Source organism: Cryptomeria japonica, chromosome 11, assembly GCF_030272615.1.
Source record: "Cryptomeria japonica chromosome 11, Sugi_1.0, whole genome shotgun sequence".
NCBI classification, from domain to species: domain Eukaryota; kingdom Viridiplantae; phylum Streptophyta; class Pinopsida; order Cupressales; family Cupressaceae; genus Cryptomeria; species Cryptomeria japonica.
Window position 1 is genome coordinate 650681370 of NC_081415.1, and position 144179 is coordinate 650825548.

Genomic DNA, 144179 nt, shown 5'->3' on the forward strand with positions numbered 1-144179 from the left:
TCAGTGGCATGTGTGCACCAGTCCTTGAAACCATAAAAGGAGGTCTAAAAACTAATTTTGAATGGACTGAGTAGGCAGACAAATCATTTCAATTGTTGAAACAGGAAGTAGCCACAAAACCTATCCTTCTCCTACCTACGTTTGATAAGCTATTCAATTTGGAGTGTGATGCAAGTGGAATTGCAGTAGGTGGTGTGTTGATTCAAGAGGGAAGACCTGTGGCATTTTTCAATGAGAAGCTTAATGAAGCAAAGAAGAAGTACTCAGCCTATGACCTAGAGTTGTATGCATTAGTGCAGTCTCTAAAGAAATGGAGGCATTATCTACTTCCTAAGAAATTTGTAGTGTTCACAGACAACCAATCATTGAGTTACATCAACACTCAAGAGAAGCTAAGCAATAGGCATCTAAAATGGATGGAATACCTGCAATCCTTCACCTTCACCATCAAGCATAAGAAGGGGCAGCTTAACAAGCTGGCAGATGCATTGAGCAGGAAGTTGTTGACAGTACAAGAGTTACTGTTGCAGAGCATAGGAATAGAAGGTTTCAAAGACCTCTATGAAGGAGATGAAGACTTCTCGACAGCTTACAAGGTTGCAAAGAGTTTGAGAACCATTTCCATGGTGAGTATGCGGATTACACTCTCCAAAATGGTCTCTTGTTCAAGGGTAACCAGTTCTGTGTACCTAGAGGATCTATGAGGAAGAACCTTATCCAAGAAAAGCATAATGGAAGTTTGAGTGGACACTTTGGAGTTAACAAAACCTTGGATTTAGTGTAGAGGTACTACTATTGGCCAAAGTTGCCAAGGGATGTGAAAAGATATGTAGAACAGTGTGGTGTATGCCAAAGAGACAAAGGTAGATCAAGCAATGCCAGTTTATATCAACCATTACCGGTTCCTAACAGACCTTGGGAATGTATAAGCATGGACTTTGTAGTAAGACTTCCCAAGACAAAAATAGGTATGGACAACATCTATGTGGTAGTAGATAGATTTTCCAAGATGAGTCATTTTATCCCATGCAAGACTACACATGATGTAAGCTATGTTGCACATCTCTTCTTCAAAGAGATTTTTAGGATTCATGGACTCCCTTTAAGCATTGTTTTAGACAGGGACAGCAAGTTCATGGGTCATTTTTGGCAAACATTATGGATGAGACTAGGAACTAACTTGTCATTTAGCTCAGCTTACCATCCACAAACAGATGGTCAAACTGAAGTAATCAATAGGGTGTTAGGTAACTTGTTGAGGTGTTTAAATAAGGAGTATGGCCAAACATGGGACCTAATCATTTCTCAAGCAGAGTATGCATATAATGACAGTGTGAATAGAACCACTGGTAGAAGTCTTTTTGAGGTTGTCTATGGCAAACATCTAAGAGGAGTATGTGAGTTGAGAGACCTTGGTAGTTTGGAAATGAAGAGTGGGCAAGTAGAAGACTTCACTCAAACCATCAAGGAAGTTCAAGAGTAGGTTAAGAAGGCCATCCTTGAATCCACTCAAAAACTGAAAGCCAAAGTGGATAAGAAGAGGATAGAAGTTCAGTTTAAGGTGGGTGACTATGTGATGGTCCATTTGAGTAAAGCTAGGATTCAAGGTGGGAAGCCTACCAAACTACAGATGAGAAGGGTAGGACCTTGTAGAATCCTATCACAATATGGTAAGAATGCCTACAAATTTGACCTGCCTTCAGATTTAGCTATATCACCAGTCTTTAATGTAGTTGACCTGATCATGTACAAGGGTGAGATAGTAGCGCAGACTGAGAACCAAGCCAAGGTACTGCAGGACCTTGATGTTAATGTCTTACCATGGGTGAAGAAGCCTAAAGCAGAGGAGATCTTGGAATCAAGGGTAAAGAAGTCAACTAGACATCATGTCTACATGTAGCACTTAGTGAAATGGGCATCTCAACCAGTATCTGAAGCTACATGGGTGGAGGAGAGCAGGTTCAAGGCACTTGGAATAGACCCGGCTCTCATCTCTTCTTCTATTTCTTAAGTTGTGTGCAGAGGGGGAGTATGTTGCAGGAGCACCCTTCCAAACTCTTTCTCTTTCTTGTTTTTTTGGTTTTATGCTTCTTATGAATCCATTGTACATAAAATAATGAGCCATGTGCTCATAGGTCTTAGTTAGGGTCCTAGTGGAGATCTTAGGGGTCATGAGTCAAGATTGTGATTTTCTTGAAAATGAAGGGTATGTGTGTCCTGGAGGTGTTTAGGGGTCCCTCATATCATGGTGGTGTCCTTAGGTTGGCCCATTGTGGATCTAGGAGTCACAAAAAGCAACATTGGGAAAGTTGCTCAAAAGTTGCAAAAGTTGCATGACAACTTTTAAAACTTGTCAAGCAACTTTTCCACCATGATGTCAAGTTCTTTAGGTTAATGTGGAAAACCCTAGTTTGGGCACATAGACCGAGGCAATGGTAGTATAAGTACTTGTAAACCCTAAATTCATGGGTCGGATGTCAGACTTTGTACGGCCCTAGCAAGGAGATCAAACTGAGACTGCAAAACTGTTACCAGTCAGTTTGAATGCAGAAAATAAGCAAGTTAATGGATTGAGAAATGTCCAAATCTCTATGGAATGTTTGTCATGGTGTAAATACTTTCATTTCAAGCAATTAGTTTAGGTTTTTATTTGCAGATTGAGTGTGTTTGTAAATAGTCTGTAAATTGTCTTCTTATTGTCCAGTTTTGGATAGGATTGTGTAAATGAAGTCTTAACTCCATTCCCCGTTGTGGAACCGCCATGAAACCATGGGGAATGAGAGTGTAGACCTTGTACCATACTACAAAACAAGCAGGGCCCTTGAAAATGTAGGAAGGCCAAGCAAAGACCTCCTCCTAGGCAAGCCTGGACAGTGCCCGATTAGGAGAGGTTAGATTGCATAGGTCTTGGAGAGAAAGGTTTGATAGAGGAGAGTACATCCTTTGAAGGAAGTGCAGAGGAGTGTTTGAAGCATCATTGGTGTGAAGGAGGAGCCTCCACCAATCCAAACAAGGTGGCTAACACACAAAACCTTCACTGTGACCCAGGTAGACCACAAAACCCTCACAAAAACCCTTAAAAACCCCAAAATTCGCCCTAGGCACTGTACGGCCACTTGGAGGCCCAAAACCTAGAAAATCCTTGAGCCCTTTCCAATTGATTGGTAGTCCATTTTGGGAGTTTGGGTTGTGTATGCATCGTTTGTGAGAGAAATCCCTAAAGGACCAGGTAGGAGGCCTAATTGGTCCTAATCTTTGTAGCCCTGTTTTGTAAGCAAAAACACAAAACAGTGAAATCGGTGGAAAGGATGAAGGTAGAAACTTCTTGGGGGCACATGGAGAGATGTAAAACATGGTTTGAGACCTGATTTAACCTTGCTAAGACCTTGTAAAGTGTGAAGCAAACCTTAGCCCTTATTAGCCATAGTAAGGGGTTTGAGTCTCATGAGTAGGTGAGACCTTAGGAGCAGCAAAGCAACTCATTGGTGGGTGGATTGGGCAAGGTCAGGGGATTCCTCAAGAAAAGGAAGTCCTAGAGACCCTAGGGTGTGAGGGGAACACTAAGTGATCCAGGAAAGGATCCAAGAGCATAGACTAGGCTAGTCTATCCCAAACCCCATCCCATCACATATTATCAGAGGTTCCAAATGAACATGATAGAGACAACGCTAACACATAACGAGGGCCCACAATTCTTCACATAAAAAATGACCACTATCAACAATGAAGATGAAGTCAAAAGGAAAGCTCCTCAAATCCAAATATTAAAGCATGAAAAGAAAGAAAATTTGTCGAGAAAATCAATCAAGATTTAAAATGTGATAAGTGCCACTACAAGAACAAAACAAACAAAAGAAGAAATTAGTGGCCAATCCTAAAGCAAGAAATTCAAAATCAAATTAAATCCAATGATACTTCACAAAATTGCAAAATAACTCAAGGCAATATGACCAACTTATCCAATTCTACATCACGAGGTGACCAATATCAGTCACACCAAAAGGGAGTAACCACTACACAACACCCAAGGGTACAATTGGTTTTATTTCATTCTTTTTATCCCCAAAATTCTTTGAGAGTGGTGGCATGCTTTATCATTATCTTTTTTCAAAGTTGCTCTCATACGTGGGATATGGAATACATGTTTTTGATTAATTGTGACATACCTTGGCTTTCAATATAATGATTACTGTTGTACTATTTATCGGCTTCAATGGAGATAGTATGGTACTTCTCATAGAGGTAATTATGAGGTTTAATGATTTTGTGGCTCACCCGAGATGCATCTCTTACAATGATTTTTTGGAGGCTTGTTTTTTCACATGAGCGGATCGTTCATTATTATGAAAGGTGGCTACATTATTATAGGCCCTGGTTTATTTGATCGATCGAGATGCATTTCTCAGCATGTTTTTTCTTGACTTCTCACACGGATGACATTCATTATAGTGTATGGTTGCCAGTTAATTTAGTTTCCTTTTGGCTATATATTAACTCTGCTGCAGAATGTTTTTGTTTACCTGCATCGACAGTATTTTAAGGAATTCTTTTCTCTGAGGGAAAGGTAAATAATCCTCATGTCTTTTATTCTTCTGACTTATCATGTTGTAGTATCTACTCCTGAGGAAGACATTTTTGACAACTATGGTTATGTTTCTGGGAATCTTGAGAGAGTTTTTGTTTTGCATAATCTGGAGTTGGAATCTGAAATTAGCAGGGTGGTGGGTAATCATTGGTTGCTCTCTCCTTCTTTTATCCCTTTTTCAGAAGTTTTGTCCCATTTTTTTACTATATGTTATGATCTTCTGTGGGATAAGACTCTGGTCCAGCTTATTGCATCAAAATTTGTGGTACCTCCAATGCTTGATATGCATCATCTTGGGTCAGCTTTGGATAGTTATATTTTTTATATGGGTACTCTTCCTTATGGGGGCTTTCTTTCTGTTCAAAATCTTTTGGAAGATGGGCACTATGGGAATTTGCTCTTTGAAATTAGAATGGGCCTGATCTGTGACACTATTGATGAAGCTCTAAAATCTGTGGAAAGTTCGTCAGGTTTTATATCTCCTTAGGTTTTGGTCAGAGCACAGGAAGTGCTAGTTGGTCTTCATGCTCTAAATAATTTCTATTTTGCCTCATTTGCGACTCCTCTCCCTGCGATCCCTATGCAGTCATTGGTTCCTCAAGATGCCCAACCTTCTCCTCTAGAGGAAAGCTCAAGTAATTGGTTTTTGGACTAATTGTTCCCACCTTTTGCAGATATCTCATATTTTTTGCAGGTTGTTTATGAGATGGGTTTTGGATAGTTCTCATTTTCTCAATTCTATGGAGTTGGAGATTTCTAGTCTATTCCAGTTTTGGTCCTCCTTGGTTTCACTTCTTGGTATCTCGGCATGATCCTCCTTCATTTTATATCTTGCTGTTGTTATCAGTTGATGGGCTCCTAGTTCTTCTTGTTGTAAACTTTTTGGCAATTCAGCCCCGCTTTTTGTAACCAACTGAGGTTTTTTAATTAGTTGAGATATATGCCCTATGGGGTCTATGTACATAGGGCATCTATATGGGTATGGGTGAGATTTTGGGTCATCAGGATCCTCCTATTTTGTAAGGGTAGTATAGTTTCTTTTCTAAAGGCGACAATCGGAGGTTTTCTTGCGGGTTCTTTCCTACCAGTGTGCCTTTTTTTGAACCCGTTGTATAATCATTTTAAAAATAATATAATAAAGTTTAGTGGCTATGCCACTTTTATTGAAAAAAAAAACATTTAAAATCATAATTTTGTTTACATGTCCATATTCCTTTATCATTTAATGCGATACAATCCTTTGCGATAATCTAGACAAGTATTTTTTTGTTATATTAATAATAATATATTCAAGGAGGAAATAAAGTGTCTCATACAAGCAATACACTCATACATGATTAATGTTGAATGTATCCTATCTATAAATTGATCATATTTATCAAGTTATAATAGAAACAAATGTTAGAACTTAAATTAATCACTTGATGACATACTATAACATACACCATTTCAAGATCAATGCTCAATAAATAACATGCAACTGATCAGAATGTTCTACATGATGTCATTAAACAATTTAGTCAATCATATATTTACACAAGTAAATTAATCATAACAAAAATCTCATTATTTTAGGAAAAATTTAATATCATATTTCAATCACTCCCACTCCAACCACCTATGATCATTTACCAACACCCCCTTAGCTAGTCAATTGTCTAAATTAAGTATAAAACTTGATATCCTAGCCTTACTTGCCACCACTTATTTTTCATCTAATGTCACACACAAATTCAACTACATACAAATATTACCTTATCCAATCTCATCTCTTCTCATCACTTAATTATAATCCTTTGCAACTAAGCATTCCTAGCAATCAAAAGCACAATTATCTAGAAAACATAATACATCTTCATACATTACACCATCAATTTATCTATTTGATCAAGTAGGACATTTCATCAAACATGCAACTCCTACTCAAGACTAAGACTTTTATCTTGTCAAACTAAATAAAGACATAATGTTATGATTTAAAAAACTTTATACATGCAATGCACCAAGTTTTTACTTTATTAAACATACATATTATAACATTGTCTTTTAACCTGTTAGTTTATAAGAACTTCCTACATTAATTATGCAAAAGATATTTCTATCTAATCGATTCTTCCTTAAAATAAATCATGGATACAATGCACAGGTCTCAATCTTCAAACAATTTCATTTTATCCAAACTTTTCCTTTAATATTTATGCAATACCACATTCCAACAATGAATATTTAAAGCTCCTACTCATTATCAATAGACTCCTCAGTGCTATGATCCTTTTACCTAAATGGAGAGGAGAGGGAGGAAGAACACTGCCAATCAACCAATGTATACACACAAGAATTATGCATGAATAATTTGAAATTTCTAGGCATGTCACCTTTATCATGCTATGTAGCTATTCACATCATTTTTAAGATATGCAACTCATCCTCCATGAGATCTCCTAACATTCAAATGCAGCTAGAAACCTCAAGTCCTTATTCAAACAACCTTTACTTAAATGCAGAATCACACACATATATAATCACCCAATAGTTTCATTGATATCCATACTTTACTAATTAACTTCCTTACATTGGCATAGAAGAATAATCAAAAGAGAAATCTTTAGACTACCATTTCCTTATGTAGGTGCATTCCATACAAATTATTCAATTTCACCTCATAGTCTTCACTGCATAATACAAACACTCCATCTTGCTATTCATAAGTACATATTCATATTCCACATTTACAAGTCACTGTAATAAAATATTATCTTTAACACATATAAATCAGTACCATAGGACAACCACATATTGGAGAGTCATATATTCCATATAAATCCACAACTACTCATTTGTTTCCATATTCCAAGTTAACTAATATTGAATATTAACATCTTTCAAATCAAGGCATACATGTTTAACATATTCACTATCTTCCATAGGATATACACAAGACATTACATTCATAACTCTCATTCATTTAATTCATTTCTAATCAAAGTAACATATACAATAGAATATCTAATTGCAATAATCTCACTCAATACAATTCATTCTGAAATCATCCTACTACAAATCCTATTATACATATTCCCAATATACATAATATGTGGCCTTCTCTACAATTTCACCATTCATTATGCATGATATCAATTCAAGTTACATAAAATATGCTCCAAAGAATCCATGCACATGATGAGATAATATAGATCAAAATCCACGCACTTTAACATCCAAAGAAGAACATCCCAATAGAAGAAGGCATCAAACCACCCGACCATGTGGAACCAAATAGGAACCACCCCTCGTGCTAGGAGATGACATAAGGTTCCAACCCACACTCAAGACCTAAGATGACACCTAACAACCATAGGATACAACATGACACTACAAGTCTCTAACATGAGAATACAACATCAAAATACATCACATGGCTAAGTCAAGCAATCAACCTCCAAAGGCACAATCTTCAATAAGGGAATATGGATAATGGACACATGTGGGGTAGAATGTCATCACATGCTAACCTCATGTGGAATCTATCTCCACCTTGGAGTCACTCAAGGGAGATTGGGTATACCACTCCAACGGTCTTCCCAATCTAGGATGCCAAAAACCACCTCCCTGGGTCCATCCAATTGGGACATACAACATTGTATTCTTTATCTTGATTAGGTGAATTCCTAAATACCCAACCCACTAATCAATTATTAATAATGTTATCACTTATAAATTAAACCATAAACTCTTCATGTGGTTCCATAGGTCTAGACCCCCTTCCTAGAGATCTAGTGCTCATAACCTAGGTCCAACACATGCAAGAGCCCACTCTCCCAAACATGGATCAAGACCATAGGGTAGAAACATAACAAGATACATCTTACAACAACATGAAACACAACATGGAAAGCATCCAAAATTCCATCACAAAACTGATACAAAGTTGAATCATAAAGAATGGCCATAAACATACCAACAAATGTCATATAATCAAAGAATCATGCCATTAGATCAAAGCATCATAATGTAACAATAAAGAGAGCCTTAATAGAGATATAAACACATAAATAGGGAAAGAATATGAATCCAACACATAAAACTATCCTCCACAGCGAGGCACAACAAATCCTCTCACTGGAGCTGCAATTAACCTTCCTCAACAGCAAGGACACACTGAACTTGCTGGAGCAGTATACCAATACCTCAACGGACAAGCGTAAACCCACTTGCTGGAGAAAAAATGGATTCAACCATATCATAAATGAATATAATAGTGCCCAAAAATTATCAAAAGTAACAAGACATGGCCTCTGGAGTCAAAATCCATCAAAACCAACAAAACCCAAAAACTGAAAAAATAGTTCAGCGCATCCAAAATGCAGATTAGCGCATTGGGGGTGCACAATGGAGCATACACCCCAAACATTAGCGCATCTACCCCAAAATTTAGTGCATCCAAGGCAAACATTAGCACATAGGAGATAGAAAGCCAAAATGAAAGTTTTAAGAAGTCTGCAACTGTTGGGTGTGCCCAGACTCAGGCAGGGCCTCAATTAGGGTTTGAGTTTGACCCAAAAGACATAATAAATCTATAATAAAGGAAAAATAAGGTTTACAGAGATCCATAAGTCCAAACATCCAAGAAAACTGACTTCAACCAACAAGAACTTGCATAAGGAGATCACAAAAAAAGAAAATCTTGATCAAATCAATCCAAAAGGATACTGGACACTTAAAAGGTCATGTTATAGGATAAAAGGGGCAAACAAAGACTCAACATGACATAAGAAATGCTACAAGCATCACACAGGAAAATAGAACAAATATGATCCAATAACCATTTCCATTCCCGACAATGTACAAATGAAAATATATATTGCAAACATGAATATAACCCCATGAAATTTCCTTTCAATAAACTAATATTATGCAATTAATCTTTTCCCAAAACCCCAAACAATAGTTTATAGACAATCTTTCCTGGAAGCAAAAACCGAGAATAAGGCAATCAAATCCAACCTGAGAAAAATAAGCAATGGAAATAAAATCTAAAGATGCAAGCTCCAAATCCAACAAGCTCCAAGTGTAAATCAAAACAAAGTAAAAATCCAAATCCTTCAAGCAAATATGAAAATTTCTCCTGAAAGCCAACCTCCCGTGAATGCACAGGAAGCCAAATTTATTCAAAAGTTAAACTCAAAACCTTAATAAAATCCGACCAATCAGATTAACTCTAAAAACAATATATTATACCAACCCTCACATAGTTCGAGAGAGATAATAAATAAATATATTATCTACCTTCCACCATTCGACCAATTAGATGAAAGGGTGGGTAGATTTATAATAATTCCAATTAACCAAAGAGGGGTAGAAAGACAAATAATTAAATAATAGTTTACATACCCCATGATAAAGTATTATTTACAAATAATAATATTATTTATTCTCCCAATGAATAATTAACCTCCACATAAATTAAATAAATAACTGTGGATAATAATATTTATCCATAAATAAAATGCCAAAGGCCTGGGTTAAATAATTTTAAAATTAAATACCAATAATTAAATAAATAGACATAAATAAAGAATAACAATAGAAAATCCAAAATGGCACCATTAGAATAAATTAAATTAAATAAATATTAAATCCAACAATTAACAATTAATAAAACTCAATTAAAATATAAATAAATAAAAGCTAATTGACAATAAATAGCAATAAGTTCAATAAATAATAATAAGCTCTTGATAAACAACAAATCAAATGTTAAACAAATTAAATCAATTAAACAATAAATAAACGATGGATCAAATAAACCGATAAGTCAAATAATTATAAAATCTCAACAATAAATTAAATATTCATTTAAACACTAAATCATAAACTAGAGTAAAATAAGATAAACTTCAGAACCCGATAAATAAACAAATAATCAGATAATATTAATATCTCAATCTAGCCACTTAATAAACTATGAAATAGAATCAATTATTAATCTATTTAAACAACCATACTCACAAGACCAAATAACAAGGGTCCTAACAACCATAGTGCGCCACAAGACAATACTAACATGACTCAACTGACAGTGTGACAACTAAAGCCTAGAGTGTGCGAGGGAAGCACATATCATCTCCAACAACTTGCCATTGGGATAAAGACATGCTCAGACCTGTGAGACTAGGTGGAGTTGATGTCTGGTATCTACAAACTTGCATCAAAGACCAACACAACATATACAATACATATACATAAATAGACAAGTGATAGAGAATCGCAATGACATATCTCGGTCACAATGAGTGATATGGCATCATCTCTACTCACAAAGGAAGTCACACAATATAACATCAAATCATCGCATAAAATCATGATCATGAAATAGGGTTTGTACCATCATAAGTCATATAAATCTCCAAACATGATGAGTCATATCATATAACATAAATCCACATACAGTAACTAGCATTATTGATACCCTCTAAGATAGCAATAGAGTCATAAGTAACCATCTAAGCATCAACCATATGTCTAAATAAGTCTATCATTATGTAAATCAAAATGCAAGCCTAGGAGGGGCACTACATTTTCTCTCTTGAGGGTTTTCCTAAGGTATATCTTATATAATTTCATTTTATTTTATTTGTAAGGAGCACTTATTAAGGTGTTGAACACTATTGTTTTTCAATTTCACAAGCTCGCCAACCTAGTGAAAGCACAAAGCTTGTGAGCATAGTTGCCTAGTAAGGATTTGAACCTTGGTGACAGTTTCACCAAGCAAGTGTTTTAACTATTGCATTACATGGGTCACCCCCTTTATATTTTGTGTCATTTTTTGATGGGTAGTTTTGCATGATTATATGAAGATGGTGAATGAATATGTATTGTAAAGTGTGCAAACAAAGATGCAATATCCTATCCATAATGTGAACATGTTATGAAGCGAGCTCATCAAAACTATTAGATGATGTAGTTCACATGTCGATATCTTCTATTAATCCTATATTTTCTTTTTAATTGAGGTTGAACCCTCATAATCTTAGTTGGTTCTCTGTGGTTGTGTTGGTCCTCAATCTTTTATTGGGAGATTGGTGTCTCTTATAGGTTGTTGCTTGCAAATAATATTGGAGATTAATGCCCTCTTTGGGTTGGAAATATTGTGGGTTGGTGCCTACAATTGAGACTAGATTTGGACAGTAGATCTAAGAAGCTATTCTCAACATGGTTTATTCCTTTCAGGTTTTGAAGTAGATCCGGTGTTCTCTTATGTGGATGTATGGCTGTGTTCATTTCTTGCATAGTTTATTTTAAATTTGTTTTTGAGATGTGCTAATGTTAGTAATGTTACAATAGTCTTTGAAGTTGAAATTGGCATATACTGATTTTGTTGAGAAACAAGGTGAAGAAAGATTACAATATTAACTTTCTTATGTGATTAAAATCTAAAAAAATATTACCATATTTGAAACTAAATATTTTTTGATTTGTAATCACAGAAGAAAGTTGATATTGTAAGATTTATTCTCCTTGTTTCTCAATAGTTGGTACCAAAGCTAATAGTTCTGCTAAGAGGGGGACATCTTTCTCTTTTTGTGTTGATGGTTTTTTTTTCTATAGTGGGATCTTTTGTTGTGTGGTTTTTCATATTTAAGAAAAGGATTGGAATCCCGTTGTTGTCAATTTTAGCTAGACTGAATCGTGAGACAACCCCTACTAAACTTGTCTATTTTGTATCTCATCTACTCTGGGATTGGTCGACTTTCCTTGTAAGTCATGCCATTTTTGCGTCTTAGTTAAGCATCTTTTTCTTTTTAAGAGTTAGCTTTTTGTTTTCTCTTTTTATGCATGTCGGGTTTTAAAACCCGACTTGCATGTTTTAGCCTTTGAGTTACACATCGAGTTTTAAAACCTGATGTGCAAGTTTGATGTCTTTAGTGGCAGGTCGGGTTTTAAAATCAGACTTGCAGGTTTGCCTTAGCTGCAGGTCGGGTTTCAAAACCCAACCTGCAGGTTCACCTCCTAGAGTTACAGGTCGAGTTTTATTTCCTGACCTCCAGGTGATCCCTCATGCAGGTCAAGTTTTAACCCGACCTGCATAGTGCAACGTTTGATCTTTAAGTGCATTAAATGCACTTTGTTTAACCTTTTTAAACTTGATTTTAGTTTTTAATCGACATTTTAAGTTGATGACTTGCATTTTCGGAGTTCTTAGGTGCGGTTTTTTTTTTTGCAAGTGCGAAGGAGATTTTGATCTTCAGATCTAACCTCTAGCTCGCGTTCTTTTTGATTTCTTGTCGGATCAGGTATTTTTATGCATCATATATTCATTTTAGCAGGCTAGGGTTTTAAGTTTTTATCATTTTTCTCTTCGTTAGGGTTTATTTTGTTGTCATTTTATTAATTTGCCTAGGTTTTTCTTCTTGTTTTCATGTCAAAATTTATATCCCAACATTTCCTCTCCTTTCCTACTTGTTTTTTCTTATTTGCGGGTCAAAATTTTCAATCTGACCTGTGAAGTTGACCTACCTGCAAAAACAACAGGTCAGGGTTCTGATCTCGACTTGCTATTTTGCTCTTTCCCTTGGCACATTCTTCATGTCAGGATTTAAATCTCGACATGAAAGTATGATCCACCCAAGTGGCATGTCGAGAATCTCGACATGTGGATTTGTCCTTCCCTTTGGGCAGGTCGAAGAATAAATCCTGACTTGTCGTTTGATCCTTTTGAAAGGCAGGTTGGGTTCTATTCCTCGACCTACCAATTTGTTTTATCCAAAAGGCATGTCAGGTTTTATTTCTCAACATGCCAAATGACCTACCCCAAAGAGCATGTCGGATTTTAAAACCTGTTATGCCTTTTTCTTTGCATGAAGTTGCGGGTCGGGAAATAAATCATGACCTGCAAAGTTGATCTACGCCTGAGTGCAGGTCGGGATTTATTTCCCGACCTACATTGTTCTACCCTAAGGCAGGTCAGGTTTTATTTCCCAACCTGCCATTAATGATTTGCCCTTCACATGTCAGGTTTTAAAACCTGACATGTCAATCCTATTGTTTTATCCTGCATATCAGGTTTTAAAACCCCATATGCAGGGATGAGCTTCCTTAGTGTAGGTTGGGTTTTAAAACCCGACCTGTTATTTTTGTTGTTTTCTTTCCTAAGGCATTTTTGTCTTCTGGTTCTAATTCTGATCAACAAGAATGTAACTCTGATGATGCTGACTCTCTGAACATTGATCTTCGGTGTTGAAATGTATCTTTTGGCAAATGCCTGAGCCCTCTCCTAGAAAATCAATAGGAAAAACATGAAGTACAAGTATGACTAGTACTTGAACATATTCCTAAAAAGATTTGACAAGTCAAATGTGAACCAAATCCGGGATACTGAAATAGGGCATGTGGAGATGGAAGAGTTTCTGAAAAGAGTTTGGGAGGCCCCTTCAAGGATGACCCGTCTTATAGCTAGCGAACTCCACAAGTATGCAGTTTTCCCAGTAGCAGCTCATGATCCTGACTTTATATTAGCGGCATCAGAGTGCTTTGATCCTACTACTAGACAAATCAAAGATGCAGATGGGAATGTAGTCATCCGTCTTTGTCACAACCCTCCTTTATCACCTTTTGATTTGATACAATTCTATTATATTTTTTTGGTTGAGCTATTGAAAATAATTGAATAAATATTATAAGAGAATAAAAATGGACACACACACACTTGGAGAATATAATTCAAAAGGCATTATTTTTATTTTTATTTTTCCCACTCCCAATTATGGCACATGTTGTAGGAGGAATTAGAAGCTTCTAGAGGAATCTTCAATGCATTGCATGTAATTCCCCCACTAGGTTTTAATCAATTTGCATGAGTCCAATATTGGAAAAGAATCTCATTCTTAATTAATTTCTCTAGATAGTGGAATTTAGGGATTTTTCCTATATATTGTATGCAAGTTTTCAAAAAAGGGAGTTGATTATGTTTTGAAAAAATTTCCCAAGTTTCCTTGTTGTTAGTAGTAGGATCTTCTTTGGTAGTCTCATTTTCATTGTAGGATTGTTAAGTTGTTCTTGAAGATTTCTCTCAAGTTAATGTAAAAAACGGGAATGAAAAACTATATATATATATATATATATATATATATATATATATATATATATATATATATATATATTATTGAAATTTATGCAAACCAAAACTATGTATTCGAAATAATGCATGAAATAACACGAAGAAATCCATAGATTTAACTTTGTGCTTGCATGGAATAGCGGGCCAATCGCAGGGGGGCGGAGGGTTAATACCACCGCAGGGGAGTGGTACCCTCCACTAACCCTGCAGTCACTGTTACGGCAGTGGCCGTAAGGTAGTGGAGGGGACCACGGTGGTCCCCTCATCACTGCGGGCCTACTTCCGCAGGACCGCAGTGGTGATGGGACCCGTGGGCCCCACTCCCACTTGCCTCCCTTTTTCTTTCTTTTTTAAAATCATGCCACTATAAATTTAACTCGTGGCAATTTGGACTTTGTTAAAAAATTTCTTAATCAAAATTTTAGTTTAATAAAATTTAACTTAGGTAATTTCAAAATTTATCATCCTTAGTAAAATTTATAATAATTAATTTATTTTTAGCAATTTTCTAATTGTAAATTAAATTGTAAGAATTAATTTATTTTTAGCAATTTCCTAATTGTAAATTAAATTGTATTAAATTTTATAATTGGAATTTTATAAAAACTACTTAAAATTCATTGGGTCACTTAGTTGGCATTTTGGACTCATTAAAAAGCAATTAATTCATATTAATATGATTTGAACCAAATGTCTAAGCTAATTGCTATTTTTGGGACTAGTGACTTTATAAGTGATTATTCTCTTGGTAGAAATCAACACATTTCTTAACCTTGCATGTAACTTTCACTGTCCTTGCTTCATGTGAATTACTTATACCTTATTTGCATTTATTAATGACAAGTTACATTTTCTTCGTCTTCATGCAAGTTACACGTTTAATTATTAATATGTGAGTTTCATAATCGCCATTATTATGCAAGTTATATTTCAAGTTTTGAATATTAAATAATCTAGTTATGATTTTATTCTACGTGATTCATCAAGTAGTTATTTCAATTAATTGAGCTTTGCAATGTCTAATTATGCATGTTCAATTCATAAATTGTTTCCAAGCATGATGTTTTTCATAAGTTTCTTAGTTAAGAAAACTAAATAAAGGAAGTCGGAAAACCAAAACCTAGCAGCGTTCGGTATATACAGTGCCTCGGGGTCATGCTTATGGGTAATGTCATCGTGTTGAAGTACTGCACTTAACGCCTAATAAAGTTGCATCAACAACGTCTGTGGCATCATCCCTATAAATCGTCGGGGAGTAATAAGGGACACTTGGAAGTTAAAATCCAAGGGGCGAGTAATCCCCCTTGGATCGATAATCTAATAAGATAATTATAAAATGATCTTTCATCCGCTGAGTTAAACCATAATAAACCCCTATAGGGATGATTGAGTGGAATTCTTTCATGAAATCGATTTAATCTCTAAGAGTTGTTGACGATTAACAATTTGGTCAAGGGTGACGCTTATGATAGGTATTAGGATCTAGTTGTTTTAGGCCACAAGCAATAGGCCATCTTGAGCCTTTGCTTAAGCGCTACCACCTTGGGTAGCAACCGCAGAGAAACTATCTGGGACATTGACCCTAGAAAGGGTTGTGTACCCACTAATTAGTTTACACCAAACCATAGAGTAGAAAATAGAACTACATACTTTACGCCTTGATCCCGTACCAAAATGGGTATGTAGGCAGTCTAGGGACGGAGTTGTCCCTAGTACTCAGGCATTCGTGGACGGGGTCTAGGTTTGGTAAGAAGAAGGATTTAGTAGAATCCTAATTTGAAAGATAAGTATAATAATAAGGAAAAAGTAATTCAATGCATACTCAGAAGGAATCTCGTATGGATTCGCTTGACTTCCTGAGGCTTTAAGCCAAATTCCGAGGCGGAATTCAAGCTTGTATTATGTTATTTTAATTTCTCCTAAGGGCAGCGACCTCAGTGCACTTCTATTAGAAGAGTGTGACTCAGGACCCAAATGGTCCCGATGAGTCTAAGTCTCTAGCCAGAGCACCTCCTATCCCAATTGGATAGATGCCTGCCCCATATGGGTAGATGCCTATCCTATATTGGATAGATGAAACCTTTTGCTCCGTATGGACAGATGCCTAACCCGTATGGTTAGATGCTCATCCCGAATGGATGAATGCCTAATCCTAATGCATGGATGCCCAAGGTATGCGATTGAATCAAACACAAATGATTAAAGTAAACAAAAAAAAAAAAAGTGGTCAAATTTTGTTGGGTTAAGCAAAGTGGGTTATTACATGTGGTATCAGAGCAAAGGTTCAAATCTAGGCCTTGTTCTCACTTCAATTTACACAAGTAAGGGAATGTTTTGCAATGGTAGAAATTAAATTTTAAAATCTTAAATCAAGAACTAACTACATAATTTAACTTTCAGGTAAAACCCTAGAATGGCTAGAGGAAGAGGAAGAGGAAGAGGAAGGGGTAATGGAAGACGTACTACCACTAGGAGACAAAGGGAAGCTAACCATGAGAAAAATCATGGAAGAAAACCATGAAGAAAACTATGAGGAAGGCCATGAAGGGGATCAACATAACCCAGGAAATAACGAAGATGGGGTCGAGGCTATAATCAACCTTCTAACCGAACAAAGGGATAAAATCAACTTCCTGGAGCAATCAATACAGGACCTTAGGGAAAGATAGAATGACATTGAAAATCGAAGTGGTACTGAAAATGGGAACCCTGGTAGCAATCAGGGGAATATGATGGGCAATAGAAAAGAAAATAACATATTGGAACTCTCTAAGGATTTGAAGAAAATCACCCCTCCTAAGTTCGATGGGAGGCAAATTGGTGAAGGAGTTGAGATTTGGTTAAATGAAAATGAAAAGTATTTCGAACTAAGAGATTTTAGCAAAACAACCAAGGCCTTATGGGGTTCCTATCAACTCACGGGGGAGGCAGCTAGTTGATGGACCAACACCAAGGAGCAAAATGGGTATAGTAGGGATATGATCACATGGGACCAATTTGTTCACCACTTCCGAGAAAGGTGGCTCCCTCAATTGTTCTTTGATGAGAAGGTGACATAATTCCATAATCTACGTCAAGGGTCCCTATCAGTCCAACAATACTGGGATTAAGTTCGCCAAATTGCTTAAGTATGTACCTATGTACCAGAAAGATGAAGAAGGCCAAGCGAGGAAGTTCATTTTGGGACTAAATACCAACATAGGGGCAGAGGTTGACATGCATGGACCCGAAAACATGAACGAAGTACTTGAAAAGTCCCTAAGGCAAGAAATCCCATATGGATTCACTTGACTTCCCGAGGCTTTAAGCCAAATTCTGAGGCGGAATTCAAGCTTGTATTATGTTATTTTAATTTCTCCTTAGGACAGTGACCTTGGTGCACTCCTATTAGAAGAGTGTAGTACTTAGTGAGTGACTCGAGACCCGAATGGTCCCGATGAGTCCAAGTCTCTGGCCAGAGCACCTCCTATCCCAATTGGATAGATGCCTGCCCCGTATGGGTAGATGCCTATCCTGTATTGGATAGATGAAACCTTCTGCTCCGTATGGACAGATGCCTAACCCGTATGTTTAGATGCTCATCCCGGATGGATGAATGCCTAATCCTAATGCATGGATGCCCAGAGTATGCGATTGAATCAAACACAAATATTAAAGTAAACAAATAAAAAAAAAAGTAGTCAAATTTTGTTGGGTTAAGCAAAGTGGGTTATTACAGTCTTGATAGTGAATAATTTTAATAGTATTTTCAAATTTTCTTATGCAAAGGAAGTTGTGGATATCACTTCAGCAAGTGCAAAGAAATGGTATGAGGAAAATGAAGATAAATGTAAGAAAATGATCAAAAAAGTTTTCTTTCAAACTGCTAGAAACTCCACAGCATCCCATTGGCCAAAGCCTTTTCATAGGAGTGATTTCACTGAGGATTATAATGATATTGTCATCTTATTTTCATGGATAAAAGGGCTTCCAGATTCTCACTAGTTTCAAACATGGATGTGTGGGTATATGAATGTCATCAAGAAAGGAAATGACAAGATAGAATGGGGTGAGCAAATCAATGATGTGATTTGCGAACAATTGAAGGAAGTCTGGACCACTTTGAAATTTTATATGACTTCTTATCTTGTGTATGCAGCTGCCTCTATGAGGCAATTTCCAGGACTGACTACAAAAAGTGACAAAAGGCAAACTCCAATATGGGATTATTACTCTCAGTTGACCATTGCCAATTGGAGAAGTCACTTCTAAAGGGTTAATGATGCCTTCTTTGTTGTATGGAAGTTATTATTTGACAAAGAATTGCCAAAAAAGAGGCTTCCTAATGCATCATATAACAAAGTTTGTGAATATGGATGCATCTTCTTGCAATTTCCCACATTCACATACATCTATGTAGGTTGCTTCACTGGCGAACCTTTTATGCTACCAAGGTATCCATATGATAAAATTATTGTAATGGAGCTATGATGTCAATTAGTGTATGTACATGAGAGACAATCTTCTTCACACAAGATTGGTCTCAAGTCCTCCCAGTCTAATGGCAGGTATTTAGTACTAACCACTCCTAAAGCTAAGAACATGGAGGAGGAAATGCAGTGGTGACAATGAGAAGATTCAAAGCCTGCAATAACTTTGATTTTCATGGAATGAAGAATAAGATCCATAAAAATTATGTACATGTGCATCAGCTAGAGGATGTTTGGGCAAATTGTAGAGATGATGAAGATGTGAGGAAACTTGATTTCAGTTGCCTCACACTTGAGCAAATTGAAAACTTGAATTTGGCCAAAATTATAAATACATGGGAGGATACTACTAATGATGTTGTAGATCCCATTTATTTTAACAACATTTCTAATACTCCTTTTCCTCCTATTCAGTGGTCACAGAAGGAAAACAAATCCATTTCTGCAAGATTTGCCTCCACCATGACAAATGCTAATGCATGGCTGCTAAACAAAGGCATAAGGATGAAACAAATCCCTACAAGTTTTGGTGAGGAGAAAGATGATTAAGGTCCTATGGGTAAGATGTCATAAATGAGAACCAAGAATAGATAGGATCCACAAGAGCTACCACCAATTTCATCTCCTAGGTCAAAAGGGAAAAAAACTACATACGGGTTCACTATCAAAGGACCAAAGAAAGGAGAATCCTCGTCTCAAACTACACAAAAGGATATTTATGGGGAACTAGCATTACAAGATCTATAAAAAGTACAAGAAGAGGGAGAGATACCATAGGAAGAAGAAATGCAAGATGCGGGGGAATCACTTCCACCATTAGTTACTACCATTTCTACAACAACACGGGTTCCTGCTTCAACCCAGGTAACCATCTTATATTACTCAGCAAAAATATTATATTACTCTGCCCTCAACAGAACCAACATTAGCATACCTAAATCTTCCTGCAACTTGATATCAACAAACTATCAGTTCTTTACCCAATCAATCTTATTAATTCTATCAATCAATCCCATCTCATCTATTCTATCATGTCTTATATAGGATGTATCTTTCTTGAAACCAGACATTTTGATCATGACTAATATAGGATATATCATTCCTAAAACCAGACACTTTGATCATCTTTGTCTTATACAAGAGGTGTCATTCCTGAAACTAGACTGAATCTCGATCTTTTCAATCTAATCAATCAAGCTTTATCAATAATCAAAAATCACATCACCGTGATCGTAGAACTCACATTTTCATCAACCATAGTTGCAGACATCAAATCATTTCTAATCAGGATATCAATTTTGCAAAAAAAAATCCAAACACTCCAAAGATCAATTATCTCAATTGATCTCCCGAGGGGGCATCATCGTATCGAAATTTATCAATCAATAGCTAGGGCATCCTATCGAACCAATATCATCATCAAAATGAGATTATTCTTTGAATCAGCATGTCATCACACCTCACTTCAAAGAGGGGCAAAATGTATACACCTAAAAATGGTCTGAAGATAATTAATTAAATAAGCAATTATTTAATTAATCCCCCTTCATAATTTAAGAATTCATTAGGCAATTTGATTAAATTCTCCCTTTCATCTACTTATTAATAAATCTAAGGATTTATTTAATAGGTTCATTTCCATAGTCCCCTTTGATTAATTAATTCAAGTTAATTAATCCTCCCCCCGTTTTAAATCAATTCTTCTAATCCTCTAATTAATTAAAACAAATCAATTAGTCTTTTCTTATTATTTGAATTTTTAAATTCAAATTACCCACATGCCTCCTAACTTATAACCACCTAACCTAACCATCCCTCTAACCTAACTCATTCCACCTAACCTTGGGTTTGCCTAACCCTATCCTATCTTGCACATTCTAACCTCCTTATCCTAACCTCCTATGGTGTGGATATTTTCTTCTTGAGACACATGGCACTTTGGCCACATGTCTCCTCTCTTTGACACTTGCCCTTTTATGAGCAAAGCTCCTTGACACTTGTCACCATAGAGATGACAAGTTTATCTGCCTCCAACCTCTTCTTCAACCTCCTCCAATTTCACCCTTGATATCTTCAAACTCAATCTTGACCGTTGATTCCTACCACCTCACCCCTAGCCTTGGAAATCCTATAAATATCCCCCATTTTGGAGCAATAAGGATCCCATCTCATTTTCATCTTATGCATTGTTACTATAGGCATATCCATTCTAGCATATCATTTGAGCATTGTTATTATAGGCAATTGCATGTTAGATCTAGTTTAATTTGATCATTTTCTAGCATAATTGTTGAATCATGTAGCTTAATCAATCTCTTTTCTAGCTTAATTGCATCATTATCATAGCTTAATTGCATCATTATCATAGCTTAATCATGCATATAATTAGCTTAATTAGTCTCTTGGATCAATCTATCATCTTTGCACATCATTATCATTTCAAATCCTCCATCTAGGTGTAGTCAAGTCACTGGGATTGCTTATCCAAATCTAAGAGAAAATCCATACTCGCATCTCTTAGGAGGCGATAGGTCACTTTGTCATGGTTCATCTTTGTTTGGTTATTATTTGCTAACCATGCTTCTAATGATCTATTGAGTGTTTTTGTGTTGCAGCTGCAGGTATCGCACATCACAGAGCATGCCATTTTGGTGCCCATCGTGGGGCCAGAAATCTCATTTTTGGCCTCTTAAGCATCATCAAATCTTCATTTCTGGCCTGGTCGAAATCAGAATTTCGTACGAGCTCCTTTTCAGTCTCGTATGAGCTCCTTTATGCACTGATATGATAATTCTTTATGACTCGTACGATCTTTGAAGGATACTGAAGTGTTGTACGAGCTTTGTTTTGCACTCGTACGGTCCTGGAAGGATACTCGTACGGTCAGATAAATTTTGTTGTACAAAATTTTGTTTCTGTCTTTTCAAAGCAGTTTGCATTTTTAGGGGTTTCATGCTTCAATTTGATTATTACTAATGCTAACCGTGGTCTATTTGTGAGTTTTTTGGCAGCCTAACTGGTTTTTGCATGACGATTGTCAAAGATTACGCTTGTCAAAGCTTCATTTCACCAAAACACATCATGACTACTAATGCATCTATTTTGCAGGTTGCCTAGGAGAACTTGACCAAACTTTATGTCTTCTTTAAGTTTTCTAGGCACACTTGATTTTTCTAATGGAAATGAACAATCATGTTTCATGTGTTTTGATGACAGGCGAGTATGCTCTCACCTTTCTTAGGTGATCAGAAAGCTAGACTCATCCTTTGCTTTCATTAGTGCATATCTTTAGTGGGTCTTCCCTCCCGAGGAGCTAATAACTCTTAGTCATTAAGGTCGGTGAGAGGGGAACGACTAACTCCAAGTACTCCAACCCACTATAAAATAAATGTGATTTGATGAAAATAAATTCAACGGCAGTGCTCAAGAATAGCTCTCCTCCATACCTTCGGGTATATCAAACCTTGGTTTTCAAGGCTGAGAGACCTCTTAATTGAGTTTATACCCTGACACGCCGAACGGATCCCTTACTAGTTCCGGTTAAATTAGAAGCTTCCTGATTCACCTCCAAAAGGGTGATAATCTTTGTGCAAGAGAGGTAGTAACTCTCCCAAGACACGTGCCATATCGTGCCCCCATTAGTGTTTAGAGTCAGATAATATGGCATTGAGAATCCATTGCGTGAGACTCAGTGATCATATTCTGATTAGCTATTGGGTGTGTACCTAAGCTTGCAAGCAAAGGTTTTCTCTCTCAGCCAACTTCCTTAGGTAGTGTAATGTGCTTGAGGTCACTTATCATATCGTGTGTTTGCTGTGTATTTGTCCCTGAAACAAGAAAATCAGACATTTAAAACTGGAAAACATAAGCAAAACATCAAACTTCAATGATCAAAAATCTATCCAAACAATATTTTTTTACCTCGGTTCTGTCTTGAGTCGTATGAGCTTGTGTTTTGTCGTACGAGCCTTCTGGTTTATCATTTTACTTAGTAATTTTTGTCGTACGATTCCTCTGGTTTATCATTTTTCTCAGTAACTTTTTTCGTATGAGTCCTCTGGTTTATCGTTTTGCTCAGTAAGTTTTGTCGTACGAGGCCTCTGGTTTATCGTTTTGCTCACTAGGAATTGTCGTACGAGCTTGTGCTTTGTCATATGAGATTCTTGATTTTTCATATGGATCTATATGTATTATCGTCTGAAGCTACTTAAACTGTCGTACAAATTTATGTCTCTGTTGGTCCAGAGTTGTCTTCTTGCACATCTTTTTCAGGTTTGTCCTATTTGCTCAATCAATTTGTAGTGATCATAAACACCTGTTATCTGTCATTTTATGCTTGGATTGTCTTCTTGGTTAGCTTGGTCAAGTTATCATCTGTCAAATCAGACTTTAGAAATAAACACCTCAAGATTTTCAAGTACTCACCCTCAACAAGTTCAAGATCTAAACATCTCAAAGTGCATCATCACCCCCTTTGATAAACTAATCACCCAAAACATAGTTTCTCATCAGGATCTATCATCCTTTATCACGAAACTACAACATTTGCTTAGGATAATCTTGTCCCACATCATAGGATATATCATTCCTATTGGACTTGGTTTTTATCAAATCATCATTATTGCACTCCAAAACTGAAGATCGAAAAACTTGCAAACTTTAAAACACTTGAGTCATCTTTTCATGTTATATCGCTCTATCAAATTTACATTGATAGTTGATCACTTATCAAAACAACTTATAGACAATCAAATCCTAGCACAATATCTAACACACGTGTATGCCCGTTTTAACTAGATCTCAGAGATGAAAGATCGTAGAGACGGAAATCGAAACATTGGAAATAACTGAAGAGCATAGAACCATGTAACATGAAGATGAAATACAAGTTGAAGAAGAAATAATAGAACAACATGTCAGAGACATCAAAAAAGATCCCCAATTCGATAAATTTATGGAGAAAATATTGGAGGGGGACAAAGAAAAATACTTCCTAATGTTAGCAAGAATTGGTGCTACACTCCCCCAAGATTTTGATGTGAACAAATTGACACAAAAGAAAAGTGACCCTCCTCCTAGTAATGAACAATATGAGGATATTTTTGGTCTTAAAATAAATGACACATCAATTCCTAATAACACCAGAACCAATGAAGAAACTTACATTCCCAAAAGAGATGAAATAGAAATTTTGAATATCGTTCAACCCAATGAAGATACAAGAAGGACTAGAGATGACACAAGAAGAGATCCAGATCCTCTTAGAAAACAAAATCATGGTTATGCAAGAACAAATCATGTTGATAATCCTATCACAACTCTCATGCAATAACTACAAACACTGCAAACACAAATTCAAGATATGCAAAGAGGAAATGTTAGAAGATACTCACTTCAAGAAATACGTCCTTATCCATTCGACAAAAATCTAAATATGATACCATTTCCTATAGGTTGTGAAGCTCCTAGATATGAAAAATATGATGGAAGCACTGACCCTCAAGATCATATACGAGAATTTTTCTCAATGAGTATGGAGTTTGCACATGAGGATACCTACTTAATGAGATTATTTCCAAAAATCTTAACTGGACTAACTATGAAATGGTTCTCCAAACTTCCACCTGGAATCAGATAATTCTCAAAATTGGTGGGTAAGTTTATTTCACAATACTCTTACAACATACAACATGAAGTAACAATGCTAGACCTATGTAACGCCAAAAAAAAGAGTGGAGAACCTTTCATGACATTTTTACAATGATGGAGACGATTAGCTTCACGATATCCTCGTACAGTGCCAGAGTATGAATTAATGGATATATTCATTGACAACCTAAATGATCAAATGAGTTATCATCTAAAAATGCAAGGAAATCAAAGTTTCAGAAAGATGATTGATAATGGAATCAGAATGGAGGAAGCCATGATAAATAAAGGTGAATTGAAAATATACAAAGATGGAGTTCATCCTCCTAACAACACTAATAACAACAATCATAATGATAAGCCAAAGTTTTAGAATAGAAATCGTAATGTCGTCAATGATGGAATAGTGGATAACAACAATGTGAAACCAAAGCAACCGGTTTTTAATTTATCCCATCACTTAGCAGTGGCTCAGCAAAACAATCATCACCAAAAAGCAACTATCAAAAATTTCTTTCGAAGGCAATTTACAAACATTGGTGAACCCCTTGGGTCAACACTAAAGACACTTCTCGCAAACAAACTGATTACTTTACCAGAAGAAAGAAACTACGAACCTCAAGTAAAACCACCTTGGTGGAATGATAACCATTATTGCGATTTCCATCGAAACAAGGGACATCACATAGATAATTGTCAGCGATTGTAACATGTTATCCAATATTTGATTGATAATGGAGTAATAACTATGGATGGACATACAACAAATGAATCACATACAACTTTTAAAACTCTGCTTCCAAACTATAAGAAGGGTGAATCATCAACAACAAATAATGGTAAGGGTAAAGCGAAGGTAAACTACACTCATACATATGATAATGTGGTAAACGTGATTGTAGTTAAAGAAAAGAAAAATCAAGAACCTGCTCATGCTATCACAATAAGCAAAGCTAAAGTTGTTTTGCTAGGTCCTACAACAAACACTACAATCTATTGGATCAATTACAGAAAACACCCGCCCAAATATCCATCTTGGAACTTTTAAAGCTTTCACCTACACACAAATAAATTCTTGAACGAGCATTGGTAGATACAACAGTGTCTAAAGATCTAGATATAGATCAATTTCAAACCATGGTGGGACACCTCACAACCCCTTATTGCTTATCATTCACTGAAGAAGACGACATGTCCCTGCAACATCCCCATAACACTCCCTTGCATATCGAAGTCATCATTCATAAGACACACGTTAAACGTGTCTTAATAGATGGGGGAGATGGGGTTATTCAAAAGATGCAGTTGATCCCCGTAAAAAGATCACCACAAAAGCCTATGATGAAGAAGAGCATTCTTCTAAAGGAATTGTGATGTTACCCATCAAAGTAGGACCTTTGTAGAAAGACGCAACATGCCAAGTTCTAGACTTAGACTTATCCTATAAAATACTCTTGGGGAGACCTTGGATACATGAAATACAAGTTGTGCCATCAACATATCATCAATTCTTAAAATTTCCCTACAATGGGCAGGAAATCACGATCTCAACAGATTCAAATCTATTTCAGTATTGTAGTAATCTCAAACCAACTCAAGAAGTCATTGTTCCTCATAAAAGGGAGGCATCATCTTCAAACACACAATCTAAAGAAAATTCATTTGCCTCAATTTTGTCAAGTATGGAAAAACAAATGCAGCTAAGAGATCGAGGGAATGGAGAATATTCAATATCACAATTACCTCTTTCTCCTAAATCCTTTGGAAAACCATCAAACTATTAAGGGTCCCACAGATACTGAGAGGGGGGGGTGAATCAGTATCTAACTGGTAATAAGAATTTCTTAAGTTAAAACATGCAGAACATAATATAACAGTGTACCGGTATGTAAGAAATAATGCAATAAACAGAATCAAGAATATCCACATGAAAAGTACACCATAACACAAGATGTTTAATGAGGAAACCCGATGTGGGAAAAACCTCGGTGGGATTTGTGACCCACAATATTCACTCAATAGCCAATAAGAGAATATTACTTACAATAGGGGCCTACACATGCAGGAAGGCCAACTGCCTAGAGCTCACTGCTCAAGGGGAAGTCACACTGACTTACAATAAGGATTATACTAATCCAGTAACTTGTACTACTTTACAATAGCATCTTCAATGCCAGATTCAGTACCGGTTCCTGCTCTGTTCTTTACATATACCTCTAACCTATATTTCGCACATTAGGTCTACCTAATATTTTCGTTTTTTTGCTTCTACCATCACTTCAACAAATGTCTACAATGATCTCCTTTATATACAAGAGTCATTTTACAATTTGCCAAGTCGGCTTACAATAATAAACAAAATATTACATAACAAAAATCATGTTGGCCTCTATGCCAGTATACATCTTTCTTCTGTGCCGGTGTCGGTGTAGAGTATTCTGTTGATGCCAGTGTAATGCTTTGCCGGTATAATGTCTTGCCGGTGCCATAGGATTGCAAGGTTGCCATCAATGACAAAACCTTCAATCACATACAATGTCTCATTGGAGTGTCCATATGCCAACACAAACTCTAAACAACAACCAATTGTAAAACATCTTTCGATATTTGATGGAGCATTTGTTAGTGTTGGAACCTTATCAGAGGAAACAAAAGACAAAGAAGTGCTATAGTGGCTATACAAGGATGGAGAAGTTCAACAAAAGATCAACAATATCCGCATACCTACATAAAAGTATGGAAAATGATTTAACATTCTCAGAAAGATGGGATACACTGGAACAGATCCTATAGGGAAAAGAAAAGAAGGTATATCAGAACCTATCCAACCTTACACTCAACAGGCTACAGATAAAACGGGCTTAGGATATGGACAAGTCACTCTACCAGAAGACACATCTTTTAGCCAACAACAAGAGGAATATGAAAATAGACAAGAACAACTGGCAATTGAAAGAGAAGAAACATCAGCTAAGCAACAAACACAAGCAAACATGATATGCGAAAAGAAGCAAGCTTCAAATCAACAGGAAAAACAAACTAAAAGCACCTCTCAAGCAGCATTACATCTCAATCAAAACAAGCATGAACCTAATACTAATCAAGGAGAGCTCATAGCAAGGTTAATAGAACTCAATCTCAGTCCCGAAGAGGTTGAATATGAAAGAAGAAAAGATATAACAAGAAAAGTTGAAGAAACAAATCAAATACTATATGAACAAATCTATAGATTGCAGGTTGCAAGTGATACATATTCTAATGAATGGGAATGGGATTCCTATCACTCTGAAGAATCAGCTGAAGAAAATTGCTTTGAAGAAGATGTAGGAGTCGATGTAGTTCACACGTATGCAGGGCAAACGTTAGGAACTAGCTCACTTGAATTAGAATCACATTTGACTGACTTGGACTTAATCAAGGATGATCAAGAACTTCTTGTGTGAGGTCATTCCTGATGAGAGTACCGTTCTACACATCAACATACATATTGAAAACTTTGATACATCCATCATGACCCTTGGTACTCTCGAAACATCTCAACCTAATGATCCCCTACCTCGAATCCACCCCAAACTTATTGATTGGGAAAATGAAGGACATATTGCCATTGATACTTTTCCAAATGACCATGCCATATCTACATATCTTAATGCAATCGAACCCGCAACAACTCTCACCAGGAATTTCAGCAACACATCTTGTAGTCAAGTGGGTGTCAAATTTCTTAGTCACAAAAAGGAAAATAAAGAAAACAATATCAGGTCTAATGCTGAAAATCATTGCTTGGCAATATTAGATCAGGAAAAAGTAAAAAGAAAGGATGCATCTAATGGTGAAAACCTCCTTGAGGCGCCGAAAGATCAAAGATTTGACACTTTACCTATGCACTATCAAGAAAGCTCATCCGTTTTAATCGAACCAATAGAGGTAGTTAACATTGGGACAACACAGCAACCAAAGATCCTACATCCAACCACTTCTCTATCGGAAAAAGAAATGCAACAATATATAGAATTCTTCAAATGACGGCAAATCAATTTTGTCTGGTCATATGCAGACATGCCAGGGTTGGATCTAGAGCTTATTATGCATCACTTGAATGTCAGTCCTGGAGCTAAACCAATCAAAAACAAGTTAAGGAAAATGCATCCACATATCGCTCTCTTGGTCAAAGAAGAACTAAAGAAATTATTGGGTGTAGGATTCATCAAACCTATATCATATCCTCAATGGGTATCCAACATCGTTCCTATTTCAAAACCAGATAAAAGCATCAGAATATGCACAAACTTCAGAGATCTTAATAACGCATGTCCAAAGGATGACTTTCCTTTGCCTAACATTGACATCATTGTAGATTTAACTGCTGGACACTCCATGTTTTCTCTAATGGATGGTTTTTTCGGATACAATCAGATTAAAATAACACCTGAAGATCAAGAAAAGACAACTTTCACATGCCCGTGGGGTACTTTCTGTTGAAATGTCATGCCTTTTGGACTAAAGAACACAGGTGCTACATATCAGAGAGCTATGACAACAATATTCCATGACATGATGCATATATTCATGGAAGACTATGTGGATGACATCTTGGCAAAATTATACAACAGAGAAGACCATATAGGAATACTAGAAAAGATATTTGACACGTTAGAACAATATAATCTATGACTCAATCCTAAGAAATCTACCTTTGGTGTCACTTTAGGCAAGCTATTGGGATACATTGTTTCAGCTAGAGGTATCGAAGTAGATCCAGCTAAGGTAAAAGCAATCATGGATATGACATCTCCTAATAATATAAGTCAACTAAGATCACTCCAAGGAAGACTCCAGTCAATCAGAAGATTTGATGCTCAACTAGTAGATAAATGTCAACCATTTACTCATCTATTGCATAAAAATGTTTGTTTCAAATGGGACCATCAATGTGAGGACATGTTCAACAAGATCAAGGCATATCTCATGCAACCACCTATCCTAATGTCACCAATTCCAAGAAAGTCATTATTACTCTATGTATCGACCACCGAAGCATCATTAGGAGTTCTACTTGCACAACAAGATAATGAAGAAAAAGAACGAGCCATCTACTATATCAGCACAACATTAGTGGGATACGAGATCAACTATTCTCTAACAAAAAAAGCATGCTTGGCGGTAGTTTTTGCTTCTCAAAAATTAAGACACTATCTACTACTCCATCAAGTTGATAGCTAAAATCAATCCATTAAAGTATTTACTCAGCAAGGCAACATTAACAAGACGACTAGCAAAATGGATCATGATCCTGAGTGAGTTTGATATTGAGTATGTTGACAGAAAAGCTATAAAATGACAAGTCATTGTAGATCACCTAGCTGAGGCACCACTTCGGGATAATCGTCCTTTGCAGATTGAGTTCCTGATGCTGATAAATTAACAGTCACAACAAAAAAATGGCAATTATACTTTGATGGTTCATATACACAACATGGATCAGGAGCAAGTATTCTATTCATCACACCACAAGGTCATACAATCCCAAAAGCATACAAATTAAGCTTTCCATGCACCAACAACGCAATAGAGTATGCAGCTTTGGTTATAGCATCAAAATGGATATAGAATGGAACATTACACAACTTCAAGTCTTTGGAGACTCTCAGCTCATCATCAATCAAATCAATAACGATTATCAAACAAAAGATGAAAAGTCGATGCCTTATAAAAAGATGAATGATGATATCAAGAAATACTTTGTAGAAATAACTTTCCAGCAGATTCCAAGGAATGACAACAAAGCAGCAGACGCCATGGCTACACTTGCTTCTCTCCTTCAGACATGGGAAAATCAACAGCATTATGAATTCCTGGTAGAAGAGTTGTTTTACCTTGCTCATAATTGTCCTGATTCCCAAACTATTTGTCACCTTGTTGGGCATGATTCCTCTCGTAACAGCCAAACTTACACATACTTGAAAGATAATATTCTCCCTCCTGACTTATCAAAAAATCAAAAGAGAAACTTTATTTGCCAATCCTCCCATTATAACCTCATCACGGATACCCTGTTTAAATGAGGTCTAGACGATACTCTTTTAAGATGTCTCGAACAAGAAGAATCTGAGAAGGCCTTACATGAAATCCATAATGACATTTGTGGCACTCATTCAAGTGGCCTTACCCTTTCGAAAAAACTCATATGCTTGGGCTATTATTGGCCAACTATGGAACGAGATTCTTTTTAGATATCTAGAACATGCAAACAATGTCAGATCTATGGGAATTTGATTCATGCACCAACACAAGAACTTCATGCTTTGGAAACATCTTGGCCTTTCTGTCAATAGGGTCTTGATCTAGTAGGAAAAATAAATCCTTCTTCATCGAATGGTCACAAATTCATCCTTGTAGCTACAAAATATTTCACAAAATGGATTGAGGTAGTACCTCTCACAAATATCACAGGAAAACAAATTGTTGAATTTATCTTGAACTACATCACCTGTCGCTATGGAATACCCATGACCATTATCACTAATAATGGGTGACCTTTCAAGAATCAGGATATACAAGAGCTATGTGAGAAATTCAAGATCCAACACAGATTTTCCACACCCTACTATCCACAAGGGAATGGAAAAGCAGAAGCATCAAACAAAACTATTTTGAAAATCCTCAAAAAGACAGTAAATGATGCTAGAAGAGACTGGCATATTCAGTTGAACCCTTCTCTATGGGCCTACTGTACTAGTATCCGCACACCAACAGGTGCCACATCTTTCTCTCTTGTTTATGGATTAGAAGCAATACTGCCAATAGAAGTAGAGATACCTTCTCTACAAGCATCATTAAAATGTCTTATTCCAGATGAAGAACAACGAGTATCTAGCTTGCAGAAGTTAGAATTGATCCACGGATGAAGACAAAATGCCTTTGATCATTTATAGGTATATCAACAAAGAATGTGTCAAAGTTATAATCACAGGGTCAAACCACGAGTCTTTCAAGTTGGGGAACTAGTACTAAAGGAAAATCCACACAACCAGGCAAATCGAGAAAAGAAAGGAAAGTTTGAACCAAACTGGTTAGGTCTGTTTGTAGTCAGAACAATATTTGGGTCAGAAGCATATCAGCTATCAACATTGGATGAAGATCAGCTTGAAGAACCCATCAATAGCATGCATCTAAAGAAGTTTTATGTCTGAAAAAGAAGAAAAATCCAAAAACAGTGAAAAAGCAGAAAAATAAATAAAATCAAATATGAGAAAAAGTGCAATAAAAACAGATAGTGAAAACCTGGCAAATAGGCGCTATCTCTTCCATCTATTAGTTCATGTATCATTTCACTTGCATTCATTCAACGTTGTTCATATCCATAATAAAGCCTTTGTATATACGCAGGCATCCCGGGTGGGTTCTTGCCATGATTTGGGTCATTGAGTATATCATACTGAATTTGTTTCTAAGCTTGGGGCAAAATCCTGCACCTAGTTGGGGGCAAAAATTTTGATCATTTTGAGATAAATCAAACAGGTAGAACAACAGTTAGACAACTATTATCAAGCCGAAATTGAGACATATCCAACATTGAACACGAGATCAAATTATCAACCATCAAACTGTCACAAAGTCAGTCTAAGCACATGGATGATATCTTTTGGATAATAATTTTAACATGATTGTACAACTTTTCTATCTTAATTTTTGCTATCATGATTTCTGAGTGACTCTGGAATGTCTTTGACTAGAGAAACAAGGAAGGAACATGATATTTTTCTTGTCTGCTATCTATAAATTAATCATTAATATGTGCAAATTTGTCTTGGGACATGATCATCAGAGTATCATCAAGGACATTTTCGATTTGTGTATTGAAATGATTAATATTGCCTGTTTTATGCAAGCAACACTCGGGTCATCTCGGTTCAATTATACCTCGATGCTTGTGCTAACTTGCCATATCAAAATTTAGGAAAGTCGTGCTCAGGTCATCATGGTTTAATTATATCATCGATGTTTGCACTTACTTCCCACATTTTAAAAAGCTCAATGATGACAAAACACAATAACCCAGTGACTGGTCCGGTCATAGCTTTGCATTTCATTTGCATTAGCTTTGCATTTAGCTTGCATTTCATTCTTGCATGGGATCTCGCATGCTCATTTTATCCAAGGTAAAATCTATCGCAGGAATCATCAAAGTATCATCATAAGTGTATATGCAATCAGAATGATGACTCATCTCTATCCAGATATTATCAACTCAGCAAAAATCTTATGTTACTCTACCCTCAACAGAACCAACATCAGCATATCTAAATCTTCCTGCAACTTGATATCAACAAACTGTCAGTTCTTTAACCAATCAATCTTATCAATTGTATCAATCGATCACATCTCATCTATTATATCATGTCTTATACAAGATGTATCTTTCCTAAAACCAAACGTCCTGATCATGTCTTATACGAGATATATCGTTCCTGAAACCATATGCTTTGATCATCTTTGTCTTATACAGGAGGTGTCATTCTTGAAACCAGACTGAATCTTGATCTTATCAATCTAATCAATCAAGCTTTATCAATAATAAAAAACCACATCACCGTGATCGTAGAACTCGCATTTTCATCAACCACAGTTGCAGACATCAAATCATTTCTAATCGGGATATCAATTTCGCAAAAAAAAAATCCAAGCATTCCAAAGATCAATTATCTCAATTGATCTCCTGAGGGGGCATCATCGTATCAAAAATTATCAATCAATACCTGGGGCATCCTATCAAACCAATATCATCATCAAAATGAGATTATTCTTTGAATCAACTTGTCATCACACCTCACTTCAAAGAGGGGCAAAATGTATACACCTAAAAATGGTCTGAAGATAATTAATTAAATAAGCAATTATTTATTTAATCCCCCTTCATAATTTAATTGAATTCATTACGCAATTTGATTAAATTCTCCCTTTCATCTACTTATTAATAAATCTAAGAATTTATTTAATAGGTTAATTTCCATAGACCCCTTTGATTAATTAATTCAAGTTAATTAATCATCCCCCCATTTTAAATCAATTCTTCTAATCCTCTAATTAATTAAAACAAATCAATTAGTCTTTTCTTATTATTTGAATTTTTAAATTCAAATTACCCACATGCCTCCTAACTTATAACCACCTAGCCTAACCATCCCTCTAACCTAACTCATTCCACCTAACCTTGGGTTTGCCTAACCCTATTCTATCTTGCACATTCTAACCTCCTTATCCTAACCTCCTATGGTGTGGATATTTTCTTCGTGAGACACATGGCACTTTGGCCACATGTCTCCTCTCTTTGACACTTGCCCTTTTATGAGCAAATCTCCTTGACACTTGTCACCACAGAGATGACAAGTATCTCTTCCTCCAACCTCTTCTTCAACCTCCTCCAATTTCACCCTTGATATCTTTAGACTCAACCTTGACCGTTGATTCCTGCCACCTCACCCCTAGCCTTGGAAATCCTATAAATATCCCCCATTTTGGAGCAATAAGGATCCCATCTCATTTTCATCTTATGCATTGTTACTATAGGCATATCCATTCTAGCATATCATTTGAGCATTGTTATTATAGGCAATTGCATCTTAGATCTAGTTTAATTTGATCATTTTCTAGCATAATTGTTGAATCATGCAGCTTAATCAATCTCTTGTCTAGCTTAATTGCATCATCATCATAGCTTAATAATGCATATCATTAGCTTAATTAGTCTCTTGGATCAATCTAGCATAATCAATCTCATATTTTCACATCATTATCATTTCAAATCCTCCATCTAGGTGTAGTCAAGTCATTGGGATTGCTTATCCAGATCTGAGAGAAAATCCATACGCACATCTCTTAGGAGGTGATAGGTCACTTTGTCATGGTTCATCTCTGTTTGCTTATTATTTGCTAGCCATGCTTGTAATGATCTATTGAGTGTTTTTGTGTTGCAGTTGCATCATGGCAGTAACTACAAGCCAGACCACAATACAAGTATTTGTGACTGCGCAAACCAGTACCACAACTCCAACAACAAAATCAATTCTTCCTCCATGGTTGGATATTGTGGCACCTAAAATAAAGAAGCAGATAATTTCACCAGATGATTTTGATTTTGATCAATTAGGTCTTGTCAAGCAGAAAATCACCATGAAACCCAAGCCTATGTCTAGAGTCTTGGTTGATCCAGTAAGCAAAAGGTAATACGCCAAGGTCTTGGTGCCATCTTCAGATAAGGACAAGGATAACATTTGACCTCAGATTATACTATGCAAACTATGGAGCTTGGTGTAGAACCACATGAGAGTGTTAAGCAAGACTCTCAAGCTGCTTTCAATTCTCTCATGCGTAGACTAGATCAGGAAAGGGATGAAAATATTGAATGGAAGAAGAAATGTGAACAACTAACTAGCGTTCTTCATAAAATTATGCAGTCATCATAAGAGGTTCAACCAATAGTTTCTCCAATTGACATGAAAGCACTTTAAAAAGTAGAGCGATTGGGTACAAGGGGTAGAGTAATGGAGGAATAGATCCATTGCTTGAATTTAGAAGGGTCAAATCTCATTGACTCTACAGTCAAGTTTTTGACAGATTTTGGGAATGCGCAAATATAGATTCATGATATACAATGTCTATTATCCCAAAAAATAACAAAACTTGAGAAAGATTTAGGGCTTTGGGATAAAATGAGAGAATATAGAGTAGACATCCTTGTTGACAACAATGTGGTATTGACTCGGGGTGAATACATCCAAACCCGATCAATATTGGCACACAAGGATGAGCTAATGAAAATGCTGGTAAAAGACCTGAATCAGGATAAGAAAGCATGTGCTGATGCAATTACAAATATTTCATTAGGGATATCAGAATTACCTTGCCAATTATTTGATACTGAATCGAAGGTCTTACCCAACGAGACCATTAAACATGAATTCCTCACCATGATCAACTAGTTGGTAGATGATCAATTTTCTTTGGCGTCATTTGATAAGTTGATTGAAATTCAATGCAACTTAGATGATCTTACATCAGTTTTAAAGAAAGCTAAAAGGGCTTATGTAGAAGTCAAAGAATTCATATCTCGTGTTCATGCTATTTTTAATGCGACTTCAGGGACAAACAAATCTGAGATGCAAGCTACATTGGCAAGATTCAAGGAATTACAAAAAATCAATGAGGGGGGAAAATAAATAATAAAGTGTCATTGACACTATGTAGTTTTCATGTAGTTGCATCTTTTCTTATTGCAAATTTTTTTGCAGTTGAATTTTTATTTTATGCAGTAGTTGTAGTCAAGTGCGACTTTGTAGTTGAATTAGTCAATTGTGACCACATTTTTCTCAACTCCTTTCATATAAAAGGGGGAACCTCATTTGTAATTTTTTTAATCTTTTATATGCTAAGAAAAACTCTATCAAATTATTGCCTCAACTAAGACTTTGAGCTTTTTGTTGTGAAGATTCAATTAAGCAAATAAAGAAAGTGTTGGCATTTTGATGATATTTTGATTGTCATTGATGGACACACACTTTCTTTGTGATGGACACACATTTTCTTAATGTATGAGTTATGCTCAACCGGTAATTGTTCCAACCGGTATTATGTATTATAGTCTTTAGACTATCAGTGTTTTGCAGAAGATGTTTACTGGTCACAAATTGACTGAAGACCTCAAGCGGTATGGAGAACCCAAGCGATATGAAGACCTCAAGCGGTTTGAGGATCACAAGCGGTATGAAGAACCCAAGCACTAGATAACACTATGATCTACCAATCTTCATTTTTGACAACTGGTAATCGGTATATTGTATGAACTGGTATTACTCTATGATGAGTTACCAACCGGTATTTTTGTGATGAGTTATCATCCACCGACACTTTGGCAGTGATTCTGTGTTGTGTTACCAAATGTGCCTAAATGCATTGAACCTAGGAACTTGTAGTTTAATCCTATTGGATCAACATGAAATCGGTTTCCTTTATAAGGACATCATGTCTAGGGTTTGCAGAGGTGAGAAATGTATGATGTATGAGAAGGTTATGTGCAATCTTTGCAGAGAATATTAGGTCTGTGTGAAGAGTTAGAGTGTGGAGATATTGAAGACTGAAGTAATGCTAAAATGCATTAACCATGAGCTATCAAGGATCTAGCCAAGCATACTATGCTAGTATCTAGATCACTCACTTGTTGATTACTCAGATCTTCGACAAGTCTGAAACCCTTAACCAGGTAGGCCCAGCAAAGCCATTGTAAATCCTCTAACAAGGTGGTTCACAACTGTGGATCTGAAATCCTTTAACAAGGTAGTCTTTAACAAGACTTATCTCCTAACAGAGATCTAGATTCCTAACAGGATCTGTTCTGGTGAAGAACATTGTATGACCTTAACCAATCTGGTTTCTATTTTGCAGATAGTTACTTGTGATTTTTTGCTTACTGTGGTTTTTCCCATTTGGGTTTCCATGTCAAAATATCTTGTGTTATGGTGATTGTGCTTTTGTGGGTGAATGCTTTATTTTTTATTTGGTTTGCATTTATCTCAATTGGTTTATTAGTGATTCTGTTATACCGGTTATCTACTAAATTGTTTAAGAGTTTGAGTTCAGTATTTTTTGGTATACTAGTTCACCCCCCCCCTCTTAGTATCCATCAGAAAGCAATTCCTTTTGATTCCAAACTTTGTGTTGGGTCGAAGATTGTTTATATGAATGAATGTTCCTATGTTCATGGCTTATATATGTTCTTTAATTCCTTGATATTGGAGGCATTTTTTGTCCATGTGATTAAAATAACATCTAAATTGTGGCAAATAGACTTTGAGCTATTTTCACATTTAGAAATTAGTATTGTGATACAATGATTAGGTAATAGGTTTTGTACTATTATTGGTTGCTTTAGATTGTCGGAAGTTTCATATATATATATATATATATATATATATAAGACTTTGAGTTGGAAGTTATATTAGTTATAATTCTTATTGATTTGAAAGTAAGATTGTACTCACATAAGACTTTGTGCTTATGCGGTTTTAGAGATATAGTATAGTCATTGTACGCAAGTTTCATTAGTTGGTTATTTTGTAAGAAGTTTCATCAAGTAAAGGGATATATGCTAATTCTGAAAAAAGAGAATTATATGCCCTAAGCTTTGTTGGCATATGTGCAGAGTTTGATGACATGATGGGATTGTATGTTGTCATTGATGCCAATATGTTGAAGTATGAACCGGTATATTGAAGTAGGCAAACAGGCAAGTGAATCGGTATGATGGTATGAACCGGTATATGTAAACAGTGAACCGGTATGTTGGAGTGTGAACCGATATATGCAAAGTTTGTATCGGGGTTTCATTTGATATGACTACCAGTTGGTAGTCTCAGCTTCAGGGTTTCCGGTTGATGCATTCCAAGTCTGTGTGATTCGACCGACGACATCCTGTGATGAGTTAGCATTGAAATGAAGATTTGATTGTGTTACCACGCTAGCCTTGCGTGCGTGAAGGATTTCCTTAAGGATCTTGCATGAAGAATATTGATTCTATCTACCTCAGGAATGTGCAAAATCTTAGTAAATGGTGGAGAGTGCGTGATGGGTTATCAGCTTCTAGAAGCGGTGAAGAACAAATGATGGAGAAAGTCTTGATATTTGTTCAAGATTGTTTTACCCTATGTAATGTGTTTAAACGGTCAGGATTGGACTGACTGTATTGTTAACCTAGATGCTTAGGGTTTTAGGTTTTGGCCACCAACCTAATTGTTGTCTATAAGGTCGATGATGATTTTTATTTGAAGTTGTTGGCAAATGAATGTATGTGAGGTGATTCTTGCCAGACCTAAGGAGTAAGCAGAGATCTGTAGAGTGTGATTGCAAATGTAAAGAAACTGAAGCGGATCTGCCTTGGCATTAAGTGTTGTTATCATATCAATGTATTACCTGTTGACTTCTAACCATTTCAGCAGTTGGAAAATCCCTTTACCGGGAAGCTTTAACATGCTTTTTGTAAATCCTTTAACATGGTGACTCAAAATCATTGAGTTCTTCAAATCCTCTTACAAGGTAACCTTTAACAGGTTTTTAACCTCTAACTGGGTATTTAGCCATCCCTTAACCGGGTGATCCCTAGCAGGATCGGTTCCTAGCAGAATCTGTTGTAAAGTCTTTAACCGGACTAGGCTCCTAATAGAGCGAACTTCAGAAGAGTTCAAGAACAACTTGTGGTTATTCATCCCCACTGTGGTTTTCCTAGTTGGGTTTCCAAGTGAAAAATCAGTGTGTTATGTGTGATGCTTTTTTATGTGGTGTTTTAGTGTTTTCGGTTAAGCGGTAATGCAAGTTGATCCAATGGTCATTGTATTTCTGATGTATTACTTGCTTAAGCATATGGGTGAAGTTGAGATGTGTTAGAACATAATGTTATTAGGTGTCACATCCTTATAACATTTATATATAATGTTCTAATATAAGGTTATAAAACCTTATATATAATATGCTTTATAAGCATATCCCATTTGAAATAATTATAATCTAATAACTATTAGATTATTAATTATTTATGAGTGGGGGTTATTGAAAGGTGTGACTAGTGAAGTCACCCTTCCTCCTATATTTAAGGAGGTTCTCTCTCATTTGAGAGGTGTGAGAATTTGGAGCTTTATGGTGAGTTGTATCACTATGCATATGAGGTATTATTGGCCATGTGGAAGTATTGGAGGAGTGTCCCCAGGTTCATGTCTATTTTATGATAGACTATATTTGTAAGTGTTTTAATTAAATGATGCTTTATGGGGTTTTTTACCCGAAAGGGTTTTCCCCATGTATATCTTGTGTAATGTGTACATTTTGCATGTATGTTTCATATTTCATTTACTTTATAATCTTGTTTATAATGATTAGTATCCTAAGTTCCTAATTTCTAACATGGTATCAGAGCAGGTTAGGCTAGTACTAATCATTTTTACAGGTTATACTAGAAGACATATAAAATTTGATGGAAATCTTATTTATGCTTATCAACAAATTTTTGGTAATATCTATTCCTTTCTACTATGTATTTTTTAGAGAAGTGTATCTTATATTATATTAAAAAATAATTATCTTCATTGACCAATGTGATTACAATAAAAAGTTGGCCTCGTAAAAGTTGACATTTGAGCATACATCATAAGAGGTAAATATTAAGTTTTTTTTTCTAAATTTGGCTTTGAGATTTCTTATTTCATCAACATCATAAATTAATAACATTATTTCAATTACTATTAAAGCAAATTTATATTAAGTGGATACTTGATAATTGACAAGACCTTTTAATAGATTGCATCATATATAATATATGTGGATATCTAAATAATGATTATGATATCCCTATTTATATATTCATTCCTTTACAATACCATATAATACATTATAGTATAGTGTAAAAAATAATATTTTTAAGTCATTGTGTATACTTGATACCTACTCATGTTTTGAGATAACAAGGTGAAGAAACCATTAGCTTTCTAGATTAGCTTTCTAGATTCCTTACTAACTATATATATACAAAAATATATCTCAAATAAGACTATCATGATTCTTTCCAACAAGACTAGATTAATTTTCAAGAGGATCTAAAGTATATACAATTTAATAATAGGATATCTAACTATATGTCCATGATAATTTTTTTAATAACCTTAGGAAAATACATCCCACAACTTCTTCTCTTGCTAAAAGATCTTCACTTGATTGATTTTTGAGATTAAATAAATTAAAAAATTCATAAATGAGTTACACCATCTCAAAACAAGTACATGAACACAACCATTTTAAATTCATCATATATCAAATAGTTTAATGTTTCCATCAATCTTATTGATTTTATACATTTTTTGAGGTATGTTCTTTTTAATAGATCAAAACCCTATACAAAATCTAAATCTAAATGATGTGCCTTTTGTGAAAAGGTAACTATCCTTTAATATTGACAGTGAATTGTTATGGGCCAACCACAATGATCAATTAATATTGAACTAGTTATCATAAAAAGCATTGATGCAGAGCATCTATCACAAACCATAAAACCTTCATTCAAGGGTAGACTTTAAACTTGAATCAAGAGGTATATAAAAAGATAAAAAATTCTTTTCAACTCCAAACTAATTTCAAAGGTTATATTACATCCCTAAAAAACCTTCATTCAAAATTTTAGATCATAATATTCACCATAACATGAGAGAACAAATTCTTTATTGCCATGGAATACCCTAGTTCAGGGTTTCATCCTTTAAAAACTATTTTCACCAAAATAACCACACAAACTTCAATTCTTAACCAAATTAAGTAAGATAAAAAGAAATAGAAAGAAGATTCAGAGAAATTTACAACACATATAGCCTTTCTTCATTACTATTCCTCATGTGACCACACCAAATGTTGCAACCAGACTGTTGTTTCCTTCACCAATCTGCCTTTCACCATGAACTGTAACAAACAGTCATCAATAACATTTACAATATTGATCTTCAATACAATCGCTTCAGACATAATTTATATTACTGAGTTACACAATTTCTCTCAAAATTTGAGCCAGATCCAACGGTTAAATCAAAATTTATGATCATTTTCCCAAAACTAGGTAACCCTTGGTAGGGTTTTGACAATTATTGTAAAGATAAACATATCTTGCCAAATACTCCACAAAAATGCATAAGAAATGATTCATATGAAATATATTTCATTAATATATCATTAAATAACTTCTACATATAAAAATTACACCAAATGGGATCCTCCATGGATCTATGACAACCACAGATTCCTTAAAACCTCATGACAGTTTGAGGGTTTGATGGATAATCTTTGTCAAATCCCCTCCAAACTGATCTACCCTCTTGATTTCGACCAAACATGGTTTTATAAACCATTTCCAACTCCTTTATAACTACTCTAACCACCTCATGACCAATGGATTTTATTTTTACACTTTTGTTGCACCTTTTGGCAATGTTGCAACTTTACAATTTTTACAATTTTTGTATTTTTTGACATAAATGACTCTAACCCTTACATGGACACTTTTAACACTTCAAGATGGACCAAATATGATATCTTTGAACAAAATGGCTCACTTAGAAGCAAAGAGATCTAACTCTTAATGTGCCATGTGAAAGCACGAGCTTTTTATCTATAAGTTAGACACGTCATAGAGAGTCATATGTACTTTATGAATAAACATGTAAAAGCTTTTTATGGAAATGCTTCATTAGTCCAACCTGAAATCTACATTTTATTTTATTTTTCAAAATGCACAAGGGAAGTGAACTATTTGAAAGAATTCAATTGGATATGCACAAAATAAATAATTTGATTTCATGGAAGATTAGGTATATATATGAAGAATAGTCTTACTGTGGCTTCTTTCACAATGTTATAAGAGATGGTGTAGACTTGTCCTTTCCTATATCATCCATTATAAGTGTTGATATTTCATAATTCCCTTATAACTTCTCTTTATAATATCTTTGATAGTCATTTAGTATGAGTGGATGTAGTAATGTCTCTTTTGTCATTTTATGCTATCTTTTATAAATAACTTGTTAGTGAGACATGAACAAATAAACAAGCACTTCATAACTAATGGTGTTGATCCTTCCATATGAATTTTTAATACAGTTGATTCATCTAGTCTTAGTTCATATTTTCATGTGACCCTCCCAAAGTACCTGTTATTATTTATATTAGTCCTTTAAGTGCATCACAAAAGTCACATGTGAACTAGTAGGAATAAAGGAAGGAACATCATGATTTATCTCAAATTTAATTTTTATAGGTATTTGATGGAGGATATGCCTTATGTTAACATTAAGAATATTATTGATTATAGTATGTTTGATAAGCAAATTCCTTGATATCAAACTATCACAATGATAAACAGGAAATCATCTATCTATCTATAAATGTAGGGTAAAATATTTTCTTATGAAATGTACAAGCTAGTAAATATGCATAAGTAAATTAAAAAATTTCTCATTAGCATTCTTTTTTGGAGATCCAAGTGATTTGTTATTCTATTATATATTTGATCCATTTTTTTTCAATCATACTATTTATAATGGGTGACTATCGCCCGGGAGCAAACCTAGAAAGGATAGCTCACCCGTTGCCTAATTTTTTATGGATCATTACTATATGTAGTAGCATGTCTATTTTTGTATTTTAAACAAGACAACAAATTATTCATTCCTATTCTCATGAAAATATATGTTGATCTCCTTTCTATCAATCATTGGACTATATTTTATATTTATAAGGAATATTATATGATCTTTGGCAAATGACAAAAATAATATTGTATTCTTTCTTTGCACCAAAGATCAAGTGTAATTGATTACTATGTTACTAATTATATTGTTTCTTTTATGACGAGGTTATGTGTTATTATGCAAATTGGTGCAAGTGTTATTATATGGATGATGCAATACTTTAATGAGAAGACTATCTTCTAGCTGTCTTTGAATCAAATGGGCAAAACATGAATGTAGCTCTTGAAGAATCAATATGGCCTTGAAGATTTATGGAAGAGTTCCATTTGGATACATATGAAAGTACCATATTACTTGAAGTTACTTTACTCTTTCTAGAGAATATCATTTCTAAAGATCAAAATGAACATTGAAGATCATGGGCACCTCACTCAAGTGAAATCATTCTATAATAAAGACACTTTGAAGATCATGAGCACATACTATATATTATAATTTTAGCCATCACTTTGAAATCCTCTATGCAGTGATTGGCTTTGAGGTGATGCCATTAAGGGGGAGTGTACATGACACCACCTAGTGGCTAAATCCTATATTTAAGACCTAATAGACATAAGACCTTTAGGCATTATATGCTCCAAATTCAATAATTCTTGGCCTTTGGTGATGCCATTGAGGGGGAGTGTGCATGCCAATGACACCCCCTAGTGGCTAAATCCTAGTTTTTAAATCCTACGGGTAGGTATATGTCCTAATAGGTATGAAATAAGACCTATATAGGCATTGGTAAGTCCTTTAAGCCTGCAGATAGGCATATGTAAGTCCTTTTTTGTTTTAATTACTGCAGGTAGGCATTAGTAAGTCCTATAGGCACATTTGTGCTTAAGTCCTACGGGCATTTGTAAATTCTTCTCCTTGTAAATCTTCCACTTGTAAAAGCATTGTATTAAGACCTACGAGCACTATGTAATGAACCTGGGGAGAGGCTAATTTGAGGGGACCGCGGCTCCAATATAATTTTTTAAGACCTCACAGCATCATTTTTAAAACACTGGGATTATAAATTATGACAAGATGACTTTCATGTAGTCCAGAATGCATGATCTTCATGTTGGCATATATTTGTGTCCCTATCTATCACTGTCAAAGAAGACCTACGTTACTGGGGTGCTTCATTTTTTCTTCTATGGAAATTGACATGTGATCCCCTATTAACATTAAGGGGGAGTGTTAGAACATAATGTTATTAGGGATCACATCCTTATAACATTTATATATAATGTTCTAATATAAGGTTATAAAACCTTATATATTATATGCTTTATAAGCATATCCCATTTGAAATAATTATAATCTAATAACTATTAGATTATTAATTATTTATGAGTGGGGGTTATTGAAAAGGTGTGACTTGTGAAGTCACCCTTCCTCCTATATTTAAGGAGGTTCTCTCTCATTTGAGAGGTGTGAGAATTTGGAGCTTTATGGTGAGTTGTATCACTATGCATATGAGGTATTATTGGCCATGTGGAAGTATTGGAGGAGTGTCCCCAGGTTCATGTCTATTTTATGATAGACTATATTTGTAAGTGTTTTAATTAAATGATGCTTTATGGGGTTTTTTACCCGAAAGGGTTTTCCCCATGTATATCTTGTGTAATGTGTACATTTTGCATGTATGTTTCATATTTCATTTACTTTATACTCTTTCTAACAAGATGAGATATTAGGTTTTGAGAAGATCTAGATGTTACCGGTTTATGTCTTTTACAGTCATACTATGTTTTACCTTTAGTGCCTTGATTTAGATTGGTGACTCTTTACCAGTTAGTGCAGTCTTTGCAGTTTAAGTTGTTGAAGAAGTTTTTGTCCATACTGATTCACCCCCCTCTCTCAGTATCTGTTGGGTATTTACTGTTCATCATTATTCATCAATTGGTATCAGAGCATCCTCCAAGTCCTCTATGTTATAAGCTTAGCCGCTTGAGGAAAAGATCCTATTCTAATGATGAAGAGGGAAGGTCCTAAGTTCAATAGAGATAACTTTAAGATATAGAAGGACAGAATGAAGATCTACATTAAAAGCATGGGTGCTCAACACTGGAACTATGTTGAGAATACTTATGTTGTCCCTACTGGTACTCTCACCGATGATCAAAGAAGAGAAATTTAGGAGAATGGGCAAGTCGTGGAAGCTCTTATCAGCAGTCTATCTGATATTGAGTTTATACATGTTCAAGATAAAGACAATCCCAAAGATGTATGGGATACTCTAGAGACTATCTATGGTGGTGATGAGCATGTGAAGCAAGCTAAGGAAGAGAGCCTTAGGGGAAAATTTGAAGACATGCGGATGATTGAAGGAGATACCATTCAACAATATGAGATAAGGATTAAAACTATTGTTGGAGAAAGAGTGCAAGAGGCACAATGGATGATCCCACCATTGTTAGCAAGGCTTTGAGATCCTTGTTACTGGTCTATGTAATAAGGGTTGTCGTTGTTTAGGAGTTGAGATCTATTGACAAGACACAGGTATCCCTTGACTCCATCATTGCTAAGTTGACCGCATATGAGCTAAACAGTTATGATGACAGTGTTCAGAAAACTGAATCAGCCTTTAGAGCATCTGTTGCACTGTCTAGAAAGGGAAAAGAGGTTGGTACCAGCTGTGAACCTAGACAAAGTAGGGATATGGATGATGAGGAGATCCCGATGGAGTTTGAAGCTCTTCTTGCCAAGAGACTTCCTAAGGGAACTGTAAAATACAGAGGTAAGCTCCCTTTGAAATGTTTTTCTTGCAATAGGATATGACACATTGCTGTCAACTATCCCAACAGTGATAATAAGGACAAACTGAAGAAGTTTAAAAGGTTCAAAGGAGGAAATAGGAGAAACTGTCTTGTTGCAATCAATGAAGGTGTCACTGATGATGAATCAGAAGATGAAGAAAGTGAAGACATAATGTTTGTAGCCATTAAGGAAGATGTGTTAGACAAGAAGGCTCTTGTCTCCCGCTTTGATAATTCTAATGAGTGGATTATTGATAGTGGATGTTCTCACCACATGATTGGTGACCGGAAAAGTTTTTGTCTTTGGAAGAATGCGATGGAGGTGTATTCCGATTTGGTAATGATGAACCATTTATGGTAAAAGGCAAAGGGTCCATCTCTCTAAATGGAAAAAACAGTGCTGATAATGTATATTGGGTAGAAGGTCTCAGACATAACCTTTTGAGTGTTGCCTAGCTGAATGATAAAGGACTCACTCTGTAATTCAAAGATGGAGTGTGCAACATAAAAGGAAAGAGTGGTGAACTAATGGCCACCGGTATGCAGACCAAAGGTAAGTTATTTCAGTTAAATACAAAGATCAGTCAATGTCTAATGGCTAAGTTTGATGACAGTTGGATACGGCATAGGAGACTCTGCCATGTAAATTTTTATAATATTGTGAAGGCTAGCAAGATCAAGGCAGTTAGAGGATTGCCCGTGCTGAACAAACCGGAGAATCCTTTGTGCAGAGAATGTCAAATGGGGAAAATGTCTTCCTCAACCTTCAAAGGTAAATCTTTCACAGCAAATAATTTACTTGATCTTGTGCATACTGATTTGTGTGGTCCTATGAAAACTAGGAGTGTTCAGGGAGATAGGTACTTTATGATTCTCACTAATGATTGCTCAAGAATGATGTGGGTCACATTCTTGAAAGACAAGTCTGAAGCTTTTGAAAAGTTTAAAGCCTTCAAAGCACTAGTTGAAAAGGAAAGCGGTAAGAGGATTAAATGCCTTAGAACCAACCAAGGAGGTGAGTTCACTTCTAGTGAATTCAATAAGTACTGTGAAGAGAACGACATCAAGAGGCAACTGTTTGCCCCCCAGACTCCACAGCAGAATGGCCTAGTAGAATGGAACAACCAGACTATAGTTGAAGTTGTCAGAACCATGCCGATTCAAGGGAAGGTTGCTCACACTTTTTGGAGGGAAGCAGTGAGCACTAAAGTCTACACTATGAACTGGGTACTCATCAAGAAAGGTGAGGATAAAATGCCTTATGAGTATTGGACCAATAAAACTCCAGTAGTAATCTACTTTAGAGTGTTTGGTAGCAAGTGTTCTATCAAGAGAAGTGAATACCAGAGCAAGTTTGATGCAAAATGTAATGAGGGAATATTCCTAAGGTATTCCACTAAGAGCAAAGCTCTCAAGTGTTTTAACAATAAGACTCAAAGAATTGTTGAAAGTATCAATGTTAGAGTTGATGAAACCTCTAAGAAACCTAAGGAAACCAGCAGTGAGCGAGTGATAGATGAAGCGGATGTAACCTTCTGGGAACCGGTTGCAAAACAACCAAGTACAAGTAACTAATGAAGATGAGGATGAAGAGGAAAAGAAAGAGGAATCAGTTAAGATCATTCCTAGGTATGTAAAGCTGCATCATGATCCAAAGCAAATCATAGGGGGTAAGGATGTAGGAATACTTACAAGAAGAAAGGTCAGAGAGAATTGTTGCATGATTTTTGAATTTGAGCCCAAAACATTTAAAGAGGCACACAAAGATGAAGACTAGATTAAGGCTATGGAAGAGGAACTTGACCAGATAGAAAAGAATGGTACATGGTCTTTGGTACCCAGACCTGAGCACAAAATGTTATCGGCACCAAATGGGTTTTTAGAAACAAGCTGAATGGAGATGGAACAATGGCAAGAAACAAAGCAAGATTGGTATGTAAGGGATATGCTCAAGAAGAAGGAGAAGACTATGGAGTAACCTTTGCTCCAGTAGCTAGATTGGAAGGAGTTCGAATGCTACTTGCATATGCAGCCTTCAAGGGATTCAAAGTGTATCAGATGGATGTGAAATCTGCATTCCTGAATGGAATACTTGAAGAGGAAGTGTATATAGAGCAACCAGATGGGTTTGCCCTATCAGAAGACAATGATATGGTGTGTAGGCTACATAAAGCCTTGTATGGATTGAAGCAAGCACCTAGAGCATGGTATGAACGTTTACACTCCCATCTTGTGAAGATTGGATTTGAAAGAACAAGTGGAGATAGCAATATCTATCTAAAGATGGAAGGAGATCAATTTCCGATCTGTGAAGTGTTTGTTGATGATATAATTTTTGGTGGAGATGACAAGATGAGCCATGCGTTTGCAAATGAAATGAAGAAGGAATTCGAGATATCACTAATCAGAGAGATTAAGTTCTTCATTGGACTACAGATTCAACAAATGAAAGATGGTATCTTTATCACTCAGTCCAAGTATGTTAAAGAGATGTTGAAGACCTTTGGCATGGAAGACAGCAAACTGGTTGGTACACCGATGATGACTGGTTGTAAATTGTCAAAAAAGATGACCCAACGTTGGTGAATGAGAAGGAATACTGATCAATGATTAGTAAGTTGCACTATGTAGTACACAGCAGACCGAACATTGCACATGCAGTGGGCATTGCTGCACGTTTCCAGAAAAGTCCAAAAGAATCCCACTTGGTAGCAGTCAAGCGGATTCTTAGATATATGAAGGGAACTATAGATTATGGATTGTGGTATCCATATAATAATGATTTCAACCTCAAAGTGTTTATTGATGCTGATTGGGCTGGTAATGTGGATGAATGGAAGAGCACAACCGGTGGTGCATTCTTTATCGGTGGTCTACTAGTCTCATGGATGAGCAAGAAGCAGAGTTGTATCTCTCAGTCCATAGCAGAAACAGAATATGTAGCAACATTTATGAACTGCATTCAGACAATTTGGATGAAGCATGTATTAAGTGGTTTCAAAGTCCTTGTATTTGAACCGGTGAGTATATTTTGTGATAACACAAGTGCAATTAATATTTTCAAGAATCCGGTATGCTAGAACCAAGCACTTCAAGCTCAAGTATCATTTCTTGAGGGAGAAAGTTCAGAACAAAGAGGTTGTATTGGAACATGTTTCCAGTAAAGAGCAGTTAGCAGATATATTCACCAAGCCTCTACCGAAGGCTACATTTACCTATTTAAGAGGTGAATTAGGGGTGTTTCTCCTTCAAGAGGTGAACTAAAGGTATGTGCTCCACATCAATTAGGTATTGCATTGTCAAATCTTTTCAGGATTGATGTGTTGAAGGATGCTACTCCTTAGGGGGAGCAACATAGTAGATCATGGATGTTTGTGCCTCCACTTTGGCATTGTTGTCAAAGGGGGAGAAGATGTGAAGCAGAGAAGATATCTGTTGTATAGAAGACATATAATATAGAAGAAGACGTAGAGATATCTTTGTGTATTGCCATCAATGCCAAAGGGGGAGATTGTTGGCATATGTGCAGAGTTTGATGACATGATGGGATTGTATGTTGTCATTGATGTCAATATGTTGAAGTATGAACTGGTATATTGAAGTAAGCAAACTGGCAAGTGAACCGGTATGATGGTATGAACCAGTATATTGAAGTAAGCAAACTGGCAAGTGAACCGGTATGATGGTATGAACTGGTATATGCAAAAAGTCAACCGATATGTTGGAGTGTGAACCGGTATATGCAAAGTTTGTATCTGGGTTTCATTTGATATCACTATCGGTTCGTAGTCTCAGCTTCAGGGTTTCCGGTTGATGCATTCCAAGTCTGTGTGATTCTACCGACGACATCCTGTGATGAGTTAGCATTGAAATGAAGATTTGATCGCGTTACCAGGTCAGCCTTGTGCGCGTGAAGGATTTCCTTGAGGATCTTGCATGAAGAAGATTGATTCTATCTACCTCAAGAATGTACAAAATCTTAGTAAACGGTGGAGAGTGCGTGATGGGTTATCAACTTCCAGAAGCGGTGAAGAACGGATGATGGAGAAAGTCTTGAGATTTGTTCAAGATTGTTTTATCCTATGTAATGTGTTTAAACGGCCAGGATTGGACCGACTGTATTGTTAACCTAGATGCTTAGGGTTTTAGGTTTTGGCCATCGACCTAATTGTTGTCTATAAGGTCGATGATGATTTTTATTTGAAGTTGTTGGCAAATGAATGTATGTGAGGTGATTCTTGCCAGACCTAAGGAGTAAGCAGAGATCTATAGAGTGTGATTGCAGATGTAAAGAAACTGAAGCAGATCTGCCTTGGTATTAAGTATTGTTATCAGATCAGTGTATTACCTGTTGACTTCTAACCATTTTAGCAGTTGGAAAATCCCTTTACCGGGTAGCTTTAACAGGCTTTTTGTAAATCCTTTAACAGGGTGACTCAAAATCATTGAGTTCTTCAAATCCTCTTACAAGGTAATCTTTAATAGGGTTTTAACCTCTAACCGGGTATTTAGCTATCCCTTAACCGGGTGATCCCTAGTAGGATCGGTTCCTAGCATAACCTATTGTAAAGTCTTTAACCAGACTAGGCTCCTAATAGAGCGAACTTAAGAAGAGTTCAAGAACAACTTGTGGGTGTTCATCCCCACCATGGTTTTTCCCAGTTGGGTTTCCATGTGAAAAATCGGTGTGTTATGTGTGATGCTTTTTCATGTGGTGTTTTAGTGTTTTATGTTAAGTGGTAATGCAAGCTGATCCAAAGGTCATTGTATTTCTGATGTATTACTTGCTTAAGCATATGGGTGAAGTTGAGATGAGATATTAGGTTTTGAGAAGATCTAGATGTTACCGATTTATGTCTTTTACAGTCATACTATGTTTTACCAGTAGTGCCTTGATTTAGATTGGTGATACTGTTACCAGTTAGTGCAATCTTTGCAGTTTAAGTTGTTGAAGAAGTTTTTGTCCATACTGATTCCCCCCCTCTCAGTATCTGTTGGGTATTTACTGTTCATCATTATTCATCAAGCTTACCTTCGAATTGAATTTCAAAGTTGTTGAAATATCCAAATTCTTCTTGGGAACCTCCCCTTGATGAGAGGAGAGACTTTGTCTCAACATAGCAGTGTGTGAAATATATATTTTATCATTGGTACATTGGTGACAAAATATTCACCCAACAAATCCATAGATATTTTTAATTTGATCTATGTTGGGCATTTGAAGCTCATGATTGTGGATCAACATGGATTTAGTTATGGCTTGGTAACCTAGAGCTCTTATTTGATAATACGTGTGTATCCTAAGATCTAGTCTAGTCTAGTCAGGCATAGGTTATCATGTATGTATCTTATTTGAAGGTCTTATTTAAGTAGTAATGGTATGGTATGTTAACGAGCTTATGATATCAAGGTCTAGTCTAGTAATGCAACTTATTTAAATTAAGTAATAATAATTAAAATAAGAGGACACCATGCATAGGTGTATATATCAAACCTTTTCAAGGTGAAAACGCAAACCTTTGTGATTCCCACACTTGGAAAGTGTAAGTGCTTAAACAATTTGTCAAAAAAAATAAGTTTTCATGTTGTTAAAGATTGGGCATGACATTTGCTATCAAAGCCTAGGTTGTAACACTAGGTACTCTGGGAATTAATCGTTCCATAGTTATAGTGTGTGTTGGAAATGTCTGAATCATCACTTGGTAGCTTGCCTAAGTTGGAACGAATTTTAAACATTTAATTTTAGTTGGTTTATCTTGCAATGGTATTACAATCTAGTTGTGATTATCTACCCTATGTAGGACTTTTAAAATATCATATAGTAAAAAATTAACCTTTCAAAATGGATCAAATAGGTATTAGTAAATGAGAATTAGTTAACTAGAAGAAAAATGAGCCTAACTAGAACGTTATGATTTCATTAATAAGGTGAATGACTAGGGAAAGCATTAGTTAAATTAGTAAAATTTATTGAGAGGGTCTCATCTTTTTGTCATTTTATATTTATCAACCTTAAAAATGATATTAATGTTACTTCTTAAAATATTAATATTTAAAAAACAACAGGATTGACAAAAGAAACATTATTGCAAACAAATAATGGAGGTAGTATGAACACTCCATACACCCCCTTATAACCTTAAAATTTAAAAAAGGACATGATTTTTCAGCCCTCTAATGTGATCAACATGGTTGGCTAAAGTAGATTTTTTTTGTAGTTCCCCTAACATGAAAAAAATTGCAATACAAAGAAGCATAAAACATTATAAACCTCTTAAATTTTCCCTGATGTGTACTTCAAACTTTTCCTTTTGCCATATTTAGAGTTTTATTAAATATTAATTTATTTTTTACCTTTGAAAGTGTAAGATATTCAAGCCAATTTGAAGATGTATTTACAACTTGATATTGGAATAGAAACATCCATGAGCTTGTACCATAGACACCTTAGACATATGGCTTCCCTATGCTTCCTTACCACTTAAAATAAGGATTAAACATAGAATCTATTGAGACTTTCGCCTAAATGTTTTTAACATTGGGTAAATTAGTGAATACTGATTTGATAGCTCTTCTGATAAGTCAAGTAAATTCTAAGCACTTACTTAGCCCTTAAGAAGATTCAACTTAGATACACAAATAATTTCTTTCAATTAGGCTAAACAATGAAACTATAGAGCTTGCTTAAAATATTGTTTTGGAGACAATCACCTTGGTAATTCAAAAGATTCTTTGCAACTACCTTCCCTTGGGAATTATATTGCTTCAAAATTAAGACATAGTCATTGTAACACATAAGTGTTTTCCATTTGATATTAAACACATGAAAGAACACATAGGAAGGAATGATTAAAATATGTTGGCTATAATATAATCAATGTGGTAACTAGAAAGCCCCTTGCTAGTATCTAAAGTAGGGAAACTCCTTGTGTATAGATAGTGTATGAGTGAAAATATAGTTGGGCTAGCGAAATGTTATCTAAGATATTTTATTATTATGAATGTTAGTTTGTATTTATTTCTTACAAAAGAATGAAACTTGAGTGTGAAGAGATTAATGTAAAATATGCTAGATGGTTTAATCTTAAACTTGAGGAATGTTAGAACACCCTTTCTATGTATCTAGGAAACTAATAAGTTGTAAAAGAGGGTATTTTCAATAAATACTTAAAATTTATGCACCATGTGTATTTCCTTCATACATTAATATGTAATTCAATTAGGAACGTGGATGACTCACATTAATGGTCTAATCTCATGAATGTGCCTTGTAAATTTATAGTTGTTTGGAGCTATAATTAGGAAACTTATTAAAAAACATGGAAAACCTAATCATGCTAGAAAAGATTAGGAAACTAGGATTGAGTGTAGAAAAATAATTAGTCACTTTATGCATTTTATTTGATAAAAGGATATTAGAGGTAAGACAGAGATGTAAAACCTAGTGGAGCAAGAAGCATAGTGTAGCTTCTAAGCCACATGATAACATTAACATAGATAATTAAAGTAGAAATTTGTTGATTTAGAATGACGTTTTTAATGTAAAAAAGGTAGATATAAAATGGGGTATTTTTATGGAGTAACGAAGGAATTAAGCTTGTAGGGTTAAGTGGATATTATGCATGTCTTACTTATGTGGCATAATGCGCTAAAGTACCTAGAGAATTTTAGAAAGATGTAACATGTCAAAATTAGTAAAAGTATGTTGTGCCTCAAGTTTGTGATAGAGGGTATCCAACTTGAGATAAGTGCAGGGTGGACATCAAGCACAATCCTCCTTGTGCACCCTTTATAATAATCTTGTATGTGAGTAGATAACCATGTTTTAGGTTGTTGAACATAAAAATATGAAATTTGTGTTCTAATATATGTCTTTTGAAAAAAATGTGTAAATGTCTAATATATTAAATTTACTAATTATTTGAATTTGAAGTGTACTATATTAAATTACATTTTTGAAATTAATTAAATAAAATTAATATAATATAAAATATAATCTAATATAATATATTAAAAAAATCTTATAACATAATATATATTAAATTATTAAAAATCTAATATATTAAATTATTAAGAATTAAAATGCAATAGAATCCAAAACTAGGAACCTTCCATCGAAGACAATTCTAAGACTAAGACAACAAATATAATTTTTTTCAAACACTATTGCTGTTCAAATCCGCAAGCACACTAGCCCACCAAATGTACCAAGCTTGCAAGCCAAGTGGCTCAACAAATATTTGATCCTTAGTGACACTTTCACCAAATAAAGTGTTTCAACCACTGTACTACATAAGTCATCCCAAACAACAAATATTATTATTACAATACTTAAAAGACAAATACTTTCTAGTAATAATACTTGTTTTTTCATTTGAAATACAACTAGCATACTTATATTAAAAATATATATGTGAGAGATATCTTATAATAGAAGATAATCATTGTAAAATATATGTTTCTTCTAAAATACTAAACATCAAGAATACAAATCCATTAAATTGCTCCATGCAAAAACACCTCCACAAAAACTGAAACATACAGATGAATTTTTACTTAAAGAAATTTTGATGTCATTGTAAATACCTCTCAACATAATTATAAAAAAAAAAATGATAATCATCTAAGTACTAAATATACACATCAAACAAAACTTTACCGTTAATGATGCAACCAGATATCTATTTATGGTGGTAGTTGGCGAAAACAAAAAAACAGAATCTAAAGCAACCCACCTATATATATATATATATGGGCAATCTACTACAAAATTTATTGCAGCTATGCCGAGTAAGGTGGGCAATGTAAATCTTTCAATTTGATGGGTAAATACCACGGTTGTTTTCCTGGGTTAATTGCATTCGGTATATAACAGTACAAACCACTCAAAAACAGAAGCACCCATTTTCGTTCCACCAGCAATGGGGATCTCTCAAATAGTAGGAATAATATCGACAACACTATTCTCAGTCTTCCTTTTTCTCAAAGGTAGAATTAACCCAGTTCTACTCTTGCCACTAGTGCACGCTTTCACAGTGGGCTTTATAGCAGCCATTTGCGCGCACCCATTACTGAATCTGCCCTTGCTCTTTGGAAAAAACAGGAAGGGGAGTTTTCCATGGTGGTCCTTGCTGCTTCATTACCCATATCTATTTTTTCTGCGCCTCTATGTGAAGTTGAGGAGAATGATAACCAAGGAGCCAGTGTATAATGAGGTTTGTCCACAATTATATGTAGGTGGGTGGCCCTGTTCTGCATCAGATATTCCTCCAGGAGAGCCTGCAATCATAGATTGCACATGTGAATTGCCTAAAAGCCCGTCTGTGGATAATATGAATCTTTCATATATGTGCATACCCACTTGGGATACTCGCGCTCCTAGTCATCAAGACATTGATTTAGCTGTTCGCTGGGCTGCTGGACAACGGTCCCAGAATAGGCCTGTCTTAGTCCATTGTGCTTTCGGTGAGTACGTTTTCCTTCTGAAAGGTGTGTAACTTTGAATGCAATAGAGAATGAGACATATTTTCTTTCGAATTTTGTGCTATATAATTGATGAACCATGAGATAGACATTTGCACTTATAACGTCGAATGAAATCTCTGGTTAGTACTTTATTTTTCTTCTGTTGTTTAAATTTAACGAAGTAGATGTTGAGACTGTTATTTTTAGTACTTTTAGATTGAATAAAACTCAGAAAATTGGATTTAGATTAATTAATTTATTGTTTTCAGACTTTAAGCATAATAACGGAAATGAAATGCTAGAGACAATGCACAGTTACCTGGGAAAACCTCCTAGGAGGAAAAACCCAGCCAAAGGATCCTCAGATCTGATTTATGATTTAGAATTCAACAGGAAATTACACACTTATCTGGTTTTACAGCCATCATGAGAGAGGAATAATTAGGTTACTGTCTGATTGCAGCCCTTTAATGGAGTCTTCAATGTTAGATGATGATCTGCTGTTCCTAAGGGAGTTCGCTGCCGTCAATGTCAAGTCTACTGCTGTTTGATCAAGTTCGCACCTTCCTATTTGAGTCTGCTGCAACATGTGAGGAGGTTCGCTGTTTGCTAAAGGAGTTCGCACACTTCAGTTTGGATCTGCTACAACATGTGAGGAGGTTCGCTGTTTGCTAATGCAACCCTTATGAAGTTCTCTGTCACTATGTGAAGGTTCGCTGCTTACCATGTGGAAGACTTTGATCTTGCATAAGTACAACCTTCGCTTTTCACCAGAGATTGTTTTTCCAACATTAAACTTGATTGATTTAAATGAGAGGAAGGTGATGCATTTATAGGTGACATATAGATCCCTAATCATGTCGGCCTCCTTTATCCTTTAAACTATTTTATTGCTTTCCATTAATTTGCCTTAATGGGGTCGGCCCTATCAAGGAGGCGTTTTATTTTAGTGTGTGGCGAGCAACCTTAAGTGCCGAGTGGTGATAGGCCTAGCCCTATATAAAGGGGGGCGGATTCCAATGTTGCCTAAGGCAATAGGAATCCGCTGGCCCTAATTACAACCAACAGAGACACACTTTCTTTTGAATGAAATGCTATCTAATGGATGAGACAGACATTTGAAGTCAAAACCTAAAACATTTGCATTTTCTTTTGAATTATGTTCCCTATATAATGGATGAGCAAGGCATTTGCACTCTTAACCTAGAAGATAAATAATTGAAAACAATCAAATGAAACAAGCTTGGAAAATTCATTTGAAAGCAGATTATCCATAGAAACCATATTTTAAATGTCATGCAGTGGAAGGGCAATTGATTTGTGTGCTGGCATAATAAGGACTAAGCCGATATTGATTAGCAAGTTCAACATTTGAGATGCTGCCTCAAATGAGGTTGTTCGGACATAGACTTTTGGATATCAGGACAGCATTGATATACACACCAATTAAAAAATAAAATAGAAAAAGACATTTATCTAAACAAGTAAGAATACATTGATAAGTCACCTCGTCCTATTTTCCCCTTTTTCTTATTCCTTTTATGGCATTCAGTTATGGTGTGTCTATTCTGCCATAGGCTGGCAGTTGGCCTCAAGCTTTTTATTTGCATGGTGTAGCAAATCTTAATTAGAATGGAATTCTAATGGGTGTCTGTTCTTTGATACCAATGTTGAATAAGATGAAATTGGGAACCATCCATGTCAATGCTAATGTAGTTGGGCCAAAACAGGCAAAATCAATTCAAGCCTATGATGTAGACAAGCCTCATCTCCTGCAAGTAAACTCCAACTGGATACCCAATAGAGATACAACAATATTTTAAATCATGACAAGATAGATAAACAGAATTGAATGCAGCATATATGAAGCTTTACAGAAGCGAATAAACATACAGAACTGTCAATATTTCCTTCGCATCAGAATTGAAATGCTTCTGGATCTGTCCTATCTCCCCCCGAAAAAACTCTCTCTATCTGAAACCAGCAACAATCCCCTCCAATAAACAAAAACTACTATCCAGAAAAAGAAAACTCTTAAATAACCCATTACAGTAGTTACAAGCTCACAAACTCCTGTCACAACACAATCTCCTAAGAATAAATGAAAGACTAAAGTTGATGAGAAGTGAGAATTAATCAGCAGTTAATGATCATTTATGTCTTCCCTCTCATCATTTCAATTTTTTTGAAACCCCTGGTTCAAAAAACTCAAAAATCTGCATGTTGGGTACTTCAACAAATTTTCGCATAATTTCTTCTTTTGCTTCCAGCCTCTTGTTGGGCCATAAATCGTCCTCTGCTAAATTATTCTCTTTTTACTTTTCCAGTTTCTTCCAGCTTTAGACCCACCTTCACTCGTCCTACACCAAAATCCATTCTGGCTGTTCTCATTGCTTGTCCAACCTTTAGTTGTAGACATAAACAATTAAAAACATAAAGCAAGGAAATAAAAAATTCCTATAGGTGCTTTCTCCTTTTCTGCGTTATTCCATTTAGGCATGCTTTCCAATTCTATAATGTCCCCTTTTGGGATTGCCCTAAATCTTGCCCTTGTAGATATTAAAGTCTGCTAATTTTCACCCTTATTAATTCTGATATTAGATATTGGTCCATTGACTTTCTTGTCTTCTTTGATTTTAGGATGATTCCTCCAATTCCCCTTTCTCAATTGAATTAATCTCTTCTTTATATCTTCATTTGTGGGAAGTCACACCTCTTCATAAGAAATGAGTCACTCTTCATTGCTGCCCTTTGAGAATTATAAATTATTCTCCAAATTGATCTCCCTTGGATGTCCTCCTCAAATGAGATTTTCTCCTTTTTATATCCTCCAATGTGAGGGAGAGTCACAGCCCCTCACCATGTCTGCCCGTTTGCAAGGGTCACAACCTTTCATAATTACCACTCTTTGAAAGAGACACAACCCTTCATCATTTCTGTTTATTGAAGGAACAAATATCTTATTTTTTTCTCATTCCTCTTACACATCTTCCATTCTTTCTTTCTTCCTCCATCCTCCTACCCCTTTCAAATGAAGTTCTTGTCTCCTTTTTATATCTCATGTTTGAGGGAGTCACAACTTTTCATCTTATGCCTTTTGACCATTCATTAAACTTAACTAAATTTTAGTTATGGTTATGTTTAATTTGATTCTTTTATATTTATAATTAAATTTTTTTTTTATCCTTTAACATTTTAATTTTATTAGTATTGTTTATTATTAAATCCTATTTCAAAAAGGGGACATTACAGTCCGCCCTTCCCAAAATTGCTTGTCCTCAAGCAATGAGGGTCTCCAAACCAATCCTTGGGGGTTTGCATTCCTTATTTAATTTGGTTGTCCCAATGTTTGCTTAATATCCTGGATATCTCTTTGTATCATATATTAAGATGAGGATTAGAAGCATGACGCACATCTATGACCTCAAATGCAATTCATATCTTTCTATTTGTTCTGACATCTAGAACATATTAGGTATGAACCAAACATGGAGCATACACATAGAAGCACAAAGTATACACATGAATATATGAAGACACAGAGCATACATATCAAAACACAAAGTATACATATGAATATGCAGACATGGAGTATACAAACAAATACATATGTTGTTAGATCCTTCCTTTTTTCTTGAGCCAGAAAGTGGGCCTAACCCCAATCTTTCTTCTTGAGTCAGAAAGTGGGCCTAACCCAATCTTTCTTCTTGAGCCAGAAAGTGGGCCTAACCCCAATCCTTTTGCGCCCAATCCATTTTGAGTCAAAAAGTGGGCCTAACCCCAATCCTTCTACTCCCAATCCATTTCGAGTCAGAAAGTGGGCCTAACCGCAATCTTTCTGCTCTTGTATGCTCATTAATATATCCCATAGGCAATAAACAAACCTGACCTTGCAGCAGCTGTGTATGCAAAACGATGACAGAAATATACTTCAGAATTTAGCAGACTTGTAGATATAAATTTATGCTCATTAAACATTACATCAATCAATAATAGGGAAGCGCTAGTTAGCTTTTCCAGCCACCTAAACCAACATGTATATCTCAACCTTCAATTGTTGCCACAAAGAGTATGAAGAGGCAACTAGTAATGGACAAGAACAGCGACTGTATGAATTTTCTGATCATATGCTTCAGTGACCAGCTACAGGAACATTATTATTCAAAGTAAAACCCTTCAACTAGACTTAGAAGAGCTCACATTGCATCCTAAATCACCCAGAAGCGACCCTTATCCACGTACAACACTATGATTACTCTGTGTGAACCTTTTCCAATCATTTCCAACGATTAATATGAGCAGCTAGTGCAGACTAGAAACAAACCATGATCTTGACGTTTTTCCTTGAATACACCTTCCCACATTTGAGCTTTCACAATGGAGTCAATGTAGTAATAGAAAGATTCACCAATCTGAGTATGAATTCAGCATAAGAGTAAAGATTCACACCACCGATGTAATTGTATGCCCAGCATATTCTCCAATCGTCCCTCTATTTCCAGCAACTGAAACCTCTTTTTGCACCAATGCAAACCCTGTCTGGATTTGCCTTTGAGTATGTTTATGTTTTGAAGGGTTTGGAGTAATGGTTGGGTTGTCTGTTCATTCTTTTCCAAAAAAAACCCTCAATTCATGCTCCATTTGTGAGTCCTTTGTATTATTTTTGGTAGGTAGCCTTCTTTTCCCTTTCTAGAGCCCTAATTCCTTGTTGATTGAGTGGCATTAACTGTTTTTCCCTCAGGCTGGCAGGAACATGCTCTGATACCATTTGTAATGCCCCCTTTTGGGATTGCCCTAAATCTTGCCCTTGTAGATATCGAAGTCTGCTAATTTTCACCCTTATTAATTCTGATATTAGATATTGATCCATTGACTTTCTTGTCTTCTTTGATCTTAGGATGATTCCTCCAATTCCCCTTTCTCAATTGATTTAATCTCTTCTTTATATCTTCATTTGTTGGAATTCACCCCTCTTCATAAGAAATGAGTCACTCTTCATTGCTGCCCTTTGAGAATTATAAATTATTCTCCAATTTGATCTCCCTTGGATGTCCTCCTCAAATGAGATTTTCTCCTTTTTATATCCTCCAATGTGAGGGAGAGTCACAGCCCTTCACGATGTCTGCCCATTTGCAAGGGTCACAACCTTTCATAATTACCACTCTTTGAAAGAGACACAACCCTCCATCATTTCTGCTTATTGAAGGAACCAATTTCTTATTTTCTTTTCATTCCTCTTACACATCTTCCATTCTTTCTTTCTTCCTCCATCCTTCTACCCCTTTCAAATGAAGTTCTCTTCTCCCTTTTATATCTCATGTTTGAGGGAGTCACAACTTTTCATCTCATGCATTTTGACCATTCATTAAACTTAATTAAATTTTAGTTATGGTTTTGCTTAATTTGATTCATTTATATTAATAATTTAACTTTTTTTTTTATCCTTCTACATTTTGATTCTATTATTATTGTTTATTATTAAATCGTATTTCAAAAAGGGGACATTACAAATTCTTCTTAGCAACTTGTATCTCTTCCATGGTTTGGTGCCCTATTGGTGTAGGGGCACTTAGCAATTTTTTTTGAGTTTGTTTCCAGGATGTTGGAATCATGTTTTTAGTTTTGTAACAAGGCCAAGAGGCCATAGAGTGTGTGCTCAAATGATTGTAAGGGCCCTAAGAGTCTTTGTTTGGCCAATGTTGGCATGTGAGCTCTAAGGGTGCTAGGTAGAGCACTGTTGTGACCATTTCACACATCGCCCCATTGAAAATGGGGACCCCCCTTTTTTTGCTCGCCTTTTGCTTTTTTTTTTTTTTTTTTAGGATTTTGTTAGTCAGTCAGTTGTCTGGATTTAGGGTCAGCCTTGGGGTTTTCATTTTTGTCTTTTCAGGCCAGAATCCAGTCGTTTTGAGGGCTTTTGAGCTTCCTTTTCGAAGGATGCTAATTTTGAATGCAATGATTTCGCCAAATTGGTCTATTTTCAATTGGAATTTGGAATGCAGAGCTTAAATTTGTCTAAGTGTTGAAGGTGAAATGTGAATTTTGTCCAATTGACTAATTTCGACCAAATTTTGACTTTTTTGATTTTTGATCCCGGGCATTGAGAATGATTTGTTTTCGCCTCGTGAATTGATTAAACTTGTAAAATCATGTTATTTTGGCCTGTAGGAGCAAAATCGCTCCTGTCCCTCAGTGAAGGACGGGAGCTCGTTTTCAAATATCTTACTATTCCTGCAGAGTCAAGATGAATTTCGAGTTGTAAGTGATGGAGAAAGGCGAGATCTTTCCATTGAATATAAATTGAAGATTTTCACAAACACAGAAATGCCTCCAGGAGTAAAATCGCTCCTGTCCCTCAGTGAAGGACCGGAGCTACAAATCAAATTTTGCTTTGTCCTTGCAAGATTTTGACGACTTGACAATTCGAAGAGGTCCAAGGGAAGATGTTTTATCAGATGAATATAATTTGAAGTGCAAATATGAAGAAGAATGGTCCAGAATGCTAAAATCGCTCCTGTCCCTCAGGAAGGGACCAGGGCGAAGTACATTATAGCTCCTGTCCCTCTCCCAGGGACCAGAGCGATATTCTTCATAGAGTAAAATCCAGGCCAAGATCAAGTCAAGTTCATGTTTGGTGGCAAGGAAGACGGTGAAATGAACTCATTGAATATAAATTGAATATTTTAAAATGTCAACAAGGGTCCCAAAATGCCTAGTTCGCTCCTGTCCCTCAGGAAAGGACCAGAGCGATTTTTGTTATAAATGATTTTCTTGCCAAGTTTCAATCGATCCCAAGGCATGAATGAATGGAAGGACGCATTACGAACCCGTTGAATATAAGTTTTGAAGGTGACAAGGTGAAATGAAGACCACAAGAACAAGATCGCTCCTGTCCCTCTCCAAGGGACCAAGGCGATACAGTGAGTGTGTTGCCTTTCCCTCAAGTTTAAAACCGATCCAAGTCAAGACAAAGGGTGGCAAGAACGTTTCAAGGCATCTTCATCGAGCACAAGTTACCAAGGTCATCACATTGAAGAAATTTGCACTCCAAGATCCAGTTCGCTCCTGTCCCTCAGGAAGGGACCAGAGCGATATTAGGTATATTGGCCAACTCATGCAAGAATCACGTAGGGTCAAGGTTTTGCAAGATCGTAGAGGGTCCATGGTATGATCGGAGGGTGATATACAAAGATTTCGAACGTAAAATGATCATCAAATTGAACACAGAGACCATATCGCTCCTGTCCTTCTCCAAGGGACCAGGGCGATTTACTTAAGACTCTTCATTTTGCTTCAAGATCATGCCAAGTCAAGGCTTCACAAGGTTGTGAAGGGTTCAAGACGTCTTTTGAGAATGACATGCAAGAGTTTTGAACGTCCAAATGTTGCCAAATAAGCTAAAGAGCTTATATCGCTCCTGTCCTTTGGACAAGGACCAAAGCGATTTCATTAAAAACACTCATACTCCTTCAAAGTCAAGGCAAGGCGAGAATGGACTAGCAATGATATTATTCGCCTAGCAATGGAAGTTCGAAGATCAAAGATGCAAGATGAACATGAAAACATGGAGATCGCTCCTGTCCCTCTCCAAGGGACAAGGGCGATGTTAGCCAAAACACATGATATCCTTTGACAATCACGTTAAGATAAAGACGCACAAGGTTTTAAATGGCATTTGGAAGATGATACAAAGAAAGGATCGTATCAAAATGGAGAATTTCAAGCGAAAACCTTAGGATCGCTCCTGTCCCTCTCCAAGGGACAAGGGCGATGATACATCTAAAGACACTCATGCGCACATACATGACGATCTAATTCGAAGAACCCAACAAGATGATTGATTTGGAACGTGGAAATGAAGGAGTTGAACATTGAAAACGCAAGAATCATGACAAAAATGGTGAATCGCTCCTGTCCCTCTCCAAGGGACCAGGGCGATGAGGTACGTCCACTTCATTTTCAAAATTTTGGCGCCAAATTAACCTCTTTGAATTCATTTTAATGCTAAAGTTCGATGAGTTTTGAAAATCCTATTTAATTAGCATTTAATATGGCGTTAGACATTTATTAGTTATTTTGCCTTTATTAAAAATCGAAATTTACAAATTAAAAAACGAAAGGCATTTAATTAATTATGAATGAATTAATTAAAAATCGATTGGGGCGCTTTGATATGGAGGTCGGCCTTTATTATCTAATTAAAAATCATTTTAAATTGCTATATTTTCCAAGTCGGCCTTGATAAATGGAGAGGTGCAAGCGCTATATATAGGGGGGTGAAAACTATTATTTTCACATCATTATTTTTATCCTTCTACATGCGAATTGAGGAAAACGAAGATAGTGCGAAGTGTGTTTGAAGAGGTGCGAATTTCATCCAAAGGTGGCGCTAATACTTCCAAGGTGGTGCGATGTTTGAAGATCTATATTGAGCGAATTTGCCGAGATTTGAAGATCACGTCAAAGACAAGGGTGGCGAAATTGATTTTCTTTGAGGAGATAACGTTGAAGATTATTTATACCTCAATTTTGCCTAGGCGATCCTTTTCTTTTGCATTCTAGAGTTAGCTCTCTATTGAGGTATGGCGATTTGATCTTTATTGTTTTATTTGTTGATCGTCATATTTTAATTTTTTGAATTTTGAATTCCTAGCTCAATCGTTTTATTTTAGGAAATGATAACTCAAAGACTTATCATGAAGTTTCCTAAAATTTCTCCTCTAATCTATGTTATTCATTGCAAAATCTAGTTCTCATAATGAAATGTTGTGTAGGTATGGCGACCCCGAAGGCGGGAGCATCCACCAGTCGCTCAGCTCTCATGAAAGAAGATCAGAAGACCGAAGAAGTGGAGACCAAGATCGTGTCAAAGTGGAGCAACATTGGAGATACCAACTTGGGGAACTTTAGCACAAAGAAGTTTCGAGAAGTCCCTTACATTGGTAAGCCATCACCTGTCGCCCGGAGAATAATCGAGAGTGGTATCATTAAGGCGGCAGGCTTTCCTCCAGCTATTCAGTGCCATGAATTGATGATCGAGTGTGCCCGTCACTATGATCCACAGTCCAGAACGATCGTGTCCAATGAGGGAAACACTTTGGCATACCTTTCAGAGGAAGCTATAAGTGAAGCTTTCCATCTTCCAGAGCACAGGAACATGATATACAAGAGCATAGAAGGAGCCAGATCAATGTACGAAGATGATCCAGATGCTTGTCTAAGCATTATCAATAAGAACTGGCTACTCAAAAGCCGTCCCCGTTTGAGCAAGGTCCCGAACACGCCGCACAGGATTGATTTCCAGGAGGAGTATAGAGATTTAATTACCTTGCTCAACCGAGTTACAGGAGCCCCTCATGCCTTCTATTTCGAGAAGTGGATGTTTTACTTCATCCAGGTGATTGTTCAAGGGAAAGGTACAATACATTGGGCTAGGATGATTAGCCATTGCTTAGACGTACAGTTGAGGAGACTCAAGGCTACTAAGTCCTTCCACATGAGTTCATATGTCATCTATGCCTTGATCAGGAGTGTTGAATACGCAGGACTACCTCACAAAGGAGTGATTGGAAGAGGACCCGGCGAAGTCAGAGCTTGTGATTCCTATGCCTACTTGCATCATCCGCTAGGGAGCAACTATAAGTTGGTTAATGATACTTTCACGATGAACATCACCAGGACGTTGCAAGGTGGAATTCACAACAGGTTATCTCAGGATGCCCAGGAATTCATAAAGAGGTACGGTGCTTGGTTCATTCAGTTTCCCAAGTTCACTTATATTAGAGTGCATGGATGTCCTTTACTACCATACATGTTGCCGAGATATCCGACAGACAGAATTGTGTTACTTGAAGTAACAAGACAGTTGGCAGCATATGTGAAGGCATTCAGACACAGACATCAGAATGGAGTTCCAGTACCTATCATTTTGGGTAATTCAGTTGAGGTATGTCCTAATGCTTTAGCCATGGATGACGCAGAGAAGGAGTTAGCCTTATATTCTTTTTCATCTTTTGTTTTGAGAGAAAGCTTTGATCCATACGGACATTTAGAGGAGACGGTCGGCCGGAAGTTTAGACATGAGTATCAGGTTGAAGATTTTATGATGAATCTCTTAGATGATCTTGAAGTGAAACGGAAAATGCATTCTAGATTACCTTTGGATTTCATCAGGAAATGCAAGATTTATAGAGTGGCCGACCAAGCTCAGGACAGTGGCAGACATATCCAGTCTTCCTATGATCGAGAAAGCAAAACAATAAGGTTAGATTGGAATGAGCCCGAGGTCGTGGATTTAGATACTTTGATGGCACCAGTCTTGTCTTGTACTCGCAGATGGGTTGACATTCAGCATCAGAAGTTAAGAGAACAAGGCATAGCTATGTCTTTCACTTTGGAAGAGAAACCTGCCGAAGGTGGAGCTAGTGTGAGTGAAGGCAATCCTAATCCTAGAAATTCAGGTGAAGGTAACCTTCGATGTGCCAGTGAGGGCAATCTCCATTCAAGAGGTTCGAAGAGGAAAGAGAGACCTGGAAAGAGAGAGTCTTCCAAGAAGAAACAAGAGGCTAACAGAGATCGATCATCCGGTACTTCTTCTAGACCTGAGAAGAGAACAATTCAAGTGGAAGAATCCATGGAGTCGATGGTACAGAACGATAGATAGGAGGAAGGACAGGCACAACATGGTTCACCAGATGGATCTCTCCAAGACTATGAGTTAGATGAAGACAAAGAAGACAATGAAATAACATCTCCTCCCAGACAAGAAGAAATAGTGCATAAAGAGATTCAAGTTCAAGAAACAAGATCGATTATCCCAGATTGGTTGAAGGAAAGATTAACCAAGGTGATCGTAATAGAGGACGAAGACAATGCAATTGATTTAGAGAGCCTTGTTGGACGTTCACACGAAGTAACAGAAAAGAAGAAGGCTACCAAGATGTCCAAGATGATTCGAGATGAGACTGGATCCAGAAAACTGCAGATAGCTACACCGGCAGCAGACAAATATGAGGGTGAGATCCTAGCAGAGGATTATGATATACAGACTTTTGAGTTAGGACCACCTACCGCAGAGCAGACTCTAGATGATGCCACCGACACATTTGAGGCATTGAAGGACAAGCTTAGAGAAGAAGTAGAAAAAAATAGAAAGCTTGAGAGAGAGGTCGGTGCATGGAGGACATATTTCAGTCACATCAATGAACCTTTGGGACGTCAGGATCCAGTTAGATCACCAGTATAAGCATTGCCGCTTCAATCAATCAATGAAGCAGAAAGATTCAGGAACATGGTCCAACGTACAAGTAATTGGATGGATAGATCTCATACAGTGGCTGTAGAGTTTGTAACAAGGATGATGAAGTTTATTCATCAAGCTATCCAGGTTCTTGAGATGATCCACAATTTGATGATAACAGTAGCTGCATTCGCCCAAACCAAGGATGTTATCATTCCTGTCTTGAAAGTTATTAGACACACATCAAGGAAGATTTTAGCACAGGAGAGGATCTTGGATGGAGAACCTCACAGTTTGTTTCATTGGTCAACCTTACTCCATATGAAGAATGTTTTCTTTGAGGACATCAGTACTAGATGTAGCCAAGTTGAGGAGGTGATCAATCCGATCCAGGACAGAGTATTTGAGGTACTTCGTACCATTCTTGGCAGAAGGATCGAGGTCGAGACAGATGTGGAAATGCAGGAACTAGAGGATAGAATCAAGGTCATCTTTTGCAAGGACGCAAATGTTACAGATGAACAGTATGATCAAATGTTTGCTATCATGCTCCTGATTGAGAGGACGAAGGAACTTGAATCTACTTGGGACGCGGCTCTTCTAGATGCATTCGATCAGGTCATCCACTTAGAAGAGAGTATGAAGAATCTTCCCGAGATTCCAATCGCAGAAATCGAAGGAATTGTGACAAAATTCATTGCATATGCTAAGAAAGAGAATTGGAAAGGGAATAAGATTCTAGATGAAAGGTTGTTACAGATGACATGACATCTTATTTCTCATTGGTTTATGCCTCCTAGGTTTTTGTGCCAAATTTAATATTTGGCTATGTATTTAATATTGTTCAGTAAAAAGGAGGCCATTTGTAACAAACCCTAATTAGGGTTTAGGTGTCATGATCTTGTCCATTGATTTACTTTCAATCTGGACCTTTCATTGTAATTGGGGATGCTATTTATACCCCCATTTTTCATTTCATTGGATAATAGAGAAATAGTGGAATAGTGTGAGAGTTAATAGTTGATGTAAGAGAGATTAGAGTTAGAATCAATTTCATTTTGTAGTAAGATTGAGCTTTGAAGAGAGAAATTCAAGCAATTGTTGTACATGATGACTTGGAAATCAATAAAATATTGAAGTTATGGTGTTTTGTTGCAAATTTCTTGAGTTATCTTCATGGTTGTTTGATCTACTTGAATCGTGTTCAATCAAAGTAGTTTGTTAATTTGAAAGACTAAGTGTGAGATTTGATATTTGGTAGGATTCGTAATCCAAACCACTAGCTTCTTGCTGATTGTAGGAACGCCTTGCGTGGTCGACTGGAGAATACATTGAGTCCTTTAATCTTCAATCATTATTGAATCTTGGATATGTACCTTCGTAGTAGTGTCCTTGATCTTTGATGTATTGAGTATCATTTTATTACCTTAGAAGATCGCACTAATTTCAATTGAGTTGTTATCTTATGGCAAAATTGAAGTTGGTTGAATCTTGCCAAGTCTCATCCATACTAAATCATTCATAGGGTTAGGCTAGATTAGACCTCTTTTAAACCCTACTCCTTTTGCTATTTTTGAAAGTTTCTTTAGTTTAGAAAATCTTTGAACTTTTGGAATACGTAAGGCCCCTTGGAGGAAACAGCAAATCACATCATACCACTAAAAGCTTGTCCACACGTAGAGACCCTACTAAAAGAACCTTGGAGTCTACCTAACTGATCCTTCGTGCAGATCTTCAGCAGTTAGAGACTATTTTCTCAAGAGAGGATAAGATGCCTATTGGTATTTTATTCTGTGTATGATTGTGTATAAAATACACGTCAACAAGCACTTAATAGGATAAGTTGTTTTTGGGTTGGTTGATAATGTTTTGAGATTGTTAAGGTCATATGAGTCATTTGAGAGTGACCAAGTTTGGGTTTGAGCAAAGTTGCTCACCTATGCAACAATTTGCAAAAGTTGCTCATAGCAACTTTGCAACATTTTCATACTCCAATGGTTAGCTGGTTGACACAATTAGTTGTGAGCGTTTGTAACTACTCCAAGGCTAGTATAAGGCTTGGAAAGACCGATGATAATCAGTTGTTGAAGATCTGAAGCAAATAAACAAGTTTTGGTTTCCTATTTGTGTGTGTTCTATCGAGTTTTTGTTGTTCTTGCAAGTTTGTACGACCTGTACGGATCGAGCATCCCAAAACAGGGACATGGATTGTTAGTCTGGTGTCTTACTTTCATTTTGTTTTTGATTTGGAATCTTGAAGTGTTGTAGTTTGTGAATAAACTCCATTTTGTTGCAGGCAGGTTCAAGCGCCCTAAAAAACCAGGGTTTTGAGAGCAAAATGGCTCCAACCTAACATTCCATGGTGGATTTCCTCTCTGAAACCTTATGGAATGTTAGGTTGCAATGTATTCTATGTTTTCTTTTTGGTTTTGAGATAGGGGAAGCCAAATCAGATATTTGCCACCATACCCTAAGCTTGGCACGTTGAGTTGGCAAGCGTTAGGAAACATGGATAACATGCCCTAATTGGGTGAGACCGGCGGGTGAAGGAGAAGTATGATTGGTTTGGACTTCCAAATGGAAGCATAAACCCCAAACTATCATCAATTCACTTAGGCAATTAGACCGGTGAAGGAGTTTTAACCAATCCCTATTTTCAAGGCCTAGAAAGGGGCAATTAGGCCTAGTTAACCAGTAAGGGTTAGATATGTGACAAAACCCATCTCCAGTTTTGAGATATTGTATGTAAACCCCAAAAGGGTGTCTGGAATGACAAAGAGTTCATAGGGTTGTTCAGGAATTTCAACCGGTGAATGCAGAATACCTCATTGACTGGGCTACTAGAACCAGTTAGGCCTAAAAGTGCAGTTTGTTTGTAAAACACCAAACCGGTAAGTGTCAAAAGCTCTTGAGTAAGGAATAGGGTTGGAAATCGATCCAAAATCATCCAACCTAATGTGTGTAGTGTGGGGAATGAAGATCCTGTGGTAGAGGGGTTGAACTCTCCGGTTGAGTGTGAAATGTTGATTGTAATTAGGTAGGAATGACGGATTCCAATTGCCTTGGGCAACATTGGAATCCACCCAAAGGTCTGGCCCCTCCTTCAACGTGTAGGGCTGGGCCCTCTCTCACAGCACCTTCTAAATCTTCACGCCACACTCAAGATAGCGTGCTCCCATTAATAGGGCCGACCCTATTCTAATAAGGCATTTCGGTAAAAGGAGATGTTAATAATTAAAAGCCATCAATTAAGTAAAGGCCGACTTAATTAGTCCTTGCACCACATATAAATAAAGGGCATCTTCACCTCATTCTACACACAATCAATATATCCTTTCATGCGAAATATACATCTGCTTAATGTGAAGGCTGAAGAAGGAACTTATGCGAATCATACCTGCCATTTGAAGGTGCCAATATCAAGTACATATTGTCATAAAGGAGTGTGAATTGCTCCAGAATTAAGGCGCTAGGGTTATTGATCGGCTTCAAGCATAAGTGCAGACCTAAGATGCACTAAAAGTGCAGATCCAGTGTATGAACCTGATTGCTGATTGGTGTGCTCAAGGGGCAGATCTAATGCTTATGAAAGTGCAGACTTGTTGAAGATTTCATCAGCCCTAAGAGTGAACATCTCAGACCTCTACAAGTACTTGAGATAAGTATTGTAATCAGAATATTGAATCTAATCCATAATCAGATCTGAGGATCTTTTCTGGTTGGGTTTTTCCTCCTAGGAGCTTTTCCCAGGGTAATTGTGTTTTGTTCTTATTTGTTCATTTCTATGTTATGCCTAAATCTAGAAATCTCTAAATTCTACAACAAACATCTAATTAGAAACTAAATTCTGATTTCTGAGTTTTACATTAATCTGAAAGTATAAAAATCAACATGAAAGGGTCGGGAAAACAAGGTCTCCGAAGCAAGAAAATGGAACTCGCAAAACAACAAAAGCTTGTCCTAGCCTGAGGACCTTGGGAAGGTTTGAGAGGATAAGTCTTGCAGACCCTTGGAGGGTGTGAGGTGTAGAATCATTAGATGGTTCTTGTGTAGCTTGGAGGCGATACCTAGACAAGGTAGCACAAACCGGTGAGAGACAATCTACTCTACATCAGATTGGTATCAGAGCCAATTGATTGAACAAAGTGGTGTATGTCAGACCCAGAGGTAGAGTCAGAAGCCAGTAGCATGCCACTAAAGGCAATGAGCCAAGAGGCCATCAGGAAGTTGGTCCAAGACATGCTTAGTGAAGCTCGGGGGCAAGAAACCAAGGAAGGCAAGGGCAAAGTCATTGAATGGGGTGATGAAACTGATGATGAAGATGCAAACATGATAGAGGTCATAATAGAAAAGGAGGAGTTGGACAAAGATCAACAGTTCTTCTTGGATGCCCTCAAGTGACTCAATAAAGACAACATAGAGGGTTTACCTATCTACAATGGAAGCCTAAATGGCGAAGAGCTATTGGATTGAATAGAAGCCTTGAACAATCATTTCAAATACAAGGAAGTTGTAGAAGAAAAGAGGGTCAATTTGGCCAAGTCAAGATTAAAGGGATCAGCCCTAGTGTGGTGGAACATGATGCAAGAAGAAAGAGAACAAACCGGGAAAAAAAAGATCATCTCTTGAGAGAGAATGAAGATCATAATTAAAACTCAATTCTTACTGGTAGATTATAAGGTGCTGATGCACAAGAAGTTGCAAAATTTGAAACAAAGAGAAATGGATGTGAGTGCTTATATAGAGGAGTTCAACAAACTTACCCTAAGAGCTAGGAAGCAAGAGGAAGAAGTGGAGAAGGTTGCAAGGTACTTAAATGGCCTTAGACAAAACATTCAAGATGAGATCAGCATGATAGCACCTGACACAGTCCATAAATGCTTTCAGTTAGCCTTGAGAGCAGAAGATAAGATCAAAAGGAAAGGTGAACATAATCAAAGGGGCAGAGGTGGCAGAGGTTACAGAGGAAGAGGCACCTTTGGAAGGGGCTATAATCCCAACAAGAATGAGGAAGGCAATCAATCAGAGAACGACGGTGATAATCCTAACAAAGGAGGACAATTTAGAGGCAACTCTAGAGGAAGATTTAACTATAGAGGCATATTTGGCAATTTGGGAAGAGGAACCACAGTCTTCACTGGCAAATGCTACCATTGTCATCAAGTGGGGCATACCATGAGCCGGTATCCTGAAAAGACTTCAAGCTCTCACATGGGAGACATGAGAACTCAGTTGGTGCAAGAAGAGGATTGTCAAAGTGTTACCTCACCAATCAGCAAGGCAGGACCAGTCCTAGATGGAGAGAACCTGATGCTAAGAAGGACCTTGTTGAAGGTACCACAGTCCAAAGAACCTACACAAAGGAAGACACTTTTCAAAACCACTTGCAGATCTCATTGTAAGATTTGTAAAGTTATAGTAGATTCATGGTCTACTGAGAACATTGTAGCAGTTGAGATGGTAGACAAACTAAAATTGAAAAGGTTGCCACATGCCACCCCCTATAAGGTATCTTGGTTGAGTAAAGGTTAGCATGTGCTTGTAGATGAGCAAGCTTGGGTAGATTTTGAAATAGGAGATTACAAGGATAGTGTGCTATGTGACATATTACCCATGGATGTGTCACTTACTGTTAGGACGACTTTGGGAGTATGATGTCAAAGCCATACATGATGGTGAGAAGAATTCCTATGTTATCACCAAGGAGAGTAGAAAGTTTCAAATGGATCCTTTGATTGATCAAGGAGAAGAAAGACATGTTGGATCAAGTGCTATGTTGCTCAGTGGGAAAGAGTTCTTGAAATTGTTAAAGCATGAAGGGAATCAAGGAAGTGCTCTTATAGTAAAACCCAAAGAAGAGACAAAAGACTGAAACCAAATCGGTGATACCGCAAGAGGTGCAGACCTTACTATACTGGTACAAAGACATAGTTGTCAATGAGATACCGGATGCCTTACCCCCCATGAGAGATGTTAACCATTAGAGAGACCTCATACTTGGTTCAACTTTGCCAAACAAAGCTGCTTACAAAATGACACCTACTCAAAAAGAGGAAATAGCAAAGCAAGTGCAGGAATTGCTAGATAAGGGGTTGATAAAGAAGAGTTTAAGTCCATGTGCAGTGCTACTGTTTTGGCACCTAAGAAAGATGGTAAGTGGAGGATGTGCATTGATTCAAGGGCCATAAACAAAATCACAATTAGATCCCGGTTTCCAATGCAGAGGATTGAGGATCTAATGGACTACTTTGGTGGAGCTTGCTACTTTTCTATGGTGGATTTGAAATCAGGCTATCAAGGATCAGACCTGGTGATGAATGGAAGGCAGCCTTTAAAACAGATGAGGGGCTATATGAATGGTTGGTGATGCCCTTTGGGATCACAAATGCACCTAGCACCTTCATGAGACTCATGAATGAGGTTCTTGCAGAGTTCATTGGTAAGTTTGTCATTGTTTATCTTGATGACATTTTGATTTTTAGCAGGTCAAAGGAGGAGCATATCAAACATCTGAATCAAGTTTTGAGGAAGCTACATCAAGAAAAGTTGATGATCAACTTGGATAAATATGAGTTTTTCAAAAATGAATTGGTGTATCTTGGTTTTGTAGTTTCTCAAGGTTGTTTAAAAATGGATCTGTCAAAAGTGGAAGCAATAGTAAATTGGCCTACTCCGAAGTCGGTAGGAGATGTAAGAAGTTTCCATGGTATAGCTTCTTTTTATAGGAAATTCATTAGAGGTTTTAGCCATGTGTGTGTACCTATCTTGAACACCATTAAAGGTGGGATAAAATGTCAATTTAAGTGGACTAGTGCAGCAGACAAGGGGTTTGAGTTGTTAAAACAAAAGGTAGAACTTCCTTACCTTAGGCTCCCTGATTTCAATCATCTCTTTATTGTGGAATGTGATGCCAGGAAGTTGGCTAGAGGGGCCGTTTTAAGCCAAGAAGGTCACCTAGTTGCATTTTTCTTTGAGAAGCTCAATGAAGCAAAACAAAAGTATTCTACCTATGATCTAGAGTTATATGCTATGGTGCAAGCACTCAAGAAGTGGCGGCATTATCTGTTACCTAAAGAGTTCATAGTCTACATTGATAATCATGCACATAGTTTTTTGAATGGGCAGGAGAAATTGAAACAAAGACACCTCAAGTGGGTTGAGTATTTGTAGGCCTACACCTTTTCCATCAAGCACAAGAAAGGAGTCACTAATATGGTAGCAGATGCCTTAAGTAGAAGGGTTCTAACCATTCAAGAAGTACAGCTACAAAGTGTGGGGTTAAATGACCTCAAAGACCTCTACCAAGGTGACAAAGATTTTGGTGAAGCCTATGATGTTTGCTCAAAGTTTGCTAATGCTTGTCATGTTGCCTATTCTGATTTTATGTTGCAGGAAGGCTTATTATTTAAAGGACACCTACTTTGCATACCACTGTGTTCTATGAGAGACAATATCATCAAGGAGAAGCATCAAGGCAGTCTAAGTGGACATTTTGGTCTTGACAAGACCTTAGAGCAAGTTGGCAAGTTCTACCATTGGCCTAGACTACAGTCAGATGTTAGGAAGTTTGTGGAGCAATGTGCTATTTGTCAAAGGGCTAAGGATACCTCCAGCAATGCAGGTTTATATCAGCCTCTAGCCATACCAATAAAGCCATGGGAGTGTGTGAGTATGGACTTTGTTCTTGGTTTACCTAGAACTCCAAGAGGATATGACAGTGTCTATGTCATAGTGGATAGATTCAACAAGATGGCGCACTTTGTGCCTTGCAAATGCACTAATGATGCCTCCTACATAGCAGGGTTGTTCTTCAAAGAGATTGTGAGGATCCATGGTTTACCACTTAGTATTGTGAGTGATAGAGACAAAATTTGTGAGTCACTTTTGGCGAACCTTGTGGAAGAAACTTAGTACTAATCTTTCTTTTTCATTTGCATACCATTCACAGTCTGATGGTCAAACTGAAGTAGTAAATAGGTCCTTGGGTAATTTACTGAGACGTCTCACCAAATAGCATGGTCAAGTTTGGGATCTAGTATTGGGGCAAGCAGAGTATTCCTACAATGACTCTGTTAATAGAAGCATAGGCTAGAGTCCATTTGAAATAGTATATGGATGTCATCCAAGGGGTATCTTAGAACTTAGAGACCTAAGCTCTATGGACCATAGGAGTGCTCAAGGTGAAAACTTTGCAGAGAATATGAAGGAGATCCATGAACAAGTCAAGAAGACATTACAACAAAACAATGAGAAGTACAAGACACAAGCAGACAAAACAAGAAGAGAAGTACACTACAAGATAGGTGATTTGGTTATGGCCTATCTGAGAAAGGAGAGACTTCCTAAGGGGCAGCATAGCAAACTATGTATGAAGAAGATTGGACCTCTTAAGGTTGTGCATAAGTTTAACAACAATGCCTATGAGGTGGAACTACCACCAAACTTGGGAATATCACCAATCTTTAATGCATGTGATTTGTTCCAGTATAAAGGAACTCAGTCAGCTGCAAACCAAGGAGAGACTGCTGCTAGTGAAGAAGTAGATTGGATACAAGACCTACCCCCAAGCCAACCAGTGACATTGGATTGCATTTTGGACTTCAAGATTGTCAAAAGGACTAATAAAGGAGTCTATAGAGACTACTTGGTTAAATGGACATGTCTCCTTGAATTTGAAGCTACATGGATGTCTGAAGGAGATATACTGAAGCATGGAACCACTGTTCAAGCCCTATCCACTCAAGGGACTTGAGTTTTTCCTACTAGGGGAGTATGGTGCAGGGACACTTAGCAATTTTTGTTGAGTTTGTTTCCAGGATGTTGGAATCATGTTTTTAGTTTTGTAATAAGGCCAAGAGGCCATAAAGTGTGTGCTCAAATGATTGTAAGGGCCCTACGAGTCTTTGTTTGACCAATGTTGGCATGTGAGGTCTTAAGGGTGCCAGGTAGAGCACTTAATAGGATAAGTTGTTTTTGGGTTGGTTGATGTTGTTTTGAGATTGTTAAGGTCATGTGAGTCATTTGAGAGTGACCAAGTTTGGGTGTGAGCAAAGTTGCAAAAGTTGCTCATAGCAACTTTGCAACATTTTCATACTCCAATGGTTAGTTGGTTGACACAATTAGTTGTGAGCGTTTGTAACTACTCCAAGGCCAGTATAAGGCTTGGAAAGATCGATGATAATCAGTTGTTGAAATTTGTTGAAGATCTGAAGCAAATAAACAAGTTTTGGGTTCCCATTTGTGTGTGTTCTACCGAGTTTTTGTTGTTCTTGCAAGTTTGTACGACCTGTACGGATCGAGCATCCCAAATTAGGGACATGGATTATTAGTCTGGTGTCTTACTTTCATTTTGTTTTTGATTTGGAATCTTGAAGTGTTGTAGTTTGTGAATAAACTCCATTTTGTTGCAGGCAGGTTCAAGAGCCCTAAAAAACTAGGGTTTTGAGAGCAAAATGGCTCCAACCTAACGTTCCATGGTGGATTTCCTCTCTGGAACCTTATGGAATGTTAGGTTGCAATGTATTCTATGTTTTCTTTTTGGTTTTGAGACAAGGGTAGCCAAATCAGATATTTTTGCCACCATACCCTAAGCTTGGCACATTGAGTTGGTAAGCGTTAGGAAACTTGGATAACATGCCCTAATTGGGTGAGATTGGTGGGTGAAGGAGAAGTATGATTGGTTTGGACTTCCAAATGGAAGCATAGACCCCAAACTATCATCAATTCACTCAGGCAATCAGACTGGTGAAGGAGTTTTAACCAATCCCTATTTTTAAGGCCTAGAAAGGGGCAATTAGGCCTAGTTAACCGGTAAGGGTTAGATATGTTAGTGACAAAACCCATCTCCGGTTTTGAGATATTGTATGTAAACCCCAAAAGGGTGTCTGGAATGACAAAGAGTTTATAGGGTTGTTCAGGAATTTCAACCGGTGAATGCATAATACCTTGCTGACTGGGCTACTAGAACCGGTTAGGCCTAAAAGTTCAGTTTGTTTGTAAAACACCAAACCGGTAAGTGTCAAAAGCTCCTGAGTAAGGAATAGGGTTGGGAATCCATCCAAAATCATCCAACCTAATGTGTGTAGTGTGGGGAATGAAGATCCTGTGGTAGAGGGGTTGAACTCTCTGGTTGAGTGTGAAAGGGCGAGGGAAAACAAGGTCTCCGAAGCAAGAAAATGGAACTCACAAAACAACAAGAGCTTGTCCTAGCCTAAGGACCTTGGGAGGTCAGAGAGGATAAGTCTTGCGGACCCTTGGAGGGTGTGAGGTGTAGAATCATTGGATGGTTCTTGTGTAGCTTGGAGGAGATACTTAGACAAGGTAGCACAAACCGGTGAGAAACCACCAAGTGTCCATTTTTCTCTTCATCTATTCGATATTGTGAACAGCTAGAAGTTGATATGGCATATCAACTTGTAGCATGCTCACAATATTATGACCTTCACATTCATTCTTCACCATGCCATCCTCTTGTATAAGGAGTTCTTCACCATCATCAAATATGGGGCCTCCAAAGATCTCTGTCTCTACTAATGCTTTGTTTCTAATGTGGATTGCTTTCAGCGCACTCATCCTCTTCATCTTCAACCCATTCATTTAACTCCTCTCTTTCAAACTCTAAGCATAGCACACTTAATGGTCTTCCACCCACTTGTAATTGTGCCAACTCCTCAAGGGATTTAATATTTCCTTGATCTAGCAGTTCTATCCCTTGGCTAATTCTTGACCCTATGGCTTTCCTCTTTTGATAACAATTCTTTCTCACAAGATGAGAATTTATTCTCACCGATCTTTTTCACCTTATCACATTCCTTGAATGCCTTATTAGCTTCAGCTTTCATTTTCTCTGCTTTTCCATATATGTGTGTCTCACACTACTCCAACATCCACCATATTTCCTCCAACTCAATCTCCAGTTTTTCAACTTGCTTTGATTTTCTTTTGTGTGCTTCTACCTTTTCTTTGTCTTATTTATTCTTCCAACTTTATAATCCTCCTTTCCACATCATGAAAGAAATCTGCCTCTGCATCCACGGCCATAGCCACAACTCTCCTCTGAGCTATTTAGAACTTGTTCTCCTGAATTGTCTGCTCCTAGCATCTTTGGATGCTTTGATACCATCTGATGTTGACAAGCCTTGGCTCCTACAAGTAACTCCATCTAGACACCCAAAAAATAAGCAACAGTATCAATATTTTCTTTACATTGGACTTGGAATACTTCCAGATATCTCCTATGTTCCCCCCAAACTACCTAAACCTAGCAATTCCCATGTGTAATAAACAAAAACTACTATCTCCTCAAAATGAAAAATTCTTAAATAATCCACTACAGCAGTTACAATGCCACAAACTGCAGTCACAACAAAATCTTCTAAAAATAAATATGTTAATGAATAAAGCTGACAGAAAGTGTGATGTTCCCTATTGGGACCCTCTTATATTCTGACCTTGAATCACAATTTTAGTGCATAGTGAGTACAATAGAGGGACACTATTGTCAACTAAGCTTGGTCTGGACCCTGCACAACAGATTAGTCAACATTTCCATTATGCCTTGATAGACTATATATTCAGCATTCTATTTATTGCATAGTTCTATGAAGGATTCAACAACCCTTTCTCTCCCTACACCAGTTCCCATTATGGAGCTCAAGGAGAATCACCCAAGGCGCCTCAAGTCTATCCCTCTCCAGCAAGCCCAAGAACACCAAGGACCTCATCAACTGGGCCTCTTGGCCCACACTTGGGGTTGGCGTACTTGCTGGAGCCTAGTGCTCTTGCTTCCTTGTATTCTCCCTCCATAATTGGATGGTGAGATTGAAAGGTATTACAAACTCCATCATATAATTTACTTAATCGTCATATGAATAGTTAGTGATAGAAAGGCATTATTAAACTGTCATACATATTGCAGTCTATATTAATATTACTATTAAAGTCTGCATAAGAACATTATCAGGCATCATATATTAAGCATACATATTAAGCACACCCACATGCATACCACCAAGAACAAGGATGTTACTGCCTGTAACCTAATAACAGTTTTGATCTGATCTAATCCATGGTGATGTCACCAGATGCTTTTGATTCCTTTCCTTTATATCTCTCAATGTGAGGGAGAGGTCACACCTCTTCATCATGTATGCCCTTTGGCAAGAGACACACCCTTTCCACCATTAGCACCCTTTGAAAGAGTGCAACTCTTCATTATATCTGCCCTTTGAAAGGGACACAACCTTTCATGATCAGATCTGCACTTCTTATTTAAATCAGATCTGCACTTCTAATTCCACAATTATCCCCTTCTCAAATGAGGTTCTCTTCTCCCTTTTATATCCCATGTTTGAGGGAGTCACAACTTTTCCTTCCATGTCTTTTGACCATTCATTAACTTAATTAAATTTTAATTATATTTAATTATATTATTTTATATTTTAAGTTAAATTTTAATTTTATTCTTTTGTATTTTAATATTATTATTATTATTTATTATTAAATTCTATTTCAAAGGGGATATTACAGAAAGTGGGAATTAATCAGCAGCTAATGGTTGGTTACATCAGCCTAGACCATATTAGTTAGGGTAGATCCTCTTTCTAAATAAGCAAAGGTGAGACTACTAGGTTTCTATGGCTGGAATGGTTCAAGTGATTCCTAATGAATTTTTAGATCTTTAGAATTGCCTGGCCTTCTACAACCATTGGATACTGCCTAACCAAGCTTCAAAACTCATTTTTGCTAATAAGAACAGATCATTGTTCAAGCCCTAAGCCTTATCAACACTCAATAAACGGAAAACAAAAATGGCTCCAATTTTCGAATCAGCACCTCTCTCACATTTAGAAAAAGGAGTGATTGTTGAATAGTGGAAAATTTTGTAGTGAAAAAGTTAAATAGATAGGAAAAGTTGCTCCCAAGATTGTTCAATCTGGTGGTCACTAGCCTTGGCCATTTTCCTAAGAACATCATTAAATGATCTGTTGGTTCTTTCATGTTATACAACAAGTTTGTTGGATTTTCTAGTTATCTACTGGCTTCTTTTTTATTTGCAATTGGATTTTTTTGGTAAGGGACATTTTGTTCATATAATTGTTTTGTATTTTATGGCTTTTGTATATATTAACTTGTATGGGTTTGTGATAGTTCGTGAGCATTAATATGGTTTCCTTCTTTCTTTCCTCTAAGAGAACAATGGAAATCAGAATAAGAGAGACATAAGATATTCAAAATATTTTTGTGTCATGTTGTGACGTTTTCACACATCGCCCCATTGCAAATGGGGACCCCCTTCTTTTTAGGCCCTCCTAGTTTTTTGGCTTGCGTTTTTGTGGTCTTTCGCAACAATCTCGTCAATCTCTCTGCTTTGCAAGTGTTTGGGGGTCATATTGATCAAGTCTGCTTTTCGTTTGAGCGAATTCGGCTAAGTCTAGGACTTGTTTTGTGAATTTTAGGGTTTTTGCCTTCTGTCCTAGATTTTAAGGGTTTCTGTTAGGGTTTTGGAAAAACTGAACATACAATTGGAATCAGGACCCTTCAAGGAACCTCCCAGTAAAATTTGAGCCAAAACGGAGCAACTTTCTATTTTTAGAAAGTTCCTTTTTTTTAGGGATTTTACTGAGTCCCAGATTGGTCTAATTTTGCCAAAAATTAAACTTACTATTTTTAGTAAGTTATATTTTTAGTAATTTCTATTTTTAGTAAGTCATCCGGCATCCTGTCTTGGGCTCTAACTCTGACATTTTGGAAAGTTTCTATTTCGGGAAAATCTATTTATGGCAGGATCAGGCTAGCATACAACGGAAAATCAACATGCACAATCACTTCTAAATCTAGAAAGTTGAAAGCAGACAGGCAGGGGTCTAAAATGACTAAATGTGAGAATCATCTCTGAAGTGGAAGGTCAAAATATTCTAAGTCTGGAAGCCATTCACAAGTGCAATAATCCACCTCTCCATGGACAGAGCAAAAATGCGCCCAGGTCTGGTCTGGGGCACTGAAACCAAGGAGGCATTCACAAGTGCAATTTTCCGCCTCTCCATGGACAGAGCAAAAATGCGCCTAGGTCTGGTCTAGGGCGCTGAAACCAAGGAGGCATTCACAAGTGCAATTTTCCGCCTCTCCATGGACATGTGCAAAATGCGCCCAGGTCTGGTCTGGGGCGCTGAAACCAAGGATGGATTCACAAGTGCAATTTTCTGCCTCTCCATGGACAGAGCAAAAATGTGCCCAGGTCTGGTCTGGGGCGCTGAATCCATGAAGACATTCACAAGTGGAAAATTCATGAATCCTTGGCGTGGTAAAGTTTCACCCAAGCAGAGAATTTGAAATTTTGCCTAAGGCACGGAATCCAAGGAGTCAAGGAAGGTTAAGAACAGAAATTCCCCTCGGGCGAATTTTCAAATATGCTATTTTTAGACACCAAATCCTGACCAAATATGGAAATTTTTATAGATTCAGAATCGAGACGAAATTCCAAGAAGTCAAGGAAGGTTAAGAACAGAAATTCCCCTCGGGCGAATTTTCAAATATGCTATTTTTAGACACCAAATCCCGACCAAATATGGAAATTTTTATAGATTCAGAATCGGGACGAAATTCCCCATCCAACGAACTTGACTCCTAAAATTTAGGAAGATCCCTAAAAAATAGGGATGTTGAAAAGGAGACATGGACAATTCACAAAGTAATGGAAATTCCTTCCTTCAGGACATAATTCCAAGAAAGGTGAAAAATTGACTAAGTGTTGGAAATTCCATCCTTCATGACAGAGTTCCTGAAAAGGTGAAAATTTGGCTAAGTGTTGGAAATTCCTTCCTTCAGGACAAAATTCCAGGAAAGATGAAAATTTGGCTAAGTATTGGAAATTCCTTCCTTCGGGACAAAATTCCAAGCAAGGAAGAAATACACCCAAGGATGAATTGAACATAAAATTTTTAAGGCAAGGAAGGAATCAGGGATGAACTGAACAAGAAATTTCCCCTCCAAGAAAAAAATTGAAAAATCCATTCTCGGGCATCAAATCACATCCAAATTTCAAAAGTTTTATAGATTTGGATTCGTAGGAGAATTTTCTCTCTCCTGGACCGCGGAACCCTAATTTGGAGATTTTCCTAAAAAAAAGGAAATGTGCAGAATTGATGAAAAACCTTCTCTGAGCAAAGAAAGTTGAAGAGACTTCAAGAAAATTCTTCTTGAATTGAATTTTCCCTCTCCAACAATTCCAGATGTGCAGGAGCGGATATACAACGACAGAGTCCATTTGCATGGTGAGGATCTATTGAACGTATGGCAGTATGGTGGCGCATTCATTGCTGGAATATTTGACCAAATGGCGACCCGGTCATTGCATGTTGAATTTATGGCAGATTCCTTTTGCATGCAACCGCCGCATGTGGAAATGATGGATCATTTATGACATAATGGGGTGATTTTTGCATGGATGAATATTCAACGCATGTTGGGCGAATTTGAAGGAGGTGGTGCATTTAATGCGCAATGGATGCTATTTTGGGTACTTTTGAATAAATGGTATATGGGCATGATGGGTTATTAATTGGAGATTCCCACCTTGTTGCATCTTGAGTGGAGAATCTTTTAGGGAAAACCCTAATTAGGGTTTTGCATGTAGCTAGGGCTTGAGGCCTATATAAGGGGATGACCCCCTCATTTGTAAAAGGGGAGGGAGCTTTGTATGAAATTGTTGCGATAAGTTTTTGAGAAAATAATAGTGAAACATTGTTCTCTGATGGTGTCCACTTGAGTTATTTTTTCAAAACTTGCATGGTTTCACCTTCCTCACTTAGATTAGAAATAGAAAAGCGCTTTGATTTCAATGGAGAATGTAATGGTGTCTGATGAATTTCCATGGTTCATACTTTTTGCATCTTGCTGATTGTAAGTTGCAGTGTAAAGTTAGTCTGAGCCCCCTAAATTTGTGCTAAGTTCGATTGTGGATAGTCGTTTGGATTGCGCCGTTCTTTGGGTATTCAAATGTACTTTCTCAATTTGAAAATCCTCTAGCATCCCCAGAAGATTGCACTGGTTCTTGCGGAGTTGTAGTTGATCTTGGCGAAGCAGAGCTTGGTTTATTTGGAATTTGTCCACCAGAGCACTATTCATTTTTATCACTGCTCTTAGAAGTAGATTTAGATCCTTCTAAACCCTTTCCCTTTTACTTTCAGTTCATTTTAGTCCGTTCAAAGCAGTAGCATCGCAGAATTGTCATATCCGATGATGGAGTTCCAGCCACAACAAAGAGGTGAAGGAATGATGCAAACGCAAGGCCCCTTGGATTACCAGCAATCACATCAACCAACTGAGTCATGTCCATAGCATAAAGGAACCTTGGAGTCGATTGTTTGAACTTCTTGCAATCTTAGCATGCAATCATACTTTGATCAAGAGAGAGTGAAGTGACCGTTTGGCAACTTTATTCTATGTTAGACGCTGTCATAAAAAACACGTCAACATGTCATAAATGATCCAAAAGTTGAATCAGTTTTCTGTTGTTGGATCCTGATAAGTCTTGAAGATAGTGTCACTATGGGCATTGGGAGTTCTCAAGCATCTTGGAATCCATTTCCCTCACAAAACGTGAATGAATTTGATGAATGATACCTTGCAAAGTGGACTTGAGGACACTTGGGATGGTTTGAAACACTACCAAATCCTTATGTTCAAGTTTTAGATGTCAAAATTGATTGCAAAGCCAATTTTGGTGTTTTGATCGCTTACAACCGGGGCAATGATGTTGGTTGCCATGAAAAACACATGACAAGGGGTAAACTATTTCTTTATGGAAGCAATTGACATGCTCTATGCAGATTGGGAGCATGTAATGTCCCCAACTCAAGCCATGAGGCTTAACTATGCATTGGCTGTCCTTTTCTTGGATTACCCGAGAGGAAGAGGACTTAAAGCATCGATGTGTAAGTATTAGAGTCTTTGGCTTGTTTCCTATTCTATTCTTAAGTTGCGGTGTTGATTTTAGTGATCAGAATTAACATGACTCAGAAATAAATAAATACACATACACAAGAACACCAAGATACCCTGGGAAAACCTCCCTCTTGGAGGTGAAAAACCAAGCAAGCAATCTTAGATCAGATTAGAATAAACACAGAAGCAAATTACAACTTTTTCTTCTCAAGACATAGATCAATTAGGGCACAACTTATCTGAGACAATCTGATCAGAATATCCTTGAAGTGTAGTTCGCTGTCACTGAGTGTCTATCCGGCACTTCTAGGATAATATGTAATATCCCGAATATTTTTTTTTGTTTTTTAAGACCAATAAGAATCATCAACCAACATATAACCCATTAAGGTTAGAAAGCATAAACTCAAAGCTTGCTGAAAAATGCAACCCTTCCACTTTCTGATCACCAAATGTCCAATGTGGGAAGGTGAGAGCATACGGTGAAGAGGGGATCGTTAGATCACAAATCTACTGAAATGATAAAGTGAATACGATACTGGGCAGCAAGGTAGCCCCTTCCGCTTATTTAGTGGGAAAGCAAGAATCTTGGCGGTGAACCAGCCAAGAGAAACATACAACAGACTCAAATCACTCAACCGCAATATTTCAGCGGGAGGACTGAATTACAAAAACTCTACTCGATCGCTTGTGCAACGGGAGGACCATTACAACCAATCATCACTCGACCGCTTATGTAGTGGGAGGACTGAATTACAATTTAACTGATATAGGCGGCAAGCCAGCCTCTTCCACTTTTCAGCGGGATGAGAGTTTACAAGCCATAATGGGTTAGTAGTACTACTACTTAACCTTACAATATTAGAGAGAGTGAGAGAAGAAGAGTAATACTGAACATCAAAGATAATAAACATGAAACTCTACTAACATCAAAACTGCAGGCTGGAAATGCATAACTAGTAGCCTATGAACCCACTAAATCGCTCATATCTCTCTCAATACTCACCCAATTCACCAAAAATCAGTCCTAAACCAACACTAGACCAGCAACGATGAAGACAAATCAAAGGTAAGCTATCAAAACACCCTCATTTATTTGGCACACATCCCAATGCACCTTCTAAAACCCACGCCTAACCAAATAATTTCGATTTGCAATATTAAATTCCATACTCAATGCAAGCTGCTAAAAACTTATAGGATGAATCGCCAGTAGCAGGAAGGAAGATTGAGCCGGTACCCAGAATGACCAGACACTCGGGCAGAGAGGTGTGATCGAAAATGTGCTTCAGCCACAAGTAAACCAGAAACTCCAAAAATCGCTCCAAACACCAAAAGGACTAAGATATGCACTGAAAGAATGGTAGATTACAGCACACATCTAGGTACTATATTTCAAGTACGAAACTAGGAAGCACTAGGGAGCCGCACTCCGAAGCCTCAAAGTTCTGACGCCAATCCGGCAGCATAACAATGCAAATTTTCAAGATGTCTAGAATGAGAGCCCAAGGCTCATATTTATAACTCCACGCCTCCCCAAATGCAAATCAAATGGCGCCAAACTTCTCTCAAATTCACTTCATTTCACCTTATGTCTCCCCACTCACTTGGCGCCCACTTACCTTTCCTAGGTAAGTTCAAACTTCCTCAAGGTGGCATTATTTTTTGCAAAATAAACATTAGACCATAGATGTTTTAATCCTCTAAATGGCCACCATAATTCGCCCTCTGACTTAGGAGATAATCAAATGAACATTACTTAATTAGTTTTCCTAAGTCATCTCCACAATTAATCAGTAACTGCAAATATTTAAATATTAAACCTTTGACAAGGATATAATATTTAATTAATTTACTTATGACTCCCATACTGATCATTAACAAAATCCAGGATGAAGCAGAGTGAAGAAGACCAAAGAACTGTTGCAAGACCAGGACCCTGTCCACTACCAAAAATAGAAATACTCCATACTGCCACTTACTAAAAATAGTATGCCATGAACTACTGCTCCGAAAAGAATGATCTTCACACCCAGTGACAGAGCATGGAAAGCTCAGTAGAACAGTATCATCAAAACAACCAACCCCTGACTTACTAAAAATAGTAAGTTCTCGCCTCATCAATGTTTGAAACCCCAATTCTTCATTCCACATAGCCTACGGGTCTCAGGAATAGGCCAATGGACCACTGCGAGTACATCATCGAGAAGGGGACATTACATAATATGCCAACCCTTTGACAAGTTCTGCAACCTTGGAGAATGATTCGCTCAGCCTTGAACCAAGAAATCGCTATTCTTGGATGATTCGCCCAAGTGATAGGTCGCTGATCTAACTGAAGTAATTCACCGCTGATACTTAGGAGAAATTTGCTGCTAATCAGAAGTAGATTGCTGAATGAATGAATGCTTGAGTTGTATGTTTGATCGCCTAGATTACATTGCTTATATAGGTGAGTTTGTCCTTAATCACCCTTGGTCGGCCTTGTATATTTTGGAGCCAAGTTACATTTCAAATATGGGTCAAGGCCCATTCACAAGTTACATCATTTGTTGCTTATTACAAGTTTCATTGGGGAAGGACTCAATATGAGTCTCACTTAATTACAAGTTACATATACCAGTCAGTTATACAAGTTACACCCATCGCCCAAATAGGCTGGACCCAAATAGGGTTTACACAATAAAGTGATATGTCAAAATGCTAAGCCGACAAGCCACTCAGCATTTTATGTACTAGGTTGACCTTAGAAGGGATCCAACCTAGCTACAAATCAACAGTGGGCATGTCTTTTTATGCAACTTAAGTGATTTTAAGTTGTTGGCACATCTTTTTGTGCAACTTAAGCGACTCTTAGCCTAAAGACTTAATATTTCCCTCTTTTGAGTTTAATGACTTAAGAGACATGTACCATAAGTGAATTTTACTAAACATGCACTAAAAAGGTCAAGGGGGCATGTGAAAATAAGGAGCCTATTGGCTCATCTTTTAGGGTTTTATTAGGAGCATTGGATTGGGGTTGCATTGAATGTATGGTTGAGATTAACTCATTCTTTTGGGAGTCATTATATAACATATTAGGGTTCTCTTGTAGGAGCATTGGATTGGGGTTGCATTGAATCTCTATGGTTGAGATTAAAATTAAATAACTCTTTTGGGAGTCATTATATAACATATTAGGGTTCTCTTGGAGCTCATTATGTGATCAGATTTTTTTGTATTGCTGCTGCAATCTTTGGTTTGAGGCTTGAAACCATTGAGTATCCGTGGTTTTAGAGAGACATATGAGCTTCCCTTAGTCAGAAGGGTGTGTTTCGGAGGAAGGGCTTTGGTCTATGATGCTTGAGGACATCATTTTCAGAGCTGCATTCCTTATCAAGTTTGGAGGCCATTTGGAGGTGTGATTCAGAGTTATCAGGATCAGATTTGGACAACCTACAACTATATGTCCGCATGTTTTTGTGAGACCTAGCATTGGTTTTGTAAGGGTTTTTTTGGCAAGGGCGGCTAGGGTTTTGAAGGCATTTGTGAGGTATTGGAGCATAAATCTACATATTGTTGCTCATATTTATCTTAGAAATATAAGGAAAAAATAATGTAAGTTATTTTTGAAAATTATGGGCAGATTTAATGTGTTTCCTGTAGCTTTTTCATATTAAAAATTATTCAGAAATTTCTTTAAATTATCAAGAAAATCAGATAAATATTCTGAGCCTAGATCTCAGTTTGTTGAAGGGTATTCTTTGCAAATGAAATTTCAGAGTTTTTTGTTGCATATATTTGGAGATATTGTTGTTGTTCAACTTTAGTTCAAGAGCTCTCGGTGTAAGATTGAATTTTCTGTTGCATATATTTAACTTTAACTTTAGTTGCAAATCCCAAACCTTGGTGCAACTGTTACTGTAAGAGGAAGAGGACTTGGAGCATCATTGGGTAAGTGTTTCTTTGGCTTGTTCTCTATTCTATCCTTAAGTTGTGGGCATGTATTTTTATGCAACTTAAATGATTTTAAGTTATGGGCATGTCTTTTTATGCAACTTAGTGACCCTTAGCTTAAAAATGTAATATTTTCTCCTTTTGAGTTTACAGACTTAGAGACATGTACTTCCAAGTGATTTTTATTAAACATGTGCTAAAAAGGTCAAGGGGGCATTGGAAAATAAGGAGCCTATTCACATATTTTTTAGGCTTTTATTTGGAGCATTGGATTGGTCTTGCATTGAATTTATGGCCGAGATTAAATCATTCTTTTGGGAGTCATTATATAACAAATTAATAAATTATAGTTCTCTCGGAGTTCATTATGTGATCAGATTTTTCTCTATTCCTATTGCAATCTTTGGCTTGAGGTTTGAAACCCTTGAGTATCACTAGTTTTAGAGAGACATATGAGCTTCCCCAAGTTAGAAGGGTGTGTTTCAGTGGAAGGGCTTTGGTCTGTGATGCCCTAGCACATCATTTTCAGAGCCGCATTTCCTTATCAGGCTTGGAGGCTATTTTGGAGGTGCGATTCAGAGTTATCAGGATCAGATTTGGACAACCTATAGCAATATGTCTGCATGTTTTTGTGAGATCTAGAGCTGGTTTTCTAAGGGTTTTGGCAAGGGCAGCTAGGGTTTTGAAGGCATTTTTGAGGTATTGGAGCATAAATCTGCATATTGCTGGTCATATTTATCTCAAAAATATAAGGAAAAAAATAATGTAAGTTATTTTTGAAAATTCTAGGCATAATTAATGAGTTTCCTGTTGCTTTTTCATATTCGGAAATTTCTTTAAATTAGCAAAAAAATTAGATTAATATTTTGAGCCGAGATCTGAGTTTGTTGAAGGGTATTTTATTTGCAAATAAAATTTCAGAATTTTCTGTTGCATATATTTAGAGATATTTGTCAAAGTGGAGGTGAAGGATGTGAGCATTTTCTGTTTATGGCTTAAGTGGTAATAGAGCAGTATTTTGAGTCGTTAGTTAGGGTTGTGGGAGTTTTATACCTTCTAACAAGTCCAGTGGAAGCAATGAATTGACTCCATACAAACCTAAAATTGGAACAAGGGAGTGGGAAAGAGCTAAGAGAGCTAAGCCTAGGGAAGCTTGAAGAGGCTGTAGCAAGATTCTCCATCACAATAGGCAAAATTGACAAGATTGAGAGCTTTATGCAAGAATTAGTGGAGAATCTTGTAATTTCCAAGGTGTTTGAGGAGGAAAATGAACCTGAAAGGATTGGACTAGAGCATTGAGAGACATCAACTTGGAGTGCCTATAAGGCTGAAGAAAACATAAACATATAGCCACATGGCAGGAAGATAAGTGTTGTTAAATTGGACCAATGGAAGGTTCTTCCATCAATCATAAACTCACTCATTAGCAAACTCTCATTTGCAAGGCTCAAATGAGCGGGTCATGCTCTTACATGATATGATATCTATGCTTTATTTCTTGAATATAGAAAGATGCCGCCAATTTCAAAGAAGGATGACTCAAATAAAGTAATGAAGAAGCAACTGTACCCTATTTGTTATGAAGAAGGCTGCGTAATTCAATGGCATTACTTCCAGCAACATCATGGGCAAAGTGTACAAGAGTACACAAGAAAATTTTGGAAGGGGACAATATAATCGGTCAAGGATGTCATGGAGAAAGAGATGATAATGAAATATGTAGGAGGGTTGCTTGGGCACCTCAAGACACTAGTTCTTATGGCGAAGCCTTGAGACTTTGATGAGGCATGTGCTCAAGCCCATTATGTGGGATTGGATAAGAAGGCATCTTCACTCAAGAACAAGAGCAAAGATAAGGGACAGCAACAAGGAGGTAAAAAATATAGAGATAAAGACAACGGAAAGTCAAGGAAAAACACTAATACAACCAGAGTTCCCAGATTCGCCGTGAGTCAGGCGAGTTTGCCGAGTTGGCGAGTCGAGCCAAGCTTGGTGAGTTTTGCTGACTCGGGACTCGGATTCGACCACGACAGGTCAATATGGGCGAGTTTTGTTGATACATGATAGCTTCGGTAAGATAAATGATTGAATGAGAGATAAATGAAGTTTCTCATTCAATCATCTATCTCATCGATAGACTATGATAAGACTTCATTTATCATTCTTTTGTCTGATGATTATTATAATTGCTCTTCTATATGTTATTGCATTATCAGTTTTTCTTATACCAATAATGATGATCGTATGCATGATCATTCAAACTTATGTTGATATTTACATATACAATCTTGCTGTGATCGTATTCCTTGATTTGTATATATATAACCTTGCAAACAAATCCCAATTAATATCGGGTTCTTAACCAATGCATAAACACCGATTAGCATCGGTCATAATTCGTAATGCACAAACACCAATTAGTATCGGTTGTATTTGTTAAATACATTCACACCGATTGGTATCGGTAAAGTACGATTATGGTTTTGAAAAGGCACGATCAAGTAATATCTTGATCGGCCATGTCTAATAGACATGACCGGTCAAGGTATTATTTGATCCCCTTGCTTGCATATATATATACCGATCGATGGATGTTTGAGAATCATTGAAATTATTAATGCTCTCTCTCCACCTGCAACATAGAATATAATAATCAGATTTATTATATAGTGAATTGACAATTACATTACATATCTTGGTCATTGAATAGAAAATTGAAAACATTTACATGGTATCAGAGCTATAGTAAAATCAAACTTGCGGCTTTCCAATTTTGTGTAAAATTCAAGTCAAGAATATATCCAACATCACATTTCTCCTAATGGCCAGCACTATCAGAATCGAAGATAGACTCGGAGGAGGCGATGATTTCTCAGCATGGAAGTTCAGAATTAAGATGATTCTAAGAGAAAATAAAGTTGAATCATTTGTAAAAGCTGAAATTATAGAACCTGAGACTGAACCTGACAAAGCGACATGGATAGAGGGAAATGAAAAAGCCATCAAAATCATAGTTGATGGGGTGAGGAATAATATTATGCCCATCATAAGGAAACATGAAACAACCTACAACATGTTCAAAGCACTTGAAGATGCATTCGAGATATCCAATGCAAGTAGAACCTTGGCTTTAAAGAGAGAAATAAATCATATAGCTATGATCAAAGGGGAGTCAGTCAATGCCTACTTCATGCGGATATCAGCCCTAAGGGATGAGCTAGCAACCCTTGGATATGAGATCCAAAGCAAAGAATTAACACTCATTGCTCTAGATGGGTTGCCTAGTATATGGGAAACGTTCGTCCAAGGCATCAGTGCAAGGGCTAAATATCCAAAGTTTGAAAGGCTAAGGGCAAACTGTGTCCAAGAAGAATCAAGGTTAAATAAGAAAGAGATCAAACAAAAGAATATAGATGAAGATCTCCAAGTCCTAAATACAAACTCCAATAAGAAAAGCAAGAAGAAACAATTTAAGAAAAGGAAAGGTCGTCAAGGCAAGAATACCTCCCAGAAGGATCTCTCTCATATTCAATGTTACAGGTGCGACAAATTCGGGCACTATGTTGCTAAATGTCCGGAAAGAGCTAAACAACAAGCCACATTTGCCAGAACTGGAAAATCAAAGGGAGGAGATGACTCCGAGAAGTATGTACTCTACTCGGCACTTACAAACCAAGCATCAAACGAGGCTAACTCATGGGTGATCGACAGTGGCTCATCCAGACACATTACAGGGTTTAGAGAAGTGCTAGACTCCATGATAGAGGAGAATGATGAGGAAGTGACTATCGGAGATGACTCTAGACATCCAGTCAGAGGAATTGGAACCTGCACCATCAAATTGAAGTCAGGCGTATCATTGCAGCTTAAAAGAGTACTATATGTACCAGGCATCAAGAGAAACCTAGTCTCCATCTCAGCACTAGAGGATAATGGGTACAGAGTGACCTTCATGGACAACAGAGTGTTGGCTTGGCCAAGGAATTCATCCATTAAGAAAGCTAAAACCATTGGTCAAAGACAAGGCTACTTATATGAGTTGTGCACAGAGCCCAACCTAGCTTTAATCCATGAAGTTGCAGATGCTAATGAAGTTTGGCATAGAAGACTAGGTCACTTGAATTTTAGAGCTTTATCATCAATGGGAAACCTTGTCACAGGTCTACCCAAGTTAAAGTAGTATCATTTAGGGGCATGCAAGGGATGTGCCCTAGGTAAAAATACTAAGGGTTCTTTTCAAAATAGTACTAGGAAAACAAGTAATGTTTTAGAATTAGTCCACTCTAATGTATGTGGACCTATGTCTGTACCTTCTTTAGGGTGATTCTTGTATTATGCAATATTTGTTGATGACTACTCTAGGAAATCTTGGATCTACTTTCTGAAATGTAAAGAATCAGAAGAGATCCTTAATAGGTTTAAAGAATTTAAATCACTAACAGAAAACTCCTCAGGAAATAAAGTTAAAACCTTAAGAACTGACAATGGGGGGGAATACACCTCATATTTGTTTAAAGATTTTTGTAAAAATGCTGGGATTAAGAGGGAGCTTATCATACCTTATAATCCTCAACAAAATGGGATAGCTGAGAGGAAAAATAGGACAATTGTAGAAGCTACCAAAGCTATGATCCTAGATCAGAACCTCAATACCAATCTTTGGGTAGAAGCAACCAGCACTGCCGTGTATAAACAAAATAGATGTCCTCACTCTCATCTTGAAGATAAAACTCCCGAGGAAGCTTTTACTAAAGTAAAGCCAGATATCAGCCATCTTAGGATATTTGGGTGCCCTATTTATTTTCATGTACCTAAGGAGAAAAGATCAAAACTAGAGCCTTTTGGAAAAAGGGGAATACTTGTTGGGTATAGTGAAACCTCCAAGGCTTACAAAATCTATATACCTGGTCAGAGGCATATTGAACTTAGTAGGGATGTAATTTTTGAGGAAGACTTAGCCTTCAAAAGAGCCCAAAGTTCCATGGAACCCGAAGTCCATATTCCTGCCCCTAGCATAGATGAAGATCCTACCCCTGAGCTTTAGACGAAGAATCTTGAGGAAAATGAAGGTGAAATACAAAACCCACCTAGAGAAAATCTCAAGAAAAGACCACTATGGGCCACCAAAACTGTTGTAGAAGCTCAGAAGTATGCTGCCCCTTCAGGAACCTTCACAGAAAGCAAAAGACCTAACAAATTCACCAACTATGTTGCCCTCATGAATGATCTTTCAAAAGTTGAACCTACCAATGTATCAGATGCACTTAAACATTAAGTATGGAAGAATGCCATGTCTGAGGAATACCAGTCCATTATGAAAAATGATGTTTGGGAGATTGTTCCTAGGCCAGTTGGAAAATCTGTTGTCTCCTCCAAATGGCTCTTCAACATCAAACATGCTGCAGATGGCAGCATTGAGAAACACAAGGCTAGATTTGTAGCCAGAGGGTTCTCACAAAAGGAAGGAATTGATTATGAAGAAACCTTTGCGTCTGTAGCCAGATATACGGCAGTAAGAGCAGTCTTAGCCATTGCAGCAACAAAAGGATGGAAAGTACATCAGATGGATGTAAAGACAACATTTCTTAATGGAAAGATTGCACAAGAAGTATATCTAGAGCAACCTGAAGGGTTTGAGATTCATGATGTAGAGTCTCATGTGTGTAAACTCAAGAAAGCTCTTTATGGGCTTAAACAGGCTCCCAGGGCCTGGTATGAAAGAATTGACACTTATCTCTCAGGGCTAGGCTTCTTAAAGAATGATGCAGATCCAAATCTCTACTATAAGCAAGACAAAGGTGATATGTTGATATTGATTTTATATGTTGATGATTTGTTAATCACAGGAAAAGATCACCTCATAGATCAGTGTAAGAAAAACCTTGCTAAAGAATTTGACATGAAGGACTTGGGACTCCTTCATTACTTCCTAGGTTTGGAAGTATGGTAGAATTTTGATGGCATTATACTAAACCAGGGTAAGTATACCTTGGACATTTTGAAGAGATTTGGAATGCTAAACTGCAGACCCATGACCTCTCCAATGGAAACAAACTTTCATAAACTTAAGAAAGCAGCAGCAGAATCACAACCCTCAGATCCTACTCTATACAGGCAAATGATTGGGTTCCTGATGTATCTGGTAAATACGAGACCAAATATTTGTTATGCAGTTAATGCCTTGAGTCAGTTTATGTGTGAACCAAAGGAGATACACTTGGTAGTAGTAAAACATATCATGAGATATCTACAGGTACCCTAAACCTAGGTCTGAAATATGAGAGAGTTGAACTAGATTTACACGGATTCACAGATTCAGATTGGGCTGGAAGTGTAACTGATAGGAAAAACACCTCAAGATGCTGTTTCAGTTTAGGTTCAGCCATGATATCTTGGATCAGCAGAAAACAGTCATCGGTAGCACAGAGTTCCACTGAGGCCGAATACATTGCAGCTTTCATGGCTGCTCGAGAGGCAGTATGGCTTAGGAAGTTGCTTGTGGGGTTATTCGGTGAACCAATGAAACCTACAGTTATTCATTGCGACAACCAGAGTTGTATAAAACTTTCAGTGAATCCGGTGTTTCATGATAGATCCAAACATATTGAGATTCCATATCATTATGTGCGAAACATGGTAGACAGGAATGTGATCCAGTTGGAATACATTTGTATAGGAGATCAGACAACAAATATTCTTACCAAACCACTTTCCAAGGTGAAAGTTGAGCACTTTAGAAAAGGTCTTGGTATGGTTGAAATTTAATTTGCTTTGTATTCTTGTACTTATATTATTAAGATGTTTAATGTGTAAACTTCTTTTTCGTGATATGACTTTTATGGGCTCCACCCCCTGTGTACATTTCTAAGAGGTGACAATCTCTTAGATAATGAACACTTGTATGTAGATATTATAAGGTGACGATCTTATAGTGATCAAACCAGATATCATGTGTGATTCCTGGTATATCATGGATGTGCCATGATTATGTTGTGGTAAAGACATTTGGAAATGTCAGTGCACATACCACAATTTGGATAAAATGAGAATTTAATTACTCTTATTTATTTATCCTTAGTATTGCTTACTTTGCAATACTGATATCACGTGCTTAGGTGATATCTTGTCATCACAAGTTGATGTGATGAACTTTTGTATCACGTGCTTAGGTGATACTTAATATAACATGCTTAGGTGATATCTTGTCATCAGAAGTTAATGTGATAAACTTTTGTATCACGTGTTTAGGTGATACTTCATATCACGTGCTTAGGTGATATGCCTTCTTGTATCACATATTTAGGTGATACTTCATGTCACGTGCTTAGGTGATGTGATTTCTTGTATCATATGATTGATGATACTTAATGTCACATGTCTAGGTGATATGATCCTCTAGAGAGTGAGATTATAAGACTACATAAGGAATACTGACCATCATGAGAAATGTGATGCTAGATATGTTGTCTTTCATTCATCTTCCCTAGCTAAGAGGGAGTGTTGATACATGATAGCTTTGGTAAGATAAATGATTGAATGAGAGATAAATGAAGTCTCTCATTCAATCATCTATCTCATCGATAGACTATGATAAGACTTCATTTATCATTCCTTTGTCTGATGATTATTATAATTGCTCTTCTATATGCTATTGTATTATCGGTTTTTCTTATACCAATAATGATGATCGTATGCATGATCATTCAAACTTATGTTGATATTTACATATACGATCTTGTTGGGATCGTATTCCTTGATTTGTATATATATAACCTTGCAAACAAATCTCGATTAATATCGGGTTCTTAACCAATGCATAAATACCGATTAGCATCGGTCATAATTCGTAATGCACAAACACCGATTAGTATCGGTTGTATTTGTTAAATACATTCACACCGATTGGTATCGGTAAAGTACAATTATGGTTTTGAAAAGGGACGATCAAGTAATATCTTGATCGGCCATGTCTACATGACCGGTCAAGGTATTACTTGATCCCCTTGCTTGCATATATATATACCGATCGGTGGATGTTTGAGAATCATCAAAATTATTAATGCTCTCTCTCCACCTGCAACATAGAATATAATAATCAGATTTATTATATAGTGAATTGACAATTACATGAAAAATACAATAACATTATATATCTTGCTCATTGAATAGAAAATTGAAAACATTTACAATTTTGACTTGCAAAAAACAAAAAAAACATGAAGTTGTTTGACAAGTTAGTCTCTTCGTCAGGATTTAACATTTAAGTATAAGTATACTTTAAGTTATATTCCATATATATTGTCAGGATGTTTGAGAGTGGTTTCGGACCTCCATGAGTTATGATGCAAAATCTAGTTTTCAAAGGATCCTTCAAATTTCCAGACTTGGTCAAATTTCAGGCCATTTCAGGATCAGGATGACATTCCAGACTTTTAAGGCGAGTTCACTCTGACCTTGATGTAAGGGACGAGACCTAGGAGGACACTATGCATTCAACCAAGGTTTGATTTAGCAACTTGAAGCGTGATCGGATAGTACACAAAAACCCTAGGAATGATCTAAATAACCCCTAATCACTCAATTGACCTAACCTCCTTCACTCCACCTTGAGGAGATCCACCTGACTTGATGACCTTTGAGAAACTCAATCCCTTCAATGCAAAGGCTAAGACACTAAAACGACCAACAACAAAACTAAAAGAGCTAACCCTAGAAAGCAAAAAGTGGGGGTCTTCATTTGCAATGGGGCGATGTGTGAGTACCTCACAACAGGGATGTTTCTTAAAATTTTGAAAAAAGGGGGTGAGTTGGGGACATTTCCTACTTGTCCCCACATCCCAAAATATCCCCCCATGGGGCACAAGGTTATTTTTGGCAAGGGACATGTCTCTGAGGAGCATATTTTCAAACCCTTGGTCTCACAATTCCCCCTTCCATCCAACATATATATAGCCTAAAAACTAAGAGGTCCAAGAAAGACCAAGGTCAACTATAGTTCCAAGGTAAAACCTAAGTTCAACAAGCACACTATTTAATGCTACCATACACAAGCACTCCTTACTGTTTCCAAGTGAAGATGTTCAGGTTGTCTCATGTTGGTGCTCCCAGAATTTCAATTTGGCCAAAGAAAATACTAAACAGAAGCCCCAAACAAGTAGATACTCTACCAGCATGCCTTTCATGGCATAACAAGCTAGCACACATTATAATTGGGCCTTATTCAATAATGGGTGCATGAAACAAGTTTTAAATCGTTAAAAATCTCTTAATTTCAAGGGTTTTTTTATTTTGCCGAGTCATTGCCGAGCCAGCCTTGTCGAGTCCGAGCCGAGTCAGAGTTTGGGAACTTTGGATACAACAGTCCAAAGGACAAAGGCAAAGGTAAAATCAAGCTTCACTTCGTCCATTGTGATAAAGATGGACACATGGAAGACGAGTGCTGGAAATTGCACCTAATTCAATATTATTTTGGATAAAGAAGGATATCGATACCATTGTGATGAATAAGGGAAAAGAGATTAGTGTGGATTCTGATTCAAATGAAAAAATCTTATGTGTCATGTGCTGTAATGCCCCCTAATTGATTGGACCATTGGGATTAGTGGATTAGCCTATTACAGGAGCTCCCGTAGGCTAATGTGATGTTAGGGAGCTCAATTGGTGGTTTTCCCTTGGACTTACTATTCTTGTTAATGATCATCTCTGTGATTTCCAGACTTCCCAAAGAGAGTATTAAGATGCATGAACTGGACGTTTTTGGGCATGCTTGGTGAATGGATGTTTGAAGATATTGTGAGCCTCTCGCATGGGTTTATCTCTGAGGTTTGTGGGGTCGTTCATCCTCATGAATAACATCTTGCTTGCTGTTGAAAGACACAGTCAGTGAGATCTTTGTAGTCTGAAGATTTATTACTGGAAAAACGCTATTGGAGTTTGAAGATTCAATTCAAGTTTTCAGTTTGAGGATCCATTGCTACGCCATTGTAGTTTTTATAGAGCATATTGCAGGTTAAGGGCGAATAGGGAATGATTCTCAGGTAGAAGCTGAGGTGAATGTCACTGCTGGCCGTTTACTGTAGCAGTCCAGAATACTGTAGCTGCCGAGTTACTGTAGCAGTCCACAGTTGCTGAAGATTGCTGGAAGAAGTGTTACATATTCAGACTTGTTTGCTGTGGTTTGGGTGACACAAAGTTAGGGGTTATACTGTTCAACTCGTCCCATTTACATTTCCAGAATTACATACACTGCTGTAGCTGCAAATAGGAACTTCTGGGAGCTGCGCCAAGTTCATATGGAGACAACAATGTTGCAAACTGTGAGGGAATGTATTTTTCAGATTGGTTGAAAGTCAGGTATGCAAACAATGTTATACACTTCATTATTGTAAGAGGAACTAAGGTTGTAATTCTGAAATTTGTATTCCAGTCACAGTAGAATCTGAAAAAAAATAAAGATAATAGTTGTTTCAGTTATTTATTGTCATTATATCTTAGTCTTCATATCTCATAGTTGCAATTAGTATTTTATATTGGTGCAAATAAACAAGCATTCACAATTCATTGAACCACCGAACAAACAAACAAAAAAATTAGACCATTAATACCACAACCAGGGCAGCCCATTACATGCGCAAAGAAGTGCGTTTAGTGGGTGAAAGTTTAAAATGAAAGAGGAAGAGGATCTTACAAAGCTATTCCATATCAAGATACACATCAAGGACAAGAAGATGGACCCTCTTTTGATATTTGCTCTCATGCCAATTTGATTCCTCATAAGTTTGTGACTGAGTTAGGGCTGCAAGTAATGAATCATCCTTAACCTCGTGCTCTTGGTTGGCCCAAAGATGGAGTAGAAATCACAGTGAAGAAATATTGTAAGGCTAAGTATGTTCTCCATTGGGTCCAAGCAAGGATGAAAAGCTAGTAGATGTGGTGCCACTAGATGTATGTGGAGTGATCTTTGGTAGCTCCTCGTACATAAAGGATGCAATATATTTTAGGAGGCCTAATCAATATAGGCTGGTCCTAAATGGGATGCCATACACATTAAACACAATGGGCTTGGAGAAGAAGGCTAAGATCCCCAGGGTGAGAAGTTTACAAGACAAGTGTTTGAACATTCTAGTGGCAAATTTGCATTGCTGTCGTTGAGGGGTAAAGGAGAACAAAGAGGGGCTGAGTTGAAACATTTATGTGGTCCACAGTGCACACACTCATTTAGAACAGCCTGAGTAGATGATTTGGTGAGTAAGTTTTCAAATTTGTTTACGGAACCTAAAGGGCTGCACCCAAAGAGTGCAACTCAGTATGAAATCCAACTCTTACCTGGTCGTCCATTCTCAAACCTTGGGCTATACCAGAAAAGTTTAATTGAGGCACAAGAGGCTAAGGAGCAGCTCAAGAAACTCTTGGAGTAAGGAGAAATCAGATCTCTTAAATTTCCTTGTAGTTCTCCCATTGTTGTAGTATCAAATAAGGATGGGACATGGTGCATGTGCATTGACAATAGGGGTTTGAACAAGAGAACAAGGAGGGGCTGAGTTGAAAGGTTTACATGGGCTGCATGCTCATTAATAAAGGGACAAGGGCTGTGTTAAGGCAATCAGAGGTATCCCAAGGGTTGGGATGAGAATTTTGTGTCTATCAATTCATCAACAAATATTTCACCTTTTGAATCTTATTTTGGTTTTATGCTATGTAGCTTGCTCAACATTTGCTTGGGACACTCAAGCAAAAGGCCATAAAAGTGGATGCTTGGGAAGGTAAGGTAAACACACCTCTAGGTCCAAAATAAGTTGGAAGAGTCTCAACTCAAGTAAAAAAAGGACAAGATCAACATAGGATGGAGCACAAGTTCCATATTGGTGATAGAGTGTCTGTGGGCAAAAAGAGATGACAACTGGTGGTCCATTTGAGATCATTGAGCAAGTAGGTCAGAATGCTTTTCATTTGCATTTTTCAAAATACATGAAAATCTTCTCAGTGCAATGTTGATAAGTTGCTCTTGTTTGAGCCTTCCAGACTAGATGAAGAACAAGAAGATGTTGTGTTTCCTTAGATGATTTTGCACCTGAAGAAATGGAGGAGCTGGAAAATGACATCATTCTTGACAAGAAGATGAGGGAAACCTGTCACGGCGAATGAGAAATATGTTTGATCGGGGAGAAAGGGTAATAAATTAATAATAAAGCAAAGCTAAGTGGATGTCTCAAGATGTGGAAAAGAAGTTCCCACATTTAATTGTGTCTTGAAACTGTGGGGGACCAAAATCTTAAATCTCTAAAGTTAGGGAGGTGTGATCCATAAGTTGGATTAGTTGCAGGATCTTGGTAGTCCTAAAGATAGTGTCACTATGGGTATCAGGAGTTGTTGAGTGACTAGGAGTCCATTTTTCATTACAAAAAGTGATTGAACCAAATGAAGACACTTGCAATGGTCCAAAACAAAAAAATATCTAACTCTAATACTATGGTTCCATGTTTTCAATCTTACCACCATTCAAAGAAAATGCATGATCTCAAGTTCTTAATTAACATATACCAAAAGAGGCAACATACTTTCCTATCTGCACTTGGAATGAAGGAATCAGAGAAACAAAAATAGCCAGAAATCGCCCAAACTTGGCGAGTCCGAGTCCGAGTCATCCCCCACGAGTCCAACAAACTCGGGCTTGGACTCGGCCGAGTTTGGGGTCCATACTCACCTGTACTCGGCCAGACTCGGCTAGACTCAGCCAGACATAGACTGGGGTCAATAATCTATAAAAATCTCTAAATTTCTTGAGTTTTTCACTTTCCCGAGTCCAACCGGGTCTGAAGCCGAGTCTGACCCCGAGTCCGAACTGAGTCCGAGTCCTGTTTCTTTGGCAGGAATAAAAGGCAAGGAACCCTTGCATTTCAAACCCATTTCTAAAAACATGGTGTGCTTTGGGCCATTTCTGTGCTGAATTATATCATAGATCAGCTCAGCAAGCAAATATTTGAAAAGACAAAAATCTATTTCTGTTAATTATTTAGTGAGCATTCCAACATCTGTTAATAATATTAATGTATTTTCTGCTCTATCAGTCAAATTTGGGCTGCTGTAATTTTTTCTTATTGCTATCTTGTATTTGATAGCCTTGTGAGACCATTCCTTTCAGCCTAATGATTTTTTAAATGTCCGAGAGTAAATTTTCAATATGGTGTATCTTTTTACATGTAGAAATTTCCTTGATTTGCACTCTCTTTTATAATAGTTAAAACATAGAATTCTTACAATATGTTTTTTTGATGAAGAGACCATATTTTAAAACAGACGTGTTAAAGCATACAACCAAATGTTCAAAAAAACAGGTGGCATGGGATCATGCCCTAATGTCAAATCGTCTAAATGGGATAAAAAATCAACACATGATCTGAGAAAGGGAAAAAGCCACAAACCAAACAAGTCCACAGCCACACAAGGAAAACAATGGTCAAATTACCAGATTAACATAAAAAATATGCAAACCAACAATCAAGCCACAAGGGCAATACTGGATTAGAAGGGTGGTCTTGCCTATCAGGGTTATCTTAAAATTTAAAAGAGACCAAGTGACCGAACTCAGTCATTCTGGACTGAAAGAAATATAGCTTTCGAGTTTCTATTCATAACCGTGAGAGACTGGATCAGACTGTCCAAATTCATGTAATTCTGGTCTGTAGTTTGCACATTGGGGTCATTCCTAACAGCAGGAGCATTGTTGTCCCTTTCTTTACCAGCTGGAGAATTGAAAGGTTTTTTGAGAGGAGAATGGATATGATTATCCATCTTTCTTTTACCTCTACTATTAGAGGGCTCTTCCAGATAACTCTCAGGAAGAATTCCTGAAAGGAAAAGTCACTGGCTTGTCTTGGAGATTGCTTTGAACAGGATCACAACCATTTATGCTACCTGCTACCTGATGACATGCATGTATAATTTCAACTTGAGATATGGAGGCATCCTGTACCGGAACTCATTAAATTATTTTAAAGAGAGACATTCAAAAGGAAAACACTGTGGCATATGGTGAGATTCAAATTTGTAACATCAAAGGGATGCAACAACAGAGAGGAGAGATGAGGTGAGGCAGAAACAGCCAAGAAGGCAGAAAAGAGTGCTGTGACCTACCACACAAGGTAGAGAAGAAAGCCTAGAGGCACAGCAAACAGAAAAAGGTGCAGCACCAGAACAGGAGGTAGCACATGGTCAAGCAGGCATTGAGGAGCACAAATAAATAGCAAGAAAAAGACCAGCAGACATTTATGAAGGTAAGAAAAGCAGCAGTAATGTCATTACAGAAGAAAGATTACTGTGAAGAAGAAGGAAGCATGATTAGAGGAGTTTTGCTCTCAAAGAAAGCAAGGAAAGACTGAAGCAAAACTGAATTGCTGGATCAAAAAGGGAATGGCCAAAACAACAGCTAACAAAGACGTGGAAAAGAAGAAGGACACTAAGTAGGTAAAGAAAGGAAAGTCATGTCAGTTACCAAATGGGACACGGAGAGAGGATAGTGAGAAGGAGCAAGATAGGAATGAGACAGGAATAGAAAGAGAGCTGCCACTCAAGAGGAAAGAGAAAGGCCAAGGAAGAGGAAAAAGCCAAAAAAAGGTTACTAACAAAACAAGAAAAAATCAGAAAGACCACTGCAGTAGGAGGCAGAATCCATATCAGATTTGAGAATCTTGCCAAGATCCTCAAAATTCGTAAAATTGTTAATATTCTGGCGATCACCTTTGTAATTGCTTAAGTTTGAATTAAGTATTAAATTGGCAAACCAATCTGACGCCTCATTCCTGCCTCTTCTGGTGTGTTGGATCTGCAACTCCTTTAACAACAAATTGAGAGAGAAGGCCTTCGTCAACAACATTTAGAGGCACCAATTGGAGACCTGGCTTGAAACCAATGCATTGACCATAATTTGGAAATCTGCTTCAGTGACAAGCTTTTGAATCTTGGAAGTTGGAACTAACAACCAGTTTCAAACCAAGGATTAGACTTTTTACCTCGGAAAAATTATTACTTATTAGCAGTGGTGCCTCTAAAAAGGGTTCTAAAACTCTCTTTTCCTTTATGGCCCCAAAAAAATTTGAAAATATCTCAAACACCTGGTTCACCTGTGTTATGTTTGGAAGCTCTGTCAAAATGCATTTTAACCCAACCCAAGGTGGGGGTTCCACACCTATTCTACCTTTCTTGATTTTTGAGAATACTTTTACCCGAGGACCTAAGCTCTTACCAGAGTTTGGAGGTCGTGCAGGTTACATTCCTTATAGGTATTTTATTTTTCCTTTCAGGGAGAGGATGTGGACACTGCAAGTTAAAAAATCCTCTCAAATCTGATTCTAAGATTTCACTTTATTATTGGAAATCCTGTTGTGTAATGTCCTGTGCTAAATTTAGGGTAAATAAGTGTAACAAACTCGAAAATATTTAAATGGGAGCCATACAGACCTTAAATTGCTACAAAAAGGACTAGACATTACAAACCCTAAATTATACTAAGGTTTCCTAGTAGAGCTCACTACTCATTATTAAGATTCAACATTCATTAATTAAGCCTAAAGTAGAAAAAGCTAACCTAAACTGTTTGACTCTAGTAAACCCAGAAGTTCTGCATCACATTCACATGAATAATAGTAAACTTTCCTTTCCATTCTCGCATTTACAAGCCATATCTCAAACTAGACTCACAGTGGAAGATGAATAGAGAATAGTATTTCTATTAAACAAGCCCATGATGCCCTTACAAAATGCTGTGGTCACAACTGAAACATATTACAAATGACATTTACAAATTACAATAATAACAAACCCTGAGTACAGGAGAGCTTTGATAACAGATTACCTCTTGAGGCCTTTAGACCATTCAATTTCTGTGTGTATCCAAGACGACCCATCTTTCTTCCCAGAGCTTCAGCCAAAATGATGAAGAGCTGAGGGAGAAGGGGATCCCCCTGTCTGAGGCCCTTGGAAATCATAAAGAAACCTTCAATAGATACATTCACCATCACTGAAAGAATGGGAGTGGAGTAGCAACTTTTAACTAAGTCCCTCAACTCTTCTCCAAACCCAAAATTTTCTAAGACCTTATGGAGGAAAAACCAGTTTGATCCTACCATAGGCCTTAGCAATATCAAGTTTTATCAGCATGCAAATTTTTTTCTTGTACAAACAGAGTGAATAATCTCATGAGGAGAGACATTCCCATCCAAAATTTGTTTACCATACACAAAACCTTCTAGCTCATTTATAATATTCGGGGAAACCTGCTTCAGTATGTTAGCTATCACTTTGAAGATCACCTTAAACATCATATTAGAAAGAGATTTGGGACAAAATTCCTCTAGTTTACAAGGTTCCTTATGCTTCAGAATAAGTACTAAGAAGGTAGATTTGAAGGACTTGAGAATTCTACTTTCCTTAACCACAGTCCACTACTTATCCCCTACCAAGGTCTTAAAACTGCTGAAAGAAGAGAGTCAGGAACCCATCAGGGCTTGGAGCTCTGTAGCCTGTCATATTAAATAAATCTACTCTGGCTTCTTTTGAGATTTCTGATATGAGAATCTGTTTCAAAACCTATTGATAAGCTTATTTTGCTCATCCTCACCATTTTCATTTTCCTTTACAACCATTGATTCCTACTAGGAGACAAAACCCATCTTAATCTCTTTAGGGTTGTTTAAGATCCAACCAGTGCAAGAATCTAATCTAGTGATATTGTTTCTTTGCCTACTCATTTTATAGGACAAATGAATCAATTCTGTATTTCAATCCCCTTTCTTTAACCATCCAACTCCAGATCTTTGTATTTAGAAAATATCTTCCTTACTATAAATATGCTCATGCTGAAAGGCCAACTCCTTTTCCTAATTTATTGGAGAATCATTGAGTCCCTTAGAGATAACTACTTTCTGGGTTTCTTCCATCTCCTTTTCAACTAAGCTTTTTTGATGCAAAAGGATTTTGAATACCTTTCATACCACTCCTTTAATTTGGTTTGTTGATCCTTAAAAGTGGATAGGAAGAGACTTCTATAGGATCATATCAACTCTTTGAATGCCATGAACATAAATGTGGAGGACCTTGAGAATATTCTTCCACAACAACATGCATCTTCTAGTTAATGATCTGAACAGTCTCATATGGCACATGCATTTCTGAATATGCCATAATAGGTAGAGGATGCTTAAAAAATTGCTACTACCAAACATAAAAACTGAGAAAGTAATGAGTAGGATCTCTGATCCCCTCCCGTTGCTTTTTCAACCTTCTTTCTGTTCGGTTTCATTGTTTAGGTTTTTGTATCTGGTTCTTCCCGAATTGGTGTGAGTTATTTTTTGAGGACATTTGTAATAAGGGTACTAGCCTCATTGAATGAATTCCTTTTGATTTATAAAAAATAAAAGGATGGAAGCACAACATCCAAATCATATTGCTATATCCTTTCAGTTGCTGCTCGGGAGCTTTTGGTAGAGAAGAGAGATAGAAGATACAGTAAATCTTAGTACTCCAACCACTGTGATCCATTTGTTCCATAGGGTATCAAATTCATTGAATTTTGCATTACAGGTGTAGGAATCAATAAAGTAATAGAGGTACAGCTCAATTCTAAGCTGGAGTTATCCCAAAATAGGTTTGTATAAATAATCTGTGTTAATGTGGTCATTTTTGTTTGTTTGCATTGTTATCCATTTTTTCGATGTTACATGTTATGGACTAGCAAAGAATGGATGCTCATGAACTATGACAGCACTTTGAGCAACTGTACTTGGAAGTAGTAGCTGCAATAGACAAACATATGAACTTGTAGGAGATGTGTGCATTCACACATCCTATTCCATTAAAAGCATGTCTGGGGCAACTATTAATTTTATCTTGAATCAAATTTCAGTTTTGTATTTTGAATTTCAGTAGCATTTCCATTGAATCTGTAACATAAGAGTTCTTGTAAATTTGTTGCAAGTACAGTTTGGCAAGTTTACAACTTAGTTGTGCTCCATTAACCTAACTTTGGACCCTACTGAAATGTTGATTTTCAACTAGTTTTTAAATCAGAGGTATTCTCAACAAAGAAAGCAAATGACTGAAGAATTCTCAATTGAAGATAGTTATATCTTCTTATGTGGATATTCTAAATTTATTGTAAGGATAGCTAGAAGAAGATCATTAATTAATCTTTATTATAGTAGCAAAGTGCTCCCAATATATAATTTTTATAAGCAAAAGTGCTCTCAAGATATTCCTTGGTCAGCAGAATACTTCCCACTATTATATGAAGCAGTGTCTCATTATTATCATAAGTTGTAATAACATTTTTGAATATCAAATTTTTCTGTTGACAATTCTCGTGTTTGGATAATTAAATTTGACGTAATTATCTGTTTATCAAATTTGATGATTTGACATATATTCTGCTGCATTATTCATAATCATGCACTTGGGGCATGGCATTCTTAAAATATGTGTAACCCTAAATCATCCTAGCAAAGCCATAGCTATGTGCTAGTTAGACTCGGTTTTTTGTTGAAGCATTATGCTGTAGAACCCTTGCCCAATTCTTGATAGAGAGAGTTTGAGTTTTTTGTTCCTTTGCACAGACAAAGAGAGCCCCATACAATGTAGGCTTATATCCTGTATTGTAAAGTTAAACTACTGACAAAAGCATGCAATAATTATGCAGGACATGGACGAAGTGTTGCCGTAATGTGTGCTTTGTTAGTCACCTTAGGTCTTGCAGAAGACTGGAAAGATGCAGAAAAAATAATAAAAAAATGCAGACCTCGTATTAACATGAATATCATGCAACGTAAGAGTTTGGAGAACTGGAGCAAATTTCAAGCAAGGCCTAACAAACAGGTGGAGAGTTCAAATGGATCCTTTTGATTTCTATAAAATAAATATAATGAAGATGAACTAAAAAATAGCAAGCAAAGGATTTCTTCATCTAAGATTTGCTTTATAGAATAAATCGTTAACATTTGAATAAAAAATATCAATATAAACAAAGAATTGTGTATAGATGCTTCTAACTGGGTTTTTGGCTCAAGCTCTAATGGAAACTGTACAAACATGAAGTGTTAAACTTACATCAATGTAACAAACAACTATGATATTTGTTATTTTCATTTCTGTTGCAATGGTCAGCCATTGTAAATTGCTGATTGCTTGTTGCAGTAGGGCTGTGCAATCTCTAGAAACAGCCAATTTTCTTGATGCATGTTGGATCTAAACTCGGGTTTGGTGCTTTGTAAAGATTATGGACTCCAGAAGAGGTTCATTCTACAATTCGTTCTTTCTTTTTAAATATAGCAAATCTTTGTCTCCACTGTTTTTACCTGTGTTAGTTTTTGCTTAATGGGATAACTTTTCATGCTTGGTTTACATAATTGTTTATGCGTACACATGGTTGTGGTCTTAATCACTGGATTTTGTCTGGTTAAAATGCAAACTCATAAGAAAACATCATTTATTAAGTGTACTGAGACAATCTGGATGGCCACAAAGGTAGTGATGCTATCCATGAGGGTTATTCTACATTTTTTTTAATATAGCAAATCTCATATCCCTCTTCATATCCAATATTACTCTTTGCTGTTTTTTCTTTTTATAGTTTTTACTTTTAATGAGATCATTTTTCATGCCTGATTTACATTATTTTTCTGCTTGCGCAAGATTGCTGCCTTAGTCAATAGTCACTGGGTTTTGTCTGGTTAAAATGCAGTCATAAGAAAACATCGTTTATTAAATAAAGATAATCTGGATGACAACAAAGATGATGGTGCTATGTATGAGGGAAATCTAGGAAAAGGAAACTTCCAAACTCAACAGCCAAGGTGAGAAAAACTTATTGTCAAGATTTATTGGAAGACCAGTGTTTTGATATTAATATCAGGATTCAACTGCCAAGCTTCTATGCAGTTGAATCCTGATATTAATATCATAACTTGACACACTGCAGAAAATACCTCCTACTTATCAAGATCAGTGTTTATCATGATAGTAATACTAGAGACTAATTTTTAATATAAGAGAATTGCTTGTAAAGGACTTTATGTCTGAAATGGGTAAGTAAAGAGGCTATTGCTTGGTTTGGATCTCTGCACCAGTTTATTTATGCTCAACAAAAATTGTGTTAAGTAGAAACTGCAAAATGAAATGTAGGAACCAAGCTAAGGATCTCTTGTCTCCAGCATCTATTGCATATGGCCTCATTATGAACCCATATTTATATAAATCAAGATCTTATGTTATGTGAAGTATAACGTGCAAACCATATTCAACATTTACATGCCTGAACCAGGGATTCTAACTAAAATTTAGGCTATCATAAGAGAATGACAGAGAAGTGCCAGAACGAGGAGAATATACTATTTTGAAAGCTTATGGACTAAAAGTTGTGACAGTAGCATCTAATTACATTATAATAATGCAAATCTCAGGCAAGCAATTTGAGTCATCTAGACAGCTTTGTTTCTCTTGAAAAGAAGGGAAAAGTTGACTTCCTTGTAATAGATTAAACATTGACTACAAATTGCAAGATGAATTTTTTAGTCAAGACTAAGCATGTAAGAACTGTGAATTTGAAAGAAAGAAACCCAGGTATTTTCCATGGTTTACTGTTGTCTTTGTAAATCTTCAATAACAGATATAAACTGGGGAAATTTTTCAAATGAATCCATGTACCTGTTTTTTAATATATATAATATGGGGTTCTATTGATATGGCCCCTTCCATAGCATAAACCAACACACTTTCAACATTTTCAAATAGATATAACAATCCAGTATAAAGATAGAACATAAGATTGCCTTATAAACACATAACACCCATAACTAGAATACTAACATAATACCAGAAAAAAATCAACAGCTAATAGTAAGACATTAGCACATAGCATGGCCCACCTAACATTGCAGACAAATCAACTACATAATAGTTAATGCCTCCCCTCCAAGTCACCACCATGTGTTTTATAACTTGTCGCAAGTCTTGACAAAACAGCTCCAACTTTTGCCTGCCTAAGATTAATTCCTTGATTGTCACATCCATTGCATAAATATTCACCTCCATCATATCCACATGCCTTTTTCTATTTTCTATAGCCTCCTTTCCCTCAGCTTTGAATCCCTCCACTTACCACTAAAAGAAGCTACTTCCTTTGAATCCCTCCACTTACCACTAAAAGAAGCTACTTCCTCCAGGGATTTCAACAACAAAGCCTTTTCACTTTCTTGAACAACTTTATCAACAATTGTCTTTTTGACATTACTCAGAAACTCCATTGTGGACGCCTTAGAACGAGCACACCTATTATCATCCAAGCCAGTAGAACCTCAAATTGCTTTTATCACCTTCAACTTTGCCTCACTATTACAGCCAAAAATCTTGTTAAGGCAATGGTCCATCACCTTCCTGAACCTATATGGGTTTCTAGCACCTTTGCATCTCACTATTAGATTCACTCCAATGCAAGAATCAAACATTGCACTTACTAGCATTGTCCACTCCTCCAATTCCAATCTCATTCATCAACCCAATGCCATCATAAAACGAATCAACCATATCATAATTGCAATATACCCCTAGCAAAACACGAGGCCAACTTGCATGGTCATCATTAAAACAACCCACACAAATGTACAATCACTCTATGGCCAAATACCATATTATAAATGAGGCTTAATTTAGAAATTTCCACTTTGAGCAAGTCTACTTAGACTCATTCTAAGTAGGCCAATCACTGCCAAGCAACCTAAATACGATCGACCACTCACTATTATCCGTACAATATGATTAATCTCCAAAAGTTAGTGTTGGTGTTTTTCAACTGATTTCTTCTAAAACCCTCGAAAGGTTAGCCACTTCTTATTCTTAAGGATTTTTTAGGCGAATTGCCAACAAACAAGGTTAAACCTTGAGGCTAACACCTTCTGCACTTTTGGTCTTGCAAAGCCAAGCGGTGTAGCCCTACCACAATACCTTTTGATCTTAATTTTTGAAAATGGTATTGCCTTAGCAGAAATACTCTATAATTTAACCAAGAACTTATAATGTGATCCATATTTGGCTACATTATTTGATTATTTTCCTTTCAAAATGAGAGAGTATCAAACCCTAACTACACAACAAATAGAAAGTAAATTTGTTCTTTTTTATTTTAAAAGTTCTAAAATCATAACTTCATATGTTCATTTAGATCAGTGCCTTATCAAGGCCATAGAGTTGAATCAGATCTTAACATCCACACTTGCTTAGTAAATATCCCTCAAAACCCTTGGGCTAAATGAAACTAATGCATTACATCAATTTCCCCATAATTGTTTTTTATGTATTTCTTTTTTAGATACTTGAAACTATAGTCAAACCTGTTGATGTGTTTTTCACGCACATGCGAACACAGAATAAAATGCTCAAAAGTATCTTATCCTCTCTTGAACAAAGTTACTCAAATGCTGAAGATTCGCACAAGGATCACTTGAGATAACTCCAAGGTTCTTTTATGTCTGGTCACAACTTGTGGATAAACTCAATGGTTTGATGTGATTATGTTGGAATCACAAAGGGACTTACGTTGAATTGTTGAATGCTTGAATTACTGGAACTTAGATCCTATCTACTCGCTTGGAGAATAAAAAAAGAGCAAAAGGCATGGGGTTTAGGGAGTCTATGTTACTCCTAAGAATGCAAGAGAAGAGTGAATGATTCAATGAAATCCTACCGGGCAAGGTCTCACCATCAAACTGAACAATTTGACACAAGCTCAGTGCAATTTTCTAAGGGATAATTCAAAGATATTCAAATCATTACCATCAAACATTGATTACCATTCAAGTCAATACATAAACAATGGACATATAACAATTTGAAGTTAAACTCACATCACTCTAGTTTATCACACAAGGCACACTTACAATCAGCAAAAGGCTAGTGGTATGGACTAAACAGATTTCACACAAATGCATTCAACAAATTCCTCTATTCGATCTAATCAACATGAAAACAAATGAGAAGTGGGAACCATAAGACTTGTTGAAATGATACATTTCACCATAACTTCAATAAAATGAGTATCTCATTTACAAGTCTTTAACAACAATTTTTTCTCCTCCTAATCCATTCTAACTTCTAACTTATACTAAACGATTCTTGAGCTACTAACTATTCTATTACTATTAAAAACTTTGCAAATGAAGAGCTCGAGATTTATATAGAGAGCTCTTTTTACAATGAATGGCCTGGATAATTTTGAAATCAATGGTTGAGATTTTACAATGAAACCCTAATTAGGGTTTGTTACAACAAACTTTATTCTGACTAATGAAATAATTACAACACTTTGACACGACTAATAGATAATAGGGTAAGTGCCTTGAAGTTTATGCCATCATGGATGAGTCGATTTCATTGCATCTAGACGTGCTGAGGTGGAACTTCTTTGATTAGTGGAGTAGCGACTGGGATGATGACTAGGATGCCACTTTAACTTGCACTTGTAAACTTGGTAGATCATCATGAATGAATATCATTATCCAGCTTCAGCAGTGATGATGATAATCATCTAACTTTGATTAACTCTTCTGAAACCATCCTCTTGAATGCCTCAATCATGGAGGTGCAAGATATAGATTTTGACTTCCTCTTACTTTTGAAGTACTGATGTTGCCTTGGAACGAACTCTTGATGTCACAGTTGTTTCTTCTCCTTTAGAATTCCTTCTCTTCGACTCCCTTCATGTTGTTGATTCTTTCAATGCATCAAACCTTGAATAGCTGGATTATGCCCTTGTATTAGTGAATGTTTCTTGTGTAGTGACCTTCTTGTGCTTGTCTATGAAGTCCCCTTTGAGGATATCTTCCTTGTATCTGGATCTTGATGTTGAAATTTTCTCCTTGAGACACTTGTTCCTACCTTCATCCAACTTGGTCTTTTTGATTTCTTTATTCACCTCTTGCAAAACAAACAAATGAGCATCAAACACACATGACATATAACCTCTATAATCTCTTAATTTGACATAATTTCTGATTTTATGTGATTTGCAGGTTTGATAATTGCATTTAGAGAGAATTCGCTCTCATGAGGAGCAATTGAAGTGTTTTCGCTCCTAGAGAGGAGCACTTGAAGTAGATTTCACTCCAAAGAAGGAGCACTTGAAGTAGATTTCGCTCCAAAGCAGCACTTGAAGTTTTCTCAATTTTCACCCTTTATCAACTCAAATTCGAAAATTCTCTCATGAAGACATTGAATCAATTAAAGGCAATGGTCTATAAGCAACTTCGCTTCTTACCTTGGGCAAATGAAGCAAATTTCGCTCCAACTAGGGAGCACTCGAAGTTGAAATCGCTCCAAAGAAGAGCAATTGAAATGATCTCTCAAATCAAAGTCTTGCTCACTATCTTTCATTCATGACAACTCAAACACACTAAATAATATTCATTCAAGGCTTTAAAAACAAATTTGCTCCAAAGAAGGAGCGCATGAAGTAGAATTCGTTTCAAAGGAGGAGCACTTGAAGTTTTTTGCTCTGAACTTAGAGCTCTTGAAGTGATCTTCAAACTTGAAATTGAACTCGCTCTTACTCACTTCCCTTCATTCAATGGGCTCAAACCTTAAGTCTTTTAACCATTTATGAAAACATGCCAAATTAACCTCAAGAAAGGCTTTTAGGAGAATTTTGCTCTGAGACTTGAGCACATGAAGTAGAATTTGCTCCTACTGAGGAGCACTTGAAGTGGATTGAAATTTGGCATTTAGCACTCTCTTGTTTACTCTCCTTCATTCCATTCATTTAAGTTTTCAAAGTAGGCTCAATGTGCATTCTAGGAACAATTTCGCTCTCAACTAAGGGCAAAAGAAGAGAATTTCACTCCAACTAGGGAGCACTTGAAGTTTTTCGCCCTTAACTTTGAGCACTTGAAGTGGAATTCACTCCAACTAGGGGGCACTTGAGTTTTTCACTCCTACTTGGGGGCACTTGAAATTTTTATATACTTAGTCATTTTTTTTGCTTCCGGGCCTCACCTCTCACCGGGATGCATATAAGTCACTCGGATGGCAAAAGGAACACTTGCATTGTTGATTAGGTTTAGACTTTTAAGGATTCCTCCATCAAACCTCTTTCTCTTTATGCTTAATTTTGACGTCTCCTAGTCCTTCATTCCCATCATAGCCTCGTGATCAGAGGATGAGTCACCCATTCCAAAAGCCCTGATAATTGACTGTCTTCATTAAAACCTAAGGAGACAAACTTGACTTGGTGAACCCTCTGGCTGCTTAAGACAATATATCCCTTCAATGCAAAGGCTAATAGCAAAAGACCTAAATACTATCCTAGAGAGCAGGAAAAAAGTGGGGGTACCCATTTGCAATGGGGCGATGTGTGAATACCTCACAACAAAACCCTTATGTCATGTTTAAGCAATTTAATTTTTCCCTTAGAAAGAAGCATGAACTAGAACATACACCATGATTACTCATAGAGATAAACATCACAAACTTGTTCATTGTATTTCAAAAGAGCTAATTATAACATCATGGAGACAACTATGCAAAATGGATTCCAAACTCCATTGTATTATCAGATTTTGAGTATTTGCTTTACAGTTGCAAAATGCTACTTCTATCTTTCTGTTATGAACGCGTAGTTATGAAACAATATAAAGTTGATCTCCAAAATTCAAAAGCTCTAGAAGAAGGTACAATGGCTCTGATTTCTCTTTTATAAGAACAAGGGAGCGAACAAGCTTCAAGCCAATTGTACAAGTGTCATATTTTCATTTGACAATCAATTCTTACAAATTCTCCTAAAAGATAGGATACCAAAAATTAGCAAAGAAAGAGAATAGAAAGATGGAAGAAAAAGATAAATTGTTACCGCTCCAGATCCCAATGTTTCCCTTTTCAAAATTTCTATACGATTTTCAGTTCCTTATTTTCTACCACTGCAAGGAAACACTAGGATCCTAATGTTAACACAATTGGTACTGGAGCACTTTTCATAATTTCTATCTGATTTTCAGTTCCTTACTTTCTACCACTAGCTGCATCTATTTCTCTTTTTAGGCCTGATGATCTTAATAAAGTTTACAGTAGTTGCCTTACTAGACATTGTAGTATTGACAGCTACATTTGTAGCTTTGTAGCAAGAGTTTCTAAAACTCTTTTTATTATTGCACTTCCCTTTAAATCTTCAAAATTTTGCACAGCATCTGGCTTATCAACATTTGGAGCTAAATCCCATATAGAAAAAACTCATAGCCGAGACTAAAAATAGATCCAAAAAAATCCTTATGTACGTCTTCCTCCGATGCATAAATTTGTTTATTTTGCTTCCTTGCTCATTTTTGCTATCTTTCTTTTTGTGCGAACGAGGGTTCTAAACTATGCAACCTAGGGTTTTTCTTCAACTACCCTAGAGTTCAATTTTACTTTTTGATTTCACTTAGGATTTGTAAAGCTCAAAATTTTGAACATAAAACTGAAAAGAGCTTGAGAATTAGCTTCACTTACTATTTAAACAAATTTTTCTTCAATTTCGTCTGCAAACACTAGTTTTTCCTACAATTTGCTCCGGAGCTCGATTTAGCAATTTTCAAAAAGTGCAATGAATTGTGGCGATCATAACGTTCCGGACCACATATTTATTTGCCAACAACAGCCTGAAATTTGACCAACTCTAGTCATTTTGTCATTACTGCATTTCGTGTTCGAATTGCAACATGAATTAGTCGTTCTTCAATTTTGAATGAGAACCATTGATTTGAAAGGATCATGACAAGTTGGATGGCTAAGATTAAAATATTTTGTTTGAAAAATCCTTTAGCCCCTGTGCAAGATTTTGGCCAATGAGCATCTTGCAAGTTAGCATTCACTTTTCAACAAGTGGACACGTGTCATGATTTCATAGAATTGCAGTGTCGATCGGGTCTTGACACTTTTGACACCGTGAGGCTGAGAGCAAAGCTTTTTCTTTCATAGTGGATGGTGGGGCCTGCTGAGTGTCACCACCACGCAACATCGTGGAGCTGGCACCACTCTGACAGGTCTAGGGCACAATTCAATGAAATGCGAGCAAAGTGCTTCCCTTTTAGAAAGGCTACCAGGTCCCATCCTTGAGCTAACGGCTCGTGTTGCATCGCGGAGCTGACAACTTTGACACCTCTGATCATTGCAGCATGTGCTAGCTGTTGATTAAGCCGGTAAAGACAAGAGATAAGACTTAGGAAAATGAAACTGACAAACTTAGAAAAATTCAAACACAACTAGAATGACAGGTCGCTAGGAAAGGGGAGCTAGTAAAGAACAACTTAAAACCCTTTCAGTTGTAACTTAAATACCCGATACTAGCAAGAGCAAGTCAATATGAAAATAGAACGGGTGGGGTTTAGGGTTTTAGCTTCAAAACTAAAGGCTTTCAGGACTTAAGGGCATAAGGCATCAAGGCTTTTACAAATTCAAACCAAGGGTTCAAAAAGATTGTTAGCCAAAATTGAAGGCTCCACCAATTAGATCCCTTCATTGGCCAAAAAATAACAATGTTTGATCTTAAAAGAAGAAAACTTTGCTCTCCATATCAACACTTCTTCCAATAAGGCCCTTAATTTCCAATTTGGACAAGGCATTCTATCCATTGCATTAACAATAATTTGTGGATCCCCATTTACTTCAATTTAACTATAACCTTTCTTATATGCTGCTTGAAGGGCTTCTATCTTTGCTTCTTTATTCATTTTGATAACTAAAAATTTAGCCCCTCCTAACGCAAAAGTTCCACATGAATCGTGAGCACATATCCTGCCCCTGGCTTGCCTTTAGCAGTCCCATCAAAATTTAACCTCACCCCAACTCCGGAGGTAACCATATATATTTACAACCACTGCTATTATTCTGTAGTCCATTAGTAGGAGTCCATGTTTCTGTATTAGTACAGATTATTTCCCAATATTAATATCTCCACTCATTTCTTATGCTTCTAGCTGAAAAATGAAAATTCTGATTTTTGGGCCACACAACTTGTTGCATGTACAATTCACATTTCATTGGATTGTTTTTGACTGCAAATGGCTATGTGTAGACAAATGGAAAGACACAAAAAAGTAGCCTTTAAATATGCAACTAACATCCTTAAGTCTCTCATAAACATTCAACACTGCAAAGGAAACCTCTAAACTATAATTTTTAAGAATGCCAATCTTTAGTGTGTTCCTTATTGGTGAAGTAAAAGAAACACCTTTGATATGGTTATTGTTGATGTCTTGAATTGAGAAAGTTCGTGGAATATGCATTCGAGCTCTATTAAGACTCATTTGGTGAAGTCTAATGAATATTCCAGTACCCTTTGTCAACTAGAATTACCACTTGCAAACAAGGTATTTGCAAGAGAATATATAGAACTAGTTGATGATTAAGATGGTCCAAATTTTCATATTTAGGTTTCACCTTATTTGTAATGTCTCTTTTAGATTTTCCTTATTTTTCTTAGAATAATAAACTCTAACTCTTAACTATATGAACACAATTAATTATAAATATGATATCATCTTCAAAAACTACAGATTTAACAATTTAGATATAATAGTTAGAATATATTTTGGGAAAAAGGGTGCTTATCATTTGTATCAGTTGTTAAAGTCTTTGAATTGTCTGAATCGGGGGAATTTGTCCACTAACTTAGCAATGGAAAATAGGGGATTTTCGTACTCTAATTACAAACCTTGAGGGGTTTCATCCTTAAGTTACTAAACCATTGTTTTTTGAATATTTCTAATGACAGTGGCTTTATTGATGGTTTACAAGAGGGATCCTTTCCACTTGGTCATTCCCTTGATGGCCTCGAGAGTAGTATTGCTTGGACTGTTGTTTGTCGTAGGCGGAAGGGGAAGTCCTCCCCACCCCCACATGGATTGGGTGTCCACACCCCTCCCTGAGTTGGGTTTGAGTTGTTGAAGGTTGGACAAGTTCCCTTTGTTCGACCTTGTTGGTCCTAGGCTTGCTCCGATGTGTTGTTTTTCCTGCTTGTGGGCTTTTCTTTTTTTGATAGTCTCTTTCTATGTTAAGGGTCAACGCCCTAGTTAATGCTGCTTTTTTAATCAAAAACATTGATGCCCTACTAGTGGTATGTTACATGTAGCCTTCAAAACCTTATTCTTTATCTTTGACCTTGGGATAAGATAAATTGTGTATTTATATAAAATAAGGTCATTTATTACCTTACATCTTTTTGTCATGGATCTTCTTTTCCAAAATGTTGAGACAAATGCATTCTTCCTATATTTTATTATTATGTTATCATTCCAATTAAGAGAAATCTTTGATGATGAACAAAAGCAAGGCTTCCTTGATTTCACATCAACTGTGACATTATTCTTACCTTTGATTTATTCAATGCCAAAGTTGTAGGTTGGAAGATTGCTTACTGATTTTTGTTTATAGTATAGATCTATTTGGCTAATAAAGAACTCTAAACTATTGTCATCTCTTTTGACCGCAACTGAATGTTGTCTAAATTTGTTTAGAGAATGCATTATAGCTAGCATTTCCTTATCATAGATTGAACTTCTTTTCATTTTCTTTTAGTTCTTGGCTATCAAAATCTATTGGATGACTCCTTTGCATTACCGCTACACTAACTCCTTCACCTGAGGCATCACATTCTAGTATGGAAGGAAGAGAAATTTGGAATGGCTAGTACAAGAAATGAACTTACTAATTTCTTAAATTTATCAAAAGCTTATTGAGTAGTCTTTTTCTATGCAAATCCTCCCTTGATTAAATCTATCAATGGAATTGCTAATTAAGAGAATCAGTTTATTCATCAAACCAAACTCACATTTGGATCCTTGAGGTCTAATAACATGTCCTAAATAGAGGGCCTTTGTCATCCAAATTTTGTAGATGCTCCTACCATGATTCACTATAGATCAAAATATCATCAACGAACACTATTCCTCAATTGATGTTTGAACACATGGTTCTTACATGATTGCAAAGTGGTGGGAGCATTATCTAAACCAAAGTGCATAATGAAAAGCTCGAAATCCCCAAAATGACATTGAAAGGTAGTTTTATGCACATCTAATACTCATTTCTCAAATTATTTTTTGAGAAGTACATCTCCTCATGTAATTCATCAATTCTAGGAATTGAATATCCTTTTTAATAGTTTTCTTGTTTAAAGCCCTAAAATCTATGCACATTCACATAGTTCGATCTTTGTTTTTACTAATACATAAAAGATGCAAAGGGGTCATCTCCAAAAGTTCCTTGATTATTTATTTAATTTCCTCCTTGACTCTTTTGAGATGCCTATAAGGAGTAGTAATTGTTGGTTTTGTTATGGTTTCTAGTTAGATATTACGTGTTAAAACCCTCTTCAAGGGTCAATCTCGAAGGAATGTCTATGGAAACAATGTTGTGCTTGTCAAAGAGTGTAGAGTGTTTGCATGTCCACATGATAAGCTTTTTTACTTGTGGTTGTAGGATCTACTAAGCATTGTGCTACCCATGCTACTTGTAAACAAGATTTCCCCGTTCTCGATCGTTAAAACTATAGTTGCATTAGGGGTTACTCAACCCATCTTGATCACGATTTCACCCTCAACAAGACAACATTGTATCCCTCACAAGAGCCACTACCCGACACTCACAACCACAACTATCATAAAGACAACCCATTCCACTCAACAAAGAGCATCCTCCTCCAACTTTAGGCTACAATATTACACAAGACAAGCACAAAAATTCATTGAGGACAAGTAATCTACTATTCAATATAATGATGACTAATTGTGCATTATGCAATTTCATATGACTTTAGAAATTACATTCACATTTTATCATGAAAATCATCATTTAGTTCTTTTATTTAACCACAATTTTAACCAATCAATAATCACTTATAGTACATTCTCCGCAATGTTCTCCCTTGTACATACTATCATAGGTTCATAATGAACATGATAGAAACAACACAACACATAACAAGGCCGACAATATCAAACATTCATCATAGCCACCATAAGATTCATAAAGAGAAAACTCTGGGTGAATTATCAAGTTCAACATTAAATCATAAAATGTTGGCAATTTAACAATAAATCAAGTGTGACAAGAGTCACAAAATAGATAGAGAGAAGAGTTTGGTGACCAGTCCAAGCATAAGAAAGTTCAAAAATTCATTGCTAGCCCACACAACACATGGAACACTTTATCAATAAACACAATAAATCATCAATCATGAAACAAATTCACATAATAGAGTGACTAACATCAACCACCTATAAGGGAGTAAATGTTGCATGATACCCAAGGATAAGATATCTAGGACACGTTAGAGAATGTACCCAAACCCAACAGACAATGGAATCATTATACACTTCATTTTTAAGCAACTTTATGCAATCATGATTTCTACTTGCAATCATTTGCTATTTTTAAATGCAATGCAATCCTTTCCTTAAGCAAGAAAACTGGTGCAATCGCTTATTTATACAAGAAGACATGGAAGGGAGAGATATGACGTCTCACACACAAGGAATACACTTAATGCATGACCAAGGTTCACTTTAAATGTCACATTCACAAGGGTCCAACACAAGATACATCTCATTATCATATTCACAACTCAAGGTCCATTATTATCTCCCACAACAAAATGTATTTACACAAGGACATACACAATGGTGACTAACTTAGGTCACATAGGAGCTTCCACACAACATCATGGCTATCATGGCAAATGATACCAGGTTCTCAATAAAACAGTTTATGGTACACAACACGAGGTAAGCACAACATAACACCACAAGTCACAGTGCATGATAAACAAGGTGCAGATGAATTGAATGATCTTCATGATGCCACAAGGCAATTAAGTCACTTAGACACTCATACACATGCAATAAACAATGCAAATTAGGGACATTTGTCGTTAACCCAATTGGTCTAATATGATGATTTGCACAACTTTCTCTTATATTCAGTGATATCACATATCCAATGATGCACTATTTCTAGAACTAATGAATAATGCATTCCAATGCAAACTTAACATTGTCAACTTTCCGTAAACATGAATTAATTCTATTTCTATCACAAGGAGTACACCACTCGTACCTAATGTGATAAGAAATGCTCAATTAAAAGCCAAGAATTAAGATCCAAGTGTAATCAACAAGTAACCAATGCCATCCAACTAGGGACAAAAGCAATAGGGTCACTCAAAGGCCACCATACAACCAAGAAAACAAGGGTCAATCATCAAGGAGATCATCACTCTATAGGAACTCCTCGACACACAAGAGGGCCTTACAAACCTTAAACAACATACACACACAGAATATCACGCTAGGTCACACAAGGAACACAACCACTATCGCCAAAAGCATCCACACACGCAAACCACACAAAGACCAAACAAGAGATCAATCTAATAGAGCCACACACGTACAACCAATCTTTAGCCCAGTCAAGGGGCTTTCGCACAAGGGTATTTGTCCATCCATAAGAGGTGCAATCAATCTAGGAGGTACTCTTCCTCCACCACAAGCTACTCGATTTGATTCGTCCTAAACCCTCAAAATTGCCACACAAGGCACCCAAACAAGCTAACGACTAACTCACCCTGCAACCACTCGGACAACTACATCCAGTACATGGGCAACAATGTAACGAAAGATCCTAGTGCTGCAACATGAGCTCTAATACTAGATGTATCGCCTAGCCAATGAACCCTAGAGGATAAAAGAAAACTTTACAAGGATCACATGGAACTATTTTTTTTAACTAATTAAATGTCATCATGCATAACATATACAAGTATAACTCTCAACCTTAGGATATGGTGTACCAATTATTAACCAACTATGCACATGCAAAATTTTGAACTCTTAGAACTCCATCTGAGATAGAACAGGTCACCTTTATGGGTTCCCTGACATCACTACCTTAGCAACACATCCAAGGTTGGATCAATATGTCATGAGCCACTAGGAGATGACTAAATCAACCTCCAACACTAAATCAAACACATCTATGTTCATTTTGAAACACCAATTGAAATGTTCCTACAATAACATCATGATACATGAAGAATAGAGAAACAAAAGAGATCATACTTTGTGCCCAATTCCAACATCGGTGCATGTAAAGCAATACCAATACACATCCATTATGAATTATTCATTCATCTCCAATTGGTGTGTTTGAATACACACATGATAAACAAGATGCAGATTGTTAATGCATGATAGCTTCGGTAAGATAAATGATTGAATGAGAGATAAATGAAGTCTCTCATTCAATCATTTATCATATCGATAACTATGATAAAACCTTCAAGCAATTATTTCCTCTTTGATAGCCATTCTACATTTGCATATAAATAACCTATTCAGTTTGATCAAACCCTTAATATTGATAATTCTACTATATCTTTTGTTTATGTTCATCGATTACTAAATCTTGCATTCCGATTTGTATCGATTAAACATAATTGATAATAAATAAATGATTAATCAAAACACTGATTAATATCGGGTTGTATATGCTTCAATATATCGGGTGGCATGATAAAGGTTACCGATAGTTATCGGTTGTTAAGCCTACACCAATAGTTATCAGTTGTTAAGGCTAACCACATGCCGATAACTATTGGTTGTTAGTATTGTGCAAACACCGATAGTCATCGGTTGTTAAAGTATTTACACATCGATTGCTATTAACAATGAACATGCATTTGCTTGGTATTAACAAAGAGGCACAATCAAGTAATGTCTTGATCGGTCATGACCGATCAAGGCATTGCTTGATCGTACCCCATTTGTTATATACTTATATTGAATGACATTCGTGAGATAGGACATGGAAAATAATAAATGCTCCTCTCACCTGCCACAAACAAGAAGATAGTCGGATTCATATATTAATTCAGTAATATATATAACAAGATCATTTAAATAGAATATAACTTGCATATTGAATGTAAATTGAACATCATTAACATGGTATCAGAGCTATTGTTAAATCGAACCTAAGGCTGTTCAATTTTACGTAAAATCCAAATCAAGCATATATTCAACATCACAATCCTATCAATGGCTAGCGCTATCAGATTTGAAGACAGAGTCACAAGAGGTGACGACTTCTCCTCATTGAAATTCAGAATTCAAATGATTCTAAAAGAAAACAAAGTTGAATCATTTGTAAAGACTGAAACTAAAGAACCTGAGATTGAACCTGACAAAGCAATTTGGAAAGAAGGAAATGATAAGTCTATCAAAATCATAGTTGATGGTGTAAGGAACAACATTATGCCCATTATAAAGAAACATGAAACAACCTTCAACATGTTCAAAGCACTTGAAGATGCTTTTGAAATATCGAATGCCAGTAGAACCTTGGCTCTAAAAAGAGAGATAAATCACATAGCCATGATAAAAAGAGAATTAGTCAATGCCTACATGCGAATATCTACCCTAAGGGATGAACTAGCAACCCTTGGATATGAGATCCAAAGAAAAGAATTAACCCTCATTGCTTTAGATGGGTTGCCTAGCATCTGGGAAACATTCGTCCAAGGCATCAGTGCAAGGGGTAACTTCCCAAAATTCGATAGGCTAAAGGTTGACTATCTCCAAGAGGAATCAAAGCAAAATAAGAAAGGGATCAAACAAAAGAATATAGATGAAGATCTTCAAGTTCTAAATACGAACTCAAACAAGAAAGGCAAGCAAAAGCGATTCAGGAAGAGAAAAGGTCGTAACGGCAAGAACTCCTTCAAGAAGGACCTCTCTCAAATTCAGTGTTACAAATGTGACAAATTTGGGCACTATGTTGCCAAATGTCCAGAAAGAGCTAAACAAGCCACATTTGCCGAAACAGGAAAATCAAAAAGGGAAGAGGACTCCGAAAAGTATGTGCTCTATTCAGAACTCACAAATCAAACATCAAACAAAGTGAGCTCCTGGGTGATCAATAGTGGCTCATCCAGACACGTCACAGGATTCAGAGAAGTACTAGACTCCATGAAAGAGGAGAATGATGAGGAGGTAACCATCAGAGATGACTCTACACACCCTGTCAAAGGAGTTGGAAACTGCACCATCAAACTAAAGTCAGGTGCATCATTACAACTTAGAGGAGTGCTATATGTTCCAGGCATTAAGAGGAATCTAGTCTCAATATCAGCACTGGAGGACAATGGATACTGTAGCATCAGAATTAGGAATCATCAAAACAAGATAAGTAGATCAAAACATTAAACATGATAGCTCAATCATAAGAAAACTCATTGAAATGAACCTAATTCTAAAGCACATTCAATAGAGGTATGGAAACAAAGCATTCAAGAGTAAAATTATGCAAACCAGATGTAGAGTTGAATACTTCTTCCATGCGGCTCCATTGTTGTTCTTTCCTCTTCAATAGTTTTGTGGATCTCACCTATAAGTGCTCACACAATTGAAAGCAAAAAGGCTCAAGAGTACTAGAAACGAAGGTTCGGTAAATTGATAGAAAATTCAGACCAGGTTTGATTGAAAATCATCCAATTTATAGAGAAATTGGAGAAAATGAGCAAATTAGCATGAAAGAGATTTGAATAGAAATTCAAATCAAAAATAGCAAAGTTATGACATATTGCTATGCAAAGAGGATTATGATAATTTTATGACAAATTTTATGACAAATTTCCATGTCAAGACAAGTTCTATGACAAATTTCTATGTCAAGACAAGACTCTATGACAAGTTGCTATGTCAAGACAAGACTCTATGACAAATTTCTATGTCAAGAGTATGACACATGAAGCACACAAATAGGGAGAACTAGAGACAAGTTAATTAGGTGGAATTTGAATTGGAAAATTAGAAAAATAGGTGGAAATTAGGAATTAGAATTTAGGAAATTAGGAAAATTAATGAAAATTAGAAAAATTAGAAATGAGGAAAATAGGAACTTAGTGAATTAATTAATAATTTCTCATTTATCAATTAATTCACAAAGAGGGAATAAAAAATTAGGAAAATTAGATAAATTAATTAATAATTTTTCATTTATTAATTAATTTATAATAAGAGGAATAATTGATGAAAGATTAGGAAATTAATTAATAATTTTTCATTTATTAATTAATTCATAAAGAGAAGAATAATTAATTAGCCAAGACCTAGGATAAATAAATAAATTATTTAATCCTAGAGGAAGAAATGACACACAAGGTTAAATGATTAAATCACAAAACCCTGGAAGACGAATTAGGTCTTGAAAGATAATTGACTCGATTTGATTTGATTTTAGATTGACAAATGACCAATGTGATAAATGATTTGATAAAATACGCCAATTGATGAGGAACAATGACAAATTGATCCAAATTGACATGATTAAGACAAACAATGATCGATAGCGAAATGATTGCAAAATGACAAAATTGACAAGAGGACAAGGATCGACGACAAAATAGATTGCAAGACGACAAAATTAGAAATGACCACGATCGATGACAAATCGATCGCAAAATGATAAGATCGAACAATGACCACGACCTATGACAAATCGATCGCATGATGACAAGATTGAAAAGAGGACAAAACCCTAATTAGGATTGACAATGTCCAAAATGATGACAAATTAGCACGCACATTGATGCAACAAGATAAAATCGATCAAAATCATGACTGGATAGTGTTGTCAACAAGACCAAATTCGAGGACGAGATGATTGAAGAATGCAGAAGAATGACTCGATGCTCGCAAATGATAAAAAATCAAGTGCGTGACATAGGAGAAATGTTAATGCGACGCAAAAACCTAAAATGAGGCAATGCGCAAATGTTAAAGTATGACTTCGCAAGCGTTGACCATTTTTGGGTGTCTACATTTTGCCCCTCTTTGAGACAATGCGATTTTAAGCGTTGTTTCAAAGAACGATAATGAAAATGCCCCAGACAACGATAATGACATATGCATGCCCCCTCGAGGAATTGGCCGGAAACATGCAGAAAATAGGCCAATTGATCGATAAGAATGATAGGAGATGATAGGATCAAATGGACTACCAAGACTGACGGAAGAAATGTTAGTAAGAAGAAATTAGACAAAGGATAGTTAGAGATGAAGAAAAACTTGCTTTCATTAATGCACTTTGTAGGTGAGAACCTTTATTTTTATGTAGCAAAATGGATGCGTAGCATCATGGCATTGAAGGCCAGAGCTGAAATGCAACCTGATTTGCAAAAGACAGACACATCATAGACAAACGACAATCACAATCAAAAAAGAAAAGGATCATGAGCCATCCCGGTCACTCTAAATCACTCGGTGACATCATCGAGCAACATAGGAACATGATCGAAGCCAAAGATAAATCAATAAAAAGATAAGACTCACAAATTCAAGCAAATCAAACAAACATCTTGATCTTCATTGTCAAAAGTTGAACACGCTGATAGGACGATCATGCTGTCTGGTTTCAGGAAATGAGGTACCCTGTCTAAGACAGGACATAGTCTGGTTTCGAGTATACCACACCCTGTATAAGACCCATGATAATGTGACAAGGACAAATGATTTTGATGCTGATATTCGAGTGATAAGACAATTTTGATCAGTTTGAATGTTTGAGTTGACTGAAAAGGTTCATCTATTAACGCATGATTTCATTAAAGCACAGTGTTTGGTTGCAAATTGTTGGATGTATACGTAGTGAGCTGTCGATGCACAAAGGGAATCATTTATTGCAAAATGTTTGTTTGTGGGAGTTTTATACTTTTTTGTGTTCTTTTTTCAGGACTTTATTCAATTTTTTTGGAATTTTTTCAGGACATTATTTGATTTTTTTGGAATTTTTTCAGGACATTATTTGATTTTTTTGGAATTTTTTTAGGACATTATTTGATTTTTTTGGAATTTTTTCAGGACATTATTTGATTTTTTTGGAATTTTTTCAGGACATTATTTGATTTTTTTGGAATTTTTTCAGGACATTATTTGATTTTTTTGAAATTTTTTCAGGACATTATTTGATTTTTTTGGAATTTTTTCAGGACATTATTTGATTTAAAAGCTCCAGTGACTGATCATGACAAGGGGAAGGAACCTAATGCGCATTTGAAAGTCACATAGACCAGGTCCAACACATATGTACAAGAAACTAGAGTAGACAGGACAGTGATGTTGACCAATAACTGGCTTGGAATAGAACATTAGGTCGAGATCAAGATAAGTATGATAAATCGGTGGAGAAAAAGCATATCTAGAAGTCATGATAGATGACGGAGCAATAATCTTATTACTCATGGCGCCTGATTGCCAGGTTTTCACCATGGTACTTGCCCAAAGCGCCTGTTTGCCAGGTTTTCACTAGAGGGCGAATCATTCTTTTTCTTTTCTTTCTTTTTCATTTTTTTTTTTTTTTTTTGCTTTTTTTCATTTTTTGCTTTTTTTTTTTTATTTTTTGCTTTTTTTCATTTTTTTGTATTTTTTCAGTATCATATTTGAAGAGAAATCTGACAGCAAACTATGCCCAGTACTTGCGAAGATGCATGCTATTAATAGGATCAGACAGAGGTTCACCTTCGGGAGTCGCAGCTGATATGCCCCTGAGCCATAGGCTGCAGTTACTATGAAAGGCCCAACCCAATTAGGTTCAAACTTGCCCTTGATGACATCAGTAGACTGTGTATTCTTGGGATTTGCCTTTAAAACCAGGTCTCCCACTTCGAAGTGTCGCCCTTTGACCTTCTTATGATAAGAGCGACGGAGACGGTTTTGGTATGCTTGCAAATGTGTCAGAGTTGTCTGACGTTTTTCATCTAACATCTCAAGCTGATGCAGTCGAGAGACTCTGTGTGTCTCATCATCATCAGGTGTTGCAAGGAAACCCTCAAGGAAGGAATCTCGACTTCCAAAGGTAAAATGGCTTCCGCACCATACACCAAGGAATAAGGTGTTGCGCCAGTAGGGGTGCGGATAGAAGTGCGATAGGCCCACAGTGCTGGATTTAACTATACGTGCCAATCTCGACCAACGTCATTGACCACTTTCTTTAGGATCTTGATAATGGTTTTATTTGAAGCTTCAGCTTGATCGTTACCCTGTGGATAGTATGGGCTAGAAAAACGGTGTTGAATATGAAATTTTTCACAAAGCTCTTTAACATCTTTATTCTTGAAGGGTCGACCATTATCTGTGACTATGGCAAGGGGAACCCCATATCTGCATATGATATAATTTAGCAAAAATTTTGAAATTTGGACACCAGTGATATAGGTCATGGGGATGGCTTCAATCCATTTTGTAAAATATTCTGTAGCTGTAATAATGAACTTGTGTCCATTTGTAGATGTTGGGTGAATCTTGCCAATAAGATCCAATCCCCACTGAGAAAAGGGCCATGGAGATATGACAGAATGAAGCTCTTGAGCTGGCGCATGAATATAATCTCCATGAATCTGGCACTTGTAGCATTTTTTAACAAAATCATGAACATCTTTTTCCAAAGTGGGCCAATAATACCCAGCACGAATCAACTTTTTGGCTAAGCTAAGACCGTTGAAATGGCCCCCACATATACCATCGTGAACCTCATGTAAAGCCGTTTGTGCTTCATCCGAATCCAAACACCTGAGGAGGGTATGGTCAAAGGAACGGCGGTAAAGGGTGTCAGCGATGATGACATATTTGGCTGCTTGTCGGATAAAGGCTCGGCATTGGTTAGTGGAAAGGTTAGGTGGTAAGGTTTGAGATTTCAAATACTGATATATGTCATTGTACCACGGGGAGTTGGGACCAACAAGAACGCACATCACATCAGCTATCGAAATGTCAAAAGAAGGGACCAGCAATTGTTCAACCAAGAATTCACACTTGTCCATATTATGAGGCATATTTATCATGGAAGCAATTGTAGCCATTGCATCTGCTGACTTGTTTTGCATTCTTGGCACTTGACTGAAATTGATAACTATGAATTTTGTCTTGAAGAAATCTACCATGTTTTTATAAGGAATAAGCTTTTCATCCTTTGTTTCGTAGTCATCATTGACTTGTCGGATAACTAGTTGAGAATCTCCATAGACTTGCAAATGCTTGATATTCCAGTGGACTGCTACTCGGAGTCCTGTGACAAGTGCTTCGTACTCTGCAATGTTATTGGTACATTGGAAAGTTATTCTATACGACTTTGGAATAGCATCACCTTGAGGGGTGACAAACAAAATGCCTGCGCCAGATCCGAACTTGGTATGGGACCCATCAAAGTATAACTTCCATTCATGGGATGATGTGAGAGCAAAGACTGATTCATCTGGGAAATCAGTCAACATGGGATGATCATCTGAAATAGGAGCATCTGCCAGTTGATTTGCTATGACTTGTCCTTTTATCGCCTTTCGCTCCATATACTCAATATCAAATTCGCTGAGGATCATTACCCACTTTGCTAGGCGACCCATCAAAGTTGCGTGGCTAAGCAAATACTTTAAGGGATCAATTTTTGCAATCAACAATGTTTGGTGGCTTAGCATATAATGTCGGAGCTTTTGTGTTGCAAATACCACTGCTAAGCATGCCCTCTCAATAGTTGAATAATTAAGCTCATAGCCGACCAGTGTCCGGCTGATATAGTAAATAGCTCTTTCTTTGCCATTCTCATCTTGTTGAGCTAGGAGAACTCCTAATGTTGTTTCAGTTGCAGAGATATACAATAAAAATGGCTTTCCTTCTATAGGAGGCATTAGAATAGGTGGTGACAACAAATAGTCTTTTAGAGCTTGAAAAGCTGATTGACATTGCTCAGTCCATTTAAAAGCGACACCTTTGTGCAGGAGATGTTGGAATGGATGACATTTGTCGGCCAACTAAGCTATGAAGCGACAAATTGACTGGAGCTTTCCTTGTAAACTTCGTAATTGCCAGAGGTTGGAAGGTGGAGGCATATCCATTATTGCTTTGACTTTTGCAGGGTCGACCTCAATGCCTCGGTGGGAAACAATGTATCCAAGCAACTTGCCAGTTGTAACACCAAAGACACACTTTTTTGGATTGAGCCTGAGTTTGTAGGTTTCCATTCTGTCAAAAATTGGGCCCAGGATGGCTAGATGACTATCTCTGGTAACAGATTTGCACAACAAGTCATCAACATAATCCTCCATCAAAGTGTGCATGAAATCATGAAAGATTGTCATCATTGCTCTTTGATATGTTGCACCAGCATTTTTGAGGCCAAAGGGCATCACATTCCAACAATAGGTGCCCCAAGCACAGGTGAATGCGGTCTTATGCTGATCTTCGGGTGCAATGCGGATTTGATTGTAGCCAGAGAAACCATCCATTAATGAAAGCATCTCATAACCAGCTGTCATGTCCACTATGATGTCTATATTTGGCAATGGAAAATCATCCTTAGGACATGCTTTATTCAGGTCCCTAAAATCTGTGCAGATGCGGATGCCCCCAGTTACTTTGCTAACAGGTACTAGATTTGAAATCTAGTCTGCATAATCAATGGGTCTAATGAAGCCCACATCTAGTAACTTTTTCAATTCCACTTTGACCAATAGAGCCACTTGAGGATGCATTTTTCTAAGTTTTTGTTTGACGGGTTTAGCACCTGCTTTCAGTGGCAAATGATGAAGTACTAACTCTGGATCGAGGCCAGGCATATCTGCATAAGACCACGCAAAGCTGATCTTCTTCTCCAGAAAGAAATTGATAAAATCTATTTTCTCTTGTTTTGACAGGGAGGCAGCAAAGTGAATGACCTTAGGGTTATCAGGTGTACCCAAATTGATTTCCTCGGTCATCTCTACCAGCAATGTGGATTTGTCCTGAATTGATAGGGGTACGTCCACTCTTCCACCTTTGGGCGCCTCAGAAAGGTTTTCACCCGCAGGTACGTCTTGTATTTTTATTTTTGTATGATCAGAGAGTGCCTTACGGTTTTCACTCAAAGATCTATTCTTTTGATTTTTTTCTTTTTCTTTTTCTTTTTCATGACTGGAAGAGGGAGTTGACTCCCCAAAATATGCTGTTGAATCCAGGTCAATAGCAAAGCCTGTCTTATGGTCGCCTTGTGGTATACCTTCCCGTAGTCCCAAGAACTCTGCAATTGCTTCATCATTCTGAAAACAGTCCAATGCGAGTGGTTCTTGTTGGTCATATTGGATAAGTTGGGGATAAATAAGGGGCATGTCATCATCGATTGTAAGGATAGAGAGGGCTGATATGGTAAAAATGTGAATGTCTGTGGTGTCACTATCTGAACTGCTTGTGTCAAATTCGGAGCTTGGATCCCAAAATGACTCGATCCAAGCATGAGGACAGGTTTTAGGAAGAGGAGTTATTGCATGTTTATCCTCCATAGGCAAGTTATCAGGGTCAATGAAGATATTGTCAAGGGCATAGGAGCTAGACGAAAAAGAACTCCACTCCCATTCATTAGAATCAGTCTCGGGTTGGGTAGCCTCAGGTGTTATTTCATCGTCAGAATCACGCCCTTTTCGACACGTGGACCTTTTGGTAGATGTGGATCCAATTCATAACGGTACAAAACCTAACCCTAAAGTTGGGGGTCGCCGCTCAGTTATGATGGGTTCTAGCCTTCCATTGTTTTTCAAGCCTAAGCCACTACAGCCATCATATCCTTTCTTCTGCAGCATAGTAAATCCTTTGCCATACAATTCCACTAGCAACTTGACAGGTGGGGTTTTAGTTGGATCTTTATAGAGCCAATCTATGACATCATCACCTATAGTTTCTTTGTCCAGTTCTCCCCATCTTGCAAATGTAGTGGGAGGCTGATATTGGATAATGATCTTGGGTTCCTTTTGCAATAGATGCGGTTTTCCATATGATTTTGGAGACATCGGCAAATTCCCAATGAGGAATGTTTGGTCCATTGAATATTCTCCACACCCTTGGTCTTGTATCTTTAGTTTTCCTTTTACAGCATCCAACAATGCATTGGGATCCACATAGCTATTTGATTTTGCCTCCCTGTTGACTGGGACTTGCTGCCGAGGAGTATCCCTTAAGGTAGCACAGAACTGGAACGGATTAGGATCTCCTGGAATTGTTATTTCAGTTCCATTGTAAGGATATTTTAGACATTGATGATAAGTGGATGGAACTGCTTTCATGGCATGGATCCATGGACGGCCAAGGATCATATTATAAGGGAGGTCAAGGTCTAGGACTTGTAGGAAAGTGTTTTCTGTTACAGGACCAACTCTAATAGGCAATACAATGATCCCTTTGGATAGGCGCTCAGCGTCATCATAGGCTTTGATTGTTATCCTTTTGGAAGCATCAATATCATTTTCTGTATAGCCGAGGCCTATGACCACTCTCAAGGTGCAGATATTAAGACCTGCTCCACCATCTATCAAGACTCGCCGGATTTTGCAATTGTGGACAAAGACTTCTAGATGCAAAGGGTCATTATGGGGGAGCTTGTCAGGTGAGATATCACTGTCAGAAAATGCGACACTTTGGGAAATGGCTAAATGTCCAATCCGCGCTTGAAATTGGTCAACATCAATATCTGTCGGGATAGTGGACTCAGTCAAAGCTTTATCTAGGACTGTACGATGCATGGGAGACATTTTCAATAACTCTAGAATGGATATTTGTGCAGGTGTTTTTCCTAGATGATCCAAAAGATTATATTGACTTGTAGGAGTTGGTTTAGGAGGAGCGGCAGGAGCTCCTTTCAAGACGATTTTAGACCGATGAGTGGTGATGGCACAAGAAGGATCTTGTTCTTTTATTCGCAAGGTGGAAACATACTCATTTGACACATTAAAACAATTAATAACATTGTGGTAACTGGTATTTGCATAATTGGCCGTTTGAGCAGAGTTGGAAGAAGACGCTTTGCCCTTGTCATGATCAAGCAAAGGAGTTTTGAAAATAGTATGATCAGTGTTGGAGGTTGGATGGGGTGGATCTATCTCAATTACTCCTTGCTCCAATAAATCTTGAATTATGTGTTTTAGTTGAAAACATGAAGCAGTTTTATGTCCTTTAGACCGATGATACTCACAGTACGCATTATCATTCCACCAATGCGGCTTTACCGCAGGTTCTGCTTTAATATCTGGTAGCTTGATAAATTTCTCTTGTATTAATTGCTTCATTACAGATTCAATAGGCTCTCCCAACGGCGTAAACTGTCGAGGAGGCCCATCCCGTGATCGAAAGGGTTTGCGTTGTTGATTTTGTTGTTGGCCTTGTTGTTGATTATATTGTTGAGCCTGCTGTTGTTGAGCATTTTGTTGATATTGCTGCTGTTGAGCATGCTGTTGATATTGCTGCTGTTGAGCATGCTGTTGATACTGCATCTGTTGAGCAACATTGTTCCTGGGTGCTTGATTTTGTTCCATAGTCGACATATTAGGAACACTCAACTTCTTGATTGTGAATGGGGGTAGATTAGCATTTACTGCTCTCGCATCAACAACACCATCATTAGTGACGTTCTTGTTCTTATACCAAAATCTGTTTCTGTCCCCTGAAGAATTTGTATTGTCATTGTCCTTATTGAGCTTGATAATTCCTTTAGCTACAAGAGCTGTTTCAATACTCATTCCTTTCTTAATGAGTTTTTCTATAGTACTAGGACTTTTTAATTTTAGCTCATACATCATTTCTGGGACCAGATTCTGGATAAACAGATTCACTTGTTGTTCTTCAGGTATATCGAGAGAAGAACGACTATACAAGCTTCGCCAGCGTTGCAAGAAAGTCACTAATGGCTCACCTTGCTTCTGCTTAGTATTACATAAATCCGACATAGTCACGTCACTATCGATATTGAACGCGAAATGAGATATAAACTTTTGTGCCAGTTCTGACCAAGTCTTTATATTTCTTGGCAAATGTGAATACCAATCCATAGCTTGTCCAGCGAGACTTCGTGCAAATAATCGCATTAAATATGTCTCCTCATAGCTTACTTCCATACATGCCGCGTAAAACGCTCGAATATGATCCTTTGGATTGCCATTCCCTCTATATTTCTCAAAGTTGGGTGCCTCAAAATGCTTAGGGAATGGAGGCATGTATATACTCTTGTCAAATGGATTAGGACATAAATCTTGATCTGTATACAATTTCTTTGTTCCTTTAATTTCTAATGCATCAACCTTTCGTTGCAACATCTCAAGTTGTTGTGCAATTGTATCAGATTTTAGAGGTCCGTCATTAATCCCAGTTGGTATTCTTTGTTGATATATCGCATTTCCAATTGGTTGTTGATACTCTGCAATGGTCATTTTTGGTGTCTCCTGCATATAAAGTTCCTGGTACTTCTCTTGTTGTTGCGGTTGTGCTATGCCTTGATACTGACCTTGTTGTTGTGCTCCTTGGAGCCTAGGTTGATATTGCAATTGAGTAGGCTGTTGATATTGCATAGGCGCCACTTGCGGTTGTGAAGTAGGATAACTTGTTTGTCTTGGCACATATTGCGGCACATATTGTTGGTGTTGATGAATTGGAATTTGTTGACTTTGTGCCAATTGTTGTCGTGGTGTATATCCCATCATTTGTAAAAAACTTTGTTTAGATGGTTTTCGTTGCTTCTCCTTAGGATGGGGTATAGCACTTGCATTAACTTGCTGTGTTGCTTGTCCAATTCCCTGTGATGGTTGCAAGTTTGTGTTAACTTGTAATGGTGCCGAAGGCACTGCAATTTGTTGTCGACTGCCACATGGTTGTTGTTGCATATCATTTGTTTGCACATTTGATTGTACCTTTTGTATATTACTCAATTGTTGCAACAATTGCTGGTGGTGCAAACCACTATTCATAGTTCTTTGTGTCGCCATTATTGAAGGATCTGTCGCAATAGTGTTTGACAAAGATACATAAGAACTTTGTTGCATCATGGAATTGCTTTGGACATTATTGACATTAGGCATTCCAGTTGTGAAATGTTCTTGTATCTTAGATGTTGATCCAATTTTATGCATATGAGGAACCACTTCTTGTTGAGGAACCATTGTCGATATTTGCTGGGTCTTCATTTGATCTTGTATTACAGGCGTTGTATTAAACAATGGATTATTTATCGTCTCAAATGGTGACTTTTGAGGAATAGTCACTGTCAATTCCTTTAAAGCACGTTTACTCATCAAGGTAGGTTGAGTTGCTTGTTGTACATTTTCTTCATTTGGATGTGAGGAAAAACTTAGCGACCCGCTGCCTTGTTGTGTTTGCACATTAATTTGATCATTTGAGGAAGCCACATTACTCATCATGTTAAGGTACTTCTGTGGAAATATCTTAAAGATCTTATTCAAGAATTTATCCATTTTTTTTGTTACTTTTGGATCTTGAAGGAACATGTCAATATCATCTGAATCATCGGAATCGGATGAAGAGTCTGGTTGGATATTCGGATTCACTTCTTGTTGGATACCTTGATCTGAACCAAATCCTTGCGAAAGAGTTTGTTCTTCATATAAGGTTTGAGTTTGAATATCATGTTGCAAGTTTGGTTGATTCCAATTGAAGGGTGCACTTCCTCTTGGAGTTGGTGGGACACTCCCCTGTCCCGGTTTCATAGGTACAAACACTGGTTCATATAATGGTGGTGGTCCAAGTTGTACCGTGCCATATGGTGGTAGAGATGTGTTTGATGAAGCTTCAACTTGCACTGGTTGGCTAGTTTGAGATTGCGAATTGGCTATGTTGTCCATGGGTTGGTACATTGGTTCTCCCATCTTCTTAGATTGTGATCTTGTTTCAACAGGCATGTCACTTATGCAAATGAAATGTTTTTTGTTTTGTTTTTTTAAGGATAATGTATGATATGCAACTAAATGCAAACTAAATAAATGAAAATGCAATCTATGTTTTTGGTTGCTTTTGAAGATTTTGACAAACTTATGAATGCAAATCTAAAAGAGACCCTTAGGAAATTGAAATGATGTCTATACCTCAAAGGACAAAAGGACTTAATTGACAAAGGACAAGATGACAATGTCTCCCCTATATGCTTGGATACTAAGCTAGGTTTGACGAAATGATATTGATGACAAAAGGACAAAAGATTTGATGAGGTCTAGACTTCTTAACAATGACTTAGGGTTTATCAAAGATTTGGATTGCTCAAGTATGACAAGACCTAGGTTTTGACACTATATGCAAAGGGACAATTACTATGCAAATGACCCTAATGTGATATGATAATGACTTAGGCTTAATGAAAAGACTTAGGATATGCAAGTGCAAATGTATGACAATGGTATGGCTTGAATGCAAGAGGACACATGCAAATGGGTGACTCTTATTAACATGAAAAGGAGTATGACTTAGGTGAAACCTAACCTTGGTACTTGACAAATGACTTTGCAAAATGCAACCTAGGATGAACCTAAATGTAAGTGACATAGATGTTGAGACAAGTCTTTGAACAATGTTGGATAACCATGTTTTAGGAAGATGATCTTTGAATCTTGTTGAACTTTTGTTGGATGAATGTCTCTTGTGTTTAATCTTGTTTTGAATCAATTTGCTTTGCTTTTGAAATGGGATGACATTCAACTTTTGACAATCAAAGAATACAAGATGTTACAACTTAGACTCAAGACAATCATGCTCATTTCCACATTCCCTAGGGTAGGCAAAGACATTAGGTACTTGAGAGGTAGACTCATTATGGGATTCAAGGAGAATACATAGATGCTTGACCCCACGGGCTCCCCTCCACGGCACTCACTTCTCAGGGCAGCCAAGCATCAGTCCCCGTGGAATCTCCCCATGGCGAACTTAGTATCTCTTCCAAGTATCTGAATTTGTCCTTCTCAAGCAACTAGAAGGGTTTTTGGCCTCTAAAAACAAGGTATGTAGTAAGGATTTCTGTTAAGCATTACTCCTTGATGTCATGCAAGCATGATTGAGACATTAAGCCCATCAAGATACCAAACAAATGTAGTCACGCAAGCACGATTTAGACCAAGAGGCCCTACTTAGATGTTGATATGAGAAAGAGTTCAAGGGTCATCACTTCCCAAGTAACTGCAATTCCCACGTAACACTTCCTTCAAAGCTTTCGCCCATCAGGTATTTTTTTATAGTGAGTTAGAATGCCAAGGAATTCTAGCCGTACTCACTTTGGGTCGTTCCCTTCTCACGATTATCACTTGCTTGCAAAAGCAAAGTGGTCGGGAAGGCAGGCCCTCTAAGGGTGACAAACAATCAACAACACAAGCATGGTATCGAAGATCTGGATTTCTGATCACCCTATGAAGGATGAGAGCATACTCTCCTACTCCAATGTCACACTTAATAATCAAAGCAAACAAAGGTTCATTTCCACCTATTTATAAATCACTAGGTGCCTAAAAATTAAATGCAAACACAAAGTTTGATTGTTTCTCCAAGGCAACCTGCAAAAACCCAAGTTAGGAGTTTGATATGCTTATTCTTTGACTTTCGAATCTGCACAAAGCATGTTAGTAGTTTGATTTATTGTCTTTGCCATGCGTATGCCAAGATGCTACCAACAATGTTAGAGAATCAAGAGAAATGAATCACCATCAAAATTAATCGATAAAAGTTGTGATTCTTTGTCCTCTTAGATTAATCTATGTGAAATTTATCAAATTTACCACCCTAGATTAATCTAGATAAAATTTGCATGAATGCATGATTAATTTGCCAAGCTAAATTAATCTAGATGAAGGTTGCATGATTTTGTTTTTTTTTTTAATTTTGACCATTTACAGCAGCATAATTAAAAATGTCATAACTTCCTCAATATTTATCCAAATCACAAACCGTAAAATGATCTGGAAAGGTAACAACGTGATCTAATAAACCCAGAAATTGTTTATTTTAATTCTGCATGAAATTTTTTACGATTTCAATTGATTATGACTGTTTTTTTCTTCGAAGAAAAATCTGCAATTTCTTCACAAAAAAATCTGCAACTTCACAAAACATTCAAAAAAATATTAGATCCAAGCATTTTCACGTCGGGTTCACCAATTAATGTAGCATCAGAATTAGGAATCATCAAAACAAGATAAGTAGATCAAAACATTAAACATGATAGCTCAATCATAAGAAAACTCATTGAAATGAACCTAATTCTAAAGCACATTCAATAGAGGTATGGAAACAAAGCATTCAAGAGTAAAATTATGCAAACCAGATGTAGAGTTGAATACTTCTTCCATGCGGCTCCATTGTTGTTCTTTCCTCTTCAATAGTTTTGTGGATCTCACCTATAAGTGCTCACACAATTGAAAGCAAAAAGGCTCAAGAGTACTAGAAACGAAGGTTCGGTAAATTGATAGAAAATTCAGACCAGGTTTGATTGAAAATCATCCAATTTATAGAGAAATTGGAGAAAATGAGCAAATTAGCATGAAAGAGATTTGAATAGAAATTCAAATCAAAAATAGCAAAGTTATGACATATTGCTATGCAAAGAGGATTATGATAATTTTATGACAAATTTTATGACAAATTTCCATGTCAAGACAAGTTCTATGACAAATTTCTATGTCAAGACAAGACTCTATGACAAGTTGCTATGTCAAGACAAGACTCTATGACAAATTTCTATGTCAAGAGTATGACACATGAAGCACACAAATAGGGAGAACTAGAGACAAGTTAATTAGGTGGAATTTGAATTGGAAAATTAGAAAAATAGGTGGAAATTAGGAATTAGAATTTAGGAAATTAGGAAAATTAATGAAAATTAGAAAAATTAGAAATGAGGAAAATAGGAATTTAGTGAATTAATTAATAATTTCTCATTTATCAATTAATTCACAAAGAGGGAATAAAAAATTAGGAAAATTAGATAAATTAATTAATAATTTTTCATTTATTAATTAATTTATAATAAGAGGAATAATTGATGAAAGATTAGGAAATTAATTAATAATTTTTCATTTATTAATTAATTCATAAAGAGAAGAATAATTAATTAGCCAAGACCTAGGATAAATAAATAAATTATTTAATCCTAGAGGAAGAAATGACACACAAGGTTAAATGATTAAATCACAAAACCCTGGAAGACGAATTAGGTCTTGAAAGATAATTGACTTGATTTGATTTGATTTTAGATTGACAAATGACCAATGTGATAAATGATTTGATAAAATACGCCAATTGATGAGGAACAATGACAAATTGATCCAAATTGACATGATTAAGACAGACAATGATCGATAGCGAAATGATTGCAAAATGACAAAATTGACAAGAGGACAAGGATCGACGACAAAATAGATTGCAAGACGACAAAATTAGAAATGACCATGATCGATGACAAATCGATCGCAAAATGACAAGATCGAACAATGACCACGACCGATGACAAATCGATCGCATGATGACAAGATTGAAAAGAGGACAAAACCCTAATTAGGATTGACAATGTCCAAAATGATGACAAATTAGCACGCACATTGATGCAACAAGATAAAATCGATCAAAATCATGACTGGATAGTGTTGTCAACAAGACCAAATTCAAGGACGAGATGATTGAAGAATGCAGAAGAATGACTCAATGCTCGCAAATGATAAAAAATCAAGTGCGTGACATAGGAGAAATGTTAATGCGACGCAAAAACCTAAAATGAGGCAATGCGCAAATGTTAAAGTATGACTTCGCAAGCGTTGACCATTTTTGGGTGTCTACAGATACTGATTGACCGTCATGGACCAAAAAGTATTGGCTTGGCCAAAGAACTCATCCATCAAGAAAGCTAAAACAATTGGTCAAAGACAAGGCTACTTGTATGAGCTATGCACAGAACCCAACTTATCCCTAATTCATGAAACTACAGATGCCAATGAAATCTGGCATAGAAGACTAGGCCACCTAAATTTTAGAGCGTTATCATCAATGGGAGACCTTGTCATAGGTCTACCTAAGCTAAAGCAATATCATTCAGGGGCATGCACATGATGTGCCCTAGGTAAAAATACTAAGGGTTCTTTTCAGAGTAGTACTAGGAAAACAAGTAAAATTTTAGAGTTAGTTCATTCTGATGTATGTGGACCTATGTTTGTAAATTCATTAGGGGGATTTCTGTATTATATAATATTTGTTGATGACTACTCTAGGAAAACCTGGATCTACTTTCTGAAATGTAAAGAATCAGAAGAGATCCTTAATAGGTTTAAAGAATTCAAATCACTAACAGAGAACTACTCAAGAAACAAAATTAAAACCCTAAGAACTGATAATGGGGGGAATACACATCAGAATTATTTAAAGAGTTTTGTAAAATTTTAGGGATTAAGAGGGAGTTAACAATACCTTACAACCCTCAACAAAATGGGATAATAGAAAGAAAAAATAGGACAATCGTTGAAGCTGCCAAAGCTATGATTCTTGATCAGAATCTAAATATCAATCTTTGGGTAGAAGCAACTAGCACTGCTGTATACATTCAAAATAGATGTCCTCACTCTCATCTTGAAGATAAGACCCCTAAGGATGTCTTTACTAAATCAAAACCGGATATAAGCCACCTTAGGATTTTTGGATGCCCTATCTATATTCATGTACTTAGGAGAAAAGATTAAAATTAGAGCCTTTTGGAAAAAGGGGAATCTTTGTAGGATATAGTGAAACCTCCAAAGTCTACAAGATATATATACCTGGTCAAAAGAATATTGAACTAAGTAGGGATGTGATCTTTGAAGAAAACTTAGCCTTCAAAAGAGCCCAAAGCTCTCTAGATCCTGAAGTCTATATCCCCACCCCTAGCTTAGATAGAGATCCTACTCCCGAGCTTCAGAGGAAGAATCGTGAGGAAACTATGAGTGAACCTCAAAGTCCACCTAGAGAAAACCTCAAGAAAAGACCACTTAGGGCCACCAAAACTGTAGAAGAAGCTCATAAGTTTGTTGCTCCTTTAGGAACCTTCAGAGAAAGCAAAAGGCCTAATAAATTCACTAGCTATGTTGACCTTATGAATGATCTCTCTAAAGCCGAACCAAACACTGTATCAGATGCACTTGAACATCAAGTATGGAAGGATGCCATGTCTGAAGAGTATCAGTCCATTATGAAAAATGATGTTTGGGAGATTGTTCCTAGGCCAACTAAGAAATTTGTGGTTTTATCTAAATGGCTTTTCAAGATCAAACATGCTACAAACGGCAGCATTGAAAAACACAAGGCCAAATTTGTAGCTAGAGGGTTCTCACAAAGGGAAGGAATATATTTTGAAGAAACTTTTGCACCTGTTGTCAGATATACATCAGTAAGAGTTGTATTAGCCATTGTAGCAGCAAAGGGGTGGAAGGTACACCAAATGGATGTTAAGACAACTTTTCTAATTGGTGAGATCTCAGAAGAAGTCTACCTAGAGCAACTTGAAGGTTTTGAAATTCATGATGCAGAGTCTCATGTGTGTAGACTCAAGAAAGCTCTCTATGGGCTCAAACAGACTCCCAGGGCCTGGTATGAAAGAATTGACACCTATCTCTCAGGACTAGGGTTCTCCAAAAATGATGCATATCCTAATCTCTACTACAAAAGAAACAAAGGTGATATGCTAATATTGATTTTATATGTTGATGACTTATTAATCACAGGAAATGATCACCTTATAGATTAATGCAAGAAAGATCTATCGAAAGAATTTGATATGAAGGACTTAGGACTCCTTCATTACTTCCTAGGATTGGAAGTATGGCAGAATTCTAACAACATTATACTAAACCAAGGAAAGTACACCTTGGATATTTTGAAGAGATTTAGAATGCTAAACTGTAGACCCATGACCTCGCCTATGGAAACCAATTTACATAAACTTAAAGAAGCAGTAGTAGAGTCACAACCCACTGATCCTACTCAATACAGACAGATGATTGGATCCCTGATGTACCTGGTAAATACAAGACCAGATATCTGTTATATAGTTAATGCTCTAAGTCAGGTTATGTGTGAACTAAAGGAGATACACCTGGTTGTAGTAAAACACATTATGAGATACCTACAAGGTACCCTAAACCTTGGTCTCAAATATGAGAAAGTTGATATAGACCTACATGGATTTATAGATTCAGATTGGGCTGGAAGTGTGAGAAACATGAAAATCACTTCAGGGTGTTGCTTCAGTCTATGTTCAGCTATGATATCTTGGATCAACAGGAAGCAGTCTTTTGTAGCTCAAAGCTCCACCAAGGCAGAATACATTGCAACTTCTATGGCTGCCTGAGAGGTAGTATGGCTTAGGAAGTTGCTTGTGGGGTTGTTTGGAGAACCTATGAAACCCACTGTTATACACTTTGACAACCAGAGCTGCATAAAACTTTCAGTAAATCTAGTGTTTCATGATAGATCCAAGCATATTGAGATTCCATACCACTATGTGCGAGATATGGTAGACAGGAATGCAATCCAATTAGAATATGTTTGTACAGGAGATCAAACTGCAGATATTCTGACCAAACCTCTTTCCAGAGTGAAGGTTGATCACTTCAGAAAAGGTTTAGGTATGATAGAAAGGTAGTTTTCTTTGTAATCTGTATTTGCATATCTATAAGATGTTTAATGTGTAAACCTCTTTATCATGATTGGACATTTTTAGATTTTATCCCCTGGGTTCATATCTAAGAGGTGATGATCTCTCAAGATAATGAACACTTGTATGGAGACATTATAAGGTGACGATCTTTTAATGTCCAAACCAATTATCATGTTGGATCTCTGGTGTGTCATGGATGTGCCATGATTGTGTTGTGATAAAACATTTGTATAAAGTGTTAGTGCACATATCACAACTTGGATAAGATGAGAAGTTAATCCTCCTCATATGATTATCCTTAAGTATTTCGTGTGTAGGCAATACTGATATCACATGCTTAAGTGATATCCTTTCAATCACAAGATTGACGTGATGGACTTCGATATCACGTGTTTAGGTGATACTTCATATCATGTGATTAGGTGGTATGATTTTCTAGAATGTCTAAAATGCTAACTATCATTTGAATTGTGATGCTTGAATATATTGTTTACATTCATCTTACCTAGCTAAGAGGGAGTGTTAATGCATGATAGCTTCGGTAAGATAAATGATTAAATGAGAGATAAATGAAGTCTCTCATTCAATCATTTATCATATCGATAAATATGATAAAACCTTCAAGCAATTAATTCCTCTTTGATAGCCATTCTACATTTGCATATAAATAACCTATTCAATTCGATCAAACCCTTAACATTGATAATCATACTATATCTTTTGTTTATGTTCATCGATTACTAAATCTTGCATTCTGATTTGTATCGATTAAACATAATTGATAATAAATAAATGATTAATCAAAACACCAATTAATATTGGGTTGTATATGCTTCAATATATCGGGTGGCATGATAAAGGTTACCGATAGTTATCGGTTGTTAAGCCTACACTGATAGTTATCGACTGTTAAGGCTAACCACATGCTGATAACTATCGGCTGTTAGTATTGTGTAAACACCAATAGTCATCGGTTGTTAAATTATTTACACAACGATTGATATTAACAATGAACATGCATTTGCTTGGTATTAACAAAGAGGCACGATCAAGTAATGTCTTGATCGGTCATGACCGATGAAGGCATTGCTTGATTGTACCCCATTTGTTATATACTTATATTGAATGGCATTCATGAGATAGGACATAGAAAATAACAAATGCTCCTCTCACCTGCCACAAACAAGAAGATAGTCAGATTCATATATTAATTCAGTAATATATATAACAAGATCATTTAAATAGAATATAACCTGCATATTGAATGTAAATTGAACATCATTAACACAAATGAATTGAATGATCTTCATGATGCGACAAGGCAATTAAGTCACTTAGACACTCATACACATGTAGTAAGCAATGCAAATTAGGGACATAGGTCCTTATCCCAATTGATCTGCTAAGATGATTTGCACAACTTTCTCTTATATTCATTCATATCACATATTCAATGATGCACTATTTCTAGAACTAATGCATAATTCATTCCAATGCAAACATAACAATGCCAACTTTTCATAAGCATGAATTAATTCTATTTCTATCACAAGGAGTACAACACTCATTCCTAATGTGATAATAGATGCTCAATTAGGAGCCAAGCATTAATATCCAAGTGTAATTAACAAGTAACCAAACATGCTATCCCACTAGGGACAAAAGCAATAGAGCTGCTCAAGGGCCACCATACACCCAAGAAAACAAAGATCAATCATCAAGGAGACCGTCACTCTATAGGAAGTCCTCGACACATTGTAGGGCCCTACAATCCCTATACAACATACACACATCGAATATCATGCTAGGTAACATGAGGCAACACAACCAGTGTCGCCAAAAGCATCCACACACGCAACCCGCACAAAGACCAAACAAGAGCTCAATCTAACAGAGCCACACACTTACAACCAATCCTTATCTCACTTAAGGGGCTCTCGCACAAGGGTATCTATCTATCCCTAATAGGTGCAAGCGATCTAGGAGGTACTCTTCCTCCACCACAAGCTATTCAGTTCGGTTCATCTTGAACCCTCAAAATTGCCACATAAGGCACCCAAGCAACAAGCTAGTGGCTAACTCACCACACAACCACTCACACAACTATGTGCTAACAACATCCACTACATGGGCAACAACGTAACCAAGGATTGCAGTGCTGCAACATGGGCTCTGATACCAGATTTAATGCCTCACCAATGAACCCTAGAGGATAAGAACAAACTACACAAGAAATGCATGGAAATATTCTTTTTTTAAAGTAAGTCATCATGCATAACATATACAAGTATAACTTTCCACCTTAGGATATGGTCTACCAATTATTAACCAATTATGCACATGTTAAAGTCTATAAACTCCTAGAACTCCATCTGAGATAACTCAAGTCACCTCTAAGGGTTCCCTAACGTCGCTACCCTCGCAACACATCCAAGACTAAATTAATATTTCATGAGCCACTAGGAGATGACTAAATCAACCTCTGACACTAAACCAAACACATCTATGTTCATTTTAAAACACCAATTAAAATGTTCCTATGATAACATCATGACACATAAAGAATAGAGAAACTGAAGAGATCATACTTTGTGCTTGATTCGAACACCGGTGCATGTAAAGCAATACCAATAATATCCAATTTGAATTATGCATCCATCTCCAATTGGTGTGTTTCAATACACAAATGAACAATGATACAATACATCTCTCATATTAGTCTGCATCATACAAGAAATAGATGAGAATAAGAAGAATCCAACATTGAAGGAGGTAAAATCTATCAAGCCAATCATGGACCAAGTCCTCTGATCCTCAATTGTAGTTGGAAATGCCACCCAACCAAGTGGTACCTTCAGGTCCACCCCACAATGCTCATGCAAATAGTCACATGACGCAAACAATCATATAAGTATCGAAGAGAGAGCAATGGGTTTACACAAGAGCCAAACATGGAGCAAATACTCAACATGAACATATCAACCCAACAAGAATCATAAAGTCACAACTAGATGGAAATACCAACAATTCATAACCCACATCAAAGAGCAACAATCAAGTAAGAGAGAGGGTGCTTAAGCATCAACAAGTAAAACACCAAAAGACCGAGGAAGCATCCTTAACTAGCGACAATAAGGACAAGGAGGAACTCACAAGAGCAACACTAATTTTTCCATATGACATATATCACAACA

General features: G+C 36.8%; 1 protein-coding gene across 1 annotated transcript; it reads left to right on the forward strand.

Moving 5' to 3' along the window:
* Positions 1-54655: 54655 nt before the first annotated feature.
* Positions 54656-106801, forward strand: LOC131039959 (uncharacterized). The gene is made up of 2 exons (XM_057972813.2): positions 54656-55349; positions 106157-106801. The coding sequence occupies exons 1-2, from the start codon at positions 54806-54808 to the stop codon at positions 106357-106359; spliced, it is 747 nt and encodes a 248-aa protein (XP_057828796.2). The 5' UTR covers positions 54656-54805; the 3' UTR covers positions 106360-106801.
* Positions 106802-144179: the final 37378 nt, after the last annotated feature.

What these genes read in the sequence shown, in the direction of transcription:
- LOC131039959 (XM_057972813.2), top strand. Translation starts at nt 54,806, where the DNA reads ATGGGGATCTCTCAAATAGTAGGAATAATATCGACAACACTATTCTCA. An exon ending in CTTAGTCCATTGTGCTTTCG is followed by an intron (nt 55,350 to 106,156) that starts GTGAGTACGTTT and finishes ATAATTATGCAG; the next exon opens with GACATGGACGAAGTGTTGCC.